General features: G+C 46.0%; 1 protein-coding gene and 2 long non-coding RNA genes across 6 annotated transcripts; 2 read left to right on the forward strand and 1 right to left on the reverse strand.

Moving 5' to 3' along the window:
• Window positions 1-17,256: 17,256 nt before the first annotated feature.
• On the reverse strand, window positions 17,257-100,428 carry Cplx2 (complexin 2). Of its 4 annotated transcripts, XM_040273550.2 has the most exons (5): window positions 100,159-100,428; window positions 87,972-88,052; window positions 22,455-22,573; window positions 22,132-22,307; window positions 17,257-21,393 (listed from the first exon to the last, which is right to left on the reverse strand). In XM_040273550.2, exons 3-5 carry the CDS (start codon window positions 22,483-22,485, stop codon window positions 21,196-21,198), a joined length of 405 nt encoding a protein of 134 aa, XP_040129484.1. In that variant the 5' UTR covers window positions 22,486-22,573; window positions 87,972-88,052; window positions 100,159-100,428; the 3' UTR covers window positions 17,257-21,195. The 4 variants fall into 4 exon arrangements, with proteins under 4 accessions (XP_040129484.1, XP_021587234.1, XP_005333191.1 ...); XM_021731559.3 differs by lacking the exon at window positions 87,972-88,052; XM_005333134.5 differs by lacking the exons at window positions 87,972-88,052; window positions 100,159-100,428 and adding an exon at window positions 29,313-29,531.
• LOC120885797 (uncharacterized) lies at window positions 38,897-40,208 on the forward strand. Its single transcript, XR_013438795.1, has 3 exons — window positions 38,897-38,998; window positions 39,459-39,536; window positions 39,986-40,208. It is a non-coding gene; the product is annotated as an uncharacterized LOC120885797 (long non-coding RNA).
• Window positions 98,775-103,053, forward strand: LOC144377750 (uncharacterized). Its single transcript, XR_013438796.1, has 2 exons — window positions 98,775-99,378; window positions 99,555-103,053. It is a non-coding gene; the product is annotated as an uncharacterized LOC144377750 (long non-coding RNA).
• The last annotated feature ends 41,126 nt before the right edge of the window (window positions 103,054-144,179 follow it).

The raw sequence follows: 144,179 nt of genomic DNA on the forward strand, positions 1-144,179 counted from the left end.
CATTTATAGACAAAGGCCATAATTTAATTCTTCTTTATGGCTGAGTAATATTCCATGGTGTACATCTACCACAGTTTCTTTATCCATTTATCTGTTGAAGGGCACCTAGGTTGGTTCCATAGCTTAACTATTGTGAATTGAGCTCCTATAAATATTGATGTGACTGTGTTATTGTTAAGTCCTTTGGGTATAAAACTAGGAGTGGGATGACTGGGTCAAAAGGTGGTCATTATGTACATTATAGGCAGTTATTTGAAGATATTTACATGTGATAAAACTATAACTTGAAATAATCTAAGCAATGAAAAGAATGTACTGGTTCATGTGTTTAGGAAGATAACTTCAGGAATGGATGGATGCAGGAATTCAAAGGATGGATGCAGGAATTTGGGATGGGGATGTCTGTCTGTCTCTTTCCTCTCTCTCTCTGTCCTTCCCTCCACATATTGGCCTGTCTCTCTAGGTTTTCTGCTTTGGCCTCACTTGAGATACAGTCTGTCTTTGTGAAGCTAAGATGGCTCCCAACGGCTCCAGGCCCACATCTTGCCAGCTCAGCAATATAGGCAGAAGGAGTTGGTGAAGAAAACCCCAAGGATTACTAGCTTTAGGATAAATCATAGGGGAAGATGCTCATTGGGCCAGGACTGGGTTGGGTGCCTATCCCTAGACCTGGGGGGATGAAGTCAGCCTCTCCAGATGGGAAATTAGAAGAGTTTTCCTAAAGAGAAATTGAGGTGCTGTAAAATCTAGGAGAGAAACTGCTGATAGAAAAAGACACCCACTACCTCTCCTCCCTGAAAGAGGATGAAAGGGCCTGTCTGGACCTGCCTGTGTGGGCCATGTGCTAATTCAGGAACGTGGTTCACATTCTACATGTGAAGCTTGTCTGTGTTGCTGCCTGGAGACACTGCATAGCTCATGGGCCATGTTTTGGGGGGTGCATAAAGCTGGACTCAGCATCAAAGGAATCCCAGTTTCTCAGGGAAATTGAAGAAAAATATTTGGGGGTCAGACAGACTTGGTGAGATTTTTTATGACCTTGGGGCTAATCGCTTATTGTCACTAAGCCCCATCAGCAATCTTATCTGGAGAGGAACAGATTCTCGCTGTGAGAATGAAGCAAAGACGTGTAAAAATTATCTGGCACAGGGCCTGGTGCACTGTTTGTTCTCCACGTATTCAACACGCTAGTATTTTAAGTTGTACTTCTTGGCAAAAGAGATCATCTATTTGGGAAGTGGTGGTTTCCCTGGAAACAAGTTACTCTGCACAAAAGGTCAGGGACCTCTAAGGACGGGGACTTGCTTCTCTGACTTTTTCCCCTTCCAACCCACCCCCAGGGTTTTCATCTGAATTAAAACACTTTTCCTCTTTTGGCTTAAGTTATTGATTTCTTGAAGTTCCACCAGATAGACGCTATTTTTCGGCTCATGAATTTGGAATACTCAGATTCTCTGATGACCTCTTGGCTGCAGATCCTTTGCTCTGTCTTCCCCTGGGAGTGAATTCTTGTCTCTGGCCCTGGCACTGAGTTCATGTGGATTGGGAGCCACACTGACTTCAATTTGTCTCTAAATTATTCCCTAGCCAGTACGTAATTATTAGCATCTACTTTTTCCAGCCCAGGTTTGGCCTCTCCCCAGTGAGGGAACAGTGTGGCTGAGAACCAGGCCACACTATGTTCCTGGAACAAGGCAGCGGAGGGGCTGGGTGGCTGAGGGGGAGTGCTAGGGTTTGGATGTGTTTGTCTCCAAGGGCTCATGTGTTGGAGGCTTGGTGCACAATGCAGTGCGTTGAGAAGTGGTAGAAACTTTAAGAGGTGGAGCCTAGAGGGCCCTCACCTTGCTCTCCCTCTTGTTGTATTCTGCTGTTGTGATGCCATCTGCTGTAACACGACCCAGCCAAGAGGGGCTCACCAAAAGCCGAATCAATGGAGCTGCCCAATCTGGGACTTCGAGCCTCTAAATTATGAACTAAACAAAATTCTTTAGAAAGCACCCAGCTTCAGGTATTTCATTACAGCAATAGAAAATGTCACACACTAATAACGGGAGCCAGGCCCGGGTGAGCCAGGAGCAGTTCTAACTCTCAGGCATGCTCTCTTTGGCCTGCCAATGTTTAAAAACATTTATTTACATTATCCTCATTGTATTCTTATATTAAATCTAGCATGAGATTAATTGCAAGGTGGGCCTCTATTTTATTAAACACTAAGTAAAAAACAAAAAAACAAATGCACAAACTCCGACACACCACAATTATAAGCTCGCCCGATCTTCAGTGATGTTAATATGTAAACATATGTGCTTTTTAATGTGGTGAAATGCAATAATTACCAATATTTTAAAATTGGGGGAAATAGTATGGAGGATCTTCAAAAAATCACTACATAATGGAGCAATCCTGTTTCTGAGTAGACACCCAGTTTTAAAGAAATGGAAGGAACTTGAAGACATTTCTACATCAGTGTTCATAGCAGCGTTTTTCACAGTAGTTAAAACATGGAAGCAATTCAAGTGTCCACTGACAGAAAATAGGGACTCAAAATCTAGTATACACATGCAGTGGAACATTATTCATCTCTAAAAAGGGAGGAAATTCTGACACATGCTACAACATGGATGAAACTTGAGGTCATTATGCTCAAGTGAAATGAGCTAGTCACACACACACACACACACACACACACACACACACACACACAAAGAAAGAATGAAGGGCTGGGCCTGGGGCTCAGTGGTAGAGGACTTGCCTAGCACATGTGAGATCCTGAGTTTGATCCTCAAAACCGCATATAAATAAATAAAATAAAGGTCTATTGACAACTAAATTTTTTTTTTTTTTAAAAGAAAGAATGAGGGGCTGGGATTGTGGCTTTGCGGTAGAGCACTCACCTAGCACAGGCAGGACCCGGGTTTGATCCTCAGCACCACATAAAAATGAAGGCATTGCATCTACACCTAAAAAATAAATTAAAAAAAAAAGAAAGAATGAATGAAAAGAAGACCAGGACCATATGATTCACTTACATGAGATAGTAGAATAATCACATTCACAGAGACAAAGTAGAATGGTGGTTGCCAGGCGCAGAGGAGCAGGGGTGGGAGTTAATGGCTCATGGGTACAGAGTTTCAGGTTTGTAAGATGAAAAGGGTTCTAGAGCTGGATGGTGGATGGTTGTACAACAATGTGAGTGTACCTACCGCCATGGTACAACTAGAAATGGTTCCGATGGTACATTTTATACTGTGCATATTTTACCATAATAAAAATATTACCAATTGAAAAGTCATATATTTAAAAAATTCAGCCATTTCACACTAAACTCCTGTATTCTGGTTTCTTCTGAACTCCAGCGAAACAGGGTCCATGTCTTTGCACAGTAACAGTCAACTGAAGAGGAATGGGCTTCCTTCTTTTGTTATTTAAAATCTCTTTTTTAATATACCTTAATTTTATTTATTATTTGTTTTATGTGGTGCTGAGGATCGAACCCAGGGCCCCCAATGTGCTAGGTGAATGCTCTACCACTGAGCCACTACCCCAGCCCCTAAAATCTCTTTATTTTAAATAATATATGCTTTTAGGATTCAACAATCAAAACAATACAAAGCAGTAGAGAATGAAAAATCCAGCTCCACACCTGTTGCCATCCACTCTGTTCCCAACACCCTACCACAAATAAACCCTTATCTTAATTTCTTGTGTATTTTCCCTGTGTTTTTATGCAGATACAAACAAATGTGAATAGCTTTCCCTTCGACTATTACTTATCCTGTCTTTGCTTTGATAACAATGTGTCGAGCAGACATTTCTAAAGCTGACCACAGAAGCTGGCCGTTGAAAGCCTCTGCCAATGGAAGCCTCCTCTTTCTTCTTTGCATCCCAGTGGGCTCCAGGGGCCATGAGGGTTCAGCTTCTCAGTGAATGCCAGGACCTATGGCTGGGGACAAGTACGTTGAAGGTGAGGGGGTAGGATGAATAAAAGGAATATTTCCAGGTTTCTCTTTGCTGTCAAAATATGTGTTGATGCTTCAGTCTGCTCTAAAGGCTCTTGGATGAGTGAATGGAGATGAAGAGATAAACCAGGTACCCGGAATTCATCATTTTTTTAGGCGAGAGGATGAAAGGAAAACCAAAATGGACAATTTAAAGACTAGAGTGGGGGGTATAATATTGGGTAGGTAAATAGGATATTTTGAGCTTCTGATGTCTCATTTCCAAATCAGAAATATTTTAGTTCCTACCTTTTAGGGTTATTATGGTGATTAAAAGCAACAGCACAGTGGCTGGTATACAGTGAGTACTCAATACGTAGACGGTTCCTGACTTAATGATAGTTCGAATTAACACATTTTTATTGTATGATAATGCAAAGTGGGAACTACACTTTGAATTTTGGTCTTTGCCTGGACTGCAGTGTGCAGTATGATACTCTCTGATGTTGCTGGGCAGTAGCACCAAGCCATAGCTCCCAATCACTACCATTTGATTATGAGGGTAAATAACCAATACCCTACAGTGAAATATGTTGCCAAACTATGCTATTAGGGAGATTAAGTGTATTAAGTGCATTTTTGACCTATGGTATGTTTAATTTACAATGGATTTATCAGGACACAATCCCACCAAAGTTGAAGAAAATCTGAATTATCTCTGATGGGGCATAATGGAGAGGCTGAGACTTCTGCAGGTGATACCAAGTGGGGTTTTGAGGGCCAAATAAGAGTTTGCAAGGTGGAGAAGTAGGAATAGTATGTTGCAAAGGAAGTAACATGACCTATGTCCAGCTATGAACTCTGTTTCAAAGAGAATGTGACTGAACCTCATACAGAAGATGTGATCTGCTCAAGGTCAAGCTTGCAGGAATGCAGAGGTGGGCGCCACAGCCTGTTACGTCGGACTGAATTCAGAAGTCAATGCTGCCAAGACTCATTCATGCAGTTGGAGTTTCTAAGTTGTATACTTTGGAATGAGAAGGGTCTGAATGAGGAGAAAAGCTCAAAAGTGTGGTGCTCAAAGGCTCAGACAGGTGACTCCCACCATAGTTTAGCTTTGCTTGCCCGTGGGTGAGCTTCTCTCTCATGTGCACTCTCACTGTGAGGTGGCCACATTGCCATTGGGAGCTCCAGACCCTCATTTGGTTGGCTCAGTCACTAGGGAGGAAAGCAGGACCCCCTTTTTCAATGGTTTTAGCTAAAGTCCTAGGTAGAGTCTTCACTGATGGGATCTGTGTCACATGACCATGCCTGAGTTAATCATGGTTAGAGGGATGTGGTCTGCTCAATGGTCAGATCACAAGACCATGCCTGAACCAATCATGTGGTAGGAGAATATGGTTCCCTCTCCTAGTTGCTGTGACCATTGCTGGAGCCCTGGGGAATCAAAAACTACAGGGGATGAGAGTAGGGGTTGTTCCCTAAAGTCATTCTGAGGACCTACACCCAGAGAAGGGGAGATTGCTGGCCAGCAAATTCAGCAAGTGTTCCTCACAAAAGCCCAGAGAAATTTATATTCTGTGACCCCGCGCTAAGGGAAGCACAGGGCACCTGAGATGGGGCGGACAGGAAAGCCCTTGGAGGAGGTATGGAAAAGCATCCATCCTGAGGAGCCAGATTGCTGGCTCAGGTGCAACATGGTAGGCTCCTTACATGGAATGGGAAGCATTCTCGTCTCCTCCCTGCACTGTCTTGTTCTGCAAATAGTAAGGAGGTGCAGTGGAAAAGCCTGAGCTTTTACAATTCATGGGCCTAAACATGGACACCATCTGTGAGGCTCTCCAGGGATGAGTAGTGATGATGCAAAAAGAGGAAAAGGATTTTATGAATTAGTACTATCCCCTAGAGGGACAAAACCAGTCCGGGGGAAGCTAGAGAGGTGAGCCCAGTCCCCATGGTATCCACTGACCCTTTGTACAGAGAAACCTGTTTCCAGGGCAACCACTACATCCTGATTGGATACCTCACCTTGCCAGAGAGTGCAATTTGAAACATTCGGGTCTATAATTTATTTCTAACATTCTGTGTATGAGGCTTTCCATATATGATCTCCTTTCATCCTCTCTGCATGAAGCTGTATCATCCCCATTTTCCAGGCCGAGGGAACCAAGGTTCTAGGAAGTCGGAAACTTCCACAATGTCACCCCTGGGAGGAAGGGAAGCCAAGTTCCCTGAGTCTGTTGGATGTTCAAGCATTTGTTCTTCCTAGCTGAGACCCCTTTGAGACCAGGGGCCGGAGACCTGGAGGCAGCCTGATGCACCCAGAAACATAGTAAGTGGGGGTGCTGCTTGTGCCCTGCAGCCACTTAGCAAATGTTCTGAGGAAATTTATCTATGAGACACTGGCAGAGAGAGACTTCGCCTCCTGTCCCCAGTGTCCTAGCCTGGACAGTTTCCTCCTCTTAGACTCCCCCAGACCTGACACTTCCTTTCTCATCTGGCAGTCAGGGGCTCAGATGGGGACTCCCTAGGTCCAATTTCTTCAGTGGGAAGGACAGAAGGTTTAAGAGAGGTGGGAGTAGGTGGGGAGGGGCAGGGCACAGAGCTCTGGGTCCTTGAGGAGGCGGGACACAGGGAGGCAGCCTCATTAGCCTGTCCCCAGGGGACTTGGCAGCCAGTTATTAAATGCTCCTTAGGTTGGTGAGCTTGGCAGATGAGGGGAAAAAACAATTGTGGGAACTGTGCGTGCATTGGGGTAGGGGAGGGGAGGAGGCTGAGTCTGTCTGGACCAGAAAACCCCCTCGTCTCATTTTTTGCCAAGAAGGCTGAGATTGGGAGTTCTCCATGACCCAAAGTTATCATCATGGTGTGAACCACTTCTTGGCAGCAGGTACGGCCATGATCATCCTTGGGTGTAGGCAGGGTGCTGATTCAACCCTGGAGCTGGTTCTTATGACCACTACAGGGTTTACCCTCATCTTGGGGGCTCCTTGGCTTCCCTGATAGCTGGACAGGAGGCTGTGATCTCCTGGACCCTAACCCTCTCTTGCCTGTCTCCAAGAATCCTCCCAGTTCTATATGGAGTCTTGGGGCAGTTCCCCAGCCTGCTTTTCTTCTTACTTATTTCCTGCCCTTCCGCCTCTCAGCAACGACTCAGCTCCCTGCCCTTGCCTCAGAGGTCACTTCTGGGTAACCACCTCCTGGATGTCTCTGGGTCAGTTCCAGGCTCCACAGACTCTGCCTGTACTCATCATCCTCTGTGGTGCCCCATCTCAAAGAGGGGCTCTACTGTCCACCCACTAGCAGGGGCCAGAAAGCCAGGACCCACCCCCAACTCCGTTCCTTCCCCGACCCAGTTCCTTCTGCCTGGAATGCCTTCTCCTCCACTTTTTATTGTCCTGGGGACAGAACCCAGGGCCTCGCACATGCTAGGCAAGCAGTCTGCCACTGAACTACACCCCCAGGCCCTGCTTTGGGTTTTAAATTTCTGCTCATTCAAGAGTGAGCTCAGCTTCTGACTCCTCTAGGAAAAGCTCCCTGAAAATGTCACCCTCCCTGCTCTTCGCAAGTTTAGGTGTCTCTACTCTGGGCTCTGTTGACATCCTGCATGCTTCTCCATTATGGCACTGAGGGGCTCTATCGGAGTTGACTACTCTGTCCCGTGGCTGACTTTTTGGTGCCTAGAGGGTCAGATTGCTGTTCCTAGCATCCAGCTCAGAGTCAGGCAAATGGTTAATGCTCAACTAGGGCTGCAGGAAGGAATGAGATATCTGTCACCCAATCTCTTGAGTGCCAATATTGGGGTCCTTAATGTGTGCATTGATTTCCTATGGCTACTGTAACAGATTAACACAAACAAAGTGGCTTAAACAACACAGATGCATTCTCTTACAGTCCTGGACATCAGGAATCAGTTGGGGCTCAATCTTACTGGGCTGAAGTCAAGTCTGCACAAGGCTGTTTTCTTCAGAGAATCAGTTTGCTTACCTTCTCTGGCTCCTAGTGGTCACTCATATTCTTTGACTCGTCTTGAGATCCAGAGATACTGGACTGAGTCCTTTTCATGCTGCCATTGCCCCGGTTCTCTCTTCTGTCTCCCTCTTCCATTCTAAGGATACTTGTATTTTCATTGAGCCCCATTGGATAACCCACAATAATCTCCCTAGTTCAAGGTTGGGTGATTACCAGCCTTAATTTCTTCTCAGCCTTAATTCCTATTTGATATGTAAGGTAACAACATGTTTAAGGACCTGTGGATATCGATATCTTTGGGGGGAACCATTAGTCTGTCCATCACAATGTGGAAGAAGCTAGAGACGCCGGTGCCACATGAGGAGAGGGACAATGCTCTGTGAACTCCAAGAGTTGAGAAAGATAAAGGGTAAAAGCACAGTGGAGATCAGAAAGCAGGATAGTTTGATGTAAGTCAAGTGGGTTTTTGGGAGACCCAGAAAGGGCTTCCTATGTTTAGTGGTTAGACTAGTGTGTGACAGAAATCTAACCTCACGCTAGATTTAAGTACAGTAGTCCCTCTTCTCTGCCCTTTCACTTTGGATGGTTTTAGTTACCTGTGGTCAACTGCAGTCTGAAAATATTAAATAGAAAATTCCAGAAATAAACAACTCATAAATTTAAAATTGCACGCTGCTCCGAGTAACATGATGAAATCGCATGCATTCTGTTCGTCCTGCTTGAGTCGTGAATCATCCCTTTGCCCAGCATATCCACACTGTGTACACCATCCACCTGTTAGTCACTTAGGCACTGCCTTGGTTATTGGAATGACTGTTGCAACATCACAGGGGTATAAGAAAGAACAGCATTATCATTAGGATGAAAGCATTTAAGAGTTTTGTGTAAGTTTAACAAAGCAGTAGCCAAATTTTCCAAAGTGCATTTTAACCCCATTTTAGCTAACAGCTGTTGAGCTGAAGCTGTTAATGATTTTGTATCTCCCAAGTCACTGGAAGTCAAGTATCTCAGGGTCCTCTTGTAGTGTTTCTCCTCTTTTGAGGAGAGTGATCATCTTTTTGTTTGGTGAAATCCTTCTCATCCATTACTTTGTGATCAAGTAACCCTTATTTTACTTAATAATGGCCTCAAAGTAGAAGAGTAGTGATGCTGGAAATTCTATTATATTGTTATAGTCATTCTATTTTATGATCCATTATTTTTTTAGAGAGAGAGAGAGAGAGAGAGAGAGAGAATTTTTAATATTTATTTTTTAGTTTTCAGCGGACACAACATCTTTGTTGGTATGTGGTGCTGAGGATCGAACCCGGGCCGCACGCATTCCAGGCGAGCGCGCTACCGCTTGAGCCACATCCCCAGCCCCTTATGATCCATTATTATTGTTAATCTCTTACTATGCTTAATTTATAAATTAGATTTTTTTTTCATACTGGGGATTGAACCCAGGGGCGCTTAACCACTGAGCCACATCCCCAGCCCTTTTTTATTTCAAGACAGGGTCTTACTAAGTTGCTTAGGGCCTTGCTAAGTTGCTGAGGTTGGCTTTGAACTTGAGTCCTCCTGCTTCAGCCTCCCGAGCTGCTGGGATTACAGGTGTGCACCATCACACCTGGCATAAATTAGATTTTATCATAGCTTCATATATATATATAAGAAAAAACATGATATGTACCATCTGAGGTTTCAAGAATCCACAGGGTCATGGAACATAACCCCGTGGATAAGAACAGACTACCATAAAAAAGGGATTCATTGACATGGGGAATGAAAAAAGCCACAGGTAGGAATTCCTCCAGGGACAGTTTGGTTGAGGTTCAGGTGATGTCCCTACAATTCTATTTCTGTTCGTTTCACAAATTTCTTCGTCTCACATTGGCTTCAGCCTCAGCCCACTCGACATGGCAACGTGGCAGTGGCCACTCCTGCCTCACGGTCTGCAGGTTCAAGTCCACTGATGAAGAGCTATGGCAGCCTCAGCAAATCTTACTGTCCTGCCTTACGTCCCCCAAGTCCCCATCATAGAGCCAGGGGAACACTTGGTGCTGATTGGATTGTGTTCCATCCAAATCATGCATAGATGATCGGGAAGAGTGGGGAACAGTAGGCTCCTAAAAGAAATTCAGGGTGCTGTTTTACCAAATGGGTGGTACTCCCCACTCTGTCCTAGGGAGCACTGGATTGGGAAGAGACATGGATTGTTTCTGGTCCCACTGCTGCTTTACTGTGTGACATTGAGTAAGTTACTTATTAGCTTCTCTGGACCTCCCTATAAAGTGAGGGGGTGGGACTGGATAGTCTCTAAGGGACCTTCCACCTCCCACAACCTGGCCACTCAGGCTTTTCCCATCTGCTTAGCCCATCTGTTTTCTTGTGTGTGTAGACACTAGTAGTAAAAATCCTTAGAAAACCCAGTGCGTTTTCTGTAGGGACAGTTGTGGGGAGTGAGTGGAGCTACACTCGGGATCTGTGGTCATTCTTGGGAGGCACTGGACAGGCTCCATTTTCCACGTGCAGGGTTGGGTGTGGGGGAGGCAGGCCCCGGGCTCCTAGGAGGATTTGGGGCCTGAGCAGATGATCAGGGGCCATCACAACCCATGTGTTTACCATCAGAGCTGAGCCTCACCAGTGCTTGTTCTCAATACGTAGCGTGTTGCCAGGGCTGGGGGTGGCATGTGAGTTGGGGGGTCCCCATAGGCTGATTAGAAGTCTCAGTCTGGATTCCAGGTGATAGTGGGGTTAGAGATTGGTCAGCAACAGATAGGGCAGGTCTGTGGGTGACTCAGGGGTCATACTGATTGGCTTTGGCCACATGAGGCTTCTCAAGCACTGTCATTTAACATTGTGTACATTTTACTTGCTCCTTTGTTCTTTGTCTGCCCCTTGACTAGAATGTCAACTCCATGCAGGCAATGACTTTATTCTGTGTGGCATCTCCAGCTCCTAGAACGGTGCTTGGCTTCTTGTAGGTGCTCAATAAATCATGGTGGAGTGTCTAAATGCACCCAGGGGTATTCAGTGCTGTTTGTATTTGACTAGTGAGTTCCCAATTTTCCTGCTCATTAGAACCACCTGGAAAGCTCTTAAAAATCTCCGTGCCCAGGATGCACCCCATATCAGATGAGACCAGGTGCATTCAGGGTGGCTTGGCCATAGACTGCACCCCATACCAACTGAGTCACAAAGTCGGGGACTGAACTGGAGTCAGGCATCAGTATTTTTTTAGAAGATTATCTCAGGTTAATCCACTGTGCTGGCAAGTTTGAGAACCACTGCATCTGGCCACGTACAGTGCAGAGGACAGGCACCGTTGTGAGAGGACACACATGATGGCCCACACACATGCAGGAGGAAGGAGTGGGACTAAAGATGGAGCTGCAGTGAGGCTCTGGTTCTGGGTGGTAGGATGGAGACTTTTTGTCCTAGATCTCTATCACATTCTCCGGACACCCGCCACGGAGGTGATTACTTTGCTATCACAGAATGGATTTTGGCTGCAAGTCAAGAAGAGCTCTTGGTTCTCAGCTAAACGATGGCAAATCAATTTGAGGTCTCGGCTGGAGTTGCTGATTAGTGCTGGCAGCCAGGGAGCTTCTGGCTGTCAGAGACAAGGCAAGACTTGGCTAGGCCTTTGGGAGGAGGTGGAAGTGGCAGGCAGGAGCAGGGGGCCAGCTTTGGGGTGCAAGTGCCTAGGTTTTCTCTTGGGATGCATAGGAAGCCTTGACAGGTTGCTGTCCAGACGTTTGGGCACAATTTCCATTTATTTAGAGCAGTAGTATTAATAGTATTAGTTGTCAGTTTTAAAAAATTTACAGTGTGTTTGGCATTTTAGAATATGTGTTGTGAAACTGACACTGCAAATCTTATAGTCCCTCTTATTTATTTATTTATTTTTTTTGGTACTGGAGATTGCACCGGGGGCGCTTTACCACTGAGCTACATTCCTCCCCATTTTTTTTTTTTAAATTTTTGAGATGGGGGTCTTCCTAAGTTCCCCAGGCTTGTCTTGACCTTGCAATCCTGCCTCAGTCCCTGGAGTAGGTAGGACTTCAAGTTATTTTCCCTCTTAATAAAGGCCCTAAGAGGTAAAAATAAAGTGCTCCAGGTTCAAGGGCTTCAAAGGTCCAAGCCTGGAACTAGGTCTGTCTGAGAAAAATTTGGATGTTTTCCCTTGATGAGCAGCGGGGTGCTGGTTTTCATGTCCAGACTATGAGCTTGAGGGCAGATTCAAGTCTGAAAGGCAGTGCCTAGCCCAGGCACAGACATGGAAAAGTCCCCTGGGGAGAGTTTTCTGAAGGCAGAAAGGAACAAGGAAACATTCTCTAAATGGGTGGATGAATGGAGTTTACTGACTTGGGGCTGAAGAAAGAGCTGCAGGAGGTTGAGGTATGCATTGTGAGGTAGGCATCCTCCAGGAGAGCCCCAGTCCCCAGGTACCTTCCCTTCTGGATTCATGCTCTACACAGGGATTCCCATATTAAATCAGAGCTGGTCTGGGTGACCAATAGAATACTGCAGAAGTGATGGTGTATGGCTTCCAAGGATAGGTTCCAAAAGACACTGTGGCTTCCACCTTGCTCTCTTAAATAACCTAGCTGCCATATTGTGAAGGCATTCAAGTTCTACAAAGAGCCTTTCCTGAAAAGGAAATCTCCTGCTAGCAGCAGTTGCCAGCAGAGTGACTGAGCCACCACAGCCCAGGAGAATCTCAGATGACACTGCAGCTCTGGATGCCATCTTGGTAGCAACTTCATGAGAGATCCCAATCTAGAACTATCCAGTCAAGCCATTTCAGAATTGCTGACACAGAGAAAATGTGAGAAAAAATGTTTACTGCTTGACATCACTAGGTTTCAGGGATAATTTGTTATGCAGCAACAAATCACTACGACACATAGCTAAGTTTCTTCTGAGCTAGAGATTCACGAGAGCTTCCTGAAGGAGACAGTTATTCTCTCTGTCCCCTAACTTTCTTGTGACCCTTTCCTCTCAGCTTGTCTTGTTGTTACAGTGAAAAGACACAAGACAGATTGTTTCAAATCCAGGCTTGAATGACAGGAGGATTTTGTAATGAATTTGTAATGATTGTAATGAATTCTTCTCCTTGTCCTTTTAATTTCTTCTCCCTCATTTCCACTCCTCCTTTTATTATGTTCCTTCACCAGTTTTGCCAAATTAGCAGTAGTATTTAGTAGCAGTGGCAATCGATTTTTAAGTACATGCTCTATGTCAGGGACTGCGATAGGGGACCCTTAGACATGACCTTATTTAATTTCCTCAATGTTACTAGTAGCAGGGTTGGACTTTATTATACTTAGTTTTTAACAAATAAGGAAATCAAGGTCTGCAGCAGTTGAGCCATCTGTGCAAGATTGGAAGGAAACAGCATACAAACTTGGTTTGTCTGGGTTCAAAGTCAAAGTTCATTCCCATTGTATTCCTCTTGTTCCAAGCCTCAGTTTCCATGTTTCTATAGTGGGATAATACTAACCTTATAGGTCCCTGTCAGGATGAGGTGACTTTAAAGCCATTAGCTCTTGAGTATGACATACACAGTTGCTTGGTGAGTGGGGGCTCCCTGGCCCTCTTTCCCTCCCCATGTGTATTACTATGGGCTCTCTCAACCCTCATGGAGACAAGGCATGCCCAGCGCTCCCGCAATGAGAGCAGCAGGGAGCTGATGTGGCCAAAAGCTGTAGACCCCGGAGCCTGTCCCAGGATAAGGTGGATGTCCTGGATCTGGAGTCCAAGGAGAGTTGACACCAGTTCTGATGTCACCCACGGAGACAGTACCATGGGCCAGCTCTATGCTTCAAGCTGCGAAGGGCCCTGCCTGAGCTCATTTGGAGAGAGGGAGAGCTGGAGTCTGCATTCATACCCGGGTTGGTGCCCATGGCGAGACTGGGTGTGGAGAGACCTCTCCAGCTGGAGGATCCCAGCTGAGAAAACATTGTCCTTAGGGGGTATTGAATCATCTCTCAGATCAGGCAAGAAACCCCAATTAATTACAAGTGCTAAGTGAGTGGTCTGGAAGCAGGATTTTGCAGTCAATTAGGGAGATGCCGGAGGAGGTTTCATTAACCCCCTGCCTCCTGGCAGCTTTCAGTTTAGGATAAAGAAGGGCTGTCTCTGACTAAAATGAAGGCTGACTAGAATAAGCCTTTGATAACTGAGGGAATGCAAGCCAAGAGTGCCCTCCACCAACATGACACAGGAGCTATTTTCAGGCTGCATGGGAGGGTGGATAAATCCCCTTCCCACTCCAGGTTTCTTATTTTCTAGATGCTTTGGTCCTATGGCGAAGCCAATAGCCGAGACCTTGCTCTATTTGGGGTTAGCCTTGTGCTTCTCCTGGGTGAGCCAGGGGGGAACACAGATACCCCACCAGACTCTCCCCAGATGCCTCAAACCCAGAAGCCTCAAACTCATGTCCTCCACCTGTGTTCCAAACCTTGGAGAATGGTATCATCCAAGGTAGAGAGACGGGAATTAGTCTGGAACCTCACTCCTCCATGCTCCCCACCTCCAATCCAGCCAATTTGCTTTCCCATATATCCCTGCTTCACCCTATCCCCTTGTCTTTTCCAGAGGTCATTTCCAACTTGACATTGCACTAGCTTCTCCCTGGAGCTCCTCTTACTCTTAGTTCATTCCCCTTGCAGCCCTAACTGATAATCGCTCCATCTACATACCTGATCATGTCACACCTTTGCTTAATACCCTTTGTATTAATACCCTTCACACTAACACTATTAATACCCATGGCCTTCAGGGAGAGCCCAAGCTCCATCGCTTGGTGTACCATTCGATGTCCCCAGACTCTCAGTCTCTCTCTGGGAGCTCAGTAAGTCCCTGCAGACATCTCTTGCTTTCCCCCTCTAACCTACTACCCAGATTGAACTACTTTTGTTTCCCTTATGCCTTTGCTTAAGCTAACCCCTCTGCCTGGATTGCCCTCCTGCTCCAGGGAGGACTCATCTCAGATGTTGCCTTTTTCCAGGGAGCCTTTACCAAGCACCCGGTTGACTGGTGTCCCATGCTGGATGGAGGGGGCTGGGTGATTTGTATTCTTGGTGCACAGGACAGTGCTGAGCATGTGGTAGAAGCTCAGTGAGTAATTCTTCAACAGAGAGGTTTAAGATTCCTAGAATAAGGATTTCAGGATTAAAACCCAGGGGTGCTGGTATTTACCCACCAGGACACAGGGCACAGGGCACAGGGCACAGGCACACTGGGATCTGAGTGGAAAGGAGAGGGGAATGGTTTCTGAGAGGAGAGGGAGTTGTTTACTAAAGAAGGATCTGGGTTTCAGGAGGTCGTGTCTGGGGTGCTGGGCAACGCACAGATGGACTCACAGGGAAACCCAAATCCCGGCTGTTGTCTTTCTCTCCAGTCTTCAGCCTTGACAGGCCTTGGAGACAGTCAGTGGCTCAGAGAATGACCTTAGTTTGGCAGGAGTCCTGGGGGAAACTGCCATTGGCCACTGCCCCTGTGCTGACCCATTCCTTTATCATTTGGGACCCTATGGCTGAAGAGGATTGGAACTGTGGCTTCTCTGAGGCCCTGCTCAACTCTAACAGTTTGTAGGGAAGGGAGACTTTTGGCTGTTTCTCTTGTAGGCAGCTTCTGAGACTCTCAGTGATCCCACACCATGGTATTCACACTCTTGTGTAATCGCTTTCCTATAGGTGTGGGCGGGACCTGTGACTTTCTTCTAACCAACAAGAAATGGCAAAGGTAATGGGATATCACTTCCACAATGAGGTTATGTAGCATTGCGGCTTCTAGGTTGCTAGCAGACTCTTTATTGCCTTCTTGGCTTGCATGCCTCAAATCAGGCTAGCATTCTGTGAACTGTATCAATGGAAGAGCCATATGGCAGGGAATGGAGGATGATCTCTGGCCACCAGTCTAATAGGAACTGGATCCTGCCAGCAACCACATGAGTCTGGAAGGCTCAGCTGAACCTTCCAATGAGACCCCAATCCTGGTCTGCACCTTGCCACTGCAGCTTCTTGAGAGACCTGAAGCAAAGGACCCAGCTAAACTTGTGCCCAGCCTCCCTAACACCCAGAAATTGAGAGATAATAAGTATGTGTTGCCCATATAGAGCTCTTAAGTTAGGGAGGGAGACATGCACAGTGATACAACTTATAATGGAATTTGCAAAGAGCCATGCACAGAATGCTTGACGCTCAGTGATAAGAATGTGCATGCAGGGCCCTGTTTACTTCTCACAACAGCCATGGAGGTCAGAGGAATTGTTCTCATACTATTTACCTGTGAGCAAACACTCAGGTTAAGTGACTTGTTGAAGATCATCGTTCTGGTGGTAGAATGTGACCCAGAACACTCAGCTGTGATGCTCTGTGTTACGTAAATACAGTAAGACTCTGCTCTGGGGACAAGGAACTGTATCAGAGTGGACCTCATAGAGGAGATGATATTTGAGCTGAATCTTGAGAAGTCTGAGGAGTATACCAAGGAAGGGGAGGTGTCATTCATCCAGGGCACAGGGGATAGGATATTCAAGCATAACACAGCATGGTATGTGTGGTGACTGAGGGCACTTGAAATCGAGGTGGCTGAAGGTCTGACCTAGGTTGGGGTCATCACTCAGGACCATTTTGACCATTTAGATGTTATCCTGTAGGAAGATGTCAAGGCATAGGAGGGTGTTGTGCAGGGGATGCATTTTGGCAAGTCTCCTAGGAGGGGCTGGGAGATGGGGAGAGGATGAGTGGGAGGGAAGAGGGTAGCCAGGATGTGGGAGACCCCGTGCTTGGCAATGGGAAGTGCTGAGAATTTCAGGTGAGGTACTGGAGGGAATGCAAGAGAGGAGGGGGTTTCTGGTCTGGTCCGGACTCCTCAAAAAGACCTGGGAAGCGTCTGTGTCCAGGAGGAATGCTGAGTAGAGCCCTCTTTGTATGTCCCCAGCTTCTTACCCATGGCCTGGCAGAGAGTGGAGAGTAGATGCTCCATCAATGTTGGTGGAATGACTGATTTATAGACTTGTGCCCACCTGTGACTTTATGGTATTCTCAGAATAACATACCCTGAGGAGCTTGGGGGAGTGGTGAGAGTTGGAATATGGGGGTCAGCCTGACCACCTGGCCTCTGGGGTTGAGAGTTGCCATAAGGTGGTGAGTGATCCTGGAACTCTGGGGCCAGCCCCAACTGGTCTCAGTTGATTTCTGGAGTCATTTCCATCATGTCCTTGCCAGAAGATGGGTTAAATGGAAGATTTTTCTGGGGCCTCTAGAGCTCTGTGGGCTCTCTCCTCAATGGTGAGTCAGTGCCTCTGTTTAATCCTGGTGGTGCTGATGGACAGAGCAGATAGACAGACACATTGTTGCTGTACAAGGTCTTTTTCTTTCTTGTCATGGTTGGTTTTGTACATCTTAGCATTTGCATCATACAAAGGGGGGAGCAACAGCCATGGCTTTTGGTCAGGTTCAAGGGGGCATGAGGGAGTGGCCCTCCCCTCCCCCTAGGCACTGACACATTTAAAAGAAGCAGAGCAACAAGGACACAGCACAAATGTAGGAAAGGGGTTCCCCCGCGTGAGCAGGATGGTCCATCTCACCTGGGTCTCAGTAGGACTCCTCACCTGCACCCCAGGGCCAGCAATGAGCACCTCCCATTCTCTCCCCAGTGAAGAGGGTAGGGCAACAGGAGTGGGGACTGGAGCCAGGGACATTTGGTGGGAGGAAGGTCTTAAGACCTGGGAGACATCCCCCATTGGAGTCGGTCTGACTCCCAGCCTCCCTGTGTAGTCAGGAGCCTGTGGATGGAACAGGTGGGCTGTTGGGCTGGGAACTCCTGACAGCTGGGTGTTTGGGGGCTCTTAGGGCTGGAGAGTCTCCCCATGTCCCTCTAGCCACTGCTGCTTTGCCAACTGGCTGAACCACCTATGAAGGGTCCTGGGCTGCAATGCTTCTCTTTGTCTTATACACCTCGATGGCCTCTCGGCTTCCTGCTTCTATTTGAAGGAGCACCTCGTGAAGCTTTGCAGTTAAGGACACACATTCCGGGCACTTTTGTACCCAGAGTAGGGAACATCCACATTTGGAAATTCTGGTCCATCACTAGAGCTCAGCCTAGGGAGATCCAGAGAAGTCCTTTTCCTTCTCCCTGGTGGTAAATCCCAGACCACAGGAGCCTGGGTCGCCTTCCCTGCAAGCACATGCATGCTCCCTTGACCTCAGTCCATTTTGACCATCTACCAATGATTGCTCTTCCCTAGTCTCCCTGGGTGTCATGTATGTGTGCTGAATTCTGGGGCCTTCCCCACTCAGTGTGTTATACTGCCCCATTTCTGTGTGACACACTCATGTTCCTTCTATCAAGTGGGTCACACACATCTCCCATTGCAGGTATGTTATGTGACCCTCCCTTCCCCTGCTGCAACACCCCATGCACATTTTGTCCCCCCCCCCCAACTAGTGGGTTGGACAGACATCCTTTCTGGGCCACCCATTGACTTCTACCCACAGTCAAATCTTTGTCAGAAATGAGAGTCACTCTATCCCCTGGACCCGACAGTGGTCACTTGGCAGTGGCTAGAGCCAGGTGCATGCCAGGCAGAAACTCTCTCCCTGACCCCTGCCTCCAGAAAGACCTCAAGTCCTGCTGCCTGGGAGCAGAATGGAGGAGCCTGGGAGGTGCACCCAGACTAAGCCAGCCCAGCCTGGAGGGCACCGAGGTGGAGCTGAGAAGCCCTGAGCCCACCCTGGGGATCCAGAGGGGCTGTGGAGACCACCAGGGACACCATCTGAGGACCTGGGGTCCCTCAGGTGCACCTAGGGTATCTTATATGGCTGGGTCCCCTGCTCATCTGCATCACCTTGTGCCCTGGCATTAGCGTCAAGGTCTGAGGGTCTCTGTCAAGGGGGAGACCTCTCTCAACACTGGTATCCACACCTATGTCCAAGTGGGACTCACACAGGATTTAGGGAGGTCTGGGGCCCCTGAACTGGGCCCTGTCTGTCTCTGGTCTGAGACCCCAGGCCTCTTGAGAATGACCATCCTGCCTGGGTAAAAGACACAAACAGACAAGCAGACAACAGGGGTGCGAGGTGGCTCCCCATCACAGACACAGGCACGGACAGACAATGGTCCCCTGGAGGGACTCACAGAGGGGCACAAGGGGAGGGGGCGGGGGTGGATGGAAAGTCCAGGGAGCTGGAGCTGCCGAGGCCCTGCTCCCCAGAGAAGGGACAGACCAGGGGATTGTTCTGGTTCCCTAAACATATGGATTGTTTTGTCTCATCTTTAAAGTATTGCAGTCTAACTGATATGGCTTTAACTATTGGAAACGGACAGAGAAGACTCCTGTCTCTCTGAAATAAAAGCATAAATCCACTAAAATGGAAAACCCGCAGAATGCAAACTGGGGCCAATGGGACAGGGGCTTCAGGGGCAGGCAAGTCGCCCCCTCCCTGGCCCCTGATTTTGGGATAGGCCCTGGTAAGGGGCTAGCATGGCTTCCTGGGGCACTGTCTGGGTCTGTCCCAGTGGAATTCTGGGAACCTCAGACAGGAACCCTCCAAGGGTGAGAGGACTCTAGGCCAAGGACAAGGTCTCCTGTTGGATGTAGCCCTCTGTGACCAAGGGTCTCAGGGTTTGGAGGGGGCGTCTTCCTCACGTTCCTTCTCTCCAAGCACACATCCATGCACACAACTGCCTTTTCAGACTCCTACACACATGCACAACAGTCTTACTACGTCTGACACTTCTCTCAAACACACACTTCTACATCAACCATGAATCTATCACTCCGGACACACAATGCCGTTTTGAAAACTCATGCATATTCAAGCTAACACATGCAAGCTTAAACACATGAGATGGTTATCACACACTTAGGACATAATCGTGACTCAAATACATCACCTCAAACAAGCACGCATACACAAGGCTGCCTAACCTACAATCTCTAAAAGAGAGATTTGATAACTAACACACACGCATCCTCAAGACTCACCTCACTCTAACTGTACATATATGCATAAAGTCTCCGGACACACAATCGCTGCTACACGGTCTCAGCCACACAATATCACAATGGACTCACACTTTCCTCCCTCATTTGCTTTCCCCCCTCCTCTCTCAACCCATTCTCATACAACTGACTGAATGGGAAGCCTTGATCATCTGGGAGGGGGTAGTTGGGGGACAAATGCCAGTCCCATACATCCCAGAGAAGAGTTTGTTCTTGGCCAATAGGATGAATGGACAGATAGATGCCTTCTGTCAAGTGGGAATTGGCTTCTCCCCAGTGGCTTGGGGCTTTGGCCGGGAAGGGTCCTCCTGGGGACCATGGGGCCCTGGAAGCACATGGACAGGACAAAATGGGAAAGAGGGATGGATAGGAATGGGGGCAGCTTGGCCACACCAATGGGGGGGTGTCCCATGGCATAGACCATCACTGCCCAATGGCTCCAAGTGTTTTCTGTGGGCCTGGGCAGCCCCTTGGCTGGGTAAGCTGGGTCCAACCTGGCAGTGGGGTCCCAGGACCTAAGTGGGGTGAGGGGAAAAGGGGTTGCCCTACCCTGGGGCTCCTCTACAGATGTGCTGAAGTCCAAAGAGGATCTGTTTAGAGGGACCAACTTGGCAGGGGCCATGCCTCTCCGGGAGGGGTTTGGGGAAGGGTGTGCTCCTGGGCTGGGTGTCACCAGGAAGAGGGGAGAAGAGTCTCAACCTCCTGCCCAGACCCTAGCCTGGCCAGACCCAAGCCCTCTCAGGCTAGGACCTTATGGAACAGGCTTACCCTGATTCCCTTCCTCAGAGCCAGGCCACTCAGTGCCCCTGCCCTGACCATGTGGCCCACTGAGGTATCAGAAGCCAAAGATCAGCATGCTGGGCAGGGCTGGAATGTGTCATTACTTTGGCTGGCTGGGGACAGTGGTCCTCCTGGCAGTGGGGAGCACGAAGGAATGTATGGGGGTTACCACACTAACATAGAACTTAGGCTTCCAGAGGGGGCCACCCAGTGCCTTTGGCCCTGGGTTCAACGCCCCCTGCTGGAGAAAAGCTGTCAATCCTTTTTTTTTTTTTTTTCCAAGCTGTTTGGGAGTGGAATGGGAATGGCTACCCTGGGATGAAGGTGAGTGTAAGGGAGGGCTGAGGGGGAGGAGCCCCTGGCCAGGGAAGGGGGGCAGAGGCCAACTGAGGTTTTCCCCTTCAGAACTGAGACTTAACTGAATAAAAAGAAAAGAAAGAACAAAATAAATTAAAATAAAATAAAAAAGTAACAAGTGGAGAGGGAATGGGGCAGGAGGGCTGGTTACTTCTTGAACATGTCTTGCAGTGGTCCAGGCAGGTATTTGAGCACCGTGTCCAGGATGCTCTCTTCTTCCTCCTCGTCCTCATCCCCGCAGCCTGCAGGGATAGCCTTCTTGGGCCGGGTCAGGCTCCCCTCACAGGGCTGTTCAAGGGCTGCCTTCTCCTCTGCCTCTTTCTCCTCCTTCTTCTTCAGCCCATACTGGGAAGAAAGGCAGAAAGGAGTATGAAGAAGGTGGGCAGGACACAGGAGAGAGCTGAATCTCCAGATCATGCAGATAGGTTGACATGCTCATGAGCACTCCTAAGCCTCAATCTCCTTATCTATAAAGTGGGGCTAAGGGTGCTTTCTCTGTAGGACTGTGCCTGGTCTTCAGAGTGTAGATAATTAATAAAAGAGAGACTGTGCTTGGGCTTTCCTTTATAATTCAGACCTACTGATAATAAATTCTTGCTCTTTTGAAATCCCCAAAGATCTAAACACTGAAAAGTTTTCCTGTATGTTTGGAGCTAAATTTCGGTGACAACACCCAGCTTGAACCAAGGAAGATTACTTACAGTCTTGATTTGTTGCATGGTGCTCCCAGACAGGTACCGGACTGTTTGGCACACAGACCCAGATTCACCGGAAGTGCTACCTAACAACGCTGTCAGGTGTTCAGGGCCCTATAGTATTTTCTCTAATATCTACAAATTCTCAATTCCATGCAGTTTTGACTCGGAGGGTCTTGCATAAGATATTGTGGGCCTGTCGCACTTGCTCTGTGCATTATCTTATCTAATCTCCATAACGATTTTTTGACACCCATTTTTTTCTGATAAGAAAAGTGAGGCTCAGGGAAGAACAAGGTCTAAGGTGAAAGCATAGGATTGAGGGGAGCCGGAAGTTGGAGCCCTATTGCTCTCTCTGCCCCTCTCTACCCTTCCAGGTGGTGCTGACCTTGTCGCGGATCTGCTGCCGGACCTTCTCACGCTCAGCCTCCATGCGCGCATGTTTGGCCTTGCGCTCTTCCTCCTGCTGCCTCAGCGCCTCCTGCCGCTCCTCCTCCTTCTTCTGTGCATCTGGGTCCTTTTCCTCCTCTCCCCCCAGCATCTTCCCCATGTCCTTGGTGGCCCCTGTAAGGGGGTGGGAAGAGAAGAGACGTGGTAGATTGGGAGACAGGGTTGAGGAGAGAGGGGCCAAGTGAGCTGAGGCCCCTCCCACTTAGGCCAGGACCGGGTCAGGAGAGTGCTGTGGGCCAGGGAAGGTGAAGCGGTGCTCACCTCCGAGGGCCTGCTTCATGACGAAGTCCATGCTGCCGGCTCTGGTTAATGTGCCCTAGCCAAGGGCTGAATTCGCATGCAGAGCCCTTGCCTGGCCTGGCCTGGGGAGATGTTTCAACCTGCAAGAGAGAAACTGGGAGTCAGATGGGAGAGGCCTCCGCCCAGGCAGTCGGGTGGACTTTGACACAAGGCAACTTTACCCTTGTTCACACTTGAGCACCCACTGGTCTTAGGCCAAGGCAATGCCCTGGTAGGAAGGGAGAGGAGGTGGAAAGGGGCTATTTCCCGAGAAAGCTTCTGCTTTCTATTTTAAAGCCATCATCTTTACCATGTTGTTCTAATTTGATTGAAACCAGGAATACTGGAACGAACTTGGAATTTGGTACAGGGTGCATTTTCATGTCTCCTTATGTGACATTCAGCAAGTTACTTAGCTTCCTTAAGCCCCCAGTTTGCTCGTCTGTGAGACAGAAATGGCACTGTTTTCTTTCTCAGGTTACTGTGGAGATTGGAGAGAATCCAGCCCAGGCCATTGGATCAGCTCATAAAAATGGAATGAGCATGTGCTTATGGCCCCAGCAAATCAGAGGGGCATGGAAAAATGGGGACAGCTGGCTTGGATGAATATGCCCAGACTTTGGAAATTAGACAAATGGAAAAAAGTTATTTTTTATTGCAGCATGCATGTAAGTTTTTTATATTTTGTAGCTTAATATTGATTTTTAGTTTGAATTACACACGAAGGCATTGGAGACATTATAATCTTCTTGGGGCTTAGGGCCTTTAAAGTACCTAGCATGGGCCTTGTAGGCATTCTGCTAATGTTAGTCCTTCTTCCCTTCTCCCTAAATCACCAACTTTCATTTTTATTATTATTTTTACTGTTTTTCTTTTTGCCTTAAAAGATTTTCTCCAAATAAAATCTTAATGGGAATTGCAATATGCAAATTATGTAAAAGTGGAACTATTCCAAGGGCCGGTGTGGGAAAAGGACTTGAAGGCTTCACCCTTGGCTTCCTTCTTATCATATACCCCCCACATTCCTGAGATGAACCCCAGTGCTCTAACTCAGAGATAGTCTTTTTTATTTTAACCACAGTTTCAGGGACTCTTTAACAGACAAAGCTAATAAATTCTCTTTTCAGGTGTGGATGGAGACATGGATGAGCTATCCAAAGTGTGATGTGGTTTTATGATTAATTAAGGCCAGTCTGTTCCCCAAGGTCTTTTTATCTCACACAGCCTTGGGGGCTTTAGGGTTTCTTAAGAGGAAAAAGAGTCCTGGAAAACGGTGGCAGAGAAACCAGGCTGCATGTTATAGCCAGGCTGGGTTCAAAGTCATTGGTTAGTCATTGATGGATTTTTCTCATTTCCTTCAGAATGAGAAATCATATTAGCAGACTGGAGTTTTTTCATACCAGAGGGCCCAAGAGCTTATCTACTTGATCAAATCACCTGATAGGTTGTTTTGGGAAGGGAATATCATGATACAGTAGGAAAAAACAAATCCCTAGGGACTTTGGCATCCATCAAACACAATTGGTTCAGAATCCTAGCTATAACACTGCTATGATTCCCTGGGAAAGCTTCAGTTTGTTCCCTGAAAGACAGAGGAATATTAAGGCTACCTTTGTACTGATGTCTGAAAGAGAAAAGAGAATCCTGATCAAATGCCTGGTGTGTAGCTGGAGCCCATAAAATGTTAGCTACTGCGGACACTATATTTATGGGGACTGCATTTAAGCCAAAAAAGGAATATGCTTTCCAGGAAATGCAAGTGAACCCACCTTGACCCAGAAATCTGAGTTTGGAGTTTGCTCAGCTCAGTCAAAATATTTTCGATGGACTTTAGGGCCTTGAGAAACGACTTCATTTGTAAGAACAGGAAAGGAACAGTGTAATAATGAAGTGATTTCAGGAACACTTGAGTTTTACTCAGTGTTTCATGGAGCTCAAGGAATTACCAGGTGGTGGTGGAAGATGCAGGACTCTAATTTGAGATGTTTCAAGTTGGTAGGCAGGACACCTGGGCTTTGTTTCCAGCCTCATTCCCAACTTGTTGTGTGTCTCTGGCAATTCTCTTTGGGAACAGAGGATCCTCCAGTCCCTTTTCCTTTGCTTCCGCTAGAGCGCTCCTGCTGCATTTAAATTGCTGACCTCCCCAATGTACCTTCAATCCCCTCTCCTCTCTATCTCCACACTCCTCCCTGCCTTGGCTCTATGCCTTAGGTCTTTCTCCATTTCATCTCCTACTGCTCCTCCCTTCCCTCCTCCTTGCTCTTTTTCTTTTACCGACTCCTCTTTTTCCTTCTGTCCTTATATAAACTTGTTCCCCAGGAGTCTGACCTCAACCTCTCCCACCCACACTTTTTTTCATTTTTAGCCTTTCTCTGGGAGAACACATCCCCTCTGGGGGCTTTAATGACCACTGGCACCGATGGCACCTAGACCTCTTTCTTATAGGGCTCTAGATTGCCATTTTTGTTCATAACCAGCATTAGCTGAGCCTCTACTATGTGCCAGTTGATATGGTAAGCATTGGGGATATAACAGTGAACAAAAGCTACAAAACCTGCCTTCGTGCAGATTACATTCTGAGGGGTGTGTATGTGTGTGTGTGCATGGGTGTGTAGGGAAATAGGTGATGAATAAGGATACCTCATGGACACCTCCCTCTGGGTGTTTTAAGGGCACTATTCAAGTTCATCATGCCATCCATCATCAAACCATCTCTTTTTCCAGAAACCTCTGCTTTCATGCATTCATTCAGCAAACACTGAATTTGCAAAGCATGTTTACTCAAGGATTAAGTCTTTTCAATGCTTATGTCTTTAGTGCTCAAGGTGGCTGCTACTTAGCCTTCTGGGATTACTTGGGCCATCTTCTTGGGTCTTCCTCAAAACCCACCACCCAATCCCAGTGTGGCCCTCTGAATTAGGCAATCTCTTGTTTATTCTGTTGAGACTCTCCTAACCAACTTTCCAGTTTTTAAGGCCCAATCTATTCCTGACCCCTCCCTCTCAGCAGGTAACTTTCCTCTCACATCTTGTGGCAGCCAAGGGATATCAGCTCTGAGGTCAGGCTCACTGACTCAGACCCCAAGGTCTTCCATTTCTTTTTTTTTTTTTTTTTTTTTTCCATTTCTAATTGTGTGATAGGAACTCATCTCATTTCTTGGATTATTAGGTCTTCATTAAAAAATGAGGATTATACTACCACTTTGAAGGGTTAAAAATAACCTGCAGGATGTGTTTGGCAATGAAGCGCTCAGTAAATTGTGGCAGTTACCAAAATGATGAATCTTCAGCTGTTGTGAGCTCTTGCAACCTCCCTTCTCCTAACTCCCAGAGTCTCCTCCTCTGGCTGAGGCCAGTCCATTTACTTGTGCTCTGGGTTTTCTCTCTTTATACCTTCCTCCTTGGTCCATCCATCTGTTCCTGTTCCTTACATCTTCAATCTCCTTTCCAAATTATTCCCTCCTTCTCCAACTCCCTCCTTGAACCCCGAGTTTTCCTTGATCTAATGTTTTGATGAAAGGGTCTAAACTTGGTGTCTCCACTTCTTCACCTTCTGCTCAAGCCCTACCCCTCCGTGAGTCCAGAGATCTGCCATTCTGTATCAGTCCAGCTGCCCTAACCAAAGTGGCCAAGAAGCTCCCGAAAGGCCAGAGCAGGAGTGTTTTCAAACCCCTCCTCCACCTTCCCTCCATAGCATCAGATGCTAATGATGACTACATTCCAACTTTTTTCAGTCTTCTTCCATCTTCTCCTGAATTCTATGACACAGTGCTCTTGCTATCTTCACTCTACTTCTCAGATGAGTCTTTCTCAAATTTGCTGGCTTCTTTCCTTTCCTTTATGTAGACATTCTTGAAGCAAACTCTCTTCTTCTCCTCCCCACTATACCTCCTCTTCCCACTGTCTCCCTGGGAGTCTCATCTATCACTGATTTTTATCTTTCTTTCCCAAACCTGCACATTTAACTCCCTACTGCATGTTATTATATGTGTCATCTCCAATTCAATCTGTCCAGAAATCAATCTCATTCTTGCCTCCTCCACCCAACCATCTTTTTCCTCCAGCATTCTTTGTTCCGATTGCTTTAACTGAAGATGCCAGAGTCAGTCATCGGTTCATTCACTCACTTACTCATACTGAATACTTTGAGTATCTACTCTACCACATCCTGTTTTGGATGCTAGGACTATGGAAGAGAATGAGGGCGTCCCAGTGCTTTATCTTACAATGTTCAGTTGTTTGGGGAGGGTAGACACTGCATAGCAAATCACACCAGGGCTTGGTGAGTACAACTGGGGTGTAGACACGGAGACTGTAGATTTGCAATGCTCCCAGCATCCTCACCCTCCTCTTTCCTATTGCTGCTAATGCTTTGGTTTAGGCCTAGAGGTTCTGGATTTGCACATAACCTCTAACTGTCTCTCTCCCTGTTCTCATCCATCCTCTGCATGGTTATTCAATTAATCTTCCTAAAGGGCAGATCTGTTCATTCAAACATACCTGCAATGGTTCCCCATGGCCTTGTGAAGCCAATCAGAGTCCTTGTTCTGACCTTCAAGTCCTGCACAATCTAGTACCTACCGTTTTTGCCTCTCACTTCCCATCCCTTGAACATGGCTCTGCTTCAGCCAGGCCCCACAGCACATATTCTTTCCAAACAACTCTGGCCATTTGTACATGATATCCCCATCTCTTTGGAGCCTCTTAACCTCATCCTACTGGTTCAAATCCTAGTTCTACCACTTATTAAGTGACCTTGGGCAAATACATTTTACAATGTAAAATGGAACACAAACCTTATGCTCAAGGCTTGTTATGAGCATTGATATAATGCAAACACTAAAAAGAGTGCTTAACCCAGTATCTGGAACATAGTATGTGCTCAGTAATATTAGTTATCATAATCACTGTCATCATCAACATCAACAGCAGTAGCAGCATTAATTTTCAAAGATCACTCTCAAACATCACTCCATGAAATTTCTTGGATTTTCAAGATGTGATAGTATCTTCCTCTTGAGACCCATGGCACTTTCTAGGGCAGTATTGCCTTTCTCCACCCACTGCCCTACCTGTCTAGTGTCTTTCCCTTTCCTCCCTCTTTGATCTCCTCTCAATACAACATCTGTATCTTATCCTAGAATCCTATCGGATAAATACATGGTCGAATTTAATGTTGTGTCAGCGAGTGTGTGAGCGTGCACTTCAAAGTATGACCTGCATGTCTAACTCTGAACTTAGACTTCATGTAAGTTTGTGTTAGCATATCTGCCGACATACGTGTAGACATTTTGCCATATGCTCCCCAGGAATGGGGAGGTCCAGGAGGTTACATGCAGTTGAGGATTTGGGCCGGAACGCCAGGAGGCGCTCCTTAGCGATTCTGCTGGAAGCCTTGGTCTGTCCCTACGGGAAGGATGGTGTGGTGGTTGTGGTGGTTGTGGTGGTGGGAAGGAAGAGAAGGGGCGGGGGAGGGGTGCTGCTGTAAGCACCAGGTTTGTATGCTTTCAGTGCGTCCAGCACCCAGGGCAAGTCTTCGGCTTCGCTCCCTGACTTCCTCCCAGCTGGTCCCAGCCTGAGACAGCCAGAGGAGGCACCTGCTCACGCTCGGCCATCTGAGCCCCAGGCGGTTTTCGGGACTGCCCCCACCTCCCCGTACTCTCCCCTCCACCATCTGACAGGCAGACTCGGGCACCTGCAGTGTTTGTCCTTGTGGCTGTTTTTCTGTTTTTATGGCTCAAGTTCGAGCTATATTCACTGCAACTCAATTCAACACTCATTCGCTTTCTGCAAGAGACTCGAAGCTAATGGCGGTAGCAGAAAAGAGGGGATATCCCTCTACGCACCCACCCCCACCCCACCCCACCCCACCTCCCTAGAAGGGAAAAGCACTGGGGAGGAGAAGGGGCAGTGGAGGATGGGAGAAGGTGGGTAACTGGCTCTGGCTGAAAAGCGGAAGAGGCGGGGGCTCCCCGATCCCCTCACCAGAGGAGAGGACAGGAACCCAGGAGCTCCTCTCGGAGACCAACATCCCCAGCTGCTCTGCCCTGCAGGTTTCAGTTGGCCGCTGAGAGCACCCTTCCCCCAACACAGAAAGCTTAACCCCAAGACCCAGCCCGGTCTCAAACTTTGCTAAGGGAGGGGGCAGAGTGGGGCAGACGAGCGCGAGGGCACGCAGTGACTGTTCCCATTGACCCCAACAGCCGAGGTGAGCTGCTCAACCTCAGCGCCTGGGGGAAGAGGACAAAGAGTCCCCCTGGTCCCCCACCCACAATGGACGTTTAGGTTCTCCTCCCCTCCACCTTCGGTTTGTCCGCCTCCCTCCCGCCACCTTCTGACTCACTAGGGAGCTCGAACTCTACCCCCGAGGGAGGCTCCCTTCTCCGGGGCGCAGAGGGCCCTGGCGGTCTCAGGGTTAACCGCAAGCAAGAAGTAGCTTAGATCGACGTCCCCCCACCCTAGCCCTGAGAGCTCAAAGTTGTTCTCTGGGTTCAGACTTGAGTCTCTCGCATTCGGGGCGGTCCTGGCTATTTCAGGCTTCTGCCCGGGGGTCTCGGGCTCCCGGGCTCCCGCCTCCCTCCCGGTGCTCGGCTGCCGCACTTCCTCCCCGCAGTGTGCTGCGCGGGGAGCTGTCCTTTCAGCACCCGGCGAGCGCGCCCTGGAGGGTCCCCGCAGCTGCCGCGCAGTCCCCCATTCCAGCGCCCCGGCAATCTTGGGGAGCCGTCCCCGGCAAAAGACTTACTCTCCAGCTTCCCGGGCTGCCCTGAAGCTTCAAGGCGAGAGCCTGGACCCTGTTGCCCACAGCCCGGCTCCGCCCTCCCGGCCCGCGGCCAGCACCGACCTGGCGGTCTCTGCAACCGTCTAAGCCGCTGCAGGGCTCCGACCCGACTCAACCAGGCGGTTCCTTCTGCTATTCCAGCTCCCGCCGCCGCCTCGTGTAACTCCGCCGAGCGAGCTGGGGCCCGGCTCCTGCCGCGGGCGGCTGCCGAAGGCGCCCTCCAATCACGCCCCTCAGCCAGGCCCTGACGTGCTGCCGCTACCCTTTCAGATGGGAAATTCAAATATTCATATTCTCTCCTCTCTCTCTCTCTCTCTCTCTCTCTCTCTCTCTCTCTCTCTCTCTCTCTCTCTCTCTCCCTCCCTCCCTCCTTCCCTCCTCTCTCCCCCCTCTCTCTCCCCATCTCCATCTCCTTCTGCACCTCCCCTCCTTCCCTCTCTCTCTCACTCTTCATCTCCCATTCTCTCTTCTTTTCTCTCTACAAAAAAATCCCCTTCCTCTTCTACATTTAGCTGCCCACCCCTCCCTCAATCACATTTTCCCAGTCCCTGCAGACATAAGTTCTGGTCACAGCTCCAAAGACCACAAACTAGTTGCTTGGGGAGAGGGGGCAGTGAATGGGGGCAGGGGTGGAGGAAGTGTTTTTAAAGCAGAGCTCCAAGGTCACCTCCTTGGGATAGCCATCCCTAGTTCCTCCGGGAAGAATGGGCACACTCTCCTCAGGGCTCCTGCCGCCCCTAGAGGAATCCCTGTTTCAACCACCACTGTTCCATCTGTTCGCTTGCATCTTGCCTGATAGCAGCTCCCAGATCCTCTTTGCTGCCCCTCACCATAGTCCAGTCACATGACAACTCAAGAACCATTGGTGGGGAGTGTGAGTAAGGGCCTCATAGTCAGGAACCCTCTGATGTGTACTGAGAGGGATGTGTACTGCTGCAAAATTGCAGTGGACCTTGTCTGAGTCACTCACCAATCCCTCTTTGATCTAATATCCTGTGAAGAAAAAGGGATCCTCTGGCAAAGTTGTTCTAGAAGGCCGTTTTCCTTTCCTCCTATGGCCAGGAAACAAAAGGGATGAAGCTTCAAGAGGCAAGGCAATATCTGTTCCCATCCGCAGTAGCCTTTCCTCTTCCTCTCACACTCTTTTTGTTTTATTATTCTTTTCTAATGAGCCTCTCCATTCTGCCTGCTATTTCTTTGGCTTTCAACTGCTTCCTTTAATCTGATATGTAGGAAAATGGCTTCAGAGAGGAGGGGACTTGCATCAGGCCTTTGAAAAATTTACAGGAGTTTATGCATAAATCCGGGTTTTGTCGGTGGAAATGACTTCTGCTTCTATAAGGGGATGGCTTCCTTCCAGGAAGGGAGCTGTGGAAGAACAGGATCCAGGAGAGAAAGGAGGTGTAATTCCATTCCAATAAGCGGAATCTATTCCTTTGCACACAGTCACAGCAGAGGCCTCAAAGTTGGGGATCCCTATAAGCCAGAGGGCATTTGTGGAACCACCTCTTCACCTGGAGAGGCATCTTCTGAAGCTCACCTCTGTTTTCTCCGAATGGGCTAAAGGGAGACCCTTTCCTATGGCCTTTTCTCTGTTTAGCACTGTGTTGGGCAATCAGAAAAGCGTCTCATTCCATATTTCCTCCCCATTTCCTAGGGCATCAGACACCAAGGGATGGGGGAAGGCGGGTGTTTGATTAGAGTGACTTAGACTCATCACTAATGCCCCAGGGGACTTCTGGGCACAGAGATCTGACATCACATTATTTCAAGAGCCACAGTCCTACTCTCTCCCTATTTCTCCCTCTTTTCTCCATTTTCTTCAACAATATATTCAGTAAGTGGGACCTGGCCTGCAGTACTCTAGTTATAATTGGAGTTTTTCCACAATTGGCATTGCCTTTGACCAAGTTAGGCTAAAAAACCCAAAATAGGCTTCAGGAAAAATACCAACCTCAGTTGTGGGCCCCACATTTTAAGATGGACGTTGATCAACTCCATTATATTAAGCTTATAATTCCAGCACTTACTTTGATGCCTAGCAAAATAGGTCTAAAGAAATGCTTGTTTAGTGGATAAATAACCATTGCAAAGATGCTTTCTGCCACTGTTAGAGATAGAATTAGGGCAGTGGAGGAAAGGTAAAGAAAGTTGATAAGTTCTAAGAGGAAGAACCATTTATTAGTTGGAGCTGTCCAGCCATAGCTTAGCTGCCTCTTATGAGGTCAGGGATACCATCCCTGGAAGATGGTACTGGGGTAAGCGGCTGGTCCATATGACAACTAAAGCTCCTTTGAACCTGGGCTTCTATAACAAAGCTGCCTGGGCTGACATGAACTGTGTCTAGCTGATGAGTAGGACAGCCCAGTCAAGTTTTGGTGGCTTCATTCCATCGAACAATCAGGAGTAAATCATAGCACTTGATGCTTCACATAGAAGAAAGCTGGTGAAGAGATGAATACTTGCTCCCTGTTAAGTGTTACCTGCCTGGACGTGATTTCCAAATACTCTACTATTACTGAAGAAAAGTTGTTAACTATTATAAGCATTTCCTCGTGAGAGCACTACTAAGCATAGCAACAATCTGAGCTTCCAATATGTCTCATATGCTAACTTTGGTGCTTTACATAAATTACATTTTCTTATTTAATTTACATACACTCTTATTTTCAAGATGGGAAGGTCAAAGCCCAGAGAGAGAAAGTAAGTTCTGGCAGAGTCAGGAGTCCAGGCCAGGCCTGCCTGACACTGACTCCTGTGGTCCTTACACCACGCGGGGCCGCTTCTCGTCTGACACATCCCACAGCCTGTGGAAATGTTACTTTTGCTCTGCAGATTTTTTTTTTTACATTGACATTTATAGTTGTCCCCGTTCTTGAGTTTCCCCCTGTCTGTCTCTTTCTCTTTCTCTCTCTCTCCCTCTCTCTCTCTCTCTCTCTCTCACACACACACACACACACACACCCTGCCATGAATTTGCACCCAGATGAGGGACTTCCGGTCTGTGTGGTTGGTTTACCAGCATTTCCTTCATCTGCATAGCTAATCCAGCTCACCCCCAGTGAGCCTGAGTGTGTGAAAGTGCCAACAGTCCCAGCCTCTGGCCCTTGCAGAGCCTGCTCTGTGGGCAGCTTCTGAGAGTCATTCAGTAAATTATGGATGTGGCTTAAGGTGTCTTATCCTGGCAGGCACTGAATTTCTACTTTTATTTATGATTCCTGGGGCCAGATTTAGACAGATTCATAAAATGATATGTGTATGCCTTGAATGTTCACTAGGAAGCTGATTAAGAGAGCTAATGTTAGAACTTTGTGTGAGGATCGAGGAACAATGTGTGAGGAATGACAACGATCACAGACTGTAAATGTGGTGTTCAGGGAGAATGACTCTCAGAGGGCACCCGTCCAAAGGGCAGCCCATTTCTTCCTTGCAATTGCCTCAGTCAGATGGAAGATGTGGGAGATGAGGAGGAATCTAAGAAGCATGGGCTGATCCTGAGCTCGCCGCTGGTCCAGGGAGATGGATTCCACATCCTGCATTCTAGCCTGAGCCGGGAGGGGGAGAATTGGTCTTGATTTGAGAGGGTGGCCAGATGCCAGAGGCAGAAACAGAGCTGCGGGGGTGGAGCTCAGAGAAGGGTTCCAGGGCCACCTTGCTCATCTGATGAGTGCCTTCCCTCTTGTTGTCAACAATGGCGAGGGTGCCGTGAGGCTCCTAGTCTGCCTCCTTCGATGTGCAGTGACACAGTGTGAAGGCAGACCCATCCATGTGCAGTGGTGCATCTGTGTGTGCAGCTACCAGCATGGGACCACCCAGCATCGTGTGGAGTGATGCATGTGCTGTGTGCCACCATCCGTGTGCAGTAGTGCAGATGTGGGTCTCTGGCCATGTGACCGACAGGGTGTGGTGGAGTATGCCTTCAGATGTGAAGGAATGTGATGGTGTAGAGCTACATGCCTTGATAGAACAGAATATGGCAATGGCATTGTGAGGGGGTTTGGGTGTAGGGCAAGGGCACCACATACAGAAGATGTGCAGGTTGTGCACTGTACAACCACAGATGGCCCCATAGACCATACCAGGTACAAATGCTCTAGGGATATGCCACTATTTCGGTGTAATGGTGTATGTCTAAGTGTTGCTGTCAACTAGGGATGACCCAAGTATTAGGGTGTTATGGATATGAAATAGTGTAATCCTATGTCATCATCAGCAGGTAAGAGTGCAGAAGTATGTCACAATGTGTTGGCACATATGTCACTGTCACTGGGTGGGGCAGTAGAGGTGTGTGGGTGTGTCTATGTGCAGTCAGGAATATGTCATCACCGCTGTGCAGGCATGTAGACAAAATATGTCACTAGAAGTGACTAACCCTTCTTTTTCCATTCTTTTCCCACCAGAGGGACCATGAGTGACCAACAAGCTGGCTCTTGCCTCTTTGGGAAGTTGCAAAAATCCTAAAGCCTTCTATTCTCCATTTCTGCTCCTCAGAAGGAGGGTTCCAGATTCAACACTGTTGTGCGTGGAGCCTGAGTGGAGATTCCCTGGGGACCCCCTCTCCATCCCAGAGCCTTGCCCCCACTCAGAGCTGCTCCCCTCCCTGCACCCACCTACCAGCTCCTTAGAAGTCCTCTGCATCCTTCATCCCATTCCCACCCTCCCAGATCCAGGCGCTCATTAGCATGTCAAAGCAGTCCTCTTCCAGCCCACGCAGTGTACCCTGGGATATCCCCACACAGTTGGCTCCCTCTCATCTGGAGCTTTCCTGAAACCTTGCATTTTCATGTCTGCACACCAGTCTGCAGTACCCCCTGCCATCCATCAAAGGGAGGATGTTTTGGTGATAAATCTTTTCCTCTCTTGCCTCTAGTTCTTTTTGAAGCTCTGGACTGTGACTTCTGTCTCCCTTCCTCCAATCTCAGTCCTCCCAACTCTTCAGGACATGGTCAGGTGTCCCTGTCCATGGGGAACTCTTCAGACAAGCAGGTCCCCAGACCCAGCTAAGCCCCACATTTCTGATCCTTAGCTCTGGACTTGCTCCAGCACCATCGATGCAGCATCAAGGTTTGCTGACTGCCCCTTCATTGGGGCTTTGAGGTACTTGGCCCCCTTTTTCCTCCCCCCGTGAAACACATGCTCAGAAAGCTAGTCTTTACACCTTAAAAGGCTTTCTTTAGGCACATGGAAGTAGAAAAAAGACTTGCAGAATACTAGAATCAAAAGCAAAAGGCCATTTCAGAATCACATTTAGAATCACAGAATTACAGGCTTCCTACAGCATTATATGTCAGAGTGGCCCACTCCTACTCAAACCACTGGAGTGGGGGACTTGTTAAAAATTGCAGATCCTTGAGCTTCATCCCACATGAAGCAAACTGAAGGATCTGAGATGGCAGCCCAGGAATTTGCATCTTCTCCCCAGATTCCCAGGCATTTCGGACTCATCGATTGGTTGCAAAGCTCTCGCCTTGAATCTGTGGACGCTGAGAATCCTCTGATCCTGGGCTCTCCTCTTACAGAAAAATGAGATCACAGAATCGGAATATTTTAGGATTAACAGAAGTTTAGAATTGACCAATGACACATATTCACTCACACTTCAGAATCTTAAATTGCAAGAATCTCAATGTCTAGAATTGTAGAGCTGAAAGTGACCCTGGAGTGTGACTTTGTTCCCATTCTAGGAGGAAAACTTTTATTTTCTGGCTTCCATACTTCTTTTGGAATGGAAGGCTTTCACCCTGTCCCTTGAAAGGCTGTCTCCACAGTGTCGCCTACATTTGTGAAGATAGATGTTCTTTCCATATTGGTGCAAAGGCAGCCGGCAGAACCCCTGCATTTACAGGGCGGGTGAGCAGGAAATGACTTCTACTTTCCATTTAGGTTCAGCACACACTGGCTCACAAAACAGATCTTGCTCTTTGATAAAATGAATTTGAGAGGACATTATTGCTGTCTTACTGAAGCGGGAATATTGAGGAACATGGACAACAGAGGTTAATAAGCTCATGGGGCCTCTGGTCAAGGAAATGAAAGAGAGAGAGAATGCCAAGGGAAACAGCTATTTTAGAGATTGATAGTGATTGTGTGTGTGTGTGTGTGTGTGTGTGCGCGCGCGCGCGCATATATTCGTTTTTAGGGGGAAAGAAAGAAGGAAGACAATGAAACATGCATAACATAGAAAAGTTCACCTAGTACAGATGGGGAAACAGACCCTAAAAGGGGAAGAGGTTCTCTCAAGGTTACATAGCAAGAGCATGAAACTTCTGGGGCTGGGATTGTGGCTCAGTGGTGGAGCACTTGCCTAGCATGTGTGAGGCACTGGGTTCAATTCTCAGCACCACATAAGAATAAATAAATATATTGTGTCCATCCACAACTAAAAAATATTTTTTAAAAAAGATCATGAAACTTCTAACTCCTAGGTAAATATTCTTCCCTGGCATAACTCAGCATCCAGACCCCAAGTTTCTTTGTGATAGGTATTTTTCACACACTTATTCATTCATCAAACATGTATGTAGGGCTCTAGCAAGCCAGGCAACTCTTCAATGCATACAAAGGTTTAAGAATTTTGGAGTTTCTCTTTCCCCCTCTTTGTTCCACTTCGAGAGAAGCAAATAAATACTCCATTGAGAGTGAGATAACACATGCACCGATTCACACTCTCAAGATCTTTTCAGATCCGAGACTCTCAGAAGTAAGCGGGGGAGAGATGCCCGCAAACAGTCCACGATAATACACACGCTAAGTGCTGTCCTAGTGAAGAGGGAGCTCCAAGGCGGAGAATCAAATACACACAGCTTGCAAGCCAGATGGAAGGGGAAGCTCCAGGCAGGGAATGGGTAGGGGCAGCCGGCGCCTGCTCTCAAGGTACCCAAGCTCCGGGGCCATCCAAGTCATCTCAGAAGTTTCCTGGAGGAGAGGGGGTTGGCTGTGCCACCTAGAGATGTGGGGTTAAATCTCAGAAGCACTCTATCCCTTCCTGGCTATGTGACTAGGGTGGATGTGACTTTTCTCTAAGATTCAGTTTTTTTTTTTTTTTTTTTTAATCAGTGCAAACAGGAGAATGATCCTTACCTACCTGCCAGGGAGCTGGGAGGCAGCTGGGTCCTAGCAAGCATTAATTCTGTTTCCCTCCCACACCCCACAAGGCATCGTATTCTCTCTTCCGCAGTCTGGGACAGTGTGACCATTAGACAAAGACTCCTTTAGGACCTTTTTGACCAAAGAACTCTGTCATTTCCCTGAGTTTAGGTTGGAAATGAGATGGAAAAGATTTTAAAAATTGGAGAAAAATGGGAAAGACGTTTTTCTTCTTGACATTTTTCCCCTTTCCCTCTTCTCCAGCACAAGACACTGGGGTATTGCTTCCCTAAATGGGAGCCACCTGAAGGAAGTCCAGGGAGGGCTTCAGGACCAAGAACAGGAGGAATTTTCCACCCACAAATCTAAAAATGGCTGTTCTGTGCTACTCAACCTCCAGTTGTTTCTTTCTGGCAACAAAACAAAACAAAGCCAAACCCCCTTTTATTTGGCAAGAAAACAAGGGTTGGAGAGGTCTTGGGAAGATGAAGCCAGGGAAAAGCTTAAAGGGGCTACAGAACAAAGAATTTTCATTTACTGAGCCCTTCACTAAGATAGGTGATTCATACTCTTTATCTGATTTAATCCCCACTCCTGTGTCTACATTACCTTAAATGTCATTACATCCACTTCATATTCAAATAAAACATTCAGACTTAGAGAGGTTAAGCATCTTGTTCAGGGTAACACAGCCAAGAAGCAAGGGAATTGGCACTTGGCGTTGGTGTGTATCTGCAGGAGGCAATATTTCCAAAGGGGGTTGGGTGATTTCCTGGAAGCCACGCCTGGGTCTGCAGCTTAAGGATAACTGGTTCTAGAGTTTGGGTGACACTCATATCCTATAGGGGGACCTTGCTATGGACTGGTCTTTAATAGGTTCCAAGTCTGAAGAAAGTGATGGTGGCTGTAGGTCAAAGGCCCAGAATGATGTCTTGAGGTCTTACCTAAGAAACCCCCCTCTGTGACTGTCTGTTGCTCAACTCTGCTCAGTTTGGCCCAGCCTGGCTCTTACTACCAGTTTCTAACCAGTGTTTCTGCCTCTGCTCTTGCCTTCTAATTTCTAACTGGCTTTCAGGTTTGTAGGAGAATCGTGGCTTTCTAAAACATACATATGATTGCATCACTCTGCTTTTTAAAACACATGGTGGTCACAGCTTATTTTGCCACCCAGCACCCACTCCTCCCTCGTGTGGCACTGGCTTGGAGAAGCCCATCTGTGTATAGTTGTCCCTCAGTATCTGCGGGGGGATTGGTTCCAGGCTCCTTGCAGATACCAATATCCTTGGATGCTCAAGTCCCTTGTATAAAATGGTGTAGTATTTGCACAGAGCCTGTGCATATTCTTTAGAGCCAGGGGGATCACACGCACTGATTGGCTTAGCCCAGGTCATGTGACCCAGATGAACCGTAGCCTGCCCTCTGTGTCTACAGGTTTTTCATCCACGATTCAACCAACCATGGATCAAAAATATTTGGAAAACATTGCATTTGTACCGAACATGTATAGACTTTTTTCTTGTCATTATTCCCTAAACAATATAACAACTATTTACATAGAATTTGCATTGTATTTTTAAATCAGCTGGAGATTATTAAAATATATGGGAGGATGAGCAGTAGGTCAATGTAATGCTATGGTATTTATATAAGGGACTCAAGCCTCTGTGGTTTCATTGGGGAAGGGTCTTTTGGAGCCAGCCTCCTGAGTACCCAGGGGTGACTGTATGTACTGAGCATCTATTATATGCCAGCGTTTCTCTAGGTGCCAGCACACCATGGTGAAAGCAGAGTACAAATTTCTATCTCATCTACTAGAGGAATTGAACCCAGGCAAACACACAGGGAACAGGGTGATTCTAAAAGGAGATGAGAACAAGAAAAGGGATACCTGCTTTATGTCCCTCGCTTCAGATTTCAAGACAGGCCCTCAGAAAGTGGTTGTTTAATAAATGAACACCCAGCGGTGGCTCTTAGCCTTTCTTTGTGATGTCACAGGGACTCTTCTGGAAGCTTTTGGTAAGTGATTTATTCTCCATTTCCAGACTACACCCCCTCTTGGGAGCGGGGTGGTCACAGTTATATAAATGATTTTATGTGCGTGAGAAGCATTCGCCTCTTCCCATGGGAGCTGAACAAAGCCACCTTCCCTTTGACTTCCCAGTGCCTCCTCCTCCCTGCCTCGGTCCTGTGCAGGAAGCATGATGTGCTCCCCTGGCTGACTTTGATCCAGGCTCCCTGCCTTCGACTTTCCGGTCGTCCCTCTCCTGTTCCCCTCCACAGGCCCGTTGCCAGCCCTTTGATCCTGTCTGTGACTTTCCACTGGGCCTCATCAGGCTCTCTTAAGATGAGGAAGCTTCATCCAGCTCAGGTCACTCCCAAGCTCAGAAGCCTTCATGACTCACCCTTGCCTGCAGCATGAGTCCAAACCCACGAGGGCCTCCCTCCATCTGACTCCAGCTCCCTTCCCAGCCTGTGCACGGCGACTCTTCTCCCAAACAGCCCTCCCTCTGATGTTCATTTGTTCCTTTCTCAATTTACCCCTCTGTGCTTGTCTCCTCTCTAGATATAAGCTGCTTGAAGGCAAGGATCCTATTTTGCACATCTCTAGTCACCGGTGTGAAACCCAAGGCTTTTCTGATTGCAAACAGTGAAATTATTGCCAGGTATTATGCTCTGGGTTGCGTGGGTTGAAATGGCTTGTCTTGAAGTTCCCATCTCAGGGGTGGGATCTGCAGACCCAGGCTCCTTGCTGGGTGTGTTCATTTTTTTGTTGAAATACCTGGCAAGGACAACTTAAAGGAGGAAAAATTTATTTGGGACTCATGGTTTCAGAGGTCTAGTCTATGGTTGGCCAGTTCCATCACTCTGGGCCTGAGGTGAGGTGGAACATCATGGCCGAAGGGTGCAGCAGAGGGAAACTGCTCAGCTTATGGCGGTCAGAAGCAGAGAGCAAAAGAATAGGGAGCCACAGGGGAACCCTTCAGAGCATGCCCCCAGTGACCCACCTCCTCCAGTCCCACCTCCCCTGCCTATCGTTACCATCCAGTTAGTCCATTCAAACTAGGATGGACTGACTGAGTCCCAGCTCTCATGATCTAATCATCTCACCTCTCAATATTCCAGCTTTAACACAGGAGCTTTAGGAGGACATCTCATATCCAAACTGTAACCCTGGGCCAATAGACCACCACCACAACTCCGGTAGGTAATCTGTTTTTAAATCTTGCATTTGCCCCTCCCAAAGCTCTCTTTTTTTTTTTTTTTTTTTTGCAGTTCTAAGTCCACACACACAGATTCATGAGTTCCTTGCATACTTAGGCCCCATCATAGTGGAATTTTGACTTTGGAAAGTTTTTGCTGTCACTTGCTGTAGTAGTAATGCATTTTTGAGCTGTTAGATCCAGTATCTCTTTGGAGTCCCTTTCTTTCCCCTTGTTCAGACTTTATGATTCGGGGTTGGGCTGCCTCTATGCCTCACTTCTGTGGGTGGGCAATAGATCCATTGCCAGTTAATCAGAGCACTGGGTGTCCAACTGGCCGTAGTGATTAGCTCTGGCATGGCAAGTGACACAAGCTAAGCTAATAGGAATCAGCTTGGGACTTTAGCTGGAACCAATGGGAAATAGACTATTTCTGTGCGATTTTTGCAGGGCTGGCAGAATACGGTCCTGAGGATCTGGTGATTTTGCCACCCTCCAGGAGAGCCTGCCTGGTGGTGATGCCAACACAGAGATGCATAGAGCTAATGGAAGGGTAGGAGACATATCTCTGATGATCTAATGATGGTATTAAGGGACCCGGATCCTTTTCAGCCTTATCCATTCATGCACTTTGCACCTGTGCAAGCCAATAAATGCCACTGTTCAACTTTCATTGCTGTGAATTAGGTTTTGTTTCAGCCACCCGGAAGAAACCAGCTGGGATCTGTCATCTCAGAGCTGTGCATTCCTTCTTTCAGAGAACTTCTCATCAGGCAGCTTCTGACCTCGGAAGGACCCACCATATAATATCCTTTCATTTCAAGAAGGGACTCAATCATTGTTGATCTCCGAGCCACCTTCTTACCTACTACAACTTGGTCCCCATGGTCACGTTGTCTGAAGTTTGAGAAGAGGGCTGGTGATGTCAGTTCTTACTCAAAGCTTTGTCAAAGTTAAAACTTCATATCCACAGATCTTTATCCCCTCAAACATGCACATAGTTTTGGCCAACAGCTCTGCAATTTCACCCTTGAGTGGTATTAGCATTCTTGGGTGGGTGCCATCCATTCCTAGCGATTTGTCTGCATCTAGTGTATCAGTTGGAGTTAGAACATTTGCTGAGAGAGCAGTGCCTTTGGCGCCCCAACTTCCAAAAGACAATTTGGGAGCGGGAATTTCCCCGAGGTCCTCCTCAGTGAGGCTGAGACGGAGGTTTCTTCGGATCTTCTGTACATCTCTTTTTCATTACTGTGCTCTCTCCCAGAACTGTGATCATCAAGTATCTATCTTGCTGGGACTTTTTCTGACCTCTTTTCAATTTGATGCATTTGAAAGATCTCTTATTCTTGGTCTTAGAGACCTTCCCAAGGTGACTTTTGGAGTGAATTTGAACCACATAATTTCAAGGCCTCTCTGCCTTGAATGGGGCCTCTTGATTCCAAGTCACCACTTTCCCAATGATGTCTTTGGCTTTTCAGTAGCCTCTCAGGTCTCTCTCCCTAGCTTGTTGTTCTTGCGTTTTTTTTTTTTTTTTTTTTATTGTTTCCCACTGTAATGTTCAGACCATGCAATGCTGTGGTGGGAGGCGGGAAGTGTGTGTGCAGAATTAGTGGGACTAAAAAGCGGCTCCACTATGATGCCACTATCTAGAGGCATTGTGGTAGGGAGAGGGAACCAGCATGTCACCAAGGTTCCCATGCCGGGTGGTGACCTTGCAGCTACTTTCTGTTTCTTCCTCTGATTCCTCTTTCCCCCATCCCCGTCCTGCTTTATACCCAGAATGCAGGCCACCATCAACAGGCTTGCTCTGTCCTCGGGCTTCCGGTTGGGTCTTATCAGAGGTACTGGCAGGGATTAGAGGCAAGCAAGAGGGCATGATCAAAGGTCCTTCGGCTGTAGGTCATGGTTCCTGTCCAGTGGTCCCTTCCACACACGTATGATCTCAGGTCTTGGTAGCCTCCCTCCCTGCCCTTCAGGTGGTGATGGCTCCCCACAGGCGCTGGCCTAGGGAACTGCACCCTCCTGTTGGGATCTGCCTTATCCACATATTACTGAAGTCCTTCTCGGATGACCCAGAAGGAGTGGTCCATGTGCCTTGCCAGTTTCTGCTCACCATTCATTGGTCAGACTTAGTGCCTTGGGCCCACCCCCTGCAAGGGGGTGGGAAGGGTGGTGCTGCTCATGCTCAGGAAGAGAGAGAGAAACCGGATGTGGATGTGCTCTGTCTCGGTTACCGCAGAGCACACCTCATAACTCTGGTCCTCAGCACTCTGCATCTACATAAATGTCTTTCCAAGGAACTCATCTTACTGCCTGTCATATATTATTCTTCAAAGCTTTTCTTCCCAGGGTGTGGCTGAACAGAAGGGTCTTTGGATTCCTATTTGGACTTTGCCTTGTCTCCACTGTGTGACTTTGGGCATGTAAATCCCCTTCTGTGCCTCAGTTTCCTCATTTGCAAAGTAGGGTACAGATGTTTTCCTTGTGGGCACATTGCTGGCCTGAAATAGCATGCACAGGACCTGGGAGAATGCAGTGAACAGCAGCTGGAATTAACCATCCCACCCGTGCCTGGGAAGATCCGCAAGTATGCATTCATATAGCAGTGCCTCCCAAATGCCTGCTCTGGGCCAGGCATGCCTTGGACCTGGAATATGGAGTGAGGCGCAGGAGGATCTCGCCTCATGGAGCGTTTCTGGTGGAGTGGACAGACAATGAGCAAAGGAAAAGATAGGTCATTCATTGTGGTGAGTGCTCTGAAGAAATAAAACCACATGTGGGAGAAAGAATAGGGAGCAGGAAGGTCCAAGAAAGAAAGCTTCCTTCATGCTTAGTCTGAAGGACAGGAAGAGGGGCACAGTAACTAATGTCTATGAGGAAGATTAGATGAAGGCTGTGCATAAGTTCTTGGTGCAGAAGGCTTGATCCGAAGGTCACTTCCCTGAGCCTGTTCCCAGGACAGAATGGAACCCAGGTGGCAGAAGTGTGGTAGGAACCAAGGTCATGTGGGACCTTGTCAGCTCTGATGAGAGGCCTCAATATTATCAGATTGGAATGGGAGCCACAGGAGGCCAAGTCCCCCGTGGGTTCTCTGTGCCTACTCCCAAACACCCTGATTTCATTTGCCCAATTTCCTTAACAAATAGCCATTCTGGAGAACTGAGGGCTTCCATTAAGAATCCATGCAGGTTTTTCTCTCACTTCTGAGGAAACTGAGGCCCACAGTCCCTGGGGTCAGGTCCTGGCCCCCATGATGTAGACCACGGCCACCTGATTTCCCTGCCCCCACCTCTGCTGCAAGAATCCGCCGTGCATGAGCCATTTCCTCCCTTCAACTCGCTCTCCCCAAGGCTGGCCTGGTCACCTCTGTTCTGTAGATGAGGAAACTGAGGACCCAGCACATCCCCCTCCCTGCTCACCTCAGGACAGCTCCCTCCTGCATGCAGCAACCCACACAGCATCCTGTAAATAACTGCATGTTCCCAACACCTCTCCTCCTTCTCCTTGGAAACCTGCTCTCTCTTTGGACTTGGGCTGCTGGGTTGTTAGATTCCCCGGCATGGCTCCACGCAGAGCATGGCAGGAACACAGACCATACATCTGAAGGCCTAGGGCTGGGCGCTGGCTTGGTCATTCACTAGCTGGGTGACCTTAAGCACATCACTGAACCTCTCTGAGCCTCCGTTTTCTCATCCAAAATGCAGGGGGGCACAATAACCATGTCTATGATGAAGATTAGATGAAGACTGTGCATAAGTTCTTGGCTGAAGGTGAAGCACACAGTAGGGGGCTTAATGAAATGAGTTTTACATGAACTACACACACACACACACACACACACACACACACACACACACACACATACATTTAAGCTGCACAACAACCTTATGAGGTGAATCCTCTGGTTATGCTCATTTTCTAGACCAGGAAAGAGGCAGAGAGAGGACAGGAGATGTGCTAAGGTCACACAGGTAGAAGGTTCCAGGAAGGATTTGCATCCAGGCTGCCTCGGCCTGGAATTTGCACTCTTAGTCTGTTCTTCTGAATGGGAGCTGGGACTCACTCCAGCTGGGTGTAGGATAAGGTGGCACCCGGTGGTTACTCGGACTGTTGGTGTGCCACTGAGTGGTCTAGCATGGCTGTCCCGTGTCGGGGAAATTCTGCTAGGGTTTGTGTCCTCCACAGGTTCATGTGTTGGAACCTTAGTTCCTCAATGTGTAGCCCTGGGAGCTGGGGCCTGACGGGAGGCGTTGGGTTGTGGGGTGTATTGATGGATGGACCGACGCCTCGCTCCTGTGAGTTCTCCCTCTCAAAGAACTGGGTTAGTTGCCGTGAGAGCAGGTGGTCATAAATAAGGCTGTTCCTCTTGGTTTCCTCTTCCTCATGCCCCTTTCGCCCTCTGCCACCAATTGCAGCAGCATGAGACTGTCACCAGAAGCAGCATAAGACCTCGCCAGAAGCCGAGCAGATGAGGTGGTCCTGCTCTTGGACTTCCCAGACTGCTGAGCTATGATCCAAACTAAACCTCTGCTGCTTATAAATCGCCCAGTCTCATGTATTTTGTTTTAGCAACAGAAAATGGGCTAGGACAAATGGCTGTGGTAGACACAGGAATCTTATTTGATCCTGAAGTCTTTCTTCTCATAGCAACATAATATTCCTTTAGGGAAATCACCCTTCCCATGTTCTCTGGCCATGTAGTTTGGATAGAGTTGAATCCCCCTTCCCTCAAGCTCTAGGGATTGGCAGACAATCCTAGACTCTAGGTCTAGGATTTAGGATGGACAGGTGACCTAAGATAAGTCCTATGAGACTCAATCATGAGGCTTGTTCTGGAAATACTAGACAAGTTTTCTTTCTGTTGGGATTACTGAACTGGGAAAGTGAGCCCGGTGCTGCAGGGCAACAAGTGTAGAAGGAGCCTGGTCAAGAGGAAAGCCAAGCTGAAGATAAGCAGAAAGTGACTAAACCTGATGATATGGCATGAGCTGCTGGATCAAGCCCTTCCTGAAATCTATTCATCCCTTGAATACTCAGTTCCTTTTTTCCTTAAACAATTTTTATTTATTTTTCTATCACTTAAATCTAAAATAGGATTTACTGGCATTATGCTAGGTACCCCATCTTTGTTATTTTACTTAATCCAGTGAGGTAGTTGACATTGTGTTCATGATTCAGATGAGGGAACCGGGGCTAAGAGAGATTATATTGGCTTTGGTGTCACAGCTAGCGTGTGGCAAAGCTGGGATTAGACCCCAGGCGTTTTGACTCTAGGCTGTGCCTTGATCATTGTGCCTTATGGTAGAAGGCTGATTTCACCCTCTGATTAGTCCTGGGGGTGAAACTGTAATTTAGATTTTGTGATGTCTGCTCTCTAAGTCTCCTCCCACAGTTCTCCTCGCTATTTTCTCATCCCTCTAAATCCCTCCTCCTCGGGGGAAAAAGCCTTTGCTGGCTCTACCTCCAGACTAAACTGTGTCATTGTAGACCTTTTTGTGGCATAATATAATTTTTCTTGGCTTGACTGAACTTCAATAATTATTTGTTCTAGGTTTATCTCTTCCACTGGGTGGGAGTCCCACGAGGGCCGAGGTGACGTCTGTCTGCCTGATGCTGCAGCCCCGATGCTCTGGCCCAGCGCCTGGCCCGTGGCGGGCACCTGGGAAATGTTTGCTGAATAAATGAATCGTGTGATTTTTTCCACTCCCTCTGTGGCGCTGGATTGCAGGACACCTGTTTGCCTGCAGCACCGGATCATTCTGACCCTGCAGAATCCCTTCTTGCTCTACTGGATCGTGAGCTCCCTGTGACCTGGGATGCTTCCTTACCTTAGTTTTCATAGGTATGGCTTTTCCTACCAGTGAGTTCTTTGAAGATAGGCCAGTGTCTCTGGCCGCCATCCCTTTAATAGTCGTGAGAATAATAACAGTCCAAGTCGTCCACAAATACAGGTCACTTACCATGTGCCAGGTTCAGTTCTGAGGCTTTAACATGCATCGCCTCATTTAACCCTCACATCAGCCGCATCATACGCACTACTATGAACCCATTGTACTTAAGGGAAAACTGAGGCTCGCGTTGGCTCTTTCTGCTTTGCCTGTTTGAACTGGGTGTCTGTCTCGTGCAATCAGAAGAGTCCTCATTTTCTGAGTGACTTAAGCGGGTCAGTGCTAGACTGGATTGGAAGAAGCCAAGGAGAGCAGAAAGTCTGGGATGCTGGAAGGAGCAATTTGGTTGACTCAGCAGATGGAGGCCTGGCTGTCCCCTGTTGAAAGGAGGAGTCGTTTTGGTGAGCAATCAAAGAAGGGAGGAGATGAGAGGCGAAGGAATGCCTCAGGGGAAGGGAGTGTAGAGTGGGCAGGAGCTCAGATTGCTGGAGAAAGGGAGCCTGGGCTCCGAGGTCCGCCTCAGCACTTCCTTGCTGTGTGATCTAGAGCAAGGCTTTGCACCTCTCTGAGCCCACTTTGCAGGGCTGAGGCCAAGCTTGTGTAAATTGCCTGGCCAGGGCCTGACGTGGATTGATGGGCACCACGCATGGGGTGCAGGCCACGTGCCAGGGCTGCTGAAGGTTCTCCACCTGCATGAATTCTCCTGACAACCTGGGATGTGGTCACCCTGAGGATCCCACTCTAGAGAGGAGACTGAGCTGAACGTGCAGCCACTCACTCAAGATCAGAGTAAGAAGCAGCTGGGATCTGGGCTCTCGCAGAGTGACTCTAGAACCACTGATCTTTCTGGTCTCCTCCGGGAGGCTCTGAGCTTGGGTAGGGAGAAAGGGGCTCCTCTGGACCTTTGCCTCTGTGTTCTGTGGGCTCTTAAGGTTGGTTCCAAGTTTCTTTTTTCATGATTTTACCCTCAAGGGAATCTTCCCCTGGCCCCAGCACATCTCGGACTCATGCCCTCCCCATCGCCCAGCCCTGGAGCTCAGAGACTTGTGAACAGCTCCTGGGCTGCTTGGCTCGGGCAGCAGGTGCCTGGTGGTGGGGCCAAGGCTGGTGCTGTGGGCAGTGGAGCTCCATAGGCGCTCAGAGGGAGAAGAGGAGCAGACCCCGCCGCTCCCTGGAGGAGGGGCATTGAGCCAGTTTCTCAGGGGTCCAACCCTCTGAGGCTGGCCCTGGGGCCCAGCCCGAGGTGAGCAGCTTCGTGTTCCCAGCTTCACACCCTGGAGTAGCACCTCTGTGGTTTTTGCCACAGCTACGTGCCACCTGTGCTATTGACTATCATTTCTCTCTGATTTCACTCACTTGCAAAATAAAACCCTTCAGTGCATTTATTCAAAAAAGAGACCCCAGAGGACAACTTTAAACCAGCAAACCGGTTCTATCGGTAATAGGAGGGGACAACGCACATGAATGCAGAGACGGAAACACTGTTAATACCCAGCTCTGTGCCGGGAAGGCCTGACTGGCCCTGGTCTGAGGCTAGCCCTTGAGTTGCTGGAGGCAGAGAGCTATTGTGGCAGGGGTATTAAGGACAAACTGATTGAGACCTTCTCACGGATTCAGCTAAAGTATTCAGCTACCCGTATGAAAGAACTGAAGAACAAGAATAAATCCCTCAGGATGCATGGGAAGTATACATGATAAAAAGGAGATGTTCTATTACTTGGATTCTCAGTTTCCCCATCTAGAAAATGGGCTAGCAGTTCCTATTCCCAAGGTCATTCAGAAGATTAAAATAAGATGCTATTTCTGACCCTGAGAGGTGACTCCTGCCCGTCAGTCCCGATCTGATCAAACTGAGAAACCTCACAGCCACCTTTGCTCAATTCCATTTCCTCTCTTGCAGACTCTTTTTTTTCCAGACAAAGAAAGTCTGACAGTTGTGTGCTCACATCTTCTGTCCTCCATTCTCTCCAGGGTCAGGTCTCCTCTGAGCCTTAGTTTGTTTGTCTTTAAAATGGGCATAATAGCAGGCATCTCCCCAAGTGACTGTATTGGCAAAAAACCAAACAAACAAACAAACAAACAAAAAAAAAACAAACCAAAACCCCTAAACACAAAACCTTTGTCATTGGTGACCATTCAGACATATGTAAAGATTTCTTTTGATTCTCTCTAACTCTCTGGGGTTGGAAGGTTATGAGAGTGCTCATGGGGTTGGACTGACTGTCCTCAGGGGAAATGTGGAGTTTGAGCCCACACGAAAGACTTCCTGAGTTCATGACAGTTTTGCACGGATGTGTCTGTTGTTGAGGGGAATATTGTGGGTTCCAGCTGAGGCAGCTTCTGTTTTTAGCTGGAATCATCGCTTCTCAGCCCCCTGTGTGGAAAAAAAAAAAAAAAAAGAATGTGGTGCAGAAATAGCCGTCCCAGGGGCTGCCCAAGAGAAGGGCTTATTTTGACTCAGGATGCTGCCGGAGCTGTGGCAGCCTTGTCAAAATACATCTGCTCTTCTCGCGCAGCCCACGGATCCTCAGGCTGGAGCCAGGACCGCAGAGTGGCTGCCAGACACGCACATCTGGAACCTGGCCCCTGGGAGCTGAGGACAAGCCTGGCTTTGATCCAACAATACACCTCCTGAGCTCCAGAGGGAAGAAAATAGATACTCTATGCCAGGGGCATGAAGGAGCGCACCTTGGTCTTATTCCTCTCTGTGGTCCCTATGGCTGGCACGGGCCTGGTAAGTGAAGCAGGGAGGGTCTACAGTCATTTCTCTGTGGACTTTGCAATGGAGTGACTGGCGCACCCATGTCACAGATTGGCTAACGGAGGCCCAGACTATGATGTGATTTATTGTGATGGGAATCTCCCTTGTGCCATGTCATCTTTTCTCCAAACCCTCCTTTGCACCTCCGAGCTGCATGTGTCTCTGTCTGTGATACCCTTTCTCCTCTTGTGACTGTATAATACAGGACACATGGCACCTCCCCTAGGCACAGCTGGTCCCTGCCTTATTAGAGTTTTGTACAAGTTTCACCATGGCCCTTTATCTCCCTGCCTGGTGACCTGTCCCTGGGAGGACAGAGTCATGTGTGAGATATAGGCCAAGCTTTGGCCTGGCCCAGGGCAGACAGAACCAATGCTAACCAAAGAGATGAGTGAACGAACCGCACTGGTGTGTTTCATTAAGTGTCTTCTTAACTCAAAGCAGAGGAGGTTGCTTCCAGTCTTCAGGGAGACAGGCTTATGGTCTCCCGAGTGCCACAGCCACTTGTCATAGTCTTCTAACATGCAAGATGCCCCAAATTGGATTCATTCACTTCCGACCAGATCTGCCATGAGCAACAGCTTTACCATCTTTCCGGTTTCTTAAACGTGTAACTCCAGTAGCACGTGTGGAGCCCCTTCCTGGTATGTCTCCTGCCCGCCCCAGTTCCCATCTCCTCCTTCCTGCCCCTCCGCCTGCTGCTCTTGGCTTCACCTCTGTTCCCCTCCCTCGCAGGGAGCTGACTCCTGGCTCCAACCCAGCCGGCAGCCCTGGCTCCCCACAGCATTGCCAGAGTGGGCTGTGCGGGTGTTCGCAGTGATTCCGAGGATAAAGGGGCCCGTGGTCAAGCGAGTGGGGACTGGCCAAATGAAGCCAAGCCGATTCCCCTCCAGGACTTCTCGGGGCCTTTAATGTGCTGTTGTGGACCGTGATTCTCAGAGAGGCAGCACAGCGTGTGACATTTCTAGAACTTATTTGATCGTGAACCTTTTGATGCAGTAATAAAACACCCAGGGAAGGGGCGTTCTAAGAAAACGCTCAACTCCCAACCCTGGCCATCAAGACCCAGCTCGGAGTGACCTGGTCTACCTTTCCGACTGACGCTCTGGCTGCCCTGGTACTTTCAGAAAAACCTGGCCCAGAACAGCACCTCGGGAGGCTGTGAGCCCTTCTGCTTCTGCCTCTCGCCCACTCACCCTCCTGCCAGGCTCGCTCTTGCCATGGGTCCACACCTGCCTTTTCTTTAAGGCCAATCCCAATGTCACCCCTCATCTGCTCTCTGCCATGGAGCCCTCCCAAAGGATGTAAGCAGCACGGGCGACTGCTCCCTCTTCTTGTCCCAGAGCCCCACATCTTGCAGATGTTAGATCACCCTGATTATGACAGCATTACAGGGAGATCTTGGGATCCACTCTAATTTACTAAAACAAACAAACAAACAAACAAAAACAAACCCTCACTGACAACCCTTGGTATTTTAATGAGCAACCAGCAAGGCACCGTGTTCATGATGCTTCACTCCACGGACACATCCTGACGCAGTGGCTGAGGGCCTCTGCATGACCTGCACGTTTCCAAGGATGACATCTGCCTACGTGGCCCCTTTGTGCAGTGGGACTCCTGATTCAGTGGCCCAGACGTCACGCAGAACTACCTGCTTCTGGTGTTTAGTCACATGGTGGGCTCCCCCAAAGGAACAGTTCCACTCATGTTCCAGGGGGGGACTGAGGTTGACCGATAGCCCACCCGATGCTACTTAATTCCTGCCCTGTCACCTGGATGGCTGAGACAGGGCCAGAAGGGAGCTCCCAAGGGGAGAGGGAGTCTTGGGAGGGTTGAAGGATTTGCTCAAGATTATACAGTTAGATCCCGGCGCGGTAGCACATGCCTGTAATTCTAGTGGCTCCAGAGGCACAGGCAGGAGGATCGCGAGTTCAAAGCCAGCCTCAGGAAAAGTGAGGTACTAAGCAACTGAGTAAGACTTTGTCTCTAAATAAAATACAAAATAGGGCTGGGATGTGGCTTGGTGGTTGAGTGCCCCTGAGTTCAACCCCCAGTCTCTCCCCACCAGAAAAAAAAAGATCATAAAGCTGATAAACCTAGACACAAACTCAGGTGAGTCCAGCTCCAGCTCCAAAGCCTGGCTTCTCCTCTTATGACCCCAATCAGGACCCAGGTCAGAGCCTCCTCTCACCCCTCCCTGACAGGGCTGCCCGGGGGAGGTGGTGCCTTTTCCTGAAGAGCAGCCACCCTATACTCAGGGGTCTCTCCCTTCAGATCTGGGGCTCCTCACGGTGGAGTCAGATCTGTCTTTGCCCCTCCAGATCTAACAGGGGGCTCAGCTGCACACACGGGTTTGTATGCATGAGATGAGGGATCAGCAGCTCAGTCCAAGGACTATTCTGGACTTTGGGGGGAACAGTCCCAGCAAGATACACACTGATATCCAGAGCATTCCTATGGGATTGTAAGTCCAGTCCCTGACCTGACTCATGGCCTGCTAGTCATCACTTGAGGACATCGCTTTGAGCCACAGACACCCATGGCTGATGGCATGGGTGACATCTCCTGGGGATGGCTGGTGACAGCAGACAAGTCCGTACCACCCAATAAGAAAGCTAATGAATGTGTTCTCTGTTTACACCTGCTGAAATGTGGGTGTCATTGCAGCATACACAGCAATACTGGTTGGCATTAAAACACACACCAACACAGTCTCCCTCTGACAGGTGGAAGAATCTTAAAAAAAAAAAAAAAAACCCTCATAAATTAGAAGAAGGCAGGTTTGTTTAAAAGTCTCCATTAACTTAGAATAAAACTACCACAGTTAGAATAAAATTCAGAGTCACTTCCTGGGTCTCTGAGGCCCCACGTGAACTGAACCCCTCTTCTTTCTGCCCTTCCCTCTCCCCTCATTTTACTCCAGGTGCTTGGACTCCTTGTCTGCCTTGAGCTGCCAAGCTTATTCCTGTCTCAGGATCTTTGCACTTGCTGTTCCTCTGCCTAGAAGACACTTTCCCCACATCTTTCCTTGGGAGGCTCCTTCTTGGTATTCGCATTCTGGCTCAGATGAGAGGTCATTAAAATGGCCTTCCCTGTTCACTCTATTTCAAAACAAGATGTCACTTCCTATCACATTCCTCTGTTTCCTGGTTTTTGTGGCACTTGCTACTGTCTGAAATTATTTTATCTTTGCTTAAATATATTTGTTGGCATTTTTTTTTTATTTGCCTTCCCAACTGGAACAGATTTTCCATGAATGGAGGAAGGAAGCTCATGTGTCCTATTCATTGCTGCCGGAAGCACCCCCTGTTGGCACCACCCTCAGAGGGTCTGACACCCCTCTTCTCCTTTGGTCCTGATAACACATTTGCAGTTCCCAGAAGAACCCCGCTCTTTCTTGTCTCTTGTGTAGCGCCTGCTTCCTTTGCCTGCAGCAGCGTGACCTCCTCCGGTCACCTGGTCTGCTTGGATGTCCTGCAACATTCAGTCCAGCATCACGTGGTCTGGGAACGCTTCCTGCTCAGGCACGTTAACCCCTCTGAGTGTCCATCCCACACCTGGGTTTTCCATCATGCCTCAGCCTTTGACCTTGCCTGGTCACTCCTCCTCCTTCCCCGCGTATCCTAGGCCACCCTCAGGTGTGGCGGGTTCTAAGAAACCTTCCTGGGACTCCGAGGCTGGTCGAGGAAACCCACTCCCCCAACCCTCCCTACTCCTAAGGCCATCTTCCCCCATCACCCTTCACCTCCGTGGTCTCCAAAGCTGATGGAGAACAGAATTGTTTCTGAATGTCCCTTTGGCCCTAGGACCATGCCCCAGACCTAGCACAAAGCATCATAAATGGTTTGTTGAATGAATAGCAGTGATGGTTTACCCCGTAGGCAGCTGCTAGGTGGGGTGCTTAGAACAGCACCATCAGCGTGGGCAGCCAGGAAGCTTGCTGGCACCCGAGGAAGCTTGAGTCTCAAGGCTCTGCTAATGACAGGGATGGAGGGAGACGGACTGGGGGTCCCAGGTGGTGCCTGTGGGTGCCTTCTCTTCCACTATCGTTGCCTGCACCAGGAAGCCAGGGCTCACTGCAGGGCGACTGGCACAGCCTGTCTGTGATCTGGGAAAGTTCTGCACCACCTTCTAGGGATCCTGGGACTCAGACTGAGCAAGACTTTCCACCCTCTGATTCTGCCCTGTGCCAGGCATGCCCAACTGAGGCCAGACAGGGTCCTGGGGACTGGCTCATTTTCTCCTGAAGGACCCGCCTCTCTGGCAGGGAGTGCACTGAACTATCTGTCCAGGGCAGGGTGATCCTACCTCCTGGAGCTCCCAGAAACCCGGTGCCTGGAGAACTGACCTGTCATGCTTCTCCCACAGCATTGCCAATTAGAAATCTGAGGGTGCAAGATGTCCTGCGGACCCAGTTCTAATCCCAGCCCCTCAGCGTCGGCACTGCTCTGAGCTGGGTGGTGTGGCATGGGACATGAGCCAGCAAGTGCTTTACGATGACACCAAAAGGTTAATGCAGCTCAAAGAGGGCCCAGTTGGAGTTGGCCCGGAGGACGCCAGAGGCCCCGAGTCGGGGAGAGACCTCCATCCCCAGCCTCTATTTCTCAGATAGTCTCCTCAGACAGGGAGGAGCTGGGGGCTCTTTCGCGAGTGTTCCCCAGGCACCAGCGCTCCTCACACTCCCCACGCGGCTCCTCCAACTCAACCTGTACCGCGCCGCCAGAGAGCCTTCCTAAAATACCCCTGGCAGCACATCACTCCCCTGCTCAGACACTTCCTGCAGTGGCCTCGAGTTGCCTGGGATGAGGCCCCCAAAGCCCACCACGGTCCCTTGACACTGCATTCTCACACCCAGAGCCCAGTCTGGAGTCTCTTATTTTGTCTTCCTGGTGCCATCACTTCATGGATTTTAAACTCCTAACTTTAAAAAATGTCCTCACTGTGTTGTTATACATAAGGAGACTCGAGAGGTTGGTCAACTTGCCCAAGGTCACCCAGCTGGGGTTTAACTGTCTCTGGAGACTTTTGGGGTCTCTGAGCTCAGCCAGGCCCTCAGGGTGGGCAGCCTTGCTGCTCTGAGGACCTCCATTGTCAGGAGGCAACAAATCACTCCCGCAGCCCAAGAGGGGTACTGACTAAACAAAAACCTCAGATGCAGCGAGCTGAAGGCCTGCCTTACAGGCATGGCATAATGGCTATGAAGGTTCTAGAGCAGTTTCTGGGAGGAGTGATGCAGACCTGGATCAAGTTGTAGCTCTGTCAAATCCCTTTATCCTTCAGAGACCGGAAGTGTGGTCATGGGTTTGCTGTGAGAATAAAATGTGCTGGTGGTATACAGCAGGTGTTCAGTAAGTGTACCGTATTTAAAAACATCTCTTTCTCTTTGGAACTGGAAGATTCCTGGAAGATCATTCAATTCATCCTGTTTCCATTTTGCAGATGAGGAACTCCATCCTCAAAGGAGGGCAGTCCAAGGTCGTACAGCCAGAGGGAGACCTGGAGGGATAGAGCCTCCGTCTCCGAGTCCTCCCCCAGCCCTCTGTCCAGGGCAGGTTGGTTGTGCCTCCTGGAGCTCCCGGGAACCCCGGAGCATGGAGAACTGACGTGTCATGCTTCTCCCCCGGCAGGTATTGGAGGAAACTAGAAGGAAACTCTGGCCGTAGAAGGCTGAGGCCTAGGTGTGTATTGGTGCCTCTTTTGTCTGACAGTCACATGACCTTGGGCACATTGTTCATCCATTTGTCCCCTGGGCTCTTACTCTGTGCCAGGCCTCAGGGACAGGTACCAACAAGACTCCTGCCCTTAAGAGACTCATAGTTTAGTCGGGGGCAACAGATAACACCTTAACAAACAAAAGGCAAGATTATTTGAGACAAAATAACACAAGGTGAGGTGATGGGCAAATGTTGGGAAGGATTGCTCTAGGGGGTGCAGCCCTTTGGAGGAGATAACCTTTGTATGATGGGATAATCTGCCACAGAGAGGAAAAAGAAGGTACAAAGGCCCTGGGGCAGGAATGAGCCAGGTGCAATAGAAGAGCATCTGGCTGGAGTTGGGGGTCTAAGCAGAGATTTGGAAATGAGGCTGACAAGGCCATCAGGTCATGCAGGGCCCTGAGGGGCCTGGGGTGGATTGTGGACTTTGGTCCAAGGATAGTGTATCCTTGCATGGTTGTAAGCAGGAGAGGGACATGTGAGGTTAAAGGGTCTGATGTTGACTCTCACACAGGGCGGTTGTGAAGAAAATGGGAAACATGGGCTATTGGTGCTAGAACCACAGATCAGTGATGTCACGGGCACTGGAAAGGCCTCCTAGTCCCCAGGACTCCCTCTCCCAGGGAGTCCTTGTCCGGCGCGGCCGGGAGGGGGTTCCTCTTTAAGAGCCTCATTAAAGGATGTTCTGGGTGAGGAAGGGTTAGCTGAAACCCCTTGAGCCTTTGCTCTGTAGCTATTCTGGTGTCTCCCACCATCCTAGGGACTCCTGCCTCGAAATCTGCTTTCCTAAAATGCAGTCCACCCCTCAAACAGGCCCATCTTCCCAGCCCTTAGAGTTTACAGACTTACATTTGGTCCTTGTGACAGTCTGGATCTTGAGTACCCCTGGAGGCCCCTGTGTCCAGGCTTGGCGTCCAGCCTGGGGTCCTGGGGGGGATGCGGAACCCTTAGGAGGTGGGGCCCAGTGGGAGGGAGGAGGTCATGGAGGGGGAGTCCTGTGGGGGGTGGATATTGGGAGCCTGGCCCCTTCATGTACCTGTCTACTTCCCAACTACCATCAGAAGAGTACTTCCCTCTCACCAGGGGCTGCCGTCATGATGCACTGCCACACCACAGGCCCAAAGGCAACAGGGCCAAGCCGCCATGGACGAAGACCTCTGTAGCCATGAGCGGAAAGAAACTTTCCTCTTTATAAGTTGATTATCTCGGATATTTGTTACAGTGGCAGAAAACTGACTATCGCAGCCCTCACAATGTCCTACCTAATCTAGTCCTTGTCTCTCTCTGCAAATGCACTTTGAAAACAAAAAAGAAAACCCATTCCCGCCTTTTAACATCTATTTTTAAAACATGATCTCAGCTTCACGGAACTTCCTTTTCTTCTTAAAGTTAGGGCCAGCTCATTCCAGGCTCCGGGTCTTTGCATTTGCTGTTTCCTCTGCCCTAAGCTGCTATTCTTTTCTTCACCTGGGTTGGTGGCCTCTACTTGAGGTGGTAGGACAAATTCAGGTCACCTCATCAGAGGGGGACTTTTCTGATTTTTGCTATCCCATTAGTCACCCTCCTGGCCACAAGTGGTAAGCTCTCTGCTCTACTTTTTCATAGCACCTACTGCCCTTGGAACCATCTGACTCCTTGTTGACTCTCTTTTCCCAGCAGATGGAAGCTGGGATCCTCATCTGTCTCCACTGGTCTCAGAACTCAGTGCCTAGTACAGGGTAGCAGCTCAGTAGAGGTCTGTTGAATGGCCATTTCTGGATGGTAAGTGCCATTTTCCTAATCAACAAGCTCCTGCCTTCCTCCCCCCCACCCCTCCTCCCTTCCTTCTGGCCTAAATTGACAACCATTTATTATGTCACAGTTTGGCAGTTCAGGTACACAGAAGGCCTCAGCTGTCTCTGTTCAGATCTTTAAATGCCATGACCAGGATTCTGGGGAGGACGGGCTCTTTCTGAGGCTCCAGTCACTCAGGCTGTGGGTTGAACTCAGCTCCTCATGATTAGAAGACCGAGGTCTCCACGTCCTTGTTGGCTGTCACCTTGGGAGGTCACTGTCAAATTCTAGGAGCCGCCTATGTCCCTCACCATGTGGTCCTCTTCATCTTTGGGCTGGAGGTGGTGCTTGGAGTTCTTCTGAGGTTTCAGCTCTTTGCCTTCCCTGTGGTCCTCATTCCTGTGAGGGACCGCCCCCGCCACTAACATCCCCGACTGTAACAGGACAATTGGTCCTTTCCCTTTGCCTCTGCTTAGGCTCAGGCTAGCCGATGGTCATTGCCATTTGGGCAGTGTTTCAGTCTGCAGATTCTCCCTAGACAGGGTGTCACATAAACCCCACGCCCCCTTTTCCTTTTCTTTTGGCTACCGGGGATTGAACTCAGGGGCGCTCCACCACTGAGCCACATCCCCAGCCCTATTTTGTATTTTACTAGAGTCAGGGTCTCACTGAGTTGCTGAGGCTGGCTTTGAACTTGCGAACCTCCAGCCTATGCCTCCTGAGCTGCTGTAAATACAGGTATGCGCCATGTGCTTAGCTCATGCCTTCTTTTCGTAAAGCTTATTAACCTTGTCCTACAGGGGAGGAAATGCTGGGACATTCCTGAGGTCAGGTGGGTAGCAATGGTCATTTCTGGGTGGGTGCACAGATCTGCAGCCCTCGAATCTGCCCGACATGAGGCAAAAGCTCGAGGAGGAGGCAGTAAAAGAGAGGCCCCTGGGTGGGGAGGACTTAGAGGTGGGGGGTGTGCTCCACAGAGTTCTCTTTATTGAAGATTGGCCTAGTTACTAGAACTGGAGCCCCCCGTGTTCCAGGTTAGCGGTGGCCCTCTTCCCCATCACTTTCTCCTGAGGTGCACAGAGCAGCACTCTGCCTTGTTTTGCAGGGTCGCAGTGGGCTCTGCCTTGCTCCCTTATTGACCTTCACTGATGAGGACTGACACTCCCAGTCTTCCTCAGCCCTTTAAATGATGATTGGGATGAGGCTTCCTTTGCTCAGGAGCCCCCTCAGCAATGGAAAACCCAAGTGCACAAGTAGAGTGGGAAGGAGGCCGTGAGCTGTGGTGGAGGCATGTATGTGCACAGGTGTGGATGTCATGACTTGCACGCTCATGTGTGTGTGTCAGGGGAAGTGCATGCTTGAGTGTTGCCTAACTCTGAGTGTGTCCCTGTGTGCCACACAACACAACATGCACGTGTATATGTCACGGCGGTGCATCCAAGCCTGGGTGCTGCCTCAAAGCTCATGAGGAAGTCAGGAAGAGAGAGGCTTGGAGAGTGTGAGCTAGCCGGCTCGCTGTCTTCTGACCAGCCAGACCCCATCTGACTCACTCAGAGACTGGCTGAGGGACACATGTCTGCCAGACCGACTGGCCCTCCCAGTTGCTGCTGCCTGACTCATCTCGCTCAGCACCCGTTCTCTGGGAAGCTTGTCTTAATCCTAGTTCAGCCTGTGGGCGATTAGCTGTTTGGAGCTGTGACTCCTGATTCCCATGGAGAAGAAAGGAGAAGGGTCTTTAGACTCACTGCCTCCCTGGGGCCTGGAGAGGAAACTTGGTGGATGTCTTCTTCAGAACATGGGCCCTGGTCCTCGCCTCTGGAGACCCTCATCTCACTTTCCTCAGTTTCTTCCTCTGTGAAATGGTTGTCACAAGTTGACTGTGTAGCAAGAGAGCAAGGGCAGAGCTAGTAGATTCCCTGGTTCTGGGAAGGTGGCCTGACACAGGGAGGTCCAGGCCAGTGCCCATGCAGGTGGGTCACGGAGGCAGAGACCTGTCTAAGGCTGCAGAGTGCAGGTCCACGGCTATCTAGCGTCCATAGTGTTGGGCTCTGCAGAGACATGCAGGTCAGGAGGACAGTGTGGTTTCTCAATGAACTTAGCGAGACGCGGGGCTGTTTGTTACAGCAGCTGAGTGGAGAATATAGGAGAAGATGGAGTTTGGAATCTGGCTTGACTCTCATCTCTGTGACCTTGGACAGGTCAGTCCTCCCTTCCTGATATCCTTTTATGTAGAAGAGATAATAATTATGTCTTTGCTATGTTATTGGAACATTGTTTCATGGAACAGGAACATGCATGTGTGGTATCTAGCACACAGTAGGTGCTCAATAAGTATCAACATTGGGGTTGCAGAAAATGATTATCAAGGGTACTAAGAGATCTGCTGTTCTCAGTGGAAGTGTGGCCCTGTGGTCCCTGTCCTGCCCCGCAGCTCTGAGCAGACTTTTCCAGGTTCCCACAGTGCCCAGTTGTCTCCCTTGTTCACAGCGATTCATGCTGGATAATCACCATCTGTTTATGTCCCTGTCTTCTCTGAAATTCCCAGAGCTCCTGGAGGGAAAGAACTATAGGAGAAATCATTGTGGCTGTTTGAACGGTGTCCATCTGCCTGTCTGTTGCATTAAGCAGCAAGTATTAGAAAGGTAAGGTCAAGGGAAAGGTAATGGGCATTTATTCAGTTCTTCCTCGATGGTCTACACCCTTTATCTTATTTCTCCCTAATGCCTTACAAGAAGCCGAGATATCCAACTTGTCAACGAGAAGTCTGAGGATCAGAGAGAATGAAGACTTGTCCAAGGTCACACACAGCTGGGAGGAGGGGACCTGGAATTTCCACCCATCTGTGCCTCTGACACTGTTGTCCTGTGTGGTCTAAGACATAGGCGGGAGACCTGCCCTGGTCCCCACGGCTCTCCTATGTGTCTGAGAGCCACTTGAGAGGCCCCCTAGAGTAGAGGTGCCTGTGTGTCTCTGCTATAAGGGACCACAATCCTCTGGAGACTGCAGTGTCCAGGAGGCTTGGACTGCAGCCTCCAGCAGACACTGCCGTGGGTTCAGCTTCCCCCTCAAAGTTCTTGCTCCTTGAGTTAAAGGTCAATGTTTTCCATCTCTCTATCCTAAAACATTCCTGGCAGGGCTCTTTAGAGAATTCGCAGTTTGAATCCCAGCTTCACCATCTGCTGTGCGGGAGGCTAGTGTTATCCACTTTCCTGGGCACTGGTTTTCCTCTGTGAGATGAGGATAGTCACTCTTTTGTGGCTTGGAGATGGCACCTGTGTGGCCAGCACAGAGGAGGTTCTTTGAGCTGAGTGTGCTAAAGAAAGAAGTCTTGTCAAGCCTGTGTTCTTCCGCTGCTTCCCCACAGTGCATAAGCTGGGATGTTTCCTTGACATTCCTACAAGACAATTTCCTTACTTTCTGGCCATGCCCACCCTTTTCTCTGGCACCAGCTAATGCAGAGGAGGCGAGACCCTCTCAAACCTGCTGTGTAACTTAAAATAACTGCACGCCTTTGCACTGGAAAAATGTTGCTTGTGTGGGCTTTCTCGACTTTCCTCTACAACGAATTGTGCTGAGTTTCCACCCTCAGTGGAAAGGTAGAGTTAAAGGCAGAGGCCTCTGCTTTTTAAAAAGAAAAGGGCTACACCGAACGTTCAAAGTTACAGCCTTGATAAACTAAGGTGGGAATTTGCTTTGCATTCTTCTGGCTTCCTCAGGCAGGATCCACCTGGTGGTGAAACTGGATATTGCAACCCAGCTCTATTCTTCCTTGTTAAATACCCAGGGAAAAGACGCAGAATTAAAAAAAAAAAAAAAAAATGCTATCAAGTGCTCCACTGAGACTGCAAGTACAAGCACTAGGGAAATCAGTATGGAGACTTATCAAGAGACTAGAAATGGAAACACCACAGTTCACTCATCATGCTAAGTGAAATAAGCCAGACTCAGAATGGTGAGCGCCACATGTTTTCTTTCACATGTGAAAGGTAGAGAGAAAAAAAAATTAAAAATGAGATTCTACAAAAACAGAAGGGAAAACAGTAGAGTAGATGAACGGAACTGAGGGGTAAGGAGGAGAGGAGAGAAAAGGGAAGTACTAGGAAATGAAACAGATCAAATTATGTGCATACGTGAAAAATATATATATATATATGTCACAATGTGTCAATATGTCAATGAACCCCACTATTAGACATAATTACAACACATTAGTATGAACATTAGAAAAATAAAAATAAACTAATTAATATAAAGCAACTGAAAGAAAAAAAGCCATACTGAGCTAAGCATTGCATGCTGGGTTTGTTGCACACATGACTTTCCTTATGTCCTCTGGTCAGACAGCAGCCCTACTTTACTTGCAATGCATCCATCCTGCTCAGGGTTACTCAGTGTTAGGAGAGAGAACCAGGATGTAAGTTTTGGTCTCCCAACTTCAAATCATCTCCATGAAGACAGCTCCTTTAAAGAAACGGGATCCTTGTTTCAGATGGATTTCATGTGGAAGCCAAATAGGTGAGAAAAGTTTGAATGAACCTGCTCTGGCTGACGTGGCTGGTGGCCTTGGAGACCCCTGCATGGGTTTGCTTTCTTTCCCTGGGGTGCTCTGTGAGGCCTGTTGTAGAATCTTGGGACTTCAAAGAGCACAGCTAGAAAACCATGTGGGTACAAGCTACCAACTCTACAAGAGAAACCCAGCTCTGAGATCTGGCAGATAGCTCTGGAAGCCCCGAGGAAGTATAAAGGAGAATGAGAAAAGAGCAAAGATGTGAAAAATGCTAGAAACAGCTGCCCCCCCTGCAAGGAAATGTAAGGGTGAGACGCTGTCAGTGTCCTGTTTCCCAGGATCCACTAGGGCTCTCCCCTACCCATGCCAGCAAAATTCCTGGGTCCATGATTCTGTCTACTGTGCCTATTTCTTGGAGGATGTTTCTCTGATTTCTAGATAAATGTGGCAAGAAAAATAGGACTCTACCATCTGGAAGAATTTTTGTGGTATATCATTGTTTAAAAAAATACATTCATAAAATTATTTCCTAACAACCTCATGATCACAAACTGTAATTATCTCACTTGTTCATATTCTTAGTTTTATCTGTCTTCCCATCCAGACCACGAGCTACATGGGAGAAAGAACCTTGGCTATTTCAGTAGGGCATCGCAGTACCTGGCCCCAAGGCCAGCCTGTGGTGGGATTCAATAAATATTGGTGAATGACCAACCAAAACAACAGGCAACATTATTCTCATTTTACAGACAAGGAAACCAATGTCCTTTGAGGTTGAGGGGCTACCTAGGATCAAGCAGCTGGCAGCTAGCCAAGTCATCATTTGGACCCAGCTCCCAACTTTATTGTTAACTATGGAGCAACAATGAACCAAATGCATTTATTTATTAAGCACCAAATCTATCTTCTAGTTTTCTGGTCCAACTCCTTTCAGTCTGAAAGTCACCAGACTGTCTGCATGTCAGGGACACAAAGGCAGGGAGATCTCTCAGGGGCCTGGGGAGGATTAATCAGCAATTAGAGTGCAAAACACTTTCCAGACAAATGTTAAGTATTATTAGTATTTAAATTTAGTTTCATCTTCTCCTTCGTCCCCACAAAAGGGGAACAGATGGTCCTGGCTCCAGGTGGAGAGGAGGAGGGCGGGGCCAAGTGAAGTTTGCAAGACTCCAGCTTCCAATTATCCCCTCCTGACTGATGTGAAAGTGCCCCCAGCCCCTGGCACTCTGTGGGGTTCTGGGGAGGCCTTTCTTGAAAAGCTGAGTGAAGGTCATGGGAAAGCACAGCTTGGGTCTGAATTCCCCTTCCTGGCTGTGTGTCCTTGAGCAGGGCATGACTCCTCACCAAGCCTCAGGTCACTAATACTGCCCAGCAGACCTGGAGCAGGGAATGAATGAGACCCCCATGCATGAGAATGCACTGGCCCTGAGCCCACTGACCATTCTTTTCTCTGTCTCCTTTAGGGGACCCAAGTTGGGGGTCTTAATTCCTTTGAAGAAGATTTGTGAAAATAGAAAACATCTGGAATGTGGAATCTTGTGGCTCTGAACATAAGCTTTGGCCCCTCTACCTGTGAGATCTACTCCATTCTGGACTTCATGTTCCTTATCTGTGAAATGGGCATGAGGCACCTGGTTTGCCTACCTTACAGGACAAAAGATCAACTGAGATGATGACTTTCTAGATTAAAAAGGACAGTGCAATGGGAATGATGATCACTGTTTCTTTCCTCTTCTATGCCCCCAGGGCCTCTGGTTAGAGATAGAAAGCCCGGACAAACCCACATATAACCCACATGACTGAGCCCCAAATCTGGGCTCCCCCCTGAAAGAGGTCTTCTCTTTTTTTAATATTTATTTTTTAGTTGTAGATGAACCCAATATCTTTATTTTATTTTATGTGGTGCTGAGGATCGAACCCAGGGCCTCACACATGCTAGGCAAGCGCTCTACCACTGAGCCACAACTCCAGCCCTGAAAGAGGTCTTCTCTTTCCAGATGACTGGCAGTTGGCAGGACAAGCACCTGCCACTAATGGCAACCTCTTGCCACCCCATGGGGAAAACTTGCTTTAGATAATGGGACAACCCAGAGGAGGGCATTGTTAATAATACCCTGGTTGTAGCTGTGCCTGGGTTTTCAGTAGCATGAACCAGTACTGTAACTTCTTGCAGTCTGAATTTTTAAAAACCACTTGCAACTAAAACTTTTCTTGTGAACTAACCTACAACAAAAATTTGATTCTCATAAAAACCTTTGATTTCAATAATGGAAGTAGCATAGACATTAGTCTGGGAATAAGGTACTGACATTTGTATTCAATTTGCCAATATTTTGTGCAAAATTTTGTGTTCATGAGGGATATCGGTCTATCCTTATAATGAATGCCCTTGTTTGGTTTTGGTATCAAGCTAATGCTGGCTTCTTAAAACGAGTTGGGAAGGTTTCCTCCTGTTTTCTCAAACCTCTAATGTAGAATTGGTATTATTTCTTCCTTAAATGTTTGGTAGAATTTTCCAGTGAATCATGGCTCAGATTTTTTGATGCTATAAATTTCTTAAAAAAAAAAAAAGGAGCTGTTTTGCTCACTATTTCTGTCTTATGCATTGATTGAACTATTTCCCAACATTTTGTTTCCCAACATTTTCCCTGGATTCTTGTTTTGGGCTCCACCGGGCTCCGGTAACTATAATATGATCTAAATTTATGTGTTATGATTTTGCAGTTTTTACATTTAAAAAAAGCAACAAATTGCTTGCAATCTGTTTAAAAGAAATGAACAGAATGTGGTTAACTTTGATCTTATGTTAAAGTTGATGCACCCTGCTTGCCTTCCAGCCTTACCCATTGCTCTCTGAGGTGTCCCAGGTCGACCCCTTGGTCCAGCCTCCTGGCCGCTGCTCATGCTGTCATCTCTCTCTGGAGCACCTTTTTCTAACCCTGCCCTGGCTCACTCCATTGGGATGCAGCCTTTGCGAATGTCTCTGGCGTTCCCAGGCTGAACCAGGTGACTCCCTGACTACGTCTGCCTGCCATGCTTCCCTACTGAAACATGAATCTTATTATAGTCATGCATCACTTAACAGTGGGACATATTCCGAGAAATGCAATGCTGTGTGAACATCCTGGAATGTACCTACACAAACCTAGATGGCATACGTCAATCACTCGATGTGGCCTCTTGGTGCAATCAAGAGACTCAGTAAATACAGGATGTGTGAGGCTATTGCTGGTGTTAACATGGCTTACTGTTTTATGGTAAAACTTTTTAAATGTAAGTAGATGGAGGACACACTAAAATAGTGATAACATGTATAATAAAGACATAGAGCAGTAGCACAGTCATTTATTATCATTAGCAAGTATTATATGCTACACAATTGTACAATGCATACTTTCATACAACTGGCAGCTCATAGGTCTGTTTACATACAACTGGCAGCTCATAGGTCTGTTTACACCAGCATCACCACAAATGCATAATGCATTGTTCCATGACTTTTTGATGGCTATGAGGTCACTAGGCAATAGAAATTTTCAGCTCTGTTATAATCTAATGGTACCACCATTTCATATTTGGTCTGTTGTTGACTGAAACATCATTATGCAGTGCATGACTATATTGAAATTGTCTAATAGTTCTCTTTCCTATACTATGAAGCCTCTGCATCTATTCAGTTCATTGTTAGATTCCTGCTCTGACAACAGAGACTGGCGCAGGGGCCCTTGGTAAATACTTGTTGAGTGAATGAACATTTATTGTTATTCATGACTACAGTCATAGCAATAAAGCCACTTACATTTCACTTCTCTAAATGGTTTATGAGTGGTTTGCACTTGCAGTGTCTCATTGGACTCTTCACAGTAATTCTACATAGTTGGTGTTATTACCTCATTTTACATTTGTGGACACTGAGGCCCGAAGAGACGTATTGACTTGCTAAGCTGCATAAATGGCAGAGCTGGTATCCAAAGGCTTCCTGGCTCCAAATCCAGGGATTTCCTCTGAATCTCAGTTATATGCCAAGATGCTGTTGGTCTGGGGAATTTTATGATTTACCCTTAAGCAAAATTTGTGCTAAAGCAATAGCCAAAGGGGGTCCCCCAGGAAGGAATCTTGAGCCATTCTTCCTGCTGGGGTGGAGCCAGTGTGCAGAAACCTTGCTTGCAGGTTAGACAGGACTTCAGGCCACCAAGAAAGGGGCATGAGGCAGTACAAAGTTGATAGCAAAACCCAGCTCAGGGTCAGGTAGCGTTTTCAAAAGAAGGGGCCTGGCTATGTCTGGTGGAGAGAGTCCCTTATAGTCTTGGACTTGCTGACTTTGGGTGAAGGGATAAGCTACTTCCTTTCCAGCCTCTCATCCCTACCCCAGATCCTTATGGCCAGTGGATGTGGCAAACCAAATTTAAAATAGCCATAGTATGAATCTGGGCTTGGCACTAGAGCCTTTGATCTATTGCATACAGTTCCTTCCCATTTCCATTTGCCTGACTAACTTTAACACATCCTCCAGGTCTTGGCTTCCTCCAGGAAGCCTTCCCAGATTCTCCATGTGGGAAAGAAGTCCCTTGTGTGTCCCTCCTGCCCCACCTCCCGTGCTTCTTTTAATCCCAGATGTGAGCACCCTCAGAGTCTCACTGTATGTTCACATTTCTTGATCACATTTGCAGGGACCGTGCTTTTTTCATTGCCAAATCCTTAGCAGCCAGCACGTCTTATCTGCAAAATGAGTGTGGCGATTCCTCATTAAACGTTAGATTACAAAGACTCTCTAATAAATGAGATTTCAAAACCCTCCAAAATTTTATAGCTAAGATTCAATGCAGATTAATTTTTTTTTCTTCTTAGCTAATGCTGCAGAGCAGAGAGTGCTAGGGCCTTCCTGTGTGTGGCCTCTCAGTGCCCACTTCCTTCTTTTGGACTGAGCAGTGAAGAGTCCTGGGCAGAGTTCTGGAAGGCACGGAAGACTGAGGAGCCCAACCCAACCATGTCCCCTGAGTTCAAGCCTGTGCTCCTGCAAGACCTCAAGCCTGTTGAGCCCACCTTGGCTCCTCGGAGGGGTGGGGGAAAGGTTTGACTCCACTTTCTTGATGCTCAAGGGTTGATAACTCCCCTGAGTTTGTCAGCTTGGCCAGCACTTCCAAAAGGATCATAAATGAAAGCGTAGGGGGCCCAGTAAGGAGATGTATAGGCGAACAAACAGCAGAAAGCAGTTTCCAAAGCCCACATTTCTGGTTGTCACCCAGCTCAACAGAAAAAAAAAAACACCCCAGATTCTGTCACACAGACCTCATTTAGCTCTTAGGACTGTACGCAATCTTAATAAGTCAGTTCATCTTTCTGAGCCTCAATTTTCTTTCCAGAAATGGGGCCATCAGAACTTAACTTTCTCTGTTGGTGCAGGGACCCAACAGGACCCTTGGTCCTGTTCATGCTATGCAAGACACATTGGAAATGAGGAGCTATGGTTGGTTGACTATTAATGACTTTCATTTCCCACCTACAGACACTGAAACTGTGCTCAAAGTCACATTGGTACCTTCCATACTATTTTCAGGGCCAGAGACTTTTTGGTGCCCAGGAACATTTGATGAAGGAAGTATTAGTTCCAAATGGTAAGACTAGCAGGAACACAGAGAAGACACATGGACGGCAGAATAAACAGAGTCTTAGGGTAGCCCCGGGAGGAGCGGAATGTCTTTAGAACAAAGTTTCAGGAAGTAAACAAGATCCTCTTACATGGATTGTGTCCCAGACTTCAAACACCCTTTCTCTTTCAGTGTCTGACGTATTAATTTTTCTCTTCAGTGTCAGCCCAAATATTCCTCCTCACTAGCATTGTTTTCCCTCCTAGGCAGAATCAGCTGACCCTACCTCTGGGCCTCTTTGGGCTTCTGTTAATGCTTTCACTAGACATGATGTCATAGTTTAATTCTTGTCATGGTTTTTGATCTACGTATCTGACCTCCTGCTAGATGGTGGATCTCTCCAGGGCCAGGGTCATGTCCAGCCTCTTTGTGATCTTTGTGGGCCCATGTGTAGGCTGCTGGCAGGCTTAGGCAATGCTCTTCCCTCCCAGGAAAGGCGGAACGAGTCAACATTGTATCCAGAGCTTGTAACAGATGCACCTCTTTCTGAAGCCCTCCCCACCCCTTAGTAGCCCATTTGAAGCTCAGTGGGGTGATGGACTCAGTTGGTCCCATCCATGGATACAGGAAAGGAGCAGCTGTTGACCTTGAAAATGGAGCTTGTATGGAGCTTTGCAGGGGAGAGGCTCTGGGAGCCCCTGTATAGTCCTCTCTACACTTGGCAAATCCCTTTTCTTCCCTGAGCTTCAATTTCCCTTTTTGCCTCTTCAGCAGTTGGGAGAGAAGGGATTGAACTTCAGAGAAAGCAAATGCTTCTTCCACTCCTAAAATCCCATACATTTATTTCCTGGGTCTCTTGGAGACTGACAGACACATGTAAACACACACATGTGCACAAACTACACACATGCACATAGGTATAAACAGATGCACATGTACCCAGGCACATATACACAGAGGTATATTCACATCAACATGTACTGGCTTTCAGAGATACATGTACCTAAATGTCAGGCTTGAAAAGTATACAAAAACAGCCTGCCACAAAGACACGTTTACACCCAGATACACAAGGTTTGACTTCATAGGCCATACACAGGCACACAGTCTCATAGACACCCACAAATGTGAAAGAACAAGCTCGTGCATATTTCCTTTGTCAATCCAAGGCCTCTTCTAGCAGGTAGAATTGGGGATCATTGGAGTAGACCTGAATTTCCCTTGCAGGTAAGCCCCCTTCCTTCTCTCCAGACCTTGGGCCACATGAAGGAGTCGCAGCTGCTTTACCTGGCTGAGCCAGGAGTAGAGTGAACGCAGCTTTCAACCCACAGGGGTGGGATCAGGATGGGGACTCATCTCCCAGGTTACTGTCTATGGATGCTGCTTTTTAAAAATAGCTTCCTGCTATTTCCAGGAAAGCTCTGGGGAATGAGGATTTCAGAGATTTGATTTGGCTTGTTCCTTGCCTGCCTGTGGAGCTATGCACAAGAGTCTCCCTGAGAGATCACCAGCCTCCCTATTAGTGCTCTAGAGCCTGTGGTAAAGAGGACGAGGCTAAGGGAGGCAGAGGGCTGTTTCACCACTAGACCCTGCTCCTACAGGAAGGCTGCCTTGCTCACTTCTCCTGGCTGGGGCATCACATACCTCCAGGAAGACAGCATGACATAGTAGCTTATATCTGGGCTCTGCAACCTTGGACAAGTTGCATCATGTCTCTAAGTATCAGTGTTTTATCCAAAACATGGGGCTACTCATCTCTCCCTCCCTTCTGAGTTGTGAAATTAAGCAGTAAGCCTGATCCTCCTCCTCCTTGGCTCTGTCCAGGGATGGAGAACAGCCTGGTTTACATGAGCATCTCCATACCTGCTCCACATTGCTAGCTGCCTCCCTTCCTGTCCCTCTTCCTAGTCTCCTAGGTGTCCCCTACACTATTGGTGTCCCCTACACTGCCCCTTCATTTACCTTTCCAGCTAACAATTGCTTCTTTTCTGGATAATCAGCTATCATCCATTTGTTTTCAGAACCAGAGAGCTCAGAGGGCTATCTGGCCAAACGTGGGTGAGAGGGACCCCCAGGCAGCAGCCTGGGCCTGGCTCCCATCAAGAGCAGAAGGCAGGGCAGTTTTGATGGTGCAGGAACTGGGCTTCCACGAGGCCCAGGAAGGAGATCTGGCAGCTGGTGGGCCCCGGGGCTTTCCCTCACATCCCTATGAACCTTGTGGCCACCGACTAAGTCTCCAGGAGAGTTCTGGGTAGGCACTGTTACAGTGATGACGACCTGAGCCTCAGCCCTGGTTTGTGCCCTTCTAACTGTCTGATCTTGGGCATGAGATACAACCTCTTGGTTTCTTCATCTGCACAGTATGGGTCCTCTACTGTCCACATGGCGAGGTCACATCAGGGTAGACAAGAGGTGGAAGATATTCTGTCAGCCACGTGTGGCCCGAAGGTTTCATCCCCATCTAGATGGAGACTTGGGGGGGAAGAAGACTTAGAATGATGGAGTCTTAGGATGTTAGTTCTGGGGGGAAAAAAGTCACTCATTTACAGATAGGGAAATGCAGGCCCAGAGAGAGCAAGTGACTTCTCCAAAAGACCCAGCGGACTTCAGAAGGCAGGAGGAGCTCCAGGCCTACCTGATCACCCCTTCCACCTTGGCAAACACTGGCAGAGGGATGTGGAGGTCAGATCTGGCTCTGGATGACTCTCCTGGTAAAGGGGTAACTCCTAGGAGATGTTGTTGTCCCCTTTCAGAAGGTGAGCTTCCACCTTCCTTAGGGAAGGAGCACGGGTGGGAGGTGGGCCTGCTCCAATCTCCTCACCACCACTGATTTGCCATTCGGATTCAGGAAATTGCTAGCCTCTCTGAGTATCAGCTTCATCTCCACAGGATGGGGGAGGGCCTCCTTTGCAAGGTTGTTATGAAAATCAAATAAAAGAACTCTTAAGTTAGCTCGTGAAGAGACCTCTGGGAAATGCACTTTCCAGCTCTTAGACTGATCTGTATCTGCCTCTCTAAAGGCAGAGGCCTGACCCAGGGTGAGAGGCCAATTCCTAGAATCATCTTTGGATCAAGGATCAAAGAGATGGGGCCACAGAGAAGGTGAGAGGGAGGAGCCCAGTTAGGTGTTTGCAGGGTATGCAACCTACCCTGATGGCTCTTTTCCTCCCCTGGACCTCATTCTCTCCACCTGTCAGATGGGGGCTGTGAATCATAGTGTCTCTAGGAACAGAAGGAGTAGACCGAAGCTGCCTTGCACCTGTGGGCTCCGTGGGCTGCTTTGCTCAGGCACTAGGAGCTTTGGGATGTGTGCGGGACAGAAATCACCTGACTGTGCAGAGGCAAGGCATTTAGAAGAGAAGCTGTGGGGATTATCTAGGTCACTGAGGCTCTGAGAGGGGCAGGGACTCATCCAAAGTCACACAGCCAAAAACTGACTGGGCCAGAACTGCAACTCATAGCTCAGGAATCTTCTGGTTTAAAAGGCTGAGGTCATTTGGTCCAATATCCCAACCCAAGACCCAGACTACCTTCAGGAATGAGGTGGTCACCACCTTCTAGGGTTGTCTACACATTTTGCAACAGCTCTGGTCCCTAAATCTTTCTTTCTCTTTTACATGGAGCTAAAAATCGATTCCTAAACCCGACAACTGCTACTCCCAGGATCAACATGCATTGCTTAACAGATGCTTAACCATAGAGACCACATGCCCCTGAGTCTTCCTTAGTCCAGACTTTTGCAGTCTCCTGTTCTAACAGAATGACTTCCAGACTTTTACCTTCTCAGTCAGCAAAGGGACCAGGACACCTTTTCAGGATACAAAGCCAGATTTTCAGAGAATATACCATGAAACTCCCAGAGGCAGCCTCAATGAGGGTGTTCAATAAATGTAATAACAATTTGGGTTTTTTTTTTTTTATTAGTAGAAACAAAATTGATTCAGAAGCGAAAGGGGAATTTAAAAAGCATTTTCAATTCCTGATTTTCATGGGCGGCCGTTAATTTACAAGGAAATAAAAGCCAGGAAAAAAAATATGCAGTGAAATGTATTTTTTGGACAGTAAGTCTGACTCTACGAAATTGTATCAGAGAATTATACCTGAAATAGACTGCACTCACTGGGAACTCCTTGAGGGCAGAGTTGGAGTCTCTCCATCACCCATGACAGCCAGCGCTGCCCAGGGTGCACAGAAGCAAATGGGTACCTACATGGGTATTTCCAGTTGGTTGTTTCCAGTGTGCAAAAGGTCAAATGTATCTGTCTGCTCATTCTTCTTTTGGACTCCACAGGTATGTGGAGAAACTCTGGGTATAACACCAAGTTATGGATGTCAAACACTGAAAGTATGGTGGCCACTCTGGCTAGCCCCGGGCTGACGGGGCAAAGTGACAAAGAACACCGTTGGTGGTTTTGCATTCTGAGCATACATTTCCCCTCCCATTAGTAGGGGTGCCCTCATTTCCTTGGAGGAGGGAACTATTCTGCACCCAGTCTCCTGCCTGTTGATAGGTGGGGCTAAGGCTTAGCCTGAGGATCCAGTAGATCCAGCACGTGACTAGATTTGGGCCAATCAGTATAGTCCATCCTGCACAGGCCTCTATCACAGCCCTCCCACTCCCTGGAGGTTCTAGTCTGTCTCCATGTCCATTTTTTCCCATCCTGAAAGCTGTTTGTTCCTTGAGGACAGGGTCAGGACCTGTCCTTCATTGAGTCCTCAGTGTCCAGCCCATATCACACAGGGAGTGCCTCTTAAGCCTCTGATTCAGTGGTCTCCCTTTATCCAAGCTTTTGCTTTCTGTAGTTTCAGTAACCTGTATAAACTATGGTCCAAAAACATTAAATGAAAAATTAAAGAAAGAAATAATTAATTAATTTTAAATTGCAGGCCACTCTGAGTAGTATGATGAAATCTCATGCTATCCTACTCCTTCCTGCCCCAGACATGAATTATCCCTTGTCCAGAGTATCCATGCTGTATATGCTACCTATCTGTAAATCACTTAATAGTCATCTGAGTTATCAGATCAACTGTGTTACTAGCTCAGCGCTTCCATTCACGTAATCCTTACATGATAGGCTCAAATTACATCACAATGCCTCATTCATTTCACTTCATCTCATTACAGAGGCATTTTATCATCTCACATTACTACAAGAAGGTTGAGTATAATATAATCAGATATTTTGAGAGTATATTCTCATAACTTTTATCATAGTATATTGTTTTACTCTAATGGCATTGTTATAATCATTTTTTTTACTTACTTTGCCTAATTTATAAATTAAAATTCACCATAGATATGTATACATGTATAGGAAAAAACATACCACATGTAAGATTCAGCACTATCTGTGGTTTCAGGCATCCACAGGGGAGTCTTGGAATTATATTCCCCACAATATAACTTGGAGTGGGGGCAACTATACATTGAATTTCTGCTCAAGGAATTGCTTAGTGCTTCACCTCAGTCACCACATTCCCCCCACCCCCATTTACTCATTTAAAACCACTTTCAGGGGGAAACCAGAGAGTCAATTATTTAACTTCCACCTTATCTTAGAGAAGCAACTGTGGTGAGTGCAGCAGGCTTACCCTCTCTGGTTGCTGAGAGCTGAAATTTCCACTCCAGTTCCATTAGGCTGCTTTGGGGCAGTACATGAGGTTTCTAGGAGTGTGGTGGAAATTTCTAAGCCACTGCCAATCCAACACCAACAAAACCAGACATGTAAGCAGATGGAAGTGACCAGGCGAGCAATGAAGCCTGAGGGAGAGATCTCTGTCCCACCTTTGACTCTTGTCTTAGAATTATTGGACCAGAGGAAAACAGCTCACATAATTGTAACAGGCACTGTTTTCCTGATCCACAGTTAGGAGATCTGCAAAGACATAAGTGACCCCACCTCAAGCCCTGGCTTCTGCACCTTAAGCAGGAACAATGGAGAGAGAGGATGCCATTTTTAAATACTGTGCCCTTTGCTCTGTGCTGGGTCTTTAACCCATTGTCTATCCTGCACGATCCCTGAACCATTCAAGGAACCAGACCATCAAGGAATGGAGGCTTAGAGAGGTAAGAACATTAGCCAAACTCACATAGCTTTTAAGTGGAAATTTGAACTTCAGATCTGATCTCAGTGATCTCCTTGCCCCACTCCCAGCCAGGCCAGTGAGGAGGAGGGATTTTGCAACCAGTTTGCAGAATTTGCAGGGAATCCTGATCCTTCACTTCCTGGCTATGTGGCTTATGTAAATCAGGAAGCCTCTTTGCTGTTGAGTCTCCTCCTGTGCACAACAGGAGTGACCAGCTCATGGGGGTGGGAGGGTGTTGTTTCATAAGAACAAAGCTGGAGACTCTATCTGGTGGGGCACAATACAGTCTGATGGATCTGCCCCCTTTCTTGATTGTCAAATCCCTTTTATGACCTCATTGCCAAATTCTAGGTCAGTTAAACCTGGAGAGAGGCCAAGCCTCTGCCTTCATATCCCAATGATCCTGGGACCTTAAGCAAGTTCATTCACCTTTCTGCTTCTTAGTTTCCTCTTCTGTGAACTGACAGTGTTGGGCGGAATCCCTGCTCTCCAACCTGGGGTTCTTCTATTTCTAGAGTTTTTCCCCCCAATACAGTAGTGGACAGGGGATAGGGAGAGGGCATTTTCTGGCAGCAAGGTTGGGCTGACTAACAACATTGTCATATTTCTTAGCTTTGGGCTAGAGTGATATCACCTTGTGTCTTATCTCTTGCTGATCAAAGCTCTGGCTGGCAGTTAAGTGTCTTTGATTAATAAAAAATGGAGGGAATGAATTAATCATGACGTAAATGCAGTGTGTTTGGGAAACAGAATCTTTAAAAAGTCGAATTCACTTGGGGCAAGGGGAGGACAAAAAGGTGTCCTCGCAGGTGAGAGGCTGGGGACTCACCGAGTGGATGTCCATGGAGGGAGCTCTCTGGTTGTGGACAGAGGACATGGGTGGCTGTGGGAGGTCTGTGGTCCTACAGCTAGGGACAGGAGGCTTGGTCCCTTTAAGGCTCCTCTCCCCACCACCAAGCCCCAGGCCTGTGCGGAGGAGGACATGCATTATTGAAAGCGCATTTCAATACCTATTCACTCTCCTCCTCCTCCTGTGGGTGGCAATCACAGTTTACATAATCTGTCTCTCTGTCCTCCCAGGCAGCTGCTCCCTTCTGGCTGAGTGGTTTGAGGAGGGGGAGGGAGGGGAGAATGGTGAGACATTAACTCTGTACTGCCACCTCAAGTAGTGGCCAGGCAGCCTTGGAATGAGGCAGGCTTTGACATCACACAGCCGTGGCTTTCAGTGTGCTTTATGTGATGTGTGAAATTCGGGTATACCACTCTGCCCTCTGTCCCTTGATCCTGATCCACTCCATGACCTCTATTATAGTCTCCTGTTAAAGGCTCTGTGACCTCTCTCCTGAACTCCAAAGCCCATCTATCAACAGCATGAGGGACAGCTCTGCTTGGACATAGGTAGTTCAGGCTTGGTGTACTCCAAACTGATCTCATCAGTTTTGTCCCAAGCCATCCATCCCCATGCATCTATCTTATCTATCCATCCTTCCATCCCTAAATCTAACAATTGATTCATAGAATCATCCATCCACTTATCAATCACTCATTCATTCATCCATTCATTTACTTATCCATCATCTATCCTATCACCCATCCATTATCCACTCATCTATATATTATCTATTCATCTAACTGTTCATCCGGCTATCCACCCACCGTTTACTAAGAGTTCAGCATTTGTCAACACTGGGGCTAGAGTGACAGGGTAAGACAGGCCCTGGGTTTTTCCTCTCAATATTTAAAGTCATGTGAAGAAGATGGACAAGTAAAGAGAAAATTGTAATAAAGTTGATAAGTATTGTTATGGAGCTGGGGCCTTCCGAGAAACTGAGGCAGTGCGAAGACCTCTTCTTCAAACCCCAATTCTTGCAATCGAGTCAGAAAGATTTCAGACATGCTGCCCAGAGTAACAGGAATGAGTTTATTGAAGGACTAAGAAAAGATGAAGGGGACACTATCAAGGTAGAGAGTTGGTCCCCTCAGAGAGGGACATGTGCCTCTTCTGCACTTCAGGTTTATTGGGGATCCCAGAGAAGTTTCCCGAGAGTCAGGCTCAGACCTACCTCTTTACTTTTGACTGACAGCAAGGTGACACAGACTTTCAAGTCCCCACTATCATGGTCACCCTGACCCATGCTGACTGATTTTAATTGGATTTTTTTTTAAAGTAACTAATTTATACATGCTAATTAGATTCTTTTTTTTTTTTTAGGTGCTAGGGATTGAACCCAGGGTCTTGTGCATGTGAGGTAAGCTCTCTACCAACTGAGCTATATCCCCAGCCCCTACTAATTGGATTCTTTACCATATATTCTTAGAGATTTTATGGTTAGTAGGAACTCTCCTCATCTCCCAGAGTTTCAACATCTGGTCACAAAAATATGAGTTCCCCCCATTAACAAAAATAAGATGAGAATTTTTTTTTTTTTTTTTTTAGGAAATGACACCAAGGCTGAACCCTGTGAGCTAAGGAGTAATCCTATTGCTTTCTCCTGTTCTTTGTCTCCATTACTCAAGGGGATTGGTTCCTGGCAACTGTTCCCCTTTTTTTTTGTGACAATGAAACGGTATCTCTTTGGGAGGGCTGGCCCCTTTCTCCCCTAATGACCTTATGAATTTGGTGGGAAGAGCACATCAACAGCAGCTCCAGGAGACAGTGTGTGACCCAGGCTGTGGGGATGGGTTGGAGATTAATCCACTGATGTTCAATCCCAGCACCTAGAGTCACTTGGAGAATGGAATGCCTATTTCCCTTGGCGTTGCTCAGCTGGTAGAAAGGTGGAGGCTGTGTTGTCACATGAAGGGAACAGCCTGCCAAAGAGTGAGGACAACACAGAGGAGACCAGAATGGAGAGCCATAGAAAGATAGGGTTTTGAAGTCGTCATTTCAACCCCTGGATCCAGATGTGTCTGATGCCAGCAATGTCAGACTTTCCTTTTCCCCTTTAAGCCATTTCGAGTCATTTTCTTGTCACTTGCAGTCAGAAGAGCCCTCTGAACAGTAAAGAGCCTCATTAACAGTAGGGAAAGCATTTCCATATCCTTTGTCTTATTTGATTTTCACAACAGCCCTTGGAGGCTGTTTACAGATGATGAAATGGAGACTTGGAGAGTTGAGTCAGCGGACCTAGACCCAGGTCTGGCAGCAACCGAAATCCATGCTTTACTCAAGATGCCTTAGAGGTTCAGTAGAAAGGACGCTGGAGGGAAGAGAGGTTTGAGAGGAGAGGATTAAGGAAGGGAAAATGAAGGCAAAGCACTGCCTTCTGTTCTGTGAAGGGACTGGAATGGATGAAAAAGAGAAGGAACATAGAGAAGGTGGCGAGATTTGGAAAGGAATGAATCATAATCAGAGAAATGTAAAAGTAGAAGAAAGATAACAATACAATCCCTTCCATTCCAGCCAGATGAATGGCATCCGGGCAATGAGGACACTGGAGAGCGAGCACATTCCTTCCCACAGTCAGCTCACATTTTATGACATGGCCATGTTTCAAGGTCTAACTGAAAATGTCAACTTCTCCAGGAAGCCACCAGCCATCCCCTCTCTTGATGCTTTGCAGACCCACTATAATCTCTTACAATTCGGTCACTATCAGGTCCCCTTTCTCTTATTTCAGTTCATGACTCATCCCCCCTGCAGGGCAGCCCCTGCCTTCATCATCTTTGGTTGGATCCAAGCTTCTAATCCCATGCCTGGCACCCAGTAGGAGCTCAATGCATTTAAAAAGAAAAAATTATTTGAAGGAAACGATAAGAAGTCAATTTAGGATGTGAATGAGAGTGATAGGGAGATACAGAGGGGAAAGAGAGCTGGACACAGAGATAGAGACCAAGTCAGGGAAGTGGGAGGCCTGACAGGAGAGATCAGAGGATGAGTCTTGGGTGTGAAGATTCGAGAAGGTCTGCTGGACTTTTCTGGGGTGAAGTGTACCTCGCCACAGCTATTTTTGTAGCAGAACTATGTGGAAAGAATTCAATTTACTCATAATCCAATGGAGTTGCGGGGAAGGAACTCTAAGGGGTGGGTGAGGAGAGACTCTAGGTTCAAGGAAGAGTTCCTGTAGTTCCTCTCCCTGCCACTGGGGACGGGAGATGCAAGACAATCGTGAGGAGCTGGTAAGACTCAGCAATGGAGGAGAGGAGGAGGAAAGTAGCTAGCTAATGGTGGTAGTCGGGAGCAGCCAGGACCTTTAGGTTCTGCCCGCTCCTGGGACTTCCCCTCAGGGTCTCCGGCGTGATCTTTCCTTCAGGAAATGCCAGAAAGGATCCACTGTGAATTTCCCCACTCTGCTCTAGCTGAGTCCTCTCCATCACCGCTTTCCCCTTTATCCTCCGGATGGGGATAAAGCAGCACCCTCTGGAGTTATCCTACTGCTGTGTCCGTCTGCTTGCTTATCGTCTGTCTCTCCCACTGCAGAGGCTACTCCATGACAGGGATCTTGGGGGTCTCCTGGTACAGAGCATGGCACATGGAAATGCTCACTAAATGATGAGCCAATTAGTGAATGGAAGGTCAGGCGGGAAGGCAGTGCATGCTGTGCGGGGTGGGGGTGGGGGTGGAGGTGGGGTGTTGCTTGGAGGTAGCTTTGATGAAGCACTTTACAAAGCAAGGCTCCCCATATAAAGGCATCTGGGCTCCAAAATGAGAGCCCTTGAGAAGAGAAAGGCCCTTCTGGGGCTAATTGTGTGGCTGTCAGCCAAAGTGCAGGCAGCTGCAGGAGACAGAGGTACCAGGGGAGAGATGTGGTTCCCACCACACCAGGGGCCTGCGGTAGGTAGGGTAGGTAGCCGCATGAGACAAAGGATGCTGACCCTGCTATGGGGCGGTGGGCGGGGGTCAGTGGATGTGGGGGGTCAGTGGATGCTGGGAGCAGGGAGGAGTCCTTCCTCACCAGTTCTAGATTGTTGAGGATGAGCAGAGACGAAGGTGTACCAAGTAAACAAGGGCTGTCTTGTGCTGGACACTTCATCTGTTTGGTCTCATGGATTTCTCTTCACAAGTCTCTGAGAAAGGGTTATTGAAACAGGTGAAGAGCTTAAGGCTCAGGAAGGTAAAATGACCAGTCCAGGGCGTACAGTGAGCACGGCAGAGCCAGGACTAGATCCAGATTGGCCTAGTTCCTTCCTTTATTCTACGGAACGTCCAACGTAATATCATTGTTCAATTTTTGAGACGATTAAACCAAAAGTCAGAGAGGTGAAGAGTTTTGCTAAGAATTTGTCTTACTAGGAAATGTCTCCAAGCTTGCCTTGTTTCTAAAGTATGTCTAAGATCCAGTGGTTCTATCCCAGGAGACTACTGCATCTTGCCCAGCCTGGTCTCCCATGGCTGCTCCCCTCTGCCAGGACTTGGGGTGTGATAGGAGAGGGAAGAAGAAGAAAAAGGGGAAAGAGAGGGACAGTTTCCTTTTCTGCAAGCTATAAAGGGATACAAGGTGTCCTTGTAGCTGAGTTCTATTTCTTCCTGGAGCTGTCTGTCCAGTCTGAGATTGGCATGGAAATGATCTCAGGGCCCCCATTCTTGGGCTCCACGCCATTCTTGGCTCCAGCTGTGAGATTCCCCAGTCCCCTTTGTGAAATGTTGATAACAAATTTTGATCTCTCAAGGTGGCAGTGAGGATTTAAGAAGGCAGAGAGAGTGGATGAAGCCTAGCACCCAAGAGAGATGCTGTCGGTATTAGCCAGCTAGGGCACCTACTTCCATTATTCTTGTCACCTTTCTTGGTTGCCTGAAATGACCTTCTATAATGAAATGGAGACCTTGTCCTTCTCTTTTTTAGACACTTAAATGACAGTTCATGAAAGAGGAGGTCAAATGGTCAGTAAGGATCTCAAAAGGAGTTTGCCTTCACTAGCCATCAGGGAAAGGCAAATTACAACTATATAATCATTACATGTTTTACCAGAATAGCTAAATGGAAAAGACAGAAAATGCCAAGTGTTGGTGAGAAGTTGGAGCTACTGGAACTTTCACACGGTACAGGAGGGAGTTATCACTGGCACTATCGTTCGAGAAAAACATTTGACAGTACCTGCTGAGGCTGCAGCAGCATCCTCTGGGACATAGCAACTCTACTCCTTGGCATACACTCAACAGAAACATGTATATACATTCATCCAAAGACTCATGTAAGGATTTTTATAGTGGGATCTTTCCAAGAGCCTCCAGCTGAAAACAACCCAAATGTTCATCAACAGTAGAACCAATGAATACATTTTTGGTACGCTCACCCAGTGGGATATAATACAGCAATGAAAACGAATTTCAACCAAGTGCAATGACATGAGAGTCTTAAACATAACATTGAATGAAAGAAGTCAAACATTGAAGAGTTTAATTACCGCTTGATTTCATTTGAATGAAGTTCAAAAACAAGCCAACTAATCTATGAGGTTAGAAGTCGGGAGAGAGGATCCTTTGGCAGGGAGAGGTGACCGGAAAAAAAGATAAAAGGAGGCTTTTCGTGATGCTAGTAAACTTCTGTTTCTTGATCTGAGGTGAGTTACACAGGTATGTTCACTTTGTGAAAATTCATTAAGCTGTAAACTTATAGGAATATTTTATGAATGTGGATTATATTTTAAGAAATTTTTTTCCCTAAAAACAAAAGCCAAGAACTCCCTCCAGAGCTCTCTTCTAACTTAGAACAGGTTCCTAGCTTAAACTGTCATTTAAGGCCCTATACTGTCACCTGAGGCCCCCCTGTCATGTCTCCCCACCTCAAGCAGCAGAAGACAGGGGTAGGTCTTTCACATAGCAGGCTGTTTGTTACCTCGGTGCCTTTGCCCATGACAAATTCTGCCCAGCATTCCCTCTCTCCTTATCCTCATCCTTTCCTGAATACCTTCCAGGTGGGTTCAGTACCCCTCAACTGAGCTCTTGTGGGACCCATCACAGACTTTATCTCAATGAATCTTATGGTTTTAATACCATCCAGGCATGGTGGTGCACGCCTGTAATCTCAATAGCTTGGGAGGCTGAGGCAGGAGGATCACGAGTTTAAAGCCAGCCTTAGCAAGGCACTAAGCAACTCAGTGAGACCTTGTCTCTAAATAAAATACAAAATAGGATTGGGGATGTGGCTCAATGGTTGAGTGCCCCTGAGTTTAATCCCTGGCACCAAAAAAAAAAAAAAAAAAAAAAAAGCAAAAACCACAAACCCAATAACTACTTACCTACTACACCCCTAAGATCAGGGACAGCAACTGATTTGATTCTTTGTCCTCTGTGCTCTGTAGGAAACCTGGCATGGTGGACCAACAGTGAACGTTTGCAGAATGAATGAAGGAAAACTCATTCTTATTTTAGATTCCTATGTGCCCCTCTAAAGCTCCCCACATTTAATCTGAGGCTGAATCTACACCATTATCTTGTGACATGTCTTTCAGAGATTTTTTTCTGGGATAAGTGACCCTAGTCCTGATTCTGTCTCCCACAAAAAGGCTTTCCCTGTTTCCTCCTTATGAGCCACAAATGGACACACATTCCCTTACCTCCATCCCCTCACCTGCTTCATCCTGACCACTCTGTTCCCAAAGACAACTCCTGGAAGCCAAGCTGGTTGGCCAACCAGAGTGTGGAGGGGAGTCAGGCCAAGATCCTTTCCCTCAAATCTGAGTCCCTAAAGACACCAGAACCTAGAGACATCATGAACACAGGATGCTTGAGGGGGCTGTGAACTTCTTATCATCAGAGATATGCAAATGAGAATGGTGATTGCCAATAGTCAGGGAACGCACCTGCTGGGAGGTTAGATGAAGTCCCTCCAACACCAATGGGGAAAAGGAAGAAAAATAATATCAGTTGAGGTCCTACTGTGCTCCACATCCTTTAAATGTGTAATCTCATGACTTTGCACAATTGTCCTGGGAGGAAGATGTCATTGTTCAATTTTTGAGATGATTAAACCAAAAGTCAGAGAGGTGAAGAGTTTTACTAAGAATTTGTCTTACTGGGAACTTGTCTCCAAGCTTGCCTTTTTTCTAAAGTATGTCTAAGATCCAATGGTTCTATCCCAGGAGACTATTGCATCTTGCCCAGCCTGATGAAGGCATTGGAAAATGTCTTGGAGCTCCCTGGAGTGGGGCTCATTGACTTGCTGTTTGACAAATCTGGTCTGGCCAAGGCAGACAGTGCAGTAAGGGTCAGGATCCCTGAGTACATTGGCATCTGATCACAGAAGAGAAGCTCGGCGGACAGTTGCAGTCACCTCTGGGTCATCGTGGATCTCAAATAAGATGCCAAAGGGGCCAGCGGGCAATTTCACTGTGAAGGGTTTGCTCAGTGGCATTTGACCTCTATTTTCCATCAACTTGATTTTCATTTCCCAGTGTTTACTGATTAGAAAAGTAAGGTAAGGCAGACATCCTGGGTAAATGAAATTCTTTCTCCACTCTTCCCAATTTTCAGGATATATTGAGCTACACATGCAGATTGGCCATTGCTGCCTGTGAACTCCGGGCCTGACAGCCTGGATTCACCTCTTGGACCCCAAGGTTCCCTGACACTGCCAGCTGCAGTTCGGTGTCCAAATAGTAGAAACATGGATTCAGTGAACTCTCATGTGCTCTCGCCTATCTTCCCAGCCCCTTGATCAATAAGAGTCACTTCTGGGCTTTGGTATTTAAGAGTAGATGTGAAGTCTCCACTCAGTTCTTTCCCGTGTGCATAATGGTGGAGCTAGCCTGGATTTCCAAGTTACAGCTTAGAAAGAAGCTGCTTGGAGACTTCATGTGAGGGAGACCTTTGTTTTATGAAGCCCCAAAGATCTCAGGATTCAGGGGTACCATGGTATAACCCACTGCTCCTATGCTGAAGTCCCTATATCCCCTTTTGATGGATGCCACGGCACCTTGTATGCATCAGTCTTTACACTGGAGTGGATACAACATGACATAGTAGGCTGCCCTGGGGAACTTCTAGCCAAGAACAGCAGACAAGAACCAAGGAACTTTCATAATAAAGAGGGTCAGTACTGTGATAGGAGGAAAGGTGGGGTCTGTGTGTGTGCAAAGGAAGGGTAGCAAGGCAGAAGGAGTGGTAAGTCATAGAAGGCTCCTGGAGGAAGGGGTGTTTCAGCGGAGTTCCTAGTGGATGAACAGAAGATAGTCCCGGGGCTTACAAACTGGCAGTGTGTGCTGTTCAGTAAGCACAATATTAATTTTTTCATTAATTGCTAACATTTAAAAATGGAGTTTCCCGTGAAAATCTGGATTTGGGGCTTTACTTAAAACAAATCAGGATCTCTATCAGTTCTGGGATTGCATACTTTTGTGGTAACAATCGACTGGAGCTGGTGGTGGCTGCTGTGTAGACAGGCACCCACAGACCAGGTTCCTGTGGTGGTTTGGCTCCCTGCCTACTCGGAGGATGGCGGGGTTGGTAATCACTGACTGAGTTACTTCTCTTTAGACTTTCTTAGCCCAGCAGATTTTTTTCAGCCATGAGACCAAAGACCAGGCTTGTCCAGCTTGTCCTCCCTCCGACTGGGGCTCCCGAGCATCAGGGGGGTCCAGAAGCCCCTCACTGGAAGCCTGAAGAGGCCCTGCCCCGGGAGAGCTCAGCACTGGCCCCAGTCAGCGAAAGTGAAGAAAGGAGGCCGAGCGAGTGAGGCCAGGGAACTGTGTTGCCTGGGAGTCCTTTGGCCCTTTAGAGTAGACTTTTGCTGGTTTAGGTTACCTAGAATCCATTCCTTCTCCTTTGGGTCACAGCCCCTTGATTTTGTTTTTGGCAATCATCCCTTCCTCAGGTTCAATCACAGAAGCAGTCTAATCAGGTTTTCATGCTTTCTGTGCCCAAGAGGAGCACTCAAGGCCAGGCCCACTGAACTATCTCCTGGGCCCAGGAATCCCGAGCAGAGTGATACAAGCAGGAAAATGCCCAATCATGGAGGATCCATCCTACAGAGGACCTCAGAATCACTGGCTCCAGGTCTGACTCCAGCCCTTACTACTCTTTGGTTCCTGTCCTTTCCTGAGCCTGATGGCCAGCCTTCCCTTTGATTCTGGGTACTAGCGATGACCACCTCCATTCCAACTCACTTTATTGTTTGAATATGGCCGAGTTGGTTTCTGATGCTTATTACCAACATAGCTCAACTCAAAGGCAGCTCCTCTCAAAGACACTGATTTCTCTGAATGCCAAGCTGGCTCTCAGCTCCTTCTCCCTTCTCTTCTGGAACCATTGGATCATCCTTTTCAGGTTCTGCCTTGCTAGAGGCCTGGGATCTGTTAGACTGAACTTCTGATGATAGTCATGGTCCTATTGGCCACCAAGGTAAGGGGCCATCCTGGTTCTTGAGCTCCTGGCTCTGGGTTACTTCCCTAGCAATCTTGCTCCTTCTTAGGATGGGGCCTCCTTTGCCCTCTCCAGGATAAAGTTTGCCTTGAATGTTGCAATGGGACCAGAGACATCCCTGCTTATCTACCTTTAAATTTTTTTTTTCTTGTGTACATTTTGCTTAGCATATTATTCATTTGGTACTCAATAAGAGTGAGAAATTCATGTTTTTAGCCTTTAATACAGATATTTTAAAAGGGAATACAAGATCATTCTCAAAACATGAAACTAGGACAGATGCTCCTCAACTTATGGGGGTGCTATGTCCTGATAAACTCATCATAAAACAGCACAAGTAGACATGCATTGATCCACCTGACCTACAGAACACCCTAGCTTGGTAATGCAGGGTGCTGCAGAGGTTGTTTCCCCTCATGATCAAATGGATGATTGGGAGTCGTGATTGCTGCCGCTCCCAAGCATTTCTAGATTTCTAGATCATTAACCAGTATTTCTAGATAGAGGATCTTAACCACATATCATTAGCCTGGCAAAAGATCCAAATTTAAAAATTTTTACTTTTTCTTTTGGCCTTTCTTTTGTGTGTGTACGTGTTTGCACGCATGCTAAGAGATCAACCCCAGGGCCTCATGAATGCTTGACAAGTTCTCGACCATTGGCCTACATCCTCAGCCCTCTCCCAGTAGTATTTTATTTTATTTTTTTGGTACCAGGGATTGAACTCAGGGGCATTCAACCACTGAGCTACATCCCCAGCCCTATTTTATATTTTATTTAGAGACAGGGTCTTGTTGAGTTGCTTAGAGCCTCAATAAGTTGCTGAAGCTGGCTTTGAACTCACAATCCTCCTGTCTTAGCCTCCCAAGCTGTTGGGATTACAAGTGTGTGCTGTTGCACCCAGCCCCTCTCCTAGTAGTTTTAACTAGTACCTGAATAACTCTTAAAACTGTCCCATGACCACTGATGGTTTGTACCTCCTTTGTGAAAACTGTTGCTTTGGTGGCCTCTGCCTGCTCTAAGAGATTTGGCTAGCTACTTGACCAGATTTGACCCCTACTTCCTTCCTGAACTTGGCCCCCTGCTCCCTGCCCCATGCCTACTTCATTCTGTGTTTTAGGCCAACCAGGGCAGGACATCTGCTTTGCCCCACTAAATGAGTCTGGTTCTAGGCCCAGATTTCTAAGGAAGTTAAAGTGAAGAGAAGGATAAAAGGATTACCTTTTTTTGCGGGGGTCGAGGGGGTACGGGGATTTAACCCAGTGGGGCTTAACCACTGAGCCATTACCCACCCCTTTTTTATATTTTATTTTGAGATAGGGTCTCTCTAAGTTGCTTAGGGCCTCGCTAAGTTTCTTAGGCTGGCTTTGCTTTTCCTGCCTCAGCCTCCTGAGCTGCTGGAATTATAGGTGAGTGCCACCATGCCCAAATATTAGAGAACTTACATTTTGAGACCTGCCTGAGTGGCAGTCATAGTCTATGGTGGTTTACACAAGTTATCTGAATTTTCCCCAAACTGCAATCAGCTGCAATCATTAATGTACCACCTTTATGATTTTTGCTCAGTGGGTCCTATTCACTGATTTAGAATTTCTCTTCAAATTGATTTCCTTTTTTTTAAATGCATGATTTTATTTTCAAAGGAAAAGCTATATTATTTCCATAAATCAGAGTTTGATGTATTTCTAACATGCATCAATTGTGAGCTATTAAATAATAAATGTTCATCTGTATACCACCTCCTAAAATCATCTTATACAACATTAATCACATATGTGCCAGCCTCTGGGAAATACTGTGGCATCTTAGCTAATGCTCACACATCCCTGGGAGGATTGCTTAGGAATGAGAAAGTAGACGCTGAATGTAGATGTCTGAAGTTCCACTGGTAGAAAGGGATGGGGCTGAGATTTGAATCCAGACAGTCTACTTCTAAATGCTTAGGCTCTTTCAACACTGGTTGAAATGCTATTCCAAATGCTATTTTTAAATCCAAAGAATCATTTAAAGATAAAATTGTGTGTGGAAATCCAATATATAAAACAAATAAAAGCAGAGCTTTTGTGATTGAAGTGGGGCTCAGGAATCCAGTGCTGCTTCTTTGGGACCTTTCCCCCAACCCCCCAATCCACCTTCTTAATGGTTCTTGAGAACATTTCTTAGAAGCTTGGGACTCTGAGGAACATTATTTTAAAACCAAACTCCACTACCCAGTCCCTTGGCACCATTTAGTTCAGTTTTCCCTGTGAGCCAAACTCCTGAGGGGCAACTTCTGGTTCTATGCTGTCTTTCTTGGCTGGGCATCTCTAGTTTTGAATCTTGGCCATCTTGCTATCTTGAATTTTTCCATCTTGCCATCTTGAAATATTCCACTGGATTTTTTAAGCTTCACTCTGACCTAATTATTCATTCATCAAACACTGATGTCCAAACAGTACCCAGGTTTTTAGAGGGCACAAAGGGGAGACTGAGAGGAAAAGAATATGTTTTATTTGGTGGTCTCAAGATCAATGTGTGAGACAAACACAGACATGGCCAAGTACAGCATTAAAAACCTCCCTGCTCACCTGAAATTAATTTATTGGCTCTGTTCCTTTCTGTCCCAGGTCCCTGGTTGCATTCTGTGAAGGGCAGTGATAGGGCTGGTGAAGGGGCCCCAGTGATGCAGTCTCCCCTCCCTTTCACATGTGACACCAAGGTCTTCCCTGATTCCCTGCTGGAGTTCCTAGGTCACTCCTGCCTTCAGCCCAAAATGCCTGATATAAATTTGGTGTTAAATCATACCTTGTTCAGACTCCTGAATCCTCATTCCAAAAGGACCAATTCACAACTGTCCCAGCATCTGCAATAGGAAACTCTGCCTAGCTCCTGGCCTCAGCCTGACTTTCCTTCTCATCATTGAGACTATTTGACTCCCTAACCTCCCACTGGGGTATGCACTAAGGAAGAGAGGATCCTTTTGCCTTAAAAATCTGGAAACATCCTGGCAGAATTTCTGTATGTTTTTAAGTTTCCTAAAGGATATTTTGCATGGGGTGTCCCCTGACCATGTCAAGGCTGCTATCCTTTCCCCTGAGTTCTAGCTATATCTTGATCCTCTTTGAGATGCTTCTGTCTTTGGAAGATTCCCCAAATGTTTTCAATGAGACCCTTGGGATATCCTTTGACTATAGTATTGGGTCTTAGCTAAGCCCAAGTTCCAGAAAGTTTCTTTCTTGGTAAGTCTGAGAGTTGGGTTCATTCCCTAAATGCAAAAATACTCAAGTCAATTTGAGTCAGATCCATTAGATAAACTCTACCAGGTCAAAGCAAGCCAGTCAGCTCAGCTCAATGCACACATACTGTGCTCCTCTGCTTCTTCCCAACACCCTTATTCAGGCTCTAGTTTGGAGACAGGTAGAATCTAGCCATTAACAAAACACACTTATGGCTCTCAAGGAATGTTTTCATTTTGAACTTAGATTCCAGACTCAAACTTTTCCTTCAGCTGTGGGAAGCCCCTGCACAAGAAAAAAATCTCCTTTTCTAGACTACAAACAGCCAAACCAGCCTGATCTCTCAGATCTGCTACCTGAGACTTCCCAATCCACCCTCTTGGTGTTGTACGACCCTAACTCCTCAGATCATAGAGTCAGTTGTCCTCTTTCCTTTTAGAATCTGGTTCATATGGGTCTGGGTTTATTCATTTAAACAAATAAACAAAACTTGCACTAAGCACTTACCGTGTGCCAGACACCTTACAAAGGTTATTTCATGTAATTCTGTGAAAATTAGATTGCACAGGTCTCTGTGCAATTAGTGACCACCCAGACTTTAACCCAATTTCAAAGCCTGTACTCATTTGCATCACATCTCAGTGTCTCGTAGAACATTGAATAGAAACTATCATAAAGGGTAGAGATCACTAAATACTTAAACAAACACATTGTGTATGGAGGGAAAGAGTGGATTAATTAATATTTTACGTAAGGCCGAATCCCACCTGACTGGTTTATTAGAATCCTTTGAGAAGTGAACTATATAGGGAGATAAAGGGTGACTTTCACAAAAAGCCTTTGTCAAGCTTCTATCCCAAAGCCTATTAATAAAATTGATTCATTATAGAATTGGGCAGAGGTGGGTGGTAAGTGGGAGGGAGTCTATTTTTGCATGGATAGAGAACTGGCTTAGAGACAAGAAAGAGGGTGGAGATAAATGGGTTCTTTTTCGAATGAAGAACTAGGGATCCCCAGGAATTGATTCTGAGTTTGGTTTTATATAATGCTCAGTACTCATGCATTGAGCACCCAGTGTATACAGGCCCTGCACTAAACATGGGGGTTACCCCAAACCAGCAGGACCTAGCTCCTGTTCTGAAGAAGCCTAAGGAAGGAAGCGCTCAGTGACATCTCCAAGTTTGCAGAGGACAGGAAACTCCTCAAAGGAATGAAGTGCCAAGACATTGGAGATAAAATTGAAGAAGGTGGCTGAGGGAGTGGAAAAATCCCCAGACCAACAATCAGCTTCGAGGTCTACTATCAGCTCTGTCGCTGACACGTTATGTGACACTGCACAAGTCTCTTCCCTCTGGGTTTCAGTTCTCTCTCCTACAGCAATGAAGGGATTGGATTAGTTCACCTGTAATGCTGGGGAGCTCGGAATGAAGGACAATGACTTGAACTGGTTATGAGAAAGTCTCTATTTCTTGCAGCCAAAATATCCTCTTCTGTCCTGCACCGTGATGGGGGGCCACTCTCTCTCTCTCTCTCCCTCTTTCCATTTGTGAAAAGTAATGACAAGGCAGAGAGCCGTGAGGTCTGTGAGGCTAGGGCTCCGAGCCCAGCCTGGAATCCCTCAGTGGCATTCTCTGCAAATGACTCAGCATCATAAATAGCTCCCATCTGGATGAGCAATGATATCTATAGCGATCGAGCGATCTCTATATCCACACACACTCTCTCTGTGCAAATATGTTGCTCACTGTATGCTAAATATGAGGTGGCCTGGAGTCGTTCCTCCTCTTAAAAGACTATTTGGTATGAAACTCAAGACTGTTTATTTAAAGAAACAAGTTTACAACTAGGCACATTGGATTACTGGTAGTGGGTGGTGGGGAAGAGATGATGTGGATGGAGGGATGCTAGATATGATCTCAGCTTGGCCAGCCACCCAGAAGAGGAGCTAAGGTTGACTACTCCACCTTTGTCCTTCTGTCCACAGCGGAAGGGGCTAATGGACACCATACCCAAGATGCTTGAGATCCTTGGATGGGGTAGGAGTAGAGGTGGGGGTGTTGAGCTCATTAGAGCAAAAAGAGGTGATTCAGCAGAAAGAGCATAGGACCTGGTGATCACAGGTAAGACAAGTTTTAGCTCAGACTTGCCCTGCTATTCATCTTTGGCAATTCATCAATTAACTCATTCATTCATCAAACAGATACCAAGAACCTACAAAGTACACAGGACAAGAAAAAATAGGTCAATATTCAGCCTTACCATCTATATACATTTGGGCAAGTTGTTTCTCCCTCTGAGTTTCAATCTCCTCATCTGTAACTGGGGATAATAATATCCACCTCATTTTGGGGGGTGGAGGACAGCTCAGAATAAGACAATTCATGAGAAAGCGCTTCTCTGTTATAAACGACTCTTCAGATGCAATCTAACACCATTCTGCCATATTGCCTAGTTGATCCATCTCATTCCAACTTAGGGAGTGTTCTTGGTGGACTCAGAGGGGGATGACATCATGACCCTCTTTATCAGAACCCCCAAGGCTGGGGGGTGGGTGCAGCAGTGCTTTCTGAATACCACCCATAGGTGTGATCCCTTACCTTTGCTTCCTGGCTAAGCTGGGATGCAAGAACCTTCAGTCAGTGAGCAGAGCAGAGAGCATGTCAGAGATGCCCAACTTCCTAGAGGAAGAGAGAATTTTGAAGGTGAAGAGAGAGCTCATGGGGTAGGCAACTTCCTGAATGCACATGGAACCCCAGGAGCAAATGAAGTGTCTCTGAAGCCCACTACTGCTTCTGTTAGTTGTATCAAATGACTGGGCAGGATGGGGCTGTGTCAGGCATCAGCCCCAACTGCTGATCCACTTCACTCACCTGATAGCAGCTGCCTACCTGACCCATTGGTTGAGGCAATACTTGGATTATATGCTGGCTACAATGTTTTATGACATAAACACATTGTTTTATGACATGATTTCTGACCAATGTCAGTGGATAGGCTTCATTGTCATTCATTTCTGGCTCTGGGGACATCTGTCATAGCTCTCTAAACCCAGTTTCCTCATCTGTAAAATGGGACTGCTGCTTCTCTGTCACTCTTTCTCTCTCTCTCTCTTTTTTTCTTTTTATGTGTACGGGTGTGTGGTACTAGGGATTGAACCCAGGGGCACTCTACCACATTCCAAACCTTTTTCTCTTCTAATTTTGAGACAGGGTCTTGCTAAATTGCCTGGACTAGCTTCTGACTTTCTGCATCGGCCTCTGGGGTTGCTAGGATAACACATGAGTACCATCCTACCCAGCAAAATGGGGCTTCTAATAGTACCACCTTCCTACATTAAGTACTGTATAAGTTCTGGTTCTTATTGTTAAATATGATCATGCCTGTGAAGAAGGTGCCTATTACACTGTAGCCCCTCAAATTTTAGTTACCTTCCTCTGCTTTGTTCTAGGAGGCACCAAATATTCCTTAGAAGGTAAGGAAGGTCCTTCATGACTGTTTGCAGACCTTGCCCAAGGCTTGGTAGAAATAGGCCCCATTAAGCGTTTGTTGATTAACCATCACTTGACATGTTTGCTGGGTTTTCTTTCACATATTAGGAGTAGTGACGTCAATGTTTCATCTCCATTTTTAGATTGGGAATAACAGGGGTGGACAGGGTAAGATAGTCTGGTCAAGGTTACACAGAGATAAGTGTGGAACTGGGATCTGAACCCACAATCCTAACTCTTTTCACCCCAGTCCCTGTTCTCTTTTGCAGTTGGGGGCCTCTCTTGGTCAAGCCCTAAGGTCTGGGCCACTGAAGGGGCTTGCAGTGTTTGCCAACCTCCCCTGCATATAACCTGTTCCTTCTTCCTCTATTTTCTCTTCTTTTCAGTAACTACTCACAGTGGTCCTATGGGGGCAAATATCATATATGGGAGTTGGGATTGAGGTTCAGAAGAATGAAGAGCTTCCAGATCATGGTTAGTAAAGGGTGAAGGAGGGGTTCTAACAAGTATGCCTGGCTCTAAGTCCCTTATGTTACCAGCAGCCTTCCGGACCACCTTGGACAACAGCATTCTGACCCCTGGGTCTCAACTGAGTGAACTTGCCTAACTTTCTCTATGGCACTATCACCTCCCCCACAACCCCTCAATCCCACTGTCAGAATTAGTTCCCTGATGCAGGGACTGGCTGCTCACCAGCACCCGTGCCTTAGCAGGACTTGCTAGGTATCTGCTGAGTGAATGAGTGAATGAGGTGGAAAGTGAATGAGTGTGCCCGATCATTTCTACATGCTGATGACACAGCAGTAGAAAGAGCAACATGGCTCCTGTTCTCAAGGAGCTGACAATAAAAACTCACAGCTGGATTGGAAACTGGGCAGAGTTGTTGTTTTGTGATGGGCTGGGGCAGGGAGCTAAGGAGGGCGTGTATGTGGGAATGAAGCCTCCAGCAGCTCAGAGAAAATGGCAGCTTTCCTGTCCTTGGGCAGGGCCACCTCTATGCACGGTCAAGCACCTGACCTTTAAGATGGCAAGGAAAAGAAAAACATTTTGAGTGTTGACCAACTGCTGAGTCCACAACAGCTAGCACATTGCTGGCACATATAAGTTATTGCCTGGCACATAGTAAGTGCTTAGTAAGCTTTTGTTGAATGGATGACAGATGGGCAGAGAGGATTTGGGGCCTTGGGGGAATCGAGTGTTAACTTACAGAATGATTATCCTTGAGTAGGGCTTTATTCTATAGAACCCCCTCATGTGCCAGTTATTCTCACTGTGCAGGTGAGGGTCCATTTTCAGTGTGTCAACGATGAACCCAGCTCCTCACAATCACTATTTCGAACATTCTCATTAGCTTGGCAAGGCCAATGTCATAGCTCCTATCTCACAGGGGATGGCAAGGAGGCTCAATGAAGACTTAATCTTGCATGATTGGAACCCAGGTCTCCTGCCTTATTCTAGGAGCAAGATGTAAAAAGTCCACAGCCTAACAGGGACACAAACAGGAAAACAGAGTCACATGCAGTGTGACTCCCACTCAAATGCAGATTTGCCAAAGGGGCTTCCCTCTGCCAAGAGCAGCAGGGAGGGCACCTCTGAGAAGGCAGGCTTGGGGCTGAGGCATAGAGGAGGCCAAGCAGACAGTGGGGGTGCTTTCCAGGCAGAAGGCACAGCAGGCCCAAAGGCATGGAGAGGACATGATCCACTCAGAGAACTGGGAGGAAGGTAGTCGGGCTGGAGCCTGGGGGGTGAAAGATGAGACTGGCAGGTGGTCAGGGCCTGTGGAGGAAGGTCCTGACAGAAGCTGAGATAGACCACCTTGTGCCTCTGGAGAGGAGTACAGGGGATACGGGAATGAGAACGGGGTGTGAAGGTGGGGATCCTGGGATATTAACCAGGCCACAGAGAGGGAGACACCTTAAGGCAGTGGCTCCGGGGTAGCAAAGACAGGAGGAGAAGGAAGCAGGACTTGGTGCCTGATGAGGTAAGGAGTTGATGAAGGAGACTCAGCCTCATGGACTGGGTCTAGCAGTGAAAGTCAGTCTTCCCACTAGTTGACCCACCCTGGGGAGTTAGAGGCCCTCTCCTGACCCCCAAGAAAATCTCTGCTGCAACTCTAGCCCCAGGCCCAGGCCCGAGGCCCAGAACCCACTTGACTACTTGCAGATGGTGTCCTGGCAACCTCTCAGCCTTCACCTTGGCAATACCACCCTCTTCACTCCCTCTCCTTTGATTGGGCTGGAAGGCAAGGTGGAGCTGGGATGTCTCCTGACCCCTAGACCTGCCCAGAGAACAGTCCAGTCAGGTGAAAAAGGTGGGTCTGAATCCTGGGAAGGGCTCTAGGCTGGGAGCCTTGGGAGCTGGGTTCTGATCTGAGACTGATGTTCTATCTGAGCAACCTTGAACAAGTTTCTTCCTTTCCATGGCCCCAGCTTCCCTTCTATACAATAGGAATGTTGAACAGTACCATCTCCAGAGTCTAACTGGTCCATGGTTGATCTTTTTCATGGTTGGATGCTCTATTACTAACATGGATTTTAGTGTCAGACTCCAGGAATGTAAATTCTGGTTACCTTGGACAATTTGCTTTATCCCTGAGTCTAGATTTTTTTTTTTCCTGTAAAATGGATATATTTCACGCCTTCTTACCCAAAGGGTTATGACAGTCAGTTGAAATGCTATTAACTAAATTGATTTATAAATAGCAAAGAGATATACAAATATTATCTATTCCGTTTCATTACATGGGCTGTTCTCAGGCACAAATTTCTTGAACTACCAGTGCAACCATCAGCAACCACAGCGTTTTTTGAACACTTACTACATGCCAAGCATTCTGATGAGTGTTTTCCTAATATCTTCTTAGTTTATCTTCACAACAACTATATGAGTTACCTGTTATTATTATTCCCATTTTACAGATGAACAAAATGGAGGATCTACATGGAGAAATGTAGAAAGAGCTTGGTCAGGTTCCCTGGCTTCAGAACTTGAGTATTTAAGATTTAATGAGGTGTCCATCTCAGGAGCTCATCTCTCCATCTTGAGTTTTTCCTCTTGCCTGGAGTCAAGATCTAACTGAGAGCCCAGTGGGTAGGAGAGCAGCACTAAAATTTAATGAGCATCTCTTTTGTGCCAAGAATCGATCAGCTTCTCAGATTTAATGTGTGTGCCAATCACCAGGGGCTCTGGTTAAAATGCAGATTCTTATTCAGTAGGTCTGGGATGCAGCTGAGATTCTGCATTTCTAATCAACTCCAGGCGGATACTGATGCTGCTGGTTAGGAGACCACACATTAAATTGCCAGGTGTTAGAGGACTTCAGGCATTATTTACTGAATCCTAGGGGACTAGATTTTACCAGCCCTGGGATCACAGATAAAGAAATTGAGGCCTAAGAACTGACCAGTCAGTTCTAGGCAGGTCTAGGGGTCAGGAGACATCCCAGCTCCACCTTGCCTTCCAGCCCAATCAAAGGAGAGGGAGTGAAGAGGGTGGTGTTGCCAAGGTGAAGGCTGAGAGGTTGCCAGGACACCATTTGTAAGCAGTCAAGTGGGTTCTGGGCCTCGGGCCCGGGCCTGGGGCTAGAGCTGCAGCAGTGATTTTCTTGGGGGTCAGGAGAGGGCCTCTAACTCCCCAGGGTGGGTCAACTAGTGGGAAGACTGACTTTCACTGCTAGACTCAGTTCATTACACCTTACCAGGAATAAGGTGATGCACCTGACTCAGGGTCCCACAGTATATAAGGGATGGCATGAACCCAGGTCACCGTAACTATATTATAGTGCCCTGGGTTGCAGCCCCTGCATTACCTTCTTGATGTGTGGTCCTTGTTTTGGGCTTCTGTCTCTACAGAGGAGGCAGGCAGAGGTCAAGGCCCCTCATGAGCAGACTAGATCCCAATGTGGCTGAATGGGGCAGGGCCTGACGTAGGCAGTGTCCCTGCCACTGAGAAAACTCTCAGGACCAAGACTAGATCTTGCTCAGGTCTGACTTTCCTCACTTGCTGCACTCTAATCTCAGCTCTTTTATGTTCTGACTTTATTAGAATGTTTGATATTTTAGTCATCATAGAATTTTGGCATTGATTTTATTTTAAAAAATTGCAGCTGGGTGTGGTGGCACACATCTGTAATTCCAGCAACATGGGAGGCTGTGGCAGGAGGATTGGAAGTTGGAGGCTAGCTCTGTCAACTTAGGGAGACCCTGGCTTAAAATAAAAAATAAAAAGGACTTGGAATGTAGCTCAGTGGTAAACTGCCCCTGAGTTAGATCCCTAATACCATAAAATAAATAAATACAAATAAAAAAATTGAGGTGGGTTGTGGTGGCTCATACCTATAATCCCAGTGACTCAGGAGGCTGAGTCAGGGTGCAAGTTGAGGCCAATTTCAGCAACTTAGCAAAGCCCTAAGCAACTTAGTGAGACCCTGCCTTGAAATAAAAAGGGCAGGGAATGTAGCTCAGTGGTGGTTTAAATCCCCTCCCCCAAAATAAAAAAAAATGCATAGAATATTATTTATCCTGATGGCTGAGTTTTTAAGCTTCTCCTTACATTTTGCATGGTGGGGGGAGAATGGCTCTCTTATTGGCCTCACCCGGGTCTTGCTGGCCCTTTGTCTTCTCCCTCCCCTTCCAGCCTAGCTATCTATCTGCACTGCACCGCAGTGCCCACGTGCCCACGGCAGTCCTCCAGCTAAAGGATTTACTTCCCAGCAGGTGAATCCTGCAGATGCTTCACTTGGCCTGCCCTTTGGCTGACCTGCACTGGCCGATGGCACTGGGGCCTCTGGGCCTGGGAAGATTCAGGGGATCACTCTGAAGTGGGCTTCCCTCCATCTAGCCCCTTAACTGGCTGTGTGTGGCTGAGGGTGTGGCTTCACCACAATTTAGATTGCACCACCCCTCGGTCTCACAAATATGTTCCATGCTGCCCTCAAGGGCCTATCCAACATGTCCCCTCCACTCTCCTGCCCTCCTCATCCACTGCCCCCCATCCCGGCCCTGCTTTGTTCCTATCCTGAAACCTTATTGAGCTCTTTCATCTGCACTTTCTGCTTCCTCTGCAAGGCTGCTCATCCATGGCCCGACTCTTCTCAAGAGACATCAGTCTCAACCCTTCTCCCTTGAAGTCTTTTTTGGATACCTTATTTAAATACCCCCCCATCCTCCTTGCCATATCCCCCTCTTTTGTTTCTCTCTTAGCATTTATAGGACTTGGTAACACTATTTTATGTGTTCACTTGCTTGTTTTCTATCCTCCCACTAGAACTTGAGCTCTGTGAAGACACAGCCCTTGTCTATCTTATTCTTTCCAGCTCCTAAAACAGGTATTGGCCCATAGTAGGTGCTCAGTGAGTGTTGATAACTCAGTGAACCAATCCCCGGGCTTTAGCTTCCACACATGGGAAGAGAGATGATAACTCTAACCCCTCAGGATAACTGACAGAATTGAAGGCCTGTTTGCACATATGCTGTCACTAGACAAAATGACTCATTGAGACCTGGCAGTATTATCCCCATTTTACCAATGATGCCAATGATGAACTTGAAGCTCAGAAAAATGATGAGACTTGCTTCAGATTTCCCAGCTAGGAAGTGCCTGGACTGGGGTTCTCTCCTGTTGGAGAAGCGCCTGGGTCCATGCCCTGTTCTAAATAGGCATTCAGCAATGAGAGCTGGAACTGAGATCCTCTTGCCATCTGCTGCTTGAACTGCAAGACCCTTCTTGCCCGCCTGGCTGTCGCAGTTTCCCAAGGAGTCAGAGACAGGAATTCTAATGGCCGAGGAACACAAAGACCTGCCTTTTTCAAACACAGGGATAGATTTTTCTCTGCATTGGCAATTACCATACTGAATGTCTGGGGAACGTTTTTTCATCTTTCAGGCACTTTACCAAGATTAACTTCTGAACCTTATGCGGCAATGCTTGTTGAGGATTGGTGGGGTGGGGTGGCAGGGGAAGTGTGGGTGGTGGTGTCTTTTGTCATGAGAAAACCTGGGGTTTGGAGGGACTTGAGATCTCAGCACAACACCTCTACATGTTTGATCTAGTTTCCTGAGTGGCTTCTCAATTCTTCCAAATGCATTGACCTTTTGAGGAATTCAAGGTTTTTGATGTTTCCTATCCTATTTGGTCACTAATTTAGCAATGTATTTCTCAAATGTTTACCGAGAATATCTTAGAACTGAGGATGCAGTGGTAGAACAAAATATATACTGTCTTTGCCTTCCTACAGATATCGGATCAACAGGGGAAACAGATAACAGAATCCTGCCTGAATTGGCTGTGTCGTAATGGGTAAGTACACTTCCCTCTCTGGGCCTTTGGGTTTTCTCTTACTCTCCATTCTTAACCTCCCTACTTATATGTTTCTGATGGCCCCTCATTGCTTTCTGAGCAAGATGGGATTCCCTGGCCTGAGATTCCACATTCCTCTAAGTTGAGCTCCAGTTGACATTCCTCAGCATGTGCTTCCTGTTCTCCCACCCCCATTTTGCCACATTTTAATTTAGCAGTACTCATGTGGCACTTTCACAGTCCCAGAACTTTCTGAGTGCTTCACCAACTTAACTTAACCCCCACAGAAACCCCTTAGATAGGATTTGGGTTTTCATCATCTTTGTTTCAAGGAGGAGAACAGGGAGGCACACAGAGGTAAATAGCTTGCCTAGCCACTCACTGGGCAGGGCGGGGGTTTGAATCCAGGCCATCTGGCTCCTGGGACACACACTGCTCTGCTATCATTGCTGCCTCTTTGGTCGCCTATATGCCAGCCCTACTTACTCTCATTTTCAAGGTACAACTCAACAACCATCACCTAATTCCTTGAAGCCTTCTCGGATGCCCCCATGCTGCATACCCCAGGCATCCCTCCGGACGGGGTGCTGCCGTTCTTGTTTGCGTATGGTCTCCTTGGCTGAATGCTAAGCACCTCCAGGCAGCGGAGGCTGTGTCTCACCCTCCCTGCCTCCCCTGTGCCCAGCCCAGCATTCTTATGGCATCCATTCTCCATGCAGCAACCTGAGGTCCATTTAACGACAAAACCAGTTTTTAATCATTTTCCTGCTTAAAACCATCTGGCAATCATCCACAGTATTTTGAATCAAATCCTACATTCTGAACAGGCCCAGAAGGTTCCGTGTGACCTAATCTTCTCCCCTCCCTGCCTTCATCTTCTGCCACTCCCCTGCTTGCTCGCTTGCTCACTTGCTCAAGCCACACTGGCCTCCTGCCTGTCCCCAAACAGTCCAGTCTCACATTAGGGCCTCTGCCAGAGCTAATTCCTCTGACTGGAATGTTCTTTCCCACAGTTTTACATAGCGATTTCTTCTTGCTATTTGGATGTCAGTTCCATGTCACTATTTTGGACAGGCTGTCCCGATCTGTCTGTCTCTTTATATGTTTCCATATTTACCTGTTAAATGATATTAATGATGGTTTCTACTGTGAGTCTATAAGCCCCAGGGGAGCAGGGATGTGAGGTGTCTTGTTCTGCTATGTCACGAGCACCTGGAACTGTGCCTGACACAGAATAGCCACTCAATGAATAAGTGTCTTGAAGGAAGAGTAGAGACTCATCAAGTTCCTTTGGGATTCTACATATTGCAATTCAACTAGACAGAGACAATATAATACCTCTAAATTGGTCTCATTCCAGGCCAATAGCTTGGATAATTTCACAAGGTGAAGTTCACAATTTTGATCACCTGCCTTTATCTTGCCTGACTCATCCTCCCAGAAGGAAAACAATTTCGTTGGCTGTTCTCTGTTGACTTCCCTTCACTGGGGATGTTAAGAACTCCTTTCATGGGTTCTCATACTGAAGACTTGGGGGAACTTGTGAGATCTTATCTTTCCCATTTTTAAGTCAACGAAGGGCTTTCCTGAAAAATGAAAATGCTGACTTGTGTAGTCAGAGCCCTAGAGCCTGATTGGGGCAGATAAACCCGTCATAGCTGTCACATTGCATCAGTAACTGGAGAGACATTATGCTCCAAAAAGGCTCAAGAGCTCTGAGTCCTGCCAGGGTCTGGGCCAAACACTACTCATTTAACACATCAAAGGAGCTGTGGTCTGTAGTCCAGAGGGATGTGCAGCCAAATTCAGGGCTAATGGAGAAAGGAAAGGCTTCCCATGCATCTGGTTGACTGGAAAAAATCCACAGAAATTAGGCCCGGGTGTCTGACTGCCGAGCCCTTGGAGCCAGTTAGGAGATTAGCACCATGGCCAGAAGGTAGTGGCCAGCAGGAGCAACTTACTTCAAAAATATGTAGAGGGGCAATTTATCAAAGGGCCCAAAGACCACCTGTCAAACATGACCACCCTCTTGAGAACTAGGAATACATTTCTTGCTTTCTTCCCCTTCCTCCTGCTGCCTCTATGAGCTGGTGAAGAAAATGCCATCCCATATTTATGTGCGGAGAAACTCCAAGGCTGAATATTCTAGTCAAAATGGTGAACTGAAAAAACTTCAGATTATGGGTTCAAAGACCTTGGCTCTGGCTTTAGCACTGAGGAACTCTCTGTAAATTCCTTCCCATTCCTGACCCTTGACTTTCTCATCTGTAAAATGTGGCTTGATGATTTCTAAATCAGTGATTTCCATAACTTCAAGACTTCTATCCTCATGAGTCCCTGATTCAGATTATTTTGAAAGGGAAACACTTTTTCTTTTCGGGGCTCCACTTGTCTTTTGGTCTATCTTTCAAATAGCTGCTGGCCTATGGCCTTAGTGTAGGTAGAGGAGTTAAACAAGCCTTAGGAAAACCTGTTGAAGGTGGATGACTGCCCCCGCATGCTTATTTTTTATTTTTTAGTTGCAGTTGGATACAGTACCTTTATTTTATTTATTTTTATGTGGTGCTGAGGATCGAACCCAGGGCCTTGCATGTGCTAGGCGAGCGTTCTACTGCTGAGCCACAACCCCAGCCCCTGTTTTTTCCTAAAATAATTTCTTCTAAAGCATATGGTTAATCACCAAAGTGTGGCCTATCTCTCAAAACTTTCTGCTAAGGACAGGAATGTTCAGGACTGAGAAGGGAACATGATTTGAGTCAATGACTTCCAAGGTGGTACAGCATCTGAATGGCAGAAGTTGTTATTGATGTTAAAATCTTTCCTCATGAAATGATGTGATGTGTTGTACAACATTTTGGGTTTGCTTTAAAATAAGTTGGGGTGTATGTGTGAGCGCGCGTGTGTGAAACAGAAGAGAGTAGATGTTGATGTGCGTGATGAGAGTGGGTCTGAGTACAGAGGAAACAAAATTGGCCAACTGTTAAGGCTGGATGATGGGCATGTGGGATTTTATTACGCTAGTTTTTGTATTTTTCAAAATATGTTTGAAATATTCCACAATAAAAGCCCATTTAGAAACTGGCTGCAGCCTTTCTACTCTCATTTCCCAGTGCCCATCCTGAGGACCTTCAGGCATGGTGACATAAACCTGGTCACTGTGATTTTACATCTCTGTGCCTTTACATACAGCTTCATGTGTCTGAGGCCCTTTCCCTCTTTCTCCCCCCACAGTTCAACACTCCTCCCGAATGGCACAACCTTGTTTACTAGCCTCCATACTTAATCACACCACACTGACATTGTGTTTTCTTTTCTGTTTCCTCTGTTGGTCTTTGACCTCCTCAGGACACTTCTTCATCCTACCAGAACATGGCCAGTGCTTGGCACATGATAGGTACTTAGCACATGCTTACAAAAGGAATAATAACAACCAATTTTTGAGCATTTACTAGGTGACAGACACTACACTAAACTCATTACATAGCTTTTTCATCAAATCCTCACCATAAGCGGGTGCTATTAATCTTATCATTTCCCTTTAATATCTGAAGAGGGTGTCAGGAGGTCCCTTTCCCAAGGTCATATGCTAGCAATTGACAGAGCTGAGATTGCACTCAGAATGGAAACCACTCTGCTCCTCTTGCATCTGGAATTCTGCAAGACTTCTCCACATTATACAACAGTCTCCAGGAATTAAGGAACTTGGTTTTAGGCCCAATTTTGCTACCAAATTGCTGGGTGACCTTGGTGAATCACCTCTGCCCCCAAGGCCCAGTCTCCCGGGGAGAGTATCTGTGATCTAGAGGACCACGTGATCCGAAGGCCCTCCCAGCTTCAGCTCCCAGAGAAAAGGTTTCTCTTCCAGGTTTGGTTTCCTGCCGCGAAGCTGGCTTCCCTGTTTGGGAACCTCCCCGCTCCTCAGGCTCTCTCAACCTCTTTTCTTGCTAATGACCGTCTCCCAGAGCTGAGCCGCGATCCCCCACCGCAGCCCGGGTCGCCTCCTCCCCTCTCCCTTCCTGGCGGGCTGGGATTTCTCGGGTCGTGCGGGTGGAACACTGGGCAGGTGGGAGGGGGAGCCCGGAGCTGCCCGGTTCCTCCGCACGGCTTCCCGGCGCTTTCTCGGCCCCCTCCCCCCACGGAAACTCAGCCTCACACTTTCTAGGGATGTTCCGCGGACAGACGGAGTCAGGGACCGCCGCTGCCAGCCGCGGGCACCTGGGTTAGTCCGTGGTGCTGAGCTGGGGTGGCGGTCTGGGCAAAGAGGGGGCGGCGCATTCCTTCCTGCCAGCTCAGACTAGGCCCAGCTCGCCCAGCCGGAGCCCAGGACCCTCCTATGCCCGGTCCCCTTCTGCCCTCTTCCCGACTTCCAGCTGACACCCGCCATTGCACCGCCAGGCCTCGGCCAGCCGCAGACCCGAGCCAGAGACGCGCGGTGGTGACTAGGCCCCCCCTCTCCGGCTCGCCCCTGCCCCAACTCCGGGAAAAGCCGAAACCCCCCAGTCCATGCCGCCGCCCACCCGCACGGAACTCCGGGGGCGCCCCTGCCTGCCCCTCGGCTTTGTTTCGTCGCTCGCCAGGACGCCGCCGGCTGGGCAGAAGCTGTCCGCCGCGGCGGTGCTGACGCGGGGAGTGGAGCCGGCGGGGGAGAGGGACTGTCCTCGGCGGCCGTGGTACTGAACCGGGACGGGAAGAGGAGAGGACCCCGCCGGGCGGGCGGCCCCAGTCCACCGGTGCAGGGCGGACCCCGGGAGGAGGACCCCGCCCGGCACGGCGGCTGGCCCCGAGGTGCTGCTGAACCGTGAAGGAGCCGTAGCGCCCTCCGCCTCGCCCCGGAAGAGCCAGCGGCGGCCGAGAGCTGCCGAGAGAGGGAGAGGCCGGAGGAAGCCGCCTTCGGGGAGCGCGGCAGCGCGGGGCCTATGGCCAGGGTCTCTCCAGCGAACCCGCTCGCGCGGAGGACGGGGCGGCTCAGCCACAGGGAGCGAGCGCGCCTTCTACGAACCTGTTGGAGGCTGCAGCTCCTCCGCGGCCGACCAGGGCGCCCGGGACCGAGGATCTGGCGCGCCTCTCGCTCCCCTCTTCCTTGCCTCCTCCGCCAAGGCGCTCCCTCCTGCCTGGGTTAGCACATGTGCGCGCGGGGGGCGCCGAGCCCCTCTTCTGTTCACCCCGAATGTCAGCCGAGCTGCAGGGCACCGAGCCGAGAGGCCTCCCCCAAGGGCTGACCCGCTCCCAGGGAGACCCAAGCTTCCTGAGAAAAGAGGCGGGGGCTGGCGGCGGGGACGAGAGAGGGCGCCAGCAGAGGTGGCTGTGAAATCAAGAGGGAGACTTGGGGAGTTCCCCACACACGCAGTTCTGCCTTGAAGTTTGGAGACTTAGGGGGGGTCCCTCACTAGGGCATCCTTTCTTGGATCTCGACCTCCCTCCCTTGCTCTCCCTCAATTTCTGTGGCCAAAAATCAAACCTAGGTCTTTATTTACACCTACCTGTTCTATTGCTGGCGCCACTCATTAGCCTAACTGCCTCTAGAACCTTATTCTTGTCACCAACCCTGCCCCAGAGAGATCTTTCTAAAAATACGGTGTTTTTAAAGTCCTTCACGAGAAAGACCCAGTACCTCCTTTCTGTCTGGTCCCATCATGACCGAGGACCACTCATTCTCAACAGGATTTTCCCAGTGCCTTAGTACCTACTGTTTGTTCCCTTTGGCCGCAATGTTCTTCCACCTTTATTCCTTTTGTTTAATCTGTAAGTTAAAGTGTTTGCATTCTCAGTGAAACTTTTCCTGCCCCCTGTGGCACAGTCACTCCTCTTCTGAGCCTCCCTCAGCTTTTACATGTCTCTACTAGATTTCCTATCACATCGTGTGACAATTATGTCTTCATCTATATCCTCAACTGACCAGCTCATGAAAACTGGCTCTATATTTTACTTTTCTCTGTATCTCCGTCTAGCATGACGAATGACACACCATAGATGTTCTATTAAATCTGCTGAATGAATCTACACATGCAAGGCTCAAAGTAACTTCCTTTCCTTCAGGTGATGGCTCATTTGGTTTACATATTTTTACCACAGACTTCAAGGCCCCACATGACAGCATTCCTGCTTTATCACCAACAACTCTTCTCTGAGTCAGAGACTTCCTCTATCATGACCTCCATTTTATACCAAGCTTCTTTTAAAATTAAAAAAAATATATCTTTTTATTTGCTATTTTCTCAGCTTGAGGTCCTCATTACCATGACTCATATGGCCAAATCTTGACATTTGGATTTTAGTTCAAACATCACCTCCTCAAAAAAGTCTTCTCCGACCATCTACCTAATAATGCTTTCTATCCCAATTACTCTCTAACATCATTTCAATTTTCTTCATTGTTTATTACTCTCTGAAATTATTGTGTAGTCATCTCTCAGTATCCATGTGGGATTGGTTTCAGGTGCCCCCACTGCTACTGCCAGACAAGGGGAAGTAGGGATAAATACAAGCTGTGGAGAAGGGTTTCAGAAGCTGAATTGAACCTTGAAGGATCCAGTGGGGATCTGCAGTCAGACAACAGGGGGAGAATGTTTTAGACAGAGGAAACAACATTCAAGGGCCTTGTGTGAAATTAAGGGACCATGAGAGATTTGATGCAGATGGAGTGCAAAATTGATATAGGGGATAGAGGGTGGGAAATTAGGCTGGAATTGGCTTGGCCTCTGCTACCATGCCTCTATCTCATAGACAGCAGAGAGTCACTGAAAAGCAAGAGGCCTGATTTAACAACTGCCATCACCACCTTAATCATCCCTACCGTAACAACACTAGATCAATCCTTTACAATTTGCAAAGTGCTTTCTGCTGACACTGGAGTAATGTATGCCTGAAGCTTCAGGAGGGCACCATACCTGTGGGCACATACTTACTGTTCTGGAACACCTTGTAGAAAACTTGGACCAATGAAAATGTTCCGTGACTGTTTATAGAAGTGGAAGAGACTGAGCGCAAGGAGTCTAGTGTAGAGGCAACTCCAGTAGTAGTTCAAGTAAGAGAAGGGATGAGAAGCATCACCCAATCTGTGAGTATACAACTCTTTGGACTGTTGACTCTAGAAAGTAAAAATTCACGGCTGTCTACCTCTGAGTACCCTGGGGAGGAGGCTGGGTTTAGTTTTCCAAAATGATTGCTGAATTATTTTAACATTTTCCTCTCCCACATACAGAAAAGCATATTGGCACGTAGGTGGCCAACACCCAGCCAATCCAGGACTTCCTCTATTTGATATCTTTTGACTCCTGGATTGTGGTCTTGATGGTCTCTATTTTGTGGCAATGATATTATATACCATCATTTGTTTCTATGCTAATGGTCGCTATGCTAATGAAACTCAGTCTTGGCTCAAGAACTAAAATCTACCTTCTTTTTCTCTCCACCTCTGGGAGATCCACATGGACCCTGCTAATGGCTATCTTACAGAGGACTGATTTGTATCAGTGTTACTCACTCTATGACAGCCATAAATTTCTTTTTATTCCTTGAATATACACCTCTCATTCTCAGCTCCGGGTCATGGCTCTTTTCAAGAATGACTCTTCTCAATATTCAGACCTTGGTATAAATGGCTTTTTCTCAGAGAAGGTTAACCTGCCCGCATTCTCTAAAATAACTTCTTTTCACCCCAACTTAGACTACTTGGTTACCTTCTTTTATTTTTGATAACACTTGCTCTTTGAAATGTCTTGTTTACTTTTTTTGTTGCTTATTTTCTGTTTCTTTCAGTGGAATGCAATCTCTAGGAGAGCAAGGAGCGTGTCTGTTGTGCTTATCTCTGAACACACTGTCTTAGTCTGTTTGAGCTACTACAATTCCTGAAACTGAGTAATTTATAAAAGAAAATAAATTTATTTTCTCACAATTGTGGAGACTGGGAGTCCAAGATCAGTGAGCTGGCATCTGGTGAGGGCCTTTTGCTGCATCCTCACAAGACAAAAAGGGGAGGACAAAAGGGGACAAGCACTGTATTCTCATCTAGCAGAAAAGCAGAAGAGAGCCGACTTGTCTTTACAGGCTCTTTTATAACATAATGAATCCATTCTTTGGGGGTGGAGACCTCATAGTCTAAACTCCCAGTATTGCTGCATTGGGGATTAAGTTTCCAAAACATAAGTTTTGGGGGACACGTTTAGATCAGAGTACCCACAGTGCTTGGAAAAGTGGCTCAGGGTGTGTGTTGAATTAGGAAGAATGAGGTCTTCTCCACTCTCCATATCTATAGTCAGTGTGGTACACAGCATCTCAAGAACTGCAGTGTATTGTGCTGCCCTGGGTAGTTATGGAGACAATTTCCAACATTGTCATTTTGCACCTAAATTATTTTCTTATTTTTTACTGATGCTCTCAAGAAAATTTATATTAATTTTTGAGGAGAAACAAAGAAAAACTGATAATCCTTGAACACATCTATCTCATCAAATCCTCAACCATTGGAAGGGAAGTGTTATCATGCCAAATTTATGAATGAAGAATCAGGGACTCAGAGACAAGCATAGCAAATGCCCACAAAAGTGATTCACTTGGATTGCATGATGGTTAGTCTCAGGAAATCAGTTCAAATCCATGTCAGAAAGTTATAGAAATCTTACACATGCAATTGAGGTATTTAAGAAAGGGATTAAGTATTGGCTGTGGGTAAACTAGATTCGAGTTTTAGGGCTGGTCTTATCTTTTGCTAACTTTGGGACATCAGGCAAACACCTGAAAGTAAAGTTCCTCATATGCAAATGAGAATAAAAATAGAGTCTACTTCTCAGGATTATTGAGAGGATGAAGTGGTAATGTGCCTGTAATGTGCTTCTATGAGAAGAGCTCAGTAAATGTTGGCTGCTATTATTGTTGCTGTTTTTGATGTGTATAGAAATTCAGTTTACTGTTTCAAGATGTTGCTGAGGGCATGCAGTAAAAGGTAAGATGCTTAGAGATAATTAATGTAGACCTTTATGATTGTATGTAAAATTCTTCAAATCAGAACACCGGAGAGTGATCCTCTTCTGATTGGAAGCAGGAACAGGCAAGGGTCGGCATGTTTCTACTTCCATGCACAGAGGAAATTACAGTCACACAGAGAAATGACTTGGCCAAGGTCACAGAGCTTGGATTTGAGCCCAGTTTCATCTGACCCTCAAGCTTTGGTACAACACAAATATTTAGTTCCCTCCCCTGGGTTCTGAAACCACAGCCCCTTCCCTCTCCATTGTGTCCATCACAAGGATAGAGAAAATCCATAGATAATCCCTAAATCTCATTCTAGGCCAATAATCACATCCGTTTATCTCTCCACCAAGCTGCTTATTGCATTGGCGGACAAGAGGTCCAGCTGACCAGGGTCCACAGCTTCTCTGGCTCTGCCTGGCTGGGAGTGTGAAATTTTCTAATGTCTCTGCCAAAGGCAGATCCTTGCAAATAGCAGACAATCAGTCCCTAACTCCCTGTTAGTGATGGCATCTCCAAGGGTGGAGGACAGCAATACCTATATCCCTTTGGGGCAAATGAGAGATAATACTTTGTAGGAATTTTTCCAATTTCAAAGACCAGAGGGGAAGAAATTTCTGAGCCTCAGTTTCCCTATCTGCAAAATGGAAATAAGGACATTTGCATTATAGAATCCTTGTGAACATTCAGTGATATAATGTTTGTGTAGCAATGTATGTTATCGGACCAGTTTGATATCAGTGACAGTTGAAGTCACCTACCAAAAGTAAAATATGGACACCAAGTACCCTCAGACAAAGTGAGATGCTATCCACGAAGGACACACTAATGTATCACAGGGTTGTGTGAGCACTGGAGTGTTCTTGTCTCACACACCTGAAGATGAAGTACGCAGACAACAGAGGGTGAAAATTTAGTAGCAGATTTATTAGAAGCCAGCAAGGAAAGAATCCCCAGCATGGGAGGGGTCCCACATCAGGGGCTGTCTAAGGGGTTTTATAACATTTTGATGAACTAAGCTTTCATTGGAGAGTCCCTCTTGATTGTTCTCTATGATTCACTTGTACAATTTTTATTTCTTATTCACATAATGGGATGGTTTAATGTGTTTGTTAACAAACACATTATTTATTTATTCTCTTGAGTTTTTCCTGTATTTGTTCCTTCCAACAAAAGAGTTGCTTGGGTTCAAAACAACTCTTTGAGGTTGCCTAATATTAGGGTGGTCAGGGAAGCCTAGGCAGCAGCAGAATGTATGGGCATCCAAGGGTGAGAGGGCCTTCCACTCAGGTGGCCAAAAACAAAACAATAGGCTTTAGCCTGGGGTTTTAATCAGGGTGTGGGGTCCCATTCTCCAAGGTCCCCATTTCTAAAAGAGTCTGTCTCCTGCCTCACTAGCTGACTTTGAAACACATTTGGAAGGCCTCGTGGGTGAAAAGGGTGGGAGTTGCAGAAGGAGTAGGGTTCTGGGTGTCATCTCGCCCCATCATTGTCATGAAAGAGGGAGAAGAATAACTTCAGCATAGAAGGGGCTTCTGGGGAGCCCTCAGAGAGTTTCATATGGACCTCCTGATACTGGGGGGCACTTACCCATGCCTGGAAAACCCTAAAGGCAAGAGAGTTGTTAACATTCATCATTTCAACAAATATTTATCGAGCACCTACTGTGCCATTTTAAAGTTCCAGATACTTAGAATGATCAATAAACAAAACACATAAAGACCTCTGCCTTTGAGGTGCTTGTGAAGGCAGGGAGATACACAATAAGCACATAAACGTGTCAGACATTTGTGATAAAATAAGACAGAGATGAAAAACTGAGGCTGTTGATATCTTTTCCTGAGCAGTCAGAGAATACTCGTTTGTAGGGTGATATTTAAGCAGACACTTGAAGGAAGTGAGGGAAATGACCATGTTTGTAGGGAACAGGGACTGCAAAGGCTCTGAGGTGGCCAGTGTATTGGAGGGTCTGTGAAGAAGGCAGCTGGCTGGAGTGGTGAGACTGAGGAGAAAGTGGCTGGAGGAAAGTTCAGAGAACTGGAAGAGAGAGCGCTTCCATGCTGTGGTGAGGACCAAGGTAGGTGTTCAGTAAACATTAGAGGAAGAAAGACAAGAAGAGAGGGAGGGAGGAAAGAAAAGGACTTGGGGTCTAGCGAGAGCTGGTTTGAATGCATCCAGGGAATGTTCCCAGTGGCGAACAGTAGGACTGCCAGGGACCTGCAGGTGGATCATGCCATCAGTCAGACTCAGATGACGGAAGGCAGGATGCCCAGAACCAAGAGCAGAGTAAAATGGGTTGACTTGGTGGGCGTATACTAAATGGGGGACCAAGAACTTGGGATCAGTCAGTGCTTGGCCATTTGGGGCAACTTTGGATTTTTCTTTTCTTTCTTTCTTTTTCCTCTTTTCCCCCACCCCCTGGAAATCATCTATGAAGTCAGAGACAAGTTGAGAAGAAATACATAATTTTGGAATTCAAGTCCCATCTCTGGAGACTAGGATGTGACTCAGTGTTAGAGCACTTGCCTAATGGGCATAAGGCCCTGGGTTTAATCTCCAGTCCCACCAAAACCAAAATACCATCTCGTCACTGACTAGTAAGGTGCTCTTAATCTGCTCATCTGGAGATGGTAGTTACTAGTATCTGCCCTTCAGAGAAAAGTGAGGCTCCAAGGAGATAATGGATAAAAGTAATTTGGTAAACTGTAAAAAGGTGTGTGTGCAAACGTATGCCTACACAACCACCTGAGCACAGATGTTGATAGCAGCTTTATTCATAATTTTGCAAAAATTTGGAAGCAGCCATAATGTCCTTCAGTAGATGAGTGGATAAATAAATTGTGATACATCCAGACAATGGAACATTATTTAGTGCTAAGAAGAAATGAGCTATCGAGGCATGAGTGGACTTGGAGGGAATATAAATGCAAATTATTAAGTTAAAGAAGACAATCCCAAAAGGCTTCATACTACATGATTCCAACTCTATGACATTCTGGAAAAAGCAAAACTATGGAGACATTAAAAAGACAAGTTGTCAGGCTGGGGTTGTGGCTCATTGGTAGTGTACTTGCCTGACATGTGTGAGGCACTGGGTTTAATTCTCAGCACTACATTAAAAAAACGAAGTGAAGGCATTGTGTCCATTTATAGCTAATAAAAATATTTTTTAAAAATATAAGTTGTTGCCAGAGGTTGGAGGAGGGAGAGATAAATGGCAAAGCACAGAGGATATTAAGGGCTGTGAAATTATTCCATATGATAGCACCATGGTGGATAATGCCATTATAGACATTTTCCCGAACCCTTAGAATGTACAACACCAAGAGTGAGTCCTAATGTAAGCTATGGACATTTGATGGTAATAACGTGTCAACGTAGGTTCATCAAATGTAATAAGTGAATAATAAATGTTCATCAAATGTAGTAAATCCCTCTGGTGTGGGATATTATAATTGGGAAGGCTGTGCATATGCTAGAGGAAGGGAGAGGCAGGTACAGATCTCTGTAAACTCTGCTCAGTTTTGCTGTGAATCTAAGACTGCCCTAAAAAGTAAAGTTTATTTAAAAATAGATGTGCAGACATGCGTTACGATCACCTGGGGGACAGTTAAGGACCTTAACATGTTTTCTCTCCAGGATTTCGTGGAACTTGTAGTCTCTCTCTCTTTTTTTTTTTTTTTTTAAGAAAGTGGTTGATACATTTTTTTTGAGAGAGAGAGAGAGAGAGAGAGAGAGAGAGAATTTTTTAATATTTATTTTTTAGTTTTCGGCAGACACAACATCTTTGTTTGTATGTGGTGCTGAGGATCAACCCGGGCTGCACGCATGCCAGGTGAGTGCGCTACCGCTTGAGCCACATCCCCAGCCCGGAACTTGTAGTCTTGAGTCAATTTCTGGCCATGTAACATCCATTTTCCTCCTCCTAAAAATATCCTGCATTTCTTATCTATGTGTGTTGGTTTGTATTGACTCCAACTCCAGAAGGTGGACCCAATGAGCTTAGACCAGCTGGTATATCTCAGCTTCTTCTTGACATCAAAGATTACATGAATATCAGCCAATGCCACATAATTCAAGTCAGCCAATCAGATGTAATAAGACTCAATTCCGAGATTTGTATTGAGCTGTTGGAGAAGGGGCTTGTATAACCCTTGGAGATCCTGACAGATGTTCTATGACCAAAAGGAGGGTCAGATTTAGAGTAAAGTCTTTTTTTTAATATTTATTTTTTAGTTTTTCAGCAGACACAATATCTTTATTTGTATATGGTGCTGAGGATCAAACCCAGCACTGTGTACATGCCAGGCAAGCACGCTACAGCTTGAGCCACATCCCCAGCCCCATAGAGTAAAGTTTTTAAGATGAGTGTTATAGAAAAGAAAGAGGAGATATGGGATGAAATTAAATTCTTGGTGGAATCATTTTACTCTCTGGATCAAGCCTTACCTGAAGCTATACCTACCTCTTCCCTTTCCTGTTCTATCAGACAAGAAATTCCCTTTATTGTTTAAACCAGTTTGAATTGTGTGTTCTGATGTGTTCTTGTTTTCTTTTTCTCTTTTTCCTTCTTTTTCTTTGTGGTAATAGGGATTCAACTTAGAGGTGCTCTATTGCTGAGATCCATCCCAAGCATAGGCAAGCATCTAGAAATGGGAACCAGAATGTCTAAATTTCCCCAATCCATAGGCAATTACGTCCCTTTAAAAGGGAACTATTTATTACTTGAAATCATGAGGAAATTTATCAAAGCAGGTAAGCACTCCAAACCATAAGTAATTAGAACCCTTTAAGGGAATGCTTAATCAAAATCAAGGGGACCTTACCAAAGCAGACAAGCATCTATAATATGGTACTATAATGTTCAGTTTCCCCCAGCCATGGTCAATTATTACCTCTTAAGGGAATTATTGTCTCAAGACCATGTCGCAGCTAATTTGTGACCAGGTCATCACCAAAGTCATGTCACACCCTGTGACTAATTCACCAGGACCCTCACATAGAAAATTTGCTGAGAGCTATACCAAAGGGTAATTAACCTTTTAAGGGGGACTGAGAGAATATAACAAGAACAAAAAGACTCAAAAGCTTTAAAACCCCCTGACTCTGTAAGGGCCATGTTGCCCTCCCAGAGGTGACCGTTTCAATCTGTCCTGAATGTCTGTACCTACCTTCCATCTTTCTAATAAACTCCTACTTGTTACTCTATGTGAATTATTTCTTCCTGCAAAATTGCAAGAACCAGGGGCTGTGGCTCTCCACAGTTCCTCTGGCCTTGTGGGTGGGTTCTTTCTGCAACATACATATGTATTGAGGGTCCATATCCAAGTATCCATATGAAAGCCTTGGATATGTATCCAGGACCATACTTGAATACACATCCGAGCATTCACACTTGAATACACTTGAAGATGCATCTCCAAGTATACATATGGAATGGAAAGGAGAACCAAGAACAGTACTAGGGAAAGGGATGAACAAAGAAGAGCCAAGGAGGCAGAGACAAGTGGAAATGCAGAGTGGGAGGAGAGTTAGAGGCATCCTGGGGCTTTGGAATGGGACAGCATCTTTGATCCTCTTTCTCCTTGGGTGAAAGGAAGGGCTGTGAGAAGATCCTGAGAGGCTGGGAAACAACCTCTTCTGGTGCTAAGGACAAAGTTAGCTGGACAGGCAGACCCTACAGCCAAAGGATACAGCAATATGGTCCTGACCTGTAGAAGAAGTTATTGGTTTCTGTTATGACTAATTTTATGTGTCGACTCAATGGGGCCTCAGACAGTTATTAAACATTTGAGTGTGTCTGTGAGGGTGTTTCTAGAAGATATTAGCATTTGCCATGTGAACCCAGTAAAGCAGATGGCTCTCTCTAATGTCTGTGGGTCTATCCAATCCACCGAGGTCCTGAATAGAACCAAAGGTGGAGGAAGGGCAAATGAACTCTGCCTGATTGCTCAAGGTCTTACACCTCTTCTGCCTTCATTCCCTCTCAGGCTTTCAGATGCTATGTCATGGGCTTTCCTGGGTTTCCAACTTACAGCTGCAGACTGTGGGACTTTTTAGTCACCATAATTATGTGAGCCAATACCTTACAATAAATTTCTTCATATATGTATATATGAAGAAATATACATCCCAGAAAAACAGAACCTACATACATGTAATATATCCCATAAAAAAGGAACTATATGTTTGTGCGCACATGCACACACACAGGCACACAGACACACACACACACACACACACACAAACCCTGTTTCTCTGGAGAACCCTGACATATACAGTTTTCTAAGAATAATTGGGGACCAGGAGTTGTGATCCTGAAAAATGCAAGATTTGGCCCATTTCGAGGTGTTTAATTTTAGAGGTCCCATTCCTTAATCTTTGTTTGGAAAGCCTTGATATGTCTGTTACTTGATGCACATTCAGAAGTTTCTTTCCAGATCAATGCTCCTAATATCCTGGCCAAATCTAGTGCATTCTTCCTTTTTCATCTTCCCTGCGACAAAGATAGGGAAAATATCGAGATGACATGAATCTTAATTATGGAGCCAAAGGATTGGTATCATGAACTGTATATTAGTTCATTTTAAATTTTTTATTCGGAAATAATTTCAATATTACAGAAAAAAATGGCAAGGATAGTGCAAATACACAAACACTGCCCTGGCTACTACTTATCTAGTAATTCATGCAAGAATACTCTGAATGCTACTTATCCAGACATGTGAGGAAAAATTGCAACTAATCACCTCCCAATTGTAAAAGAGAGTTGAAGTGAAAAGAGGGCGGGTAGTCTTAGAGCATATAGGCAAGTCTTATACAAAGGCTTGCACGAAAGTGTATTTCCTGGTAGAATTTGAGCACGACTCTAAAATACCTAAAAATGGACATCTTCTGGCTGAGGGCCAGCAATTTCTCCCTGGCAACAGGACCCCACATTTCCCACAGAAAACCATATCTTCCCCATTTTAAGGGGTTTGCTTGGGTGTGATTTTGCCAGGTTCTCTTAACCAAGGATGAGGCCTAGGTTGGTTCAATTAGAGTTAAACTGTTGGAATTAGGCTAGGAATTCTGGTACCAAGAGTTATAATTTTTGTTGGACAAGTGTGATGGTTCAAATATGAGCTTCCCCAAAGCTCCTGTGTTTCTACAGAAAGATTCAGAGGAGAAGAGATTGAATTATGAGAGCTGTAACCTAATCAGTTCATCCTGGTTTGAATGGACTGGGCCCTAACTGTAGGCAGATGGGGGCATGGCTGGAGGAGGTGGGTCAGTGGGTCCTGCCCTGAAAGGATTCATTTTCCCTGTGGCTCTTTGCCTTCTTCCTTCTCTCTCTGCTTCCTGATCCCCCTGTTAACTGAGTAGCTCTCCTCTTCTGGACTCTTCCCCCGATGTCTGCCTCACCTAAGACCCAGAGCAATGGAATCAGCCATCTTGGCACTGACACCTCTGAAACACTGAGCCCCTGATAAACTTTGCCTCTTCTAAGTTGTTCGTGTCAGCTATTTTGGTCACAGAAATGACAAAGATAACTACAACAATAAACAAGAAGAAATATTAGCCCAGGGATCTACTTGAAGTTTTCTTAGAAATATCAGGGTTACAGCCTTTTATACTGTAGAAGACAGAATTAACAGTGATAAAGAAACCAGATTCTTAGTGATGTTGTTGAGTTGCTGGATCTAGCTTTGCTGGAAGCTTGGCCTACTGCTAATACTTTTAAATGCCCATCAGCCAATAAATTTCTTTTACTTTTTAAAAAATGATCTCTTTTTTTTAAAGTTGACAATGGATCTTTATTTTATTTATTTATACACGGTGCTGAGAATCAAACCCAGTGCCTCGCACATGTTAGGCAAGTGCTCTGCCACTGAGCCACAACCCCAGTCCTCCTTTAACTTTTGAAAAGACATTTTAAGTGAGCTTCTTTGTTATTTGCAGCCAAAAGTTTGCCAATACTCAATACAAGAAGTAATATAGAGACTTGGGATATAATGTCAAGGATAATTTCCAGTGATGACAAATGTCCTAGTCCAGATCTAGAAGTAAGGCATAGTGTGGGGTGAGCTTTAAAGAACAAGGCCAAAGGTGCTGGGGTTGTGGCTCAGAGGTAGAACACTCACCTACCATGCTTGAGGTACCAGGTTCAATCCTCAGCACCACATAAAAATAAAGATATTGTGTTCACCTACAACTAAAAAACAAGTCTTTTTTTTTTTAAAAAAAGAGAGAGAGAGAGAGAACAAGGCCAGAGTTCTTCCAAACTTTCTGCTTCTGTCCACAATGAAGCATAATAGAGCCTTCAAAGAGTGATGGCCAAGAGTCCCCAACTATGAGGAGATGAAGACAGTTGCCTTGGAAAAGTCACATCTTCCCAATTTTAAGAACTGTGTTCTGCTTGGGATTGATCTCACCACGATGCTGGGGAGAGCGGAGACTGTATCAGGAGTAGATCCATCTCAGAAAGGAGGCAGGCAGGGGTTGGACAATTTTAGGGGCACCTCAAGCACTCAGGGCACATACAGAAGGGTGATACCCAGAAGGAGCAGTGGATCACAAGAACACACAGGTACTTTGTATTACTCACCTGTGATGGTGATGGTGACAGTGATGCTAATGCTGATGACGATGATAATAATGCTGATAATGCTGATGAAGATGATAGTATTTGTTGAAAATTAACGCCACATATGTTTATTGAAGTCTGCTAGTTTGGCACGTCCACTATCCATTCTCTCTTTTAACTATAATAGCATCCTTATTTTCCTTCATGCACTTCTTTCTCCATTATCAGTCCTTGTTATCTGCTCAGAGTTGAGTGGATCTGGAATCCAGGGTTCTGGACATGTCCATATGATCCAACATTGGCCAATGGGAGCATGATATCTCCCAAGGCACAGTGATTGGTTAAGGAGTAAACATGGAAACTAAAGTGGTCCAATCAGAGTCAATGAGGGCTAGTCTTCAGATTTGGCTAGACTTGAGATTTTTACTCTCTCTCCATCTCCCTCTCTCTTTCCCTCTACTCCTTCTTGTCTTCCCTCCTCTCTCTCCCACTGAGCTATATCCCCAGCCCTTTTTATTTTTTATTTTGAGACAGGATTTTACTAAGTTGCTCAGGTCAGCTTTGAACTTGTGATCCTCCTGCTTCAAAAGGAAGGGACTACAGGCGTGCACCATCGTGCCTGACTACATCCTGCCATTTTGAAGGGAAAGTTTTTCTGAAAATAAATCCAGTCTGGAGGACACTGGATCTGAGACAGAGAGAGGAAGGGAGAGAAAGAGGGGAAGGGGTGTGTGTGTGTGTGTGTGTCAGAGAGAGAGAGAGAGAGAGACAGAGAGAGACAGAGAGATTCAAAATGTTTGATGGTGTCATTTGTGCAATGTTCAGGTGTCTGAAGTTAGATCTTAAACTTTTTGGTAACACTTTGAATCAATAATTAGCCCCTTATTGTTTTTTGTTTGTTTTGTGTAACTTGCCATTAGATGGGTATCTGTCATTTCTAATAAAAAAATCCTAATGGTGTATTGTCCTACATAATCCTTATAATAGCATTATTGCCTGTAGACATTAAATTTTCCTCTTTTATAGATAAGGAAACTGAGGCTCAGAGTGAAAAGTGCCCCAACCCACACAGCTGGTAAAGGGCCGAGCTTATTAAAAATCAAGCTCCTTTCTGTCTGCAGGTGCAGTGAATCGTGTGAGGCTCCATGCCTTGGATGAGTTCCATGCTCCTTCCCAGCTTCAAATTCCATCTCTGTATCCTCACTGCCTCAGAGTTGGACAGGTGCCAGGTTGGGGGCAGCAGGTAGTGGACCAGCTGCTGCCTGGGTCAGGAGCCCAGCATGTTCTCAAGGACACAGATGGGCTGGCAGCCTTGTGCATGGGCAGGGAGCCTGAGGCGGGGGTGGACATTGGTTCCTGGTGAAAAAACTCATTCAAGACTCACTGATGCCCAGCACTGGGCTCTCGGCCTCCAGGGCCCTGGCTTGACGTGACTGTTCTTTATGTGCCTGTTGCTCAGCATGGAATGTGTTTAACTTAGCTCTTGAGACCTCCTACGCAATCGGGGGGAACCCCCCTTGGGTAATCGTGACCGTCTCCATGCATGCTTCTGTGTGAGAGTATGTTGGGGCTACGGGAAAGCACAGAAAAATCTGGAGGCTCTTCCTAAGAATCTATTGCACCCAGAGGATTCCAGTAAAGTCTTATTGAATTAAGATGAATAAATATCTATTTCTCAAATATCGCTTCAAATCATTAGACTCCCTTCTCCTGAACTACATCTCTTGGATTTTTATTGGATTAAGAAAATAATGAATAACATTTTATAGATTACAAATAAAATACCACAGCTAACTACTAGTTAGCATCATTTATGGAACACCTGCTATGTGTCAGGAACTAGTTTGGTGCTTTACATCCATGATCTTGTGTGATGCTCATTATAGTCTGTGAGGGATGTGTTATTATTTATTTCAAATTTATAGATGAAGAAACAGAAGCTCAGAGACATTAAAGCACACATCCAAAGCCGCAGAGAAAGCATGTTAGCAGAGCTAGGAATATTCACCCTGATCTGGATGACCTGACTTGTTCCACTCAACCTGCTCTGCTGCCAATTATTGAATTGAAGAGAAATCAGAAATCCTCAAGGCAGAGGGTGGTTTTCAAATGATTCAAGCAGCTAAAACAGTTCCAATTCTAAGATGCCATCTCCCCAGGAGGTATGAATGTCTCTGGATGCTTCATAGGCAGCAGGAGCTCACATGGCCCACACAGAAGCTTTCATCCTCCTGATCTCAGACCTGTGTTCTCTACTGTCTTCCCCATCTTATTGGGCTGATCAAGATGGAAACCTGGGCGTTTCACAGAGTTTTCCTTTTCATTCCTCATTCCTCATAGCTGATCTGCTGTTAGGTCTTGGAGCACATGTGTCCCCTGCCCTGCATTAGTTCCCAGTATTGTTTTAGTCCTTGTTATCTCTTGCCCAGGTGATTGTAGCAGCCTCCTTACTGGTCACCCTACTCCATTGTTCTCCAAGGTCATTCTCTAGGTCAACTGCCTCAGTGTCCTTTCTTTGCCACAGATTCAAGCTCTATTATACATTATGGCCTCTAGGATAAAGTCCAAGCGTCTTTGCCCCAAATCCAAGGTCTTCACAAACTGATAGCTACCCATTCCCCAGGTACCACATTCTGCTCTTTTGCCCTCCCCTTAAATATATGCTTCTAACTTTTAGTCACCAGTTGGAGGAAGAAAATAAGTGCCGTGAACCCCGAAAAGTAAGAGAAGAGAAACATGGGCACAACATTGAGCTGGTCTTTTTTAGGCATGGTGACCTGGTTCCCTAGTAAAAGCAGTCTGTTCAATGTTGTAGGAGTTCAGTAGTGAAGATTGCATTATGTATAAATATACCACATTAAACTCTACCTTTTGTCCCGTCCGGCAGGACACATCAATGTGGGCAGCGAACCTAGATGGAGAGGAATGAAGGGACAAGAGACACGAAGGGTGACAGCAAGACAAAAGTTCTGATCAAGCTGCAAACTTTTATTGTTCACACAGGGGTATTTATATGCTGGGGATGGGGAAGCTCTCTAATCAGCAATTGCTGGGTGGGTATTCATATGCTGGGGTTGGGGATGGGGAAGGTCTCCGCAATTGCTGGATGTGGGTGGTAAAATTGCCAGCTGCAAGATGTCTGATGATCCTGATAACCGCAGGATGTTCCAGGGAGATAGGTAGCTGCAGGATGCCTTCCGGACAAGATGTCTCCCAAGGGGCTGTCAGGCTAATCTTGGAAGGAGAATTTCCTTCTAGTCCCCGACAACCCTTTATGTGTATCTCTAAAGCACTAATAAATACATGAGTGAAAGGAAGATCAGTAGAGGAGAGGAGAGAAATGAGACTAGCAGGAGGGTGGTGGAGAGGAAAAGGAGAAGGCTCTGTGGACTGAAATGGAATAAATTAAATTCCATGAATGTATGATTTTGTCAAAATCAACCCAACTATTATGTATAACTACAATGCACTAATAAAAGAAAGAAAATCATAAAAATATTGCATTGCCTACTTCTGGGAGAATTAGAAGTTGGATAAGGAGTGGCTAGAGTATGAATCAGTGCCCACTCCACATAGACGCTGTTGGGGACTCAGAAGTATAAAGCAGGTACATGAAATTCTCTACCTGGCCTCCATGTACCTGCCTCACTGGATTGATGACTTCTCATCTGCAGACCTGTTCCCCGATAGTGAACACCAAGGCAATAGTCCTCTGCAGGTGAGCTGACCCAGTCTTTATGCTTTTGCCAGTTGAGTTTCAGTTTTCCAAGAATCTGTTGTATTTGTTACCTTATAGCAGCTCACTTCTATGGGGTGTTTCCAAAGCCTTTAACTTTGCTTTCGAAGGAATCAGTGAGCACTGTAAGGGTCCAGCGGAGCGTCGGAGGGAGAGACCACACAAGAGACCAGCTTCATGCAATTGCAGGGGGAAGTTTTATTGAACCAGCATGCTGGGGCTCAAGGCTCACTCAGGAAGGGAGAGCAGCCCAGAGCCCAGAGCAGAGGTCAAGCAGAGCTTAAGTACACTTTTTGGAGAGGGTGGGGGGCTTTGCATACATCAGAACAAATCATCTTGAGGCGCGGGAAAATTGAACAACAACCCTGAGCCATGATTAGTACATCTATTGGAGGGAACAGTCTGGGCAGAGGTGATTGGTCACCCCTGAGTGGGGTACACATTTAAACTGATTGGTTTTGTGGTCTGGATGCTTACGTCTGAGCTATTTGGAGCCCTTAGCTAATAAACAACCAGGGAATCAATGGAAATATTTACTGGGCAGTTCAGGTATTGTTCTAACAGCTACAGAGATTACAGGTTCTGGGGGTAGCAGAGGAATTTTAACAATACCTGGCCTATTATTATTATTTTTAGCCCAAGCCTTTCAATTTAGAAACCTTACAATCCCCAGTCTTTTACACTTTAACTCAGACTCTTGCAGCTTAGAGTCAGCTTAGAAATTTTACCTTTACAAGCACTCTTTCTTTTTTTTTTTTTTGCACTCATATTTCAGCAATTCACATCATATTTAACTAAATAACAATTAAAATAGTGAGTTCATTGCAAATAAAATACAGGAAAAAATGTTCTACTTTCAAAAAAAAAAAAAAAGAGAGAGTTCTATTTTCTATGAGAACCAAGTTGAGTGCTTTGAAAAGACTCCAAAAAGTTGAATCGCTAGAAATATTAATTTCTGTTCAATAATATGGGGGCGAGAGACCTGTAAAGTGTTAGGGGGGAAACAACCCATAAAAATTCCAAAGGATTCTGCACTCAAGTTGCTTCTTCTTGTTCCTCTTTAAGACTTACTGAAGCATTGGACATATTATGGCTGATGTGATTTATAGTAAAAGGAGAGTGCAGAATTTCAGCAGCAGAACTGTTCTTAAAGGCCACAGAAAAGTACTTGGACACATACTTTAGGTAAAATAAGTTGCTTATTTAAGAAGCATTGTGAGGTTCATTATTTAAATTATTTCTTGCTTTCCCTGACTTTCTGATTGACCAGTCAGCTCCAGGCTCCAGCTAAGTGAATCCATTTCAACGGCAGTCAGCTCTCTGTATCCCTAGGTCCCACATTCATGGATTCAACCAACAGTGGATCAAAAATGTTGTTTAAAGTTGCACCTGGACATTTATCTTTTTTCCTCATGGTTATTCCCTAAACAATGCACTTATTTATATAGCATTTACATTGTACTAGGTATTATAAATAATCTAGAGATAACTGGAAGTAGAAGGGAGGATTGGGTGGGGTATATGAAAATTCTATGCTATTTTATGGCAGGGACTTGAGCATCTGAGATGTTCTGGAATCAGTTGTTTTTGGATACCCAAGGACAACTGTACTAGACAGAGGGATGAGAGGAGAGACAGTGTGGTTCTAGGGGATGGAAGACCAGATTAAAGATAGACACAGATGTCGACATAGACGCAGATATGCACATTCATAGAAGTAGAAATGTAGATATAAATATAGGTGTAGAAGACATACATAATCGTCTTCTTTTCATATCAGCTCATGAGAATTCTTCTACTGTCAGAGTAATTTATTCTGCTGTTTGTGCACTTCCTGTTTTACATTGCAATGTAACTATTTTCCTTTTGTTTTGGACACTCCCAGTAGAGATAAATTTTGATGAAGTGTAAGGAGCCAAGTTTGTTGTTGTTGTTGTTGGGGGTGGCCAGGGATTGAACCCTCAGCCCTTTCTTGTATTTTATTTAGAGACAGGGTCTCCTTGAATTGCTTAGAGCCTTGCTGAGTTGCTAAGGCTGGTTTTGAACTTGCAATGCTCCTGCCTCAGCCTCCCAAGTCACTGGAATTATAGGCGTCCCCCACTGCCCCCAGCAGGAGCCCAAGTTTTGACATCAGATGGACTTGGGACTTCCTCTCAACACCACCCGATTGGCTGTTGTGGCCTTGGGTAAGAATCATGACCTCTCTGAATCTGAGCTGTGTCCTTCAACAGGAATACATATAAAACACTGAGTGAATGGCAGCTGTTATGATCCTTAGTTATTGTGGGATGTCCTATTGTTCTGTACATTTCTGTTGATGGGTCACTTTTCTCTGGAGATCCCAATGGCAGAACTGAGTCTCATTCGACTTTGTCTTCTCAGGGCCCCTTATCAGAGTGAGAATGCATTGAGAGTTTGTAAGATAAATACATCATCTTGTACTTTCTTTGGACATCGTTAGTAATTTTCAGATCCTTGCCAGAGACTATGTAGCAGCTTTTTTGAATGTTTCAGGCAGGAGGAGGGGGAGGAGGGAAAAGGAGAGAGTTGGGAAAAGAGTGCAGGGCGTGGAAGAAGAAAGGACAAGAGGAAAGAGAGCAAGCAGGACCTGGAGGATCCAGGGTGTCTGGCCTCACCCTCCAGTGGCCTCATTAGCTCTTGGCATGTAGGGGAAAGGACGTGGCCATGGGCAGGTGCCTGGGAGGCAGGGCAGCCTGCTGGAGAAGAAGCTGCTCTCTCAGCTGGAACATCAAGCTGGTGCCAGAAGCCCCCGGGGGAGGGGAGGACAGAGCACTGATGGGGACAGGGGTGGAAAAGGTAATATTTCCTGAGTACCGCTGTGTTCTTGGCATGGTGCCAGGCACTTTTACACCCATCCTTATTTATTGCTCACTCTGACTCTGAGCAGTGAGGCTAAATACTGCCACATAGAGTGGAAAAGCTGAAGCCCAGAGAGGCTGAGTGATGTCTGTTGTCACACAGATAGGAAAGGCATTTGAAACCAGGTCAGGCTGAAGCTGGGGAGAGAGGTTTTATGGTCCACAAGACGTCTTCCAGTCTGTTCTTTTTGGGCAGAGCTGACCCAGGTTGTGTTGAATGGTCAACCTTAGGACTCCAGTAATAGAAGGGGCCCTAACTTCAGAATTAGGAGCAGTCTTAGCTGATTTGCATGGCTATCGCAAAATACCTGAGACTGGATAACTCAGAGGAAACAGAAGTTATTTTATTTTCCTACAGGTTTGGAACCTGGGAATTTTGGGATCAAGTTGTCTGGTGGGGGCTGTTCTCTGTTTCTAAGATAGTATCCTCTGGATGGGATATGTCCTTACATGAAGGAAGGCAGAAAGACAAAATGGTGACGTTTCTTCCACCAAGTCCCTTTATAGGTGTGCCTAATTATGGTCATGAGAGAGGAATCCTCTTGGCCTAACTACCTCTTAAAGATTCTACCTCTTAATATCACTCACTACTTTGGAGATGTAACTGGAATCAAGGGCCAGAGGCCTGACTCTGGGGATCCCAATGAGTCAGGTCCAGCCATTTCCCCTTAAAACCAAATGGAAAAAGTAATAGCAGAGGTTTGATAGTTATGTTGGAAAGACAAGGAGAATCAAGCATTCTCAACCCTGTCTTGGTGGGTACTGACCTGAGCTCTGAGATACAAATAGAAATATTCTAGAAATAGTCAGAGTCAAGCAGTCTTGTTCAAACTGTGGTTTGGTGATCATTATGTCAAGATTGGTCAGCAACTTGTCATGATCAGAAAGTTGCTGCTGCCTGGGGAGAAGCTTCCACCCTTGCCATAGGCTGTTTATCCAACAGACCTTTTGTTCCTGGAATCCAGGGTGATGGTAGGAGACAGATGCAAAATGGGGACAGAGAGACCAAGCTTTTAATCTGCTTTCAGTTACCCATTGGGCAATTGCAGGTATTTGCAGGGGCCTGTGAAGAATCAGCAGAGAGAGGTTTGTTAGCCTATCCAAGGTCACACAGCCAGAATGGGCAGAATGGGATGTAAACCAGATGTGCCTGACTCTAAACTGACCAAGGATGCTGCTGCTAGTTAATAATGATAATGGTGTTTGTCTGGTCCTGAAGCGGCTGGAAGCCAGAAGTGGCTGGAAGCCAGAAGCGGGGTAGTGAAGAGTCACCTCCCAGGCTCAAGGGGATGAATGCTGCTCTTAGTCAGCATCATCTTTTGCTTTGAGACATCCGTGCCTTGAGATATTTCTATTATGTTTTGTTTTGCTTTTTGTATTTTCACTAGTGTTTCCGCTGGCTTTTCTGTCCCGAGGCGCTTTAATCACCAAGGGCTCTGTTCCAAACGTGCAGTGCATAAACAAGGAAGGAAATAAATAGTGCCTGCTGCTTCCATAACAAAGCCACCCAGCAGAGCCCAGAGCCCGAGGCAGTGTGAACCCTAGGTGAGGGGGTGGGGGGACTTACAGAGGTTGCAGAGACTTGGAGATTTGGAGCCTGGCTCTGCCTGTTCTGCTGAGTGACCTCTCTCTGCACCTCAATTTCTTAGGATGCCAAATGGGGGAAAAGCCTGTTTGGCAATCGTCATAGAGATGGCCAAAGCCAACGCTTCTGCAGAAATGTTTGGGAAAATAGGAGAACATCATCAAGGTCGGATGAGGGAGCGATGATGGTGGTTTATTTCTCTTGCAGCTTAGTTATGTGATATTCAATTTGCTCCTGAAATCCAGCCGGGAAGACTAGGGAGTATCTTCTAAAGGAGGTTCAGAGGGGAAGTGTCCAGTGTGACATCCCTGAGCTGGCACTGCAGGCCACACCGTGTGTCTCCCAAGCCGGTGCTCTTTACTGCACTCCTCTGAGGAAATTCAAAGACAGCTAGTGCCTGAGGCTGTTCTTCACAAGCCAGAGCAATTCAAAGTCAGACCAGCGGAAATCAGCAGACTCACAAAGCCCCAGCCCTGCTCCAGAGGTAAACACGGGTTGTCAGGGTGGGCGGGGCTTGGGCCTCCCTGGGGTGCAAACCAGACATCCCCAGGGAAACCTGGCAGCTGCAGAGGGGTGGGGTCTGGCCTGGAGAGAAGTGTGCCAAAATCAGGCACACGGTGAAAAGAGCAAGGGCCACCCAGGGGCTGGGGACAAAGGGTGGGACAGGAGAGGAGGGTGGGACAGGAGGGGCGCTGGGTTCTTGTGTGGGACCTTGGGTCCTGGAGTGATCCAAGCACATCCCTGTGTAATTAGGATGGCAAGCTCAGAAGAGGATCTCCCGGATTTAGTCTTGGCCTTGTACTTCCTAGCTGTGACCTTGAGCAATTCATCTCCCCCTTCTGAGTTTCTCACCCTTCTGAGTGCTTTTCTCATAGCACACCTGTCTCGGGCTGGTTGCGGACCTTGGGTGACTATGATATCATGATATAATAAAGAATATATACATTGGTTTCTGTGCCCCCCCCCGCCTTCCTGATGTAGGGCTTCTGACACCATTGTACACAGGGGTGCTAAGAGAATCTTGGGTTCTTGGTTCAAAGACCCTAGTTCCTGACCCAGATCTCCTGGTACCTTCTCAATTTCCTGGGTGATAGAAGCATCTTTTGTTCTAATGAGGCAACTCCTGGTGGGTTCTGGGATAAACTCAGAGAAGTTGCCAGGGAACCCACAATGTTGAAATTTTCAGCCCCCCCCCACCTCCTTGAGTCTGAAGGTTGAAATGATCACTGTTTTACTCACCTTTGGAATGGTGTGAACAAAATACCCGACCAGAACAATTTGAAGGAGGGAAAGTGTATTGGGGGCTCAGATTCTGTAGATGGCAACCAGGAGGCAGAGGGGGACTGTCAGGCCACAGAGAAGATGCATCCTTCCAGGGAAGTCACCAGTGACCCACCTCCTGCGGCTATGCCTCACCTGCCTATGGTCACCACCACGTCAGCCCATGCAAACTAGGACGGATTGATTAGGTCATAATCTAATCATGTTACCCTTGCATCAACACAGGGGACACCTCATATCCAAACCACAGCAATCACCAATGGTCAAGGATTTACTCAATCATGCCCATGTAATGAAGCTTCCATAACTATCCAAAAGGACACGGTTCATAGAGCTTCCACTGCAGAACCTGTGAAGGTGCCATCAAGGGTGGCACACTCGAAGCAGGCAAGGAAGCCTAGAGCCCCTTCTCCCTTACCTCATCCTGTGTTCTTCATCTTCTATCCTTTGTAACATCTTCTATAATAAATGGGTAAACACAAGTAAGTATTTCCATGAGTTCTGTGAGTTGCTCTAGCAAACTAATCAAGCCCAAGGAGAGGTTGTGGGAACACTGATTTACAGTTGGTTGGTAACAACTGTAGATGACAAATAATTACTTTTACTTATTCATTTTTACTGGGGATTGAACCCAGGGGTACTCTCCCACAGAGCCACATCCTCATCCCTTTCTTTTTTGAGGGGGGTATGGGTACCAGGGGTTGAACTCAGGGGCACTTGACCACTGAGCTGCATCCCCAACCCTATTTTGTATTTTATTTAGAGACAGGGTCTCAATGAGTTGCTTAGCACCTCGCTGTTGCTGAGGCTGGCTTTGAGCTTACTATCCTCCTGCCTCAACCTCCTGAGCTGCGGGGGTTACAAACATGTGCCATCACACTTGGCCCCCTCTCTATTTATTTTATTTTATTTTATTTATTTATAAAAATCAAGAAACCCATTCATTTTTTTTTAAAGAGAGAGAGAGAGAAAGAGAGTGAGTTTTCTTAATACTTATGTTTTAGTTTTCAGCAGACACAACATCTTTGTTTGTATGTGGTGCTGAGGATCGAACCTGGGCCACATGCACGCCAGGCAAATGTGCTACTGCCTGAGCCACATCCCCAGGCCACTATTTTTTTACTTTGAGACAGGTTTCATTAAGTTGCTGAGGCTGGCCTCCAACTGTGGTCCTTCTACCTCAGCCTCTCAAATCGCTAGGGTTACAAGCACGCGCCAGCCTGCCCGGTGACAATTATTTTCGGTGGGAATCTGAAGTGGAAGGCAGTCTGGTGAGACTGATCCCTTATTCTGTGGGACCTGACGCTATCTTCAGGTAGATAGTGTCTGAGTTCAGTTAAATTTTAGGCACCCAATTAGTATCTGTTGAATTGCTTGTTAGTGAAGAGAAAATCCACATGGACTTTGGCAACCAGAAGTGAAGCGTTCTGTGTGTGTTGAGTGCTGTACTGTATTCGTCCTTACCTGTAGGGGATATATTCAAAGTCCCCTGGGCCCCACCATGCTTAAAACCCCAGAGAGTTACCAAATCCTTTTCTTACTATGTTTTCCCTATACATACAATGCATACTATAATGACTTTCACCATTTCAAATTTGGCTTCCTTTTTGCATATTCAAATTATTAGCATTGCTACTCTTGCACTTTGGGCTCATTATTAATAAAATAAAGATTATTTGAAAACAAGAACTGTGATACCATAACAGTGGATCTGATAACCCCAATGGTTGCCAAGTGACAAGTATTGGTAGTATGTAGAGTCTGGATACAGTGGACAAAAGAATGATTTGTGTCCCACAGGGAATCATGCTAGTCAGAATGGTGTGCAATTGAAAACTTAGGAATTGTTTATTCTTAGAATTTTCCATTTAATGTTTTCAGACTACCATTGGCCATGGGTAGCTAAAAAATGTGGAAAGCAAACCTGCAGATGGAGGAGAGGTCCTACTGTATTGGGTGTGAATAGAAGGACAGAAAGTCAGAAACTATTTCTCTCTCTATGGTGAATGTATGGCATTGGGCCTGACTTGCAGTGTTACGAATTTTTGTCCCCAAAGCCTGAGTCCTTTCTCCTTCTCTCAAATGTGAAACCAATAACAATTGAGTAGTAAAGAAGACTTTTATTCTAACCCACCTGAAGAGGAACTTCTGGTCTTTAGGCATTCTATCCTCGAAGATAAGCAAGATTGGGGCAGGGCAAAAATCCAGCTAGGCTACCCAGGCAGTAAGACCAGGGTGGAGTGACTCAAGGAATTTCAGTTGTTATTAATGTTTTTTAAAAAAATACAGGCTGTACGTCCATTCACCTGTCTATTCACCTGCTCATATATATGTCCATCTGACCATCAGTTCTGGCCAGTGGGGTTTCTAAGATCAAAACTAAAGCAACAGAATCTCCTGCACTTGTGTTTGCTGATGCTGCCCCTGTTTGAGCTGGAATATGTGTTTCAGATCAGGGAGGGCCCTGTCAGGAACCTTCAAGAAGAGGAATAAGAAAATTGAGTGAAGGGATTTCCACATTTACAAGTGAGGACCAGGTTAAGCAATTATATAGATAAGGTTGCACCTGGGAAGCCGTACCACCCTAGGTTTCAAAGGACAAGAGGAAGCCACAGCTGGAATCCTGCCAGAGCTGTGGCTGAGGGGAGAGATCCTCTGCAGAAGCCTTGGTAAGAACTCAGGGGCTGCCCAGCAGGGAGAGTGCAGAGGGGACTGACCCACCTCTCTGTCCTGTCTTTTGTGGGTGCCTGATATTTGCCCAGCCAACTGGAATTGAGAGGGCAGAGAAGCCCAGCTGAGATCCAGGTGGGAAGGAGTGGATGATCATTAGCCACACACTCTGAACAGCCACGGTTGTGTGACCTGCTGCCTGAAGGACACCTGAGTTTCTATGGCATCGTAGCCCATGGCTGTTTCAATGTTGGGGGGAGATGATGAGGGCTTCCTGCAGGGTGGGGGTCCAGGGATGAGTTAGAATTTCTCATGCTGAGAGGCAGACAGATCCTCACAGAGCTGCCTGAGCACGGAGACAGAGCAAGAAGCTTGGGGTCTGGAGGAAGAAGTGGAGATTCTCAGTGTGAGGGGTGGTGTGTGCAAGAGGAGAGGGAAACAGAGGCCTACGTAGAGGTTGAGGGGGGCTTGGTAGTGGTCCTAGAGCAAGCAGGGGAGGGGATAAAATTTGAGTCCCAACTCCTAGAGATTGGCCAGGCCTCCTTCCCCTTTAAGATTTCATTTCCCAGTGAGAGCCATTTTTCAGAAATTAAGTTTTAATGACACAAGTCAACCTTTCATATATTCCTCCTGTCAAAAAAGAAAGCACTATGGATCCATCACTCCTGAGGCACAGCCCACACCGCTGCTGGGGTTTGAGGTGGCACTTCCAGTCCTTTGTCTAGCAATTTTTACTTGTAGTGATTGCCATTTTGCCCCCCCCTCCCTGCTCCTGCCAGAGACATATGACAATGTCGGAGGCATTTGGGGCTGCAATTCTGGAGGTGGGGCTGCTATTGGCATCTAGAAGCTGTTAAACATCCTGAAATGCACAAGGAAACCTCAACCATGAATAGTTATCTAGCACAAAATGTCAGCCGTGCTGAAGTTAAGAAATTCTGGTCTAGGCCACCGATAGTTCAACTTTTTTTGCACTATTACTCCTCCAAGGAGCCTTTTAAGACATTTTCCTAATCATTTCCCCCACTCCGTCCCTGAAGTATTTTAACACTACAGATAATTCTATATATGTTCTCTATTAGTATCTGCTTTAGATACAGGAAATCTAAGATTTCAGCCTCCTGTTGGGTTAGACACTAATTAGGGCCTAGGAAAGCTTACAGTGAGATAAGAAGGTCTCTAAAAGAATGTGCTAACTACAGAAATGCCGAAGGGGTGTTGGCTGCTTCCCTTACCTGCAGTCCTTAGGAAAAATAGACAGTGAGTGATCTTGATTGTAAATGTACTCATAGAACATTTGAAGGAAGCCATCTGCACAGTGGGCATACGACCTATCCTAGCCTGTATTTACTCCCCTGTGTCATAGGCATGGGGTGGACTCCATTGTATCCCAGCCCATCATGGCCAAGGGTAAGTAATGAAATACCAAAACCTCTCTGTTGAGTCTCTCTTTGGGACTGGTAAACAGTACACTTGGTTCTTTGCAGCCCTGAGTTTGAACAACCCCAAGAATCAATTATTGGCCCTTTGGGGGGCAATACTGTCACCACTGAGAATTCATGGTACCAGTATGTGCATTTTGATATAAATGGTGCCATGCTGTATAAAGAGTTCTGCAAAGTAGTTTTTCAGGTCTAATATATATTTACGTATAGATAGATAATAGGTTAGCTCTGCACAGCATTCCACTACAATCAACCATTCCTTTACTGAAGAACATTTAGGTCGGTTCCAGATTTCCCCATCTTGAATACAAACAATGCTGCAAAATTCCTATGTATCAAAAGTCCTATGTAGCCTTTTTTTTTTTTTGCCCTTTTTACTGAAAAATTATAGTATGATATCAAACTAGGATGTGACATCGGTACAGTGAAGTCACAGAACATTCTACCAGCCCGGGGTTTCTCATGTTGCACTTTTGGAGTCATAACTGCTCCCAGCCCCTGCACTCCCTAACCTTTGACAACCACTAAACTGTTCTTCATTTATAAAGTTTTATCATTCCAAAGATGCTGCTTATAGACTCATTCAATATGCAATTGTTTGATATTGACTTTTTTTCTACTCAGCAAAATTCTCTAGAGATTCATTCAGGTTGGTGTGTGTATTAATAGTTGGTTTCTTGTTATTCCAGAGTGGTTTTCTATGGTATGGATGTACTATGATTGGTTTAACCATTTACCCATTGAAGGGTATCTGTATTGTTTCCAGTTTGGGTAAAGCTACTATAAACATTTTGCACAGATTTTTTTTTCTTTCTTTTTTTTTTTGTGTGTAAAAATCCTAAGTTTTAATTCTCTGGGGTAAATGTCCAGGAATGTGGTTGTTGAATCATATGGAACTTCATAGTGTTTTTTTTTTTTTAATTTCAAAACTGATTACCAGAGTGATTACCATTTTACATTTCTGCTAGCAATACAGGAATGATCTAGATTCTCTCTCTCTTTTTTTTTTATTGGTTGTTCAAAACATTACAAAGCTCATGACATATCATCTTTCATACATTGATTCAAATGGGTTATGAACTCCCATTTTTACCCCAAATACAAATTGCAGAATCACATCGGTTACACATTCACATTTTTACATAATGGCATATTAGTGACTGTTGTATTCTGCTACCTTTCCTATCCCCTACTATCCCGGCTCCCCTCCCCTCCCATCTTCCCTCTCTACCTCATCTGCTGTTGTTCAGTTCTCTCCCTTGTTTTATTTTCTCCCCCCTTTCCCCTCACAACCTCTTATATCTTCATCAACATCTGGTGTTGTCACAATTTTATATTTTAGCCATTCCAATAAGTGTGTATTGATATCTCATTGTGGTTTTGATTTGCATTTCCCTGATGGCTAATGTAGCTGAACAATGTTTCTTGTGTCTTTTTTTATCATCTATATACCCTCTTTGGTGAAATGTCTCTTTATATCTTTTGCTTATTTTCTAATTGGATTGTTCTCATTGGATTGTTTATTATTTTAGTTAAGTTTTTAAAATTATATATTATGGTATAATTTACATACAATAAAATATAGTTATTTTAGGTGTATAGTTCTATGAATATCGACCAAGGCATACACTCATGTAAGCATCACTACCATAATCAACATATAAAACAATTATATCACCTACCTCCAGACTCCCTCTTGCCTATTTTTAGTCAACCCAACTCACAGCAACACTGATCTATTTTCTACCCTTAGAGTTTTGGTTTTTGCAGAAAGTTATAAAAGTGGAATTATACAATACATGACCTTTTGACTCTGTCTTATTTCACATAGCATAATAAATTTGAGAAGTTCTGATAGCTTTCTCTGTATCTATATTTTATAAAATAATTTAAAATAATTAAATATTTAATTTTAAGTATAAGATTATTATTTTTCTAGATACTAGTCCTTTATTGGGTACTTGTTTTACAATATTTTCTCCAAGTACATATTAATCATCCTATTAACAAGGTTCCATAAAGGAAAAAACTTTTAAAATTTTAATGAGATCCAATTTATCAAGCTTTCCTTTTATGACTTAGTGTTTTGGTGTTGAGTCTAAGAATTCTTTGTCTAGCTCTTGACCTTGAAGATTTTCTTCTGTGCTTTATTTCCAAAAGGTTTTATAGTTTAACATTTTACATGTAGATCTGTGATTCATTTTGATTTAATTTCTGTGTAAGATGTGAAGTTTAGGTCGAAGTTCATTCTTTATTTTGTCCACAGACATCCAGTTGCTTCAGCACCATTTATTGAAATCCATTGAATGACTTTTATATCTTTGTCAAAAATCAGCTGGGTACATTTATGTGATTCTATTTTGGAATTCTGTATTTTTCTGTATTGATCTAGGTGTCTGTCCCTCCACCAATACCACACAGTCTTGGTTACTGTAGCTATAATCTTGAAATAAGGTAGAATTATTACTCGATCTTATTCTTGTTTTTAAATATTACATTAGATACTCTAGTTCCTTTGCTTTTTTTATATAAACTTAAAAGCAATATTGTTTCTATATAAAAAAGTCATTGCTTGCATTTTGATAATAATTGTGTTAAACCTGTATATCAATTTTGGAGAAAAATGATATCTTTGCCAATCTATAAACACAGTATGTCTTTTCATTTATTTATATTTTTTATTTCTTTCATCAGCGTTTTATACTTTTCTGCACACAAAACCTATACATGTTTGTTAGATATATAACTATCATTTTTGAGTGATTTTAAGTGGTATTAAATTTTAAATTTCAGCATCCAGGTGTACATTGCTGGAATACAGATTTTTGTATGTTTATCTTATCCCACAATCTTGCTAAACTTATTAGTAGTTCTGGGTTTGTGTTTTTAGATGTCTTGGAATTTTCTACATGTAAATCATGCCATTTGCAAATAATGAAAAATTTTATTTATTCCTTTCTGTTCTGTATGTTTTTATTTTCCTTTTGATTTTCTGCACAGGCTAGAACTTCCAGTCCTGTGTGGAATAATAGTGGTGAGATCAGATACCCTGTCTTTTTCTTGGTACTGTGGGGAAAACATACAATGACCTTTTACCTTTAAGCATAAGGTTATATGTAGATTTTGTATAGAAATTTGACCAATCTGAGGAAGTAATTCCTTCCCATTTCTTTCTTTCTTCTTTTTTTTTCTTTCCCTTTTTGTGGTGCTAAAGATTGAACCCAGGGCCTTGTGCATACAAGGCAAGCACTCTACCAACTGAGCTATATCCCCAGCCCACCCTATTTCTTTTTTTCTCAGTGTTTTAATCATGAATTTTTTTTTGTACATCAATTGTTATGTCATATGATTTTTCTTCTTCTTCTTTTCTTTTTTGGGATACCAGGGATTGAACTCAAGGGCACTTTTGTATTTTATTTAGAGACAGGGTCTCACTAATTTACCTAGTGCCTTGCTTTTGCTGAGGCTGGCTTTGAACTCATGATCCTCCTGCCTCAGGCTCCTGAGCTGCTGGGATTACAGGTGTGCGCCACCTCACTGGGCTGATTTTTCTTTTTTTAGTTTGTTAAAATATGGAGGTTGCATTGACCAATTTTCAAATATTAAAACACTATTTGGTCATGCTGAGCATCTCTTTTCCTAAATTATAAATTGTTTGCTAATATTTTGTTAAGATTTTTTGTGTCTGTATTTGTGAGGAATATTGGTCTGTAGTTTTCTTTTTTTGATGCTATGTATATTTTTGGTTTTAGTGTCACGATGATAATAACTTCATAAAATGAATTTAAAAGTGTTTTTTCCTTTTTTATTTTTTTGGGGAAGAGATTGTGAAGAATTGGTATTACTTTAAATATTTGCTAGAATTCTCCAGTGAAGCCATATGTGTCTGGAGATTTCTTTTTTGGGAAGATCTAAAATTATGAATTCAGTATTCTTACTGGGCTCTCCAAATGATCCGTTTCCTCTTTGTAGAGATGAGGATAGTTTGTGTGCTTCAAGGAACTGACCCATTTTATCTAATTTGTCAGATTTATGTGTGTGGAGTCTTGTAGTATTCCTGATTATCCTTGTGATGTCTCAGGGCTGTAGTGGTCTCCTTTGTTTTATTCCTGATTTTAGTAATTTCTGTTTTCTCCCTTTTTTCCTTTGTTAGCCTTGATGAGGATTGACAATTTTACTGATCTTTGTGTGAAGAATCAGCCCTTTGTTTCTTTGTATTTTTTTTTCTTTTGCTTTACTCTTTCCAATTTCATTGATTTCTGCTCTTATTTTTTATGATTTCTTTTTCTCTGCTTGCTTTGGGTTTAAATTTTGTCCTCCTTTTTTTTTTTTTTTTAAGGTTCTTGACATGGGACCTTTAATTATGGCTTTGAGACTTTTTTCCCTAATGTATTCATTTGGTGCTAGAAATCTCTCTCTTAGAACTGTATGTAATAGTTGATATTTTATTTTCCATTTTCGTTCACCTCAGTGTATTTTTTCGTATCCTGTGAAGTCACCTCTGACCCATGGAGTCTTTAGAAATGAGTCATTTAGTTTTCATGTGTTTGGAGATTTTTCTTTGATCTTTGTTATTGATTTTTAATTTTATTCCATTGTGTTTATAAAGCATACTCTATGTGACTTTTAATTCTTTAAAATCGGTCGAGTTTTTTTGAAACGGCTCAGGATATTATCTATCCTAGTATGTGTTCTGTGGGCAAATGAACAGCATGCACATTCAGCTGTTGTTGAGTGGAGTGTTCTGTAAATGTCCCTTAGATCCTCTTTGTTGACTGTGTTGTTATTCAACATCTTTGCTGATTGTCTGACTAGGTGTTCTACCAATTATTTAGATGGTGTGCTAAAATCTCCAAATATAATTGTGAATTTGTCTTTTTCCTCTTTTAAATTCTCTGTTTTTGCTTCATGTGTTTTTCAGGCTTTTTTTGGGGGGGGTACATATATATTTTAAATTGCTGTGTGTTTTTGGTGGATTGATAACATTTTCACTCTAAGATGACCTCTGTTTCTGATCATTTTTATTGTTGTTATTGTTTGTTATGGTTTAGATGTGGTGTCCCCCAAAAGCTCACGTGTCAGACAATGCAAGAAGGTTCACAGGAAAAATGACTGGGTTGTAAGAGTCTGTTTTGGGGGTGGGTGGGTACCAGAGATTGAATGCAGGGGCACTTGACCACCAAGCCACATCCCCAGCCCTATTTTGTATTTTATTTAGAGACAGGGTCTCACTGAGTTGCTTAGTGCATTGCTTTTGATGAGGCTGGCTTTCTTTTTCTTTTTCTTTTTTTTTAATTTTTAATTTTTTAATTTGTTCTAATTAGTCAGAGGCTGGCTTCAGTCCTCCTGCCTCAGACTCCTGAGCCAATGGATTATAGGCATGCACCACCACACCTCCAGCTTTTTTTTTTTTCTGTTAGTAAATATCATTTCTCTCTATTCACTTTCAATATTTTCTTCTTTGTCCTTAGTTTTCAGAAATTTGAATATGATATAACTTTGGGTAGATTTCCTTGTGGATATCCTGTTTTGATTACCTTCTTGAATCTATAGGTCTCTTACCAAATCTCAACTATTATTTTGTTTTCAACCATGTCCCCTTTTTCCATTCCTTCTGGGACCCTAGAGACATAAATTCTAGCTGCTTGTTTTGACTCCATACATCCCTGAGGACGTTGATTATTTTTCTGTTTTTTTCTCTGAAGAATTGAATTTTCTCAGATTAAATAATTTCTATTGTTCTTTTTTCAAGTTCTCAGATGTTTTGCATCTGTTCTATTTTACTCTTGAGCCCATTCACCAATCTTTACTTCAGTTTCTGTGTTTTTTTTTAACTTCTAAAATTTCTATTAGCTTCTCCTTTGTATTTATTGATCTCTTTTGCTAAGACTTTGTATTTCTTTGCTCAACTTTCTATTTTTTTTAATTTGCCTCAAGCATATTCATGATTACTTGTTGAAGCATTTTTATGATGGCTATGTAAAAATTCTTAGCAAATAATTATAACATTCATGTCATGTTAGTATTGGCATCTGTTGATTGACATTTTTTTGTTCAGTTTCAGATCTTCTTAGTAAAGTGATTTGATTTGGTTTCAACCTGAACATTTTGAGTCCATATATATTATATCATGGACTCTGTATCTTATTTAATCTTTCATTTTAGCTTACTTCAATTGAATCTGCTCTGGGAAAAGAAGATGGCTATTGCCATGTTATTGCCATATGAGAGTGCAAATCACAGGTTCCCCATCTTGCTCCTTGATGCCTGAGTTGGGGGACTCTTCAGCACTGCTGTGTGGGTATGGAGCTCCAATTCCACACTAAACCTCCATTTATAATTCCCTAGTTGGAGAGGGTAGGAGAGCCTTGTCACCTCTTCTCAGGTAGTCTCCATGACAGTACAGATGGGAGAGGGGCTTATGACTGCTCCTTACCTGGCTACTTTGGAAAGTTACAGGGGTGAAAGTTTGCTATAGCTCAGTGAGAATGGAACAAAAGATCCCCAACCTGGCCTAGCCTGCTTGGTAGGTAGGATTACAGTTTTTTTTTTTTTTTCAATATGTCACTTACTATCTAATAGGTTTCCATCTTTATGGGTTGTACATTTTCTGGCCCTTTGGCTAGAAATAAAAAAATTTTGGTTGGACGGTTTTCGTGCATGCTCATCGGCATTTTTTGGTTGCTCTCATCTTTAGCTCCAAGCCTGGGATACATAAGGCAAAAAGAAAACTCAACATCATGTTGTTCTTTGCGTCCTAAATTTCTTACCCAATCTGTCCTCTTTTCTCTACCTTTCATAGCCTTTGATGTTTGTTGTATATATAATCCCCAGGATTTTTTTCTTATTGTACTTACAGGAAAAATAGAAGAAATATATGTACAGGAAGAACAGTGGAACGTGGATCTGCTCTATCTTCCTGGTAGCACAGGTCCTTGTTCATACGTTTATTTAATTTTAATACTTCTCCTTGTGCAAATGTGGGAATGCTTCTCTAGGGTAGACGCAGAGAAGCAGAACTACTTGGTCACAAGTGTACGTATTTTAGGTTTTGAATTAAATACCTTTCAAGATGTTGTGGCCAATGTGCATTCTCTCTCCCTGGCAGCATATGAATGTACCCATTTACCCCTAGCACTCTTGTAATATGGGTCATTGTCATTAAACACCTTGGATGAAAAATACCATCTCTTGTTCTGCTTTGAGATTTCTTTGACTAATAGTACAGGCAAATATCTTTTTTGACAAACATGTTGACTGGTGATGACATAGCCTTTATATTCTAATGAGGAAGAGGGACAAAAAGCAAGTCATCAAATTAACCAGGTACTTTTAGAGTAGTAGTGTTATGAAGAAAATAAAACAGGGTAGTATGTAAAGAGTGTGGGTGGTTTGAGGGATCTGGGGACTGATCCAGGGAAAGGCTCTGATTATAAGAAGCAGTAATATTCAATAAAACTTATTGAGTGGTGCTTGGACATGAGGCTGTCTGGAAGCTTATACAAGGGGACTATCTTCCAGAAGGGCTGGAAGACAAGGGAACTCCTGAGAGATGAGGCATTAGAAGCTGACATCCTGCGTGACAGCAGGAACTCTCTGGGTCACATTCCTCCAAAGGGAAGTGGAAAGCTGGGGTCTTCTAATGGCAAGCAGATGAGGGGTATAATTTGGTGGAGTAAACAAAGATAGAAGGTCCTGAGTGACTAAAACTCTTACTTTTTAAAACAAGGAGATGTGTCAAATTTTGAGTCTGCCACTGGTGGGCTTTTGAGCTAACTAGTCTCAGCTTGCTGTGAAGAAACAATCTTTGAACCTTTTACACAACAAAGAAGAAGAGAGAAGTCTACTTTAGATGGAAGGTTCAGGGAAAGCTTCTCTGAATAGATGACATTTAGGCTGACACTTGGAGATTCAGGAGGCAGCTAGGGGAAGATTGAAAGGCCTTGGAAGTAGGGAAAAGCTTAGTGCATATATTCAAAAAACAGAAAGGTGGCCAGAAGGGCTGTTGTCATGTGAGCAAAGATGGGACGAGGATTAATGAGATGAGATGGGAGGACTGGCCGGGGCCAGCTGAGGCTGGATGCCAGGATAAAGAGTGGATTTCTATTCTAAGCCCAATACATCACCATTGGAAGGATTTAATTAATATTTTAAAGATTCTGCCTTATATTTGGAAAGTTCAGGCTGTCATGTGTAGAGAGGAGGAAGCAAGGAGACCATGGAGAAAGCTCTAGATAAGAGAAGATGGCAGCTTGAAATGGGGAGGAGGCCTGGATGTGGAGACAAGTGGGCAGATGGCAGGGGTGGGATGGAGCCATGAGCCCCCGTCAGGGTCGGATAGGAGATGATGAGGAATGGAGATGAACAAGGATGATTTCAGGGGGTGATGTTCCATTTTCTGAGTTGAGGTAGAGCTGGAAAGGAGCAAGTTTGGAGGAAATAAGAGTTGCTTGTGTGAGTTTCATCTTCTCTGCAGGGTGAGGGGGTAGATGATTCTGAACTGAGCACTGATCTCTAGCAATGCCTTATTCCTATTTGTAGATTTAACGGGGGCCTCCTGACTACTGTGCAGAAGAGTCCAAAGAACTCTCTGTAGTCAACAAAGAAAATGAAATATCAGATTTCGGATAAATTCTCACTTAATCAAGAGCCAAAAATAAATTCTTAATTAGCCTTTGCTGACTGCATATTAATTACAATTCCATTTAAACAGTTTCTTCCTAGATGCAGGATTAGGGGTGTTGGGAAGGGAGAAAGAGAAGGAAATAGAAGTAAAGGTTGCCTGGTGCCATGCACTGTGTGAGACATTCTGCCATTTCATCCTCCCAAGCCCTTCAGTGGGTCCTGTTGTCAGCATTTCACACGTGAAGAAGCTGGGTCTTGAAGGTGAAGGGATTGTCCAGGGCCTCTAGAACTCAAAAAACTTTAACACCACAAAAACAAAAAACCCAATCAATAAATGGGCAAAGGAACTAAAGATTGAAGAAATACAATCTGTCAACAAATATATGAAAAAATATTTGACATCTCTAGTCATTAGAGAAATGCAAATTAAAACTACACTGAGATTTCATCTCACTCCCATCAGAATGGCAATTCTCAAGACAAGTAATAATAAATGTTGGCAAGGATGTGGGGGGAAAAGGTTCACTCATTCATTGCTGGTGGGACTGCAAATTGGTGCAACCCCTCTGGAAAGCAGTGTGGAGATTCTTTCTTGGAATGGAATCACCAGTTATCCCATTTCACAGCATATACCCAAAGGACTTAATATCAGCATACTATAGTGATGTGGCCACATCAAGGTTTATATAGCAGCTCAATTCACAGTACTAAGCTATGGAACCAACCTAGGTGCCCTTCAGTAGAAGAATGGATAAAGGAAATGTGGTATATATGCATAATAGACTATTACTCAGTTGTAAAGAATGAAATTATGGCATTTGCCAGTAAGTGGATGGAGCTGGAGACTATCATGTAACTGAAATAAGCCAATCCCCAAAAAACCAAGCTCGAATGTTCTCTGTGATTTGGGGATGCTAACACACATAAATGGGAGAGGGAAGAAGAGAAGTTCATTGATTAGATAGAGGGGAATGAAGGAAAGGGAGAAGGATGGGAATGGGAAAGACAGTTGAATGAATTGGACATAACTTGCCTATGTTTATATATATGAATACACAACCAGTGTAACTCCACATCACGTACAGCCACAAGAATAGAAACTTTTACTCCATGTATGTGTAATATGTCAAAATACACTCTACTGTCATGTGTATCTAAAAAGAACAAATTTTAAAAGTTGTTTTAAAAATTAAAATAAATTCTCCACTTTGGATTCCAGAGCTGCCTAGTTTGTTAGGCCCTCCCTTTCATGTGCTCACTATTAGAGATTTCCTTACTTTATTGAAATTAACTTGAAACCTAAATTCTCATCTCATCTGACAGACAGAAGTTCCGTATCTGTCCTTATGGGAGTATCACACCCGCTGGTTTAAGGCAAAGGTCAAGAATTCCCAGATTTTCCCAAAACCTCCAAGAGGTCTCCTCTGGCTCTGGGCATTGGGACCAACTAGTCACCGTGGGGACATCACCATACCTCTCCAACAGCCCTGTGATGCTGTGGGGCTGCTGGTTCTGTGGTTTCTGGGCTGCTCTCGGGACTTGGGGAGCTTTGCCAAGGTAGAACCCCTTCCGACCTTGGGGAGATCTCTTCTATTTCTCTCTTTAAGCCACCTCCATAAAGCTCTTCCTTTTCTTCAATTCTCCCTTTGCTTTCTTCTCTGCCTTGGCTTCTTTGGAAGTTGAGGTGCATGAATCAGGCATCCTGTTTGAAACAGAGGAAGTGAAAAAGCATAGAAAGCACATGTTCAAATTATTATTGTCACCAATTAGTCTGGTACACTTCCTTTGCCCCCTTCTGTCTTAGTCTATCACATGTTCTGGGTATAGCATGTTGAAATGTTAGCGAACTCCTTATTGATAGCAGGACAGAGGCTTTATTTCCTTTCTAAGCATTTTATTACATAAAATTAAAATGATACACTAACAGAATGATAAACCTTCATGTTTCTATCGCTGTAATTTCAACAGTTCCTGACTGATCTTGTTTAATCTGTACCCCTCTCCCTCTCCCTTTTCATGTTACTTTGAAGCAAATCCTGGACATCATTTCATTCCATCTAAAAATATTTTAGTTTGTATATTAAGGAATAAGGATATAAAATTTTAAACATTTTTGGCAATTAGAGATTGAATCCAGGGGTGCTTAACCACTGAGACACATCCCCAGCCCTTTTTATTTTGAGACAGGGTCTCATTAAGTTGCTTAGGGCCTTACTAAATTGCTGAGGCTGGCCTTAAACTTGAGAGTTTCCTGCTTCACCCTATAGGACAGATACATATTTAAGAGAAGAAAAAGTTCCCTATCCGAAACCTTTGCTTATTTGAAAGTGGAAGACTGTGATGTCCTGGGTGAGGGGTGAGAGATTCTAAGCTCTTCCTAACCCATCTGCCACACACACTCATTCTGTCTATGCACTGCTTCTCTTTCTTCATCAGCAAAATGCAAATAAGAGTCCCTACTTTACTTTTCTCAGATGAGAAAACTGAAGACCAGGGAGAGAAAAGGATTTGTTTGAAGTCACAAGACTGTGTAGTCCTTGAGATAGCTGGAGACCAGTGGGCCACTTAAATACACCAGAGTCTCATCAATTCAATATTTTCTAAGTTCCTGGTCAATATTTTTGTAGTGGTGAAGCTGGAGGCTGCACAGGGAAGGGTGAAGAAAGAGGATTATGGTGATGGTCTCAGCCTGTTCTCTTTGGTAATTCAGTTCTGGTCTCCACTTGTGTAACCCATCCATCAAAATGAAAACTCAGCCAGTTGTGGTGGTACACCCCTGTAATCCCATCAGCTTGGGAGGCTGAAGCAGGAGGATTGCGAGTTCAAAGCCAGCCTCAGCAAAAGCGAGGTGCTAAGTAACTCAGTGAGACCCTGTCTCTAAATAAAATGCAAAATAGGGCTGGGGATGTGGCTCAGTGGTTGAGGGCCCCTGAGTTCAAATCCCTGATACCTCACCCCCACCACAATCCTCTCCTGTTATCCTTCCCACTCTCCTGAGAAGGCAGTTTAGCAACCATGCATTGTTCGTGTACTTACCAAAGGGGCTGTCAACCATACCCCAACCAGCTTTTTTGGTGATTCCTCCAATACCCACACGATGTTCTTAAAACGAGTTGGGCAAACAAAACTGGGGTGATTTTAAGTACAAGTGATAGAAAATCTGACTCAATTATTTTAGCTAAAATAAATAGAGTGTATTGGTTTGATGTAAGCCTAGAAGATTCTGCTTCAGGATTGGTTGGATACACAGAGAGAAATCTGCTGTTCTCTCCTTCCTGGCCTTGCTTTCCATGATGTTGGTTGCCTTCTCAAGAGGTTTCTACCCTCATAGCACCAAGATTGCTGCCTCCTTCTGGCTGGATTGCTAAAAGGAGAAAATTAAGAAGCAAAAGAGTATTTTTCTTGACTCTTCTTGGTTTCTTTTGGATCCTGTGACTCTGCCTGAACCAATCATCTTGGATGGGGGTTGAGATACATGGTTTGGATTAGATCTGGGTTATCTGGGGGTGAGTCAACCTTGTCCAGACACCAATGGAGTGAGACTAGTGAAGTTTGGGTTCCCCTGGGGAGAATCAGTAGGCTGTTACTAAAGAAAAGTGGATGTATGCTGATCAGTCAAGTAACAGATTTCCACTCTCCTTCTGGTTATATTTCCAGGGATATTTGGGTGTCTCTTAAAGATCTGTGCTTTGGGCTATTGCCAACCACTCTGTTCCTTATTGTAGCATTGGTTGTATTGGAGCTGTAATTTGAACCCAGGACTCACAGTGCTCAGCCCAGCCTTCTGTATTTCCTGACATGGCTGCCCTGGTATATATGCATAATATAGCTAAAAGCTATATATACCCCTTCCTCTTTGCCTGGGAGCTTTTCCTGCTAGACCTGACTTCCTATTTTCCTATGACCTTGAGCTGACTCTTCATGTCTCCCAGAGTCAGATTTTAATTCTGGAACATCTGTAAAATGGAACGAATAGCAATGCTTACCTCCCAGGGCTGTGAGAGCTGATATGAGCTGGTGAATTGTAAATGATTATAGAAAATGGACAGAACGATGCTAACCATTACTATAGCTACCTGCGTCTTCCTGTCGGGAAATGTTCTTTCTCAGCCCCCCCCTTTCTTCGTTTCCCCCAGGGAGCAGTGACTCTTGATCGAGATGAGTGTTGATGGCTTGGAAGCTTTCATAGCCGCCCACTCTTCCTCCTCCCACCCCGCTGAGCTGACAATTTCGCATGACATCAATTCCTCTGACAGCCGTGTAAACAGATGGTGGTCCCTGCTGCCCGGGGTGCTGGGGAGCGATACCATGGTAACCTACTAAACTGTGACAGGTGCCAGGATGGTGGGAAATCCAGGACCTTCAGACACACAGGCACATGGCTCAGGCAGCAGGCTCTGGGCTGCGGGTTCATCTCAGACAGAGTGAGCCAAGGCTGGCTGGAGGGGGAGTGGGCTTCAGTACTGACCCTGACTCTTCCCTTACTGTGGGACCGTGACTGAACTGCTTCCTCTCTCTAGGTTCACACCTGTCAATAGTTACAGATTTGAAAGTGCCTACCTCTGGGACAGGTGCCTTGCCAATGCTTAATCAACATTTGTGGAGTGAAGAAATAAATGGATCAAAGGGGATCCAGTACGTCAACTTCCTGGAAGTTGGTTGGAAACTGGGCTCTTTGCAGGTTCTATTTCTTCCAAATAGGAAGAAGGCAAAATGTACAAATGGGATATGAGGGCACAGGAGGCAGAGATGGCAGCTTCCCAAGGCCACCTCGGTTCCTTCTCCAATGGGTGGAATCTAATTCTTTGCAAGTATTGGAGACTCCTTCCCCAAGTCCCTTTTGGCAGAGAGGGTGTGTTAGTGCTCCTGGCAGGACACTAATAAGCAGGCCTGGGAGGCTCTGGGCTTAGGGAATTGTAATTTTTTTTTTTCTAACTTTGCTCGTCTCAGTTTTCCAAACTGTCCGTTTATCCTTGTTGGATTTGGAGCTTTGCTTTAAACCATGGCCTTTCCCAAACCCAAGAGAGGGACAGTGTCCTAAGGTCACAAAGCCATTCATACAAACCATTGCCCCCATTCTGTAGCCAGTACTGTAGCTTGAAGGACCTCCTCAGCTTCTCATCAGCCTTGTGAACTCTGATCTTTTGCAAACTGCCTGGGACCATCTCTACTATCTCCTTTCTCATTGTCCCCCTCTTGTCCCATGTGCTTTGTGGCTGAGTTTGCTCCTGCTTACATAGGGAATATCTCCAGCAAGGCCTGCTGTGCTACTGACTAGCAATGTCCTTAGGCAAGCCACTTCAGCTTTGGAGATCAGTCATAAGTGAGAAAGATGATCTGAATGAATTAGATTAGATAGCATCTATAAAGTGCATGGAAGGGTGCCTGGCACACAGCAAACTCAATAATAGTAGCTTTTGTTGTCTAATAAACTAGAGAACTCCCAGTGTGCTTACCACAAATGGGACTGATTTCCAGCAGCATTCAGAATGGTAAAAGTGCTAGTGTGGGAGACTGTGCCAACTGGGGGCAAGATACTTTCTTGGAGCGTCCACAGAATTGTGTTAATGAACCCTACCTTGCAGAGTTGTTCTGAGGATTGAATGGGCTCCTGGAACAGGGTCTGTCAGAGCAGGTGCTTGGTGCATAGCTTCATGTTTACTGTGAGAAGTTCTCCAGCAATGAGGTTTATTTCAATGTGATTGTCAGTATCTCCAAGGCAGGGATTCCTCATATGCTCCTGCCAATAACAGAGACATTCCTTATTCCTGGAAGGTGATAGTTTGGCCTCTGCTTGCATACCTCTAGTGACAGGAAACTCATTCCTGCATAGTTGGACAGCTCTGTTAGTAGCAGAAATCTCTGGTCTGCTTTGAAATTCCAACTTGCATCCATGTGTCTTCTCTGGGGTCTCCTGTTCTATCCTCAGAGCCCCTCAGATTCAGATTTTCCTGTGCTTCCTAGGGATATAACAGGTGCCAGTAAGAACCAGAGTGGAGTAGGTGACCCAAGGAGCTTCCTTGCAACATTACAACCCCTTGCTCCCCAAGGAGCTTTTGACCTTGTTGGCCAGGCTAGAAGGATTGAGAGCTGGCAGGCAAGCACTAGAGATTGTCCTTGGGCAAGCTAAGTGAGCCATCTGTCCTGGCTGCCTCCCAGGGCTGAGCCAGGAGGACCAGAACATGTCTAGGCCCAGCGTGGAAACTGGAGTGTGGGCTTCCACTGCTCCCAGTCCCAGACTGAGGTTTGGGGTTGTGTGGGTTTGGGGGTATGATGACACTTCCTGCTTTATGGGTTCATCTAAGAATTAAATGGTCATAGATGTTTTAATGTCTGACATGACTTTTCAAATCTGCTAATAATCTTTTTTCCCCCCAAATCTGTAATCAGAGAATGAGTTAATCTGCTGCAGAGAGAAGCTTCAAACGAGCCAAGCTTTTAAACATTTATTACTTTTTCAGCTTCAAGGTTTTCTTATTTTTAAAAAATTTTTTTTATGGTTCTTTTAGAATTCATCAGCTTGGGGCAAGCTGGCGGCCTTAATAACAGCACTAAGAAAATGTTGATAAGGTTCTGCAGATAACAGAGACTCCTCTGGCAGGGAGGCAGCAGAGGAACAGTTTTTGGAAACTTCCTACCAGCCTCCCCTTTTGGTCATTGAGCTAGATATGACACCTCTAGGCCCTCTTCTGTAGCTGTGACAGCTATCATTATGTCATATGGCTCCCACCTTCCCTAGAGGAGACAGAGGAAATTGAGAGGAGGACAAGCAGAGAACACACACTCCTCAGAAAAAAGAAGGAAGTGGACTATAATCTACTTAGTCTGTTTTGTGTTGCTATAACAGAACACGAGAGACTGGGGGAATGATAAGGGGCAGAGATTTCTTACAGTTCTGGAGTTTAGAAAATCCCAGGCTGAGTGTCCTGCATCCAGTGAGGTCTGTGCTGAGTCATCCCATGGAGAAAGGCAGAAATGCAAGACAGCATGCGGGAGAGATGGAAGGGGCCAAACCCATCCTCTTATTGGAAACCCACTCCTTTTACCTTCATTTTTTTTTTGTTGTTCTGGGGATTGAACCCAGGGCCTTGTGCATGCAAGGCAAGCACTCTACCAGCTGAGCTATATCCCCAGCCAGAACCCACTCCTTTTATAACCAACCCACTTCCACAATGGTGGATTCAACCATTCTTGAGGACAGAGTCTTTGTGACTTAATCTCTTCTCTCTCTCTCTCTCTCCTGGGGATTGAACCTAGGGCCTTGCACCTGCTAAGTAAGTGCTCTACCACAGAGCTACATCCCCAGCCCCCTATCATCTCTTAAAAGTCCACTTATCAACACTGTTGCATTGGGAATTATATTCCAACACATGATTTTTGGGGACACATTCCAACCATAGCACCCACTCTGCTTGTATTCCAGGTTCTAGATAAAGTTTGGGGTTTTAGACGATTTTTTCAATTTTGTCCTCAATTCCCTCATGTACTATTATGCTCATGGGCATCACAGAAAAAGAGATAAGGGGACACATAGGTGGGAGAGGACAGGAATCCTCGATCCTTCCCTTTCATTCTGGTCCAGAATAGATCATGGAATTCCTAACTTGGAGACCAGCTGAGAGACTGTTTCACTGGCACTATTGCCCAGGAGGGGACTGTCTATCAGTGGGGTCCCCTAGAGGGACATAGTTATCCATGGCCCTCTGAATACCTCCTTCATGGATAGTGCTCTGTGGCTCTGTGGCTTTGGACAAGGTGCTTTCTTTGTGTGGACCTTCATTTCCTTCTGTGACACATCAGAGTATTGAATTAGCCAATAGTAATAATCTAGAAGTTCTTATAACTGGGATGTTCTTATTTACTGGAGTGAGTTAAGTATATCACACAAATTATCTTTTTAAGCTTTCTTATAGCTTCCAAGTTTGGTCCAAGACCTTGAGAGTCAATAAATATAATATTAAATCTCCAGTCTTTTATGTATCTGAAACTTATTCCAGTCATGCTTTTTTTGCAGACATCAGACACTTGATAAAGAACAAGAATTTCTAGTTAGATGCAGCAGTAGTTAGAATTAGATTTTAGCACAAGTTACGGAAATCCCAAAGTAATAGTGGCTTGCGTTTACCGTACTGCATAAAAGTAGTCAAGAATTTGGCAGTGCAGGGGTTGGTTGGCAGTGGCAGGAATTCATCAAGAACTCAGATTTCTTCCCTATTTATACTCTGATGCATACAACTTTCATCTTCAAGAGTTCCCCATGGTATGAGAAGATCCCTGGAACTCCAGCCATCATAGCTCCATTTGAAGACAAAGGCAAAGGACAAGAGGAAGGTCGGAAAGCAGAGTTCTTATGGCTGAGTCTGCTCCCTTTAAGTAGTCTTCCTGGGATCCTTACAATTCACTTGTACCTGCACATGACTGACCAGACCTCAGTATGGGGGCACACCAGCTGTAAGGGGTGGATGGGAAATGGAGTCTTTAGTTGGGCATGTTGCTACCCTGAATGAAATCTGACTTCTGTTCCTAAGAAAGGAGAGAGGAAGGAATAGTAGCCTGCAAATGGGAGTCTTCCTGCTGCAGAGATCTTTGTGTAAAGGACTGTCTGTATAATTGTAGCCAGGTTAGTAGACCATTTTGCAGAAAAATTAAGGTAACTATATTTGAACGTTGAACATAAAATAGCAATATCTATATCACTTATTATTCTTTTGGTTACATAGTACAGGTTGACCATTCCTAACATGAAAATACAAAAATGCCCTCAAAGTCAAAATTTAAGGAGTACTGACAGGTGGAAGATTCCACATCACGAAACTATGTTTATATGGTATATATTAAATACAAATGAATTTAGTATTTAGACTTGGGTCCTAGCTCTCAAATATCTCATATGCAAATTTCCAAAACCTGAAAAAAAAAAAACATTCAAAATTCCAAATCCTTCTGGTCCCAAGCATTTTGGATAAAGGATACTTAACCTGAAATAGAAACTCCACCTCCAAACAGTTTAAATAGTAAGGACATTTGCCAGTCTACAAATTCCACTTCCAAAAGTAGGGTTGGTTTCAGGACTTGTTCAGGTTTCAGTAGCTCAACAGCATCCTCAAGTCTAGGGCTGTCCGCCTGCTGTGCTTTTATCCTTGATGTTGAATTATCATCAGGCTGGAGGCAATTGGCTATACTAGCCCCAGAACCACAGATAGATCCAACAATGCCCAGGCAAATAAAAGAGATTTTTCAGGGATTCTCTCTTAAGGAGCTACAAA

This window comes from Ictidomys tridecemlineatus, chromosome 1 (assembly GCF_052094955.1).
Source record: "Ictidomys tridecemlineatus isolate mIctTri1 chromosome 1, mIctTri1.hap1, whole genome shotgun sequence".
NCBI lineage: Eukaryota > Metazoa > Chordata > Mammalia > Rodentia > Sciuridae > Ictidomys > Ictidomys tridecemlineatus.

What these genes read in the sequence shown, in the direction of transcription:
- Cplx2 (XM_021731559.3), bottom strand. Translation starts at nt 22,485, where the DNA reads ATGGACTTCGTCATGAAGCAGGCCCTCGGAG. An exon ending in CATGAAGCAGGCCCTCGGAG is followed by an intron (nt 22,308 to 22,454) that starts GTGAGCACCGCT and finishes ACCCCCTTACAG; the next exon opens with GGGCCACCAAGGACATGGGG. An exon ending in GGCAGCAGATCCGCGACAAG is followed by an intron (nt 21,394 to 22,131) that starts GTCAGCACCACC and finishes CTTTCTTCCCAG; the next exon opens with TATGGGCTGAAGAAGAAGGA.